At 38.3% G+C, this 144,179-nt stretch overlaps 1 protein-coding gene across 1 annotated transcript; it reads right to left on the reverse strand.

Moving 5' to 3' along the window:
- Positions 1 to 1,482: 1,482 nt before the first annotated feature.
- LOC142401060 (roundabout homolog 2-like) lies at positions 1,483 to 82,964 on the reverse strand. The gene is made up of 27 exons (XM_075486296.1): positions 82,475 to 82,964; positions 78,405 to 78,731; positions 36,301 to 36,458; positions 36,036 to 36,156; positions 35,742 to 35,880; positions 33,717 to 33,853; positions 30,552 to 30,676; positions 29,424 to 29,595; positions 23,842 to 24,047; positions 22,059 to 22,140; positions 21,774 to 21,939; positions 21,161 to 21,327; positions 20,952 to 21,073; positions 19,116 to 19,347; positions 13,769 to 13,893; positions 13,507 to 13,678; positions 12,287 to 12,463; positions 11,234 to 11,260; positions 11,045 to 11,084; positions 9,580 to 9,707; positions 8,660 to 8,932; positions 7,737 to 7,899; positions 7,388 to 7,645; positions 6,354 to 6,562; positions 4,538 to 4,699; positions 4,137 to 4,391; positions 1,483 to 2,915 (listed from the first exon to the last, which is right to left on the reverse strand). Coding segments are annotated over exons 1-27 (4,200 nt in total). The 5' UTR covers positions 82,530 to 82,964; the 3' UTR covers positions 1,483 to 2,913.
- Between the last annotated feature and the right edge of the window lie 61,215 nt (positions 82,965 to 144,179).

Genomic DNA, 144,179 nt, shown 5'->3' on the forward strand with positions numbered 1-144,179 from the left:
ACCGAACAGCGCTCCTGCTCCTGATCCGATTTTCCCTAGGTGCTCCAGTCTGAAAAAGCAGCATGCATTTTACATTAAGAGTTGGGATCCAAACCTCCAAACCATTAAGAACCACATGCACTCCTTTTATTTTCACCTCATTAATTACTTACAATTTTATCTTTATAAAAAATAGGCTGTAGAACGTGTTCACATCTAACAACAATTCAAATATTTCCAATCAAAACTGTATGCTTGTAATGTGCAGTGTCAATAATTTTCTTAAACAGAGTAAAAAATAAAAAATAAAAAGCAAGATGCTTTAGATGCTTTATTGTCAGCTGGTGCTTTCCATAGAAAAATGACCTTCATTACAAGTGTTTCTCGGAGGTTTGCAGCAACAACTCAAGAAGTGAAGCAGTCAACATTTTGCATTAAACCAAAACCCCAGCGACCCATAAAGTAAGCACTGCATTCCAAGACCAGTATATAAATGAACAGCTAAGACACAAGTGTAGCAATATCAATGCAAGTAGAGCCTTGTAATTGGGCTCTGTGGGCTATTTGTTTTAGTTCTTCCATTAAATTCACATGTTCTACAAGCTGGGCAAATTAGAAGGAGTCAGAACAGCATTTGGTGAAGCCAGTGCCTTTAACATGGAACCTAGATTTAGTTGTTATGATATAGAAGGATCCACAATGTCCTTTTGTCCTCATGGTACTTCTGGGAACCCGAGTAGCTGGATATAAAGTTTAAGTGGTCGACTGCACTTTGAGCCCATCTCTAGAATATTTGAAGACTGTCCTAATCCCTGTACATCCATAACAAGATACAAGGCTGTCCCACAGTGCACACAGCACCAATTGCACTATTACCTGAGGCTGTCCTCCCCAGTGCTGGTCCATGCTTGCAATAACAAAGTTCTCTCCTTGTAATAGAGAGGTTCAGGTGGTTCAGCGATAGCGATGATTTGGAAAAAGCTGAATCTCAAACCTTATTCAAAGTCTAAACTGTGATTGAGACAAAACGCATATTTAAGCCCTGTGTTACTCAAAGAGTATGCACCTTTTTCTGAATAACAGGTATGCTTTTGGATGTGCCATATCAAAATTTAAAGCATGCCCTATACACTTCGACTACGTGGACAAATCTTGATAAATGCAACTGAAAAATGGGCATTGATCAAAATATAGCAAAATTAGACCCCTAAGGTAAAGCCAAAACAGTAAAATGACCAGATTTATATAGTAACACTGTCATTGAAACAAGCTTATTGAGAACTTGAGAATGATGATGTGCATTTTATCTAACTATTCAATGAAAAAAAAATAAAAGATTCCTTTTAGATTGAGATGTTGAGCACATTTTATTGCTAATACTGTAACTGGCTGTGAATGGGATGGATACAAAAGCCCACATTGTAAGTTAAATTCAAACTAAAATCCAAGCGATTCATACAAGGAACTCCAAAATGGACGCAGGCATTGTAAGGAGAAATCTGGTTCATTTTCATACACATTTTATTTTGGATCAAAGGATTGATAATGGCCCTAGTCTATGTGGCTGTGTATTCCTGAGGGCAAACCAATCTGTCATGTAAAGATTCTTCAAAGGGTGAACTGTTACAAAAAAGAAAAGATCAGAGCATAACCAACCAAACAGGTGTGAAGACATTGCATTCTGAATCTCATAGGCAGACAGTCCCATCCTGCTGCATTTTAAATGTTGTAAAACACCTTTGAATGTTCTATACATCTTTGTAAGATGAAAGTGTAAATTTGTGACCATTCAGTAATGTTACAAATAAATTAGAACCGTATGATACTGTTTTTGTTGATCATGTTATTTTCTTACATCTTGCACCATTTTTTTTGTCTGCAGATCATTTAGGTCAGTTTAATGCATCTGTCTCTGCCCCTTTGCATTTCCCTTTTCTGCCATACTGTCTTCTGAATATTGCACTGTTACCATATCTCTGGATTTCACTGGAAAAAAAACATATATATATATATATATATATAGTTTATTAGAATATTCGTTTTATGTAATGGCAGAGAAATTGCTATTGTTTTAAGTCTGCTGTGTCTATCTTGATTAATGAGTTGCTTTGTTACAATATTTTCAGGTAATCATGTGCTATGAACCACTGTTAGTGTAAAGTATAATATGATTCACTGCAAGAAGTATGAAAAAAATCTTTTCTTCCCAAGTTTTTGGGCATAAATGTTCCAAGTGTGTACCGTTAATTTTTTCCATCATACTTTCCAGTGTTTCCCAAATAATTACTGCAAAGCCAAATACATATGCTCTGATTCTGTTCTGTTTAACATACATGTCCCTCTTTGCCATCACGATTCTCCTCCTCAGCTCAGCTGACAATAAGTTTGTGCTTATTTTCACCAAAAATGCTCTGTGCAAAATACAACAATACAGTAGCTTCATCAAAAAAAAGCTAACAGTTTGAGCATTAATGAAAAATGATTCACAGTAATAAATCACAAAAGAGACAACATTAGGTTTGGCTTGCATAGCAAAGCAAAAGAAAGAAAAAACATTAAAAAAAATATTTACAAATTTTGCAAGTCCTTTTTTTCATTTTAATAAGTCATTTTGTTGTGTGTTTTCTTCTTCTTCACATCTCCACTGTGTGAACGGTTGTACACCATGTGACAGAAAACTGAAGCAGACATATACTGTAACATACTCTTTACTCTTTGAAGAGGGGGATGAAAATAACACTGTGAGAGAGGTGTCTGTGTCTGTACATGACATTTACAGTTCTGCATTTTACTCCACACACTTTTGTCCCTTCCTTCAGTCTATGTCCTCTCCATCTTCTCAACATTATTCTGATGAGGAAAAACTCTCATAGCGCCTATCAACAAGGTGTTTTAGGACATGCCGCAGCTGCAGGGAATGATACTTCATTTCGACTCTGAAAAAGAGACAAGAAGACAAAGCAAAAACAGAACTGTAAAATCAACTGACCCTTTTAGGATGTGGTCTTCTCAAATGATTTTCCTTTAGAATTAACTGATTAACTTTACAGATTCAGTAAAACAGAACCAAATCATGATTCTTTTCCCACCACGTTTAAAGAGGGAATAACATTTATAGACTTTTTCTGGATGTAAAACACAACACTGGTTTGATCTTCAGCAAAATAAAGATGGGCATCAGGGTTCTTTTGGGAGACCTGTGGTGTTCTCCTGATGGTAGACTTATGGAATTTATGATTTCATATATGAAGTTACCCTGGTGTCCTTTTTTTGTCCTTGTTGACTATTAGCTACCCACGCCAGGAGTTGGTCCAAAAGGACCAAGGAGAAACACAATGGTCTTTTTAAAAACTTGTGTCAAAACTCTTTTACGTTTCCTGCCCGATTGGCATAAATTTTTCTTTTCTGGCCTTCTCCAAACAAACTATTTTTTAAAAGCACAGCATTTTCTATATGTTTTGACCAATCATCCACATGCGTGACTTGATCACTCAAAGCAAATCTTTAGAAAAATTCCATCCATTCCGTCCAAGATTTTAAAACTATGGTCTAAATGTTGTCATGTGGACATGGAATGGGAAGCTTGGGCTTACTACATCAGAATGTGTGCTGTTATCTCCAGACACGATAGTACCAGTGCTAACCTTGCTAACAGGACTTCTCAATGACTATTTTGTGGAACATGTCAGAGTAAGGAGGTCATTAAAACATTATTCAACATAGACCCAGTCGGAAATTTTGTTGCTTTTGGACAAGACCCAGTCTGATCTCTAGTTGGTAGAACTGGGTGTCAGTCTGTTTGTCTGTGAGTGACCCGTTTCATCCGCACATTGAGAAGTAGGCAACTGTAATGAGATCCCCTGCCAGTATGGACAGACAGGCTTTGTAAACGCTGAACTATTTAGCAGGTGAGGAGAAATAAGGCTACATATAAATAACCTTTGGATTGTCAGGTATAGAAACAAAACAGTGTATGCTATATTTAGTTTAGTTTAGTTTATTTAGTTCAACAGGGACCATGCACAATAGTCATTGTTTACAAAAGCAAAAAGATGGCTTGTGCCAGATTATAGCTAACAGCTAATTTCCATCTGCAGTCCCTATTAGACAGATCTGTTATGTGTGATGTGCACATCCGCAGGAGGATTAACACTTACAGTGTTCTCTCTTTTCTGTGCCGTTTGTGGGAGGATGCCCGGTGTGGGAGAGGTCTGTGCCAGGTCTTTTATGTGGACCTCCACTGAGGGTGGCCCTGCCGGATGATGTTGTGCCACTCCAGGAAGCCATATGTTGCCTCTCTAGCGTTGACACGGTCACCATGCACTCCTCAGAGGGGTCTGAGGCTGCAGCTGCCCATGAGCCATGCATGTGGGAGCCCATGCCGTGCAGGGACTTCATAGCCGCTGTGTGGGCTGTTGAGTGGGTAGCAAATAAGAGTTTTTGGAAAGGATATGACTGAGATACTGTGACATAGAGTCTGCCCTTCGGACTACATTTACTTAAAAAAGGAAATAATATTTAATCAATAGTGTCTGACAATTTTAAAGTGCAAACTGACCGTCTGTGTTGGTGTCTCTTCGTCTGGGAAGAGTTCCAACCTTGTCTGTCTGAGGTTTGTGGCCAGTTAGTGGTGCCCTCTTGTGTCCAAGGCTATGCGTGTCTTGTGTGCCACGGTCTGCTGTGCCAAAGCTATCTGAGTGATACTGCTGGGAGCTTTTGCCTGTAAAAAGCAGCAGTGAGTGAAGCTTTGCCCATGAATTCCAAAACAAATATTTGGCTCACACATGGCAGATCAGCCCAGACAGGCAAGAGAAACAGCCAGATGTGTCAGCAGTGGAAGCAAAAATACTGCTGTAACAGAAATTGGATTAATGGCATTCAGGTCTATTTATGTGTTTTTAAATATGGTATAAAGTTCACCACACCACATTTCCATCCCGCAGAATATATTCTCATCATACCATACTTGGTGTACTGCTTTGGAAATACTCTTACTGGATGTTTTTTTTTTTCCTTTGTTGCAGTAATGTAAAGGATGTAACATGAAATTTTAATATGACAGCCCCCATGGAAACAGTGCCATCACTGTGACTTCCTTTGAGTTTTGAATTACTGAGCTGCAAATATTCTTCAGTCCACATGAATTTACTTCTGAAATAGTGTGTCACAATGTATGACAGTTAAATATGAAATAAAAACATGTTTGCATTGCTAATGTTTGTAAATATTTATAGTCACACTGACCTGTGATTGCCCTGCAATGGGTTATTAAAAGTACTGAAAACACATATTCTCAATGCACCCATCAATCGTAACCTATCAAACAATGGGGTCTAAAAATGGTACGATTGTGTCTCTGTGGAAGAAGCGATCAAGCTCTCTAGTTCTAAAGAAAAATCTCTTAGACAGAATCCTATTTTTAAATGGATCAAATCTTAAATGTTAGATGTGATACTTTTCAGTACAGTCCTACTTAAGTTGTAAAAATATAATGTTATGGCTTCAGCATCGATTAAAGAATGCGTGCACACAACTTTTAACAGATACTCTGAAATTCTCATGAAAAAGAAGACCTAATAGCTAAAAAGGGTACTCAAACTATGATATTTGAATAATTCTGGGACTATGAGACTATAACCAAGTATAGCTTTTGGATCCCCTCTGATTGTCAGTGTCTGTCTCTGCTGAGTGCTGTACATGAACACACTTTTCATCCTCTACGTGACATGCCTAAGGTTGGACCTATTGGACAAATCTAGATCAATCTGTTTGAATCCTTGGTCCATTTAAACTGATTGCATTTCTGAAGACTGAAATATCATGTTTTCTTTCTTTTCTTTTCGACTTGTTTGGATTTTGATGTCACAGACACTTGAATCTCTCATCCTGTCATATAATAGATTTTTCCTCGGCTACAAATAGAAGACACTTTGTCGTGCATGAGCAGTATTCCAGGATAAATACTGTGTTTCCTTTAGTTGCATTCTCACATCATTCATCTGCAGAGCCAGTTAAAAGTGTGGCCACATCTTGTCATTCAAAATGTTTGGGTAAAGCGTCCAAACTTTTGGCTGCTACTGCATTTGTTATTGTTTTTTTAAATGAATAAATAAAAGAAAAAAGAAAAAATTCGTAATGAAAAAAAAAGTATCTATCTATTTCGTTTATGCTTTTTAACTGGAATACAGTATAATATGGTCATGTTCATGCTCGATTTTTCAATTATTCTCTATAGTGCTAGTGAATACGCTATTGTTGAAATTTTTCAAACTTCATATTAGTTTAAACTTATTCTAGCTAAGAGATCAATTTGTTGTCAATGACCCAGTGGTCTATTAATTTATGAGCAACAACCTAATCAGAAAAAAACATACCTGAACCCTCAAGGTTGTCCATGCTGTGACCAGGAGTATAGTCAAAACCACACAAATTCTTTGACACCACGGCATAGCTTTCCTCCTCTTCCTCCTCCTCCTCCTCCTCATCTTCTTCAGAAAGGAGAGTGGCTCCCAAATCAGAGCCCAGTGTGCTGGACATGAAGTCAGTTGGGGTGTTGGACACATTTGGACTGCTCTTCATATGCCTAATCAAATGTGGGGAAATACTGTGTATTAATAAACAATCCATCCATCCATCCATTTTCTATACCCGCTTAATCCGTTGGTCGGGTCGCGGGGGGACTGGAGCCTTAACAAACAAAGTATTTTCTTAATTTAAAAAAGCAATGGAGGAGAAAAATACTGCAAAACAAGCATCGAAGTGCAGAATCAGTGGATATCCTGAAGCTTAGAGATGCAATGTGCAGTGACTATGAATGCCTGCAGTGATTTTCACTGATTACTTTCTCAGTAGTGTTGTGTGTTGTGTTAACACAATGGAGTTGTAATTGGACTGGATAAAGGATATCTGGATGGGCAGGGCTGTCAGCAACATGCCTGTTATCTCCCGCACAGCTGTCCTCCACGGTGGCTCACATCCCACCATTGAGGAGATGCATGCATAATTACCAACTCTATTTACTGATGTCAGAACAGCATGTAAAACTAAACCCAGTCATTACCCTTCAACACGTGTCGGCCCTGACTTATCAAGTTTTCCAAAGCTCCGTCAAAGGTGTAATCAATGGAGAGATGTTTTTATCGCTCGTAAGATGCATGGACCTCAGATTTGGGTGACATGTGTAAATACCAGCATTAAAAGATGTTCAAACATCAGCCATTGATATGCAAAACTTAAACTATCAGCAGGACAAAATGAAGGCAATTACAGGTATCTCTCTAACTGTGCAAAGCAAACACATTTGAATAAAATTACAATGCCGTGCAGACCTTTTTTGCTTTTTATAGCCATAGGAGGTATAGAACATAGGATAGAAATTAAATGAACTGGCGCTTTTAAGTATTCTTACCATGCCTGCTTGGCCACTTCATATTGGTATGCTCTGGTCAGCTCATCTAAGTGGGCCTGCAAAATGGATTGCATTTCCTCATGATGGGTCGAACTGAGAGAGGAGGATGAGGGCTGGCTGAAAGGAGTTGCTGCCGGTGAGGAAGATCTTCCTCTCAGGGGAGGAGTGGGACCTCTCTCTTCCTCCACACTGTTGTCCAAATTCTGGTGACGGTAAGTCTGGACGGACATGGGTGGTGTCCAAATGTTTTTGTCATATCTGCAAGGTCGGAAAAGTTAAGCCTGACATGTGCTTTTTGTGTTTGAGTGTTCCAGGGTAGAGAGATCAATGTGATTTGAGTGTATCTTACCCTCCTCCATGGTTTTCCTGGGGGTATTGGTCAAGGTCAACCTCAGTGCCTGGGAGAGGATGCATGGGTGGTGGAGGCAGAGGCATGTTAGCCCAACATGTACCATTTGATTTAGAGGTTTTCGTTCCACTTTTTAACTTCTTTTTCTTCCCAGTCTTTGCACCTAGGGGTTAGTAATAACAGAATGATGTTTAAAATACTAAGAAATCCATGTATACTGAACAAACCAATATGATTTTACACTGGATTAGCACCTGCATACAGCTCTGCTATCTTCCATCTTTCTGCACCACTGGAATTTTCAAACCTGTCTCCTCACAGTGTGCCTTATTTCCTTTTTCAGGGTGCTGACAGCACATTAAAACATTTTCTAAATGTTGACATTTCTTAAAGAGGCATTGAAACCTGAGGCAAACCATTTTAAGTTGCTTCCATACAGCTTCCCCTCTTGCTCTACTTTATCTCTGGTAAGCCTGACATTTAGCTGAGCGTGTAGCCTATTGTGTAAAACTACAAAAGTGCAGACAGATATGCCTCCATGACTTTACCAAATGTATATAAGCCAAATAAATAACTTAGAACACTGAGGGATTTTCTGCCATCACTAATCAAATTAAGCCAAAGAAATGCGTCATGATTGCGTGACATTTCTGGGCTAGATAAGCTCTCAGGGTAGAATTGTGATGAAGACAGAAGAGCAATTAAGAACATTGTCCTAAGGGTTCATTTCAGTGAATATGTAAATAAATTCCTTCCTTTCAAATTTGCTGTTTCCCAAACTTTAGCTTCCAGTACTTTCACTGCCTGGAAAATAACGATGTGTGCAGATCCACTTCAAAGATATAATCACAACCATGCAAATCCTATACAATAAGAGAAAAAACACATAATCAAAATCTTGGTCATTTTAGCATGGCTCATACCACTACCAGGGCGCCTGTCAGTTAGCGAGTAGCCCATGTTTGCCATTTCCTGCTGGGCTTGCAGAGAAGCCTTCCAGCGGGGATCTGGCCTGTCCACAACCAGCTCGTGGAAGCTGTTGGACTGGAGTATCTGAGTGGTGGCGTAGGGGGTGGGCTGACTGCCTCGCGCTGGGCTACTGTAGCCTCCTTTCCCCATGAAGTCAATACTGCTGTAGATGGCACCATCAGACAGCATGGTGCCCGTTTTCTCCACTGCTGCAGATGGCAAAACATCTGAGACAAAGGAGGATGGAGACAAAAAGAGGAGGGGAATGGAAAAGGCAACATGGAGAGATAAGTTGACATGAAGTTAACGATCTTTAAGGTCATTAACACTCCCTGCTGCTCTGGCATTCTGTATTAGTTAAATACAGGTCTAAACTGGACTTGATATAAATGAAAGTGATTATCAACAACCATAATTAGCATGCAACACTCTGTGGGAGCCCAGTGGAATGTTCACAAGAGGGAATATTCAAACAGCGCTAACCTTCAGCTCTACTGTCTTGCACACACAAAAAAAATCTGCATTTCACATTACATAAAAACATATGAAACAAACTTTGACTCTCAACATTATACAACCTCATTAAATGCCCAATGGTAAGGTATGAAAAACAAGTGAAGGCCAAAAATATATGCAAACACCACAAATGTAAGCTAAATATCAGACTTGTCGAAACAAATTAGTAAAATGTAACCCTCAAAGGCTCTTTTAATTTGGGTGCATGTGCTTAGCCTGTTTGTGTGTGTGCGTGCATTTGTGTGATGTGTTGTCACAATGCTTCCCAAAGGATAAGCATCAAAACTGTCCAACAAGGCATTGCTAAAACTGTGTTCCTCCTCACCTCTTTCCCCCAGCCTGTTTTTGTCTTTCTTACCTCCTCGGCCAAAGTTGCTGCCACCCTGCGGACTCCCTAAGCCTCCGTTTGCTGGGAGGCTTGTGGAAGGCCAGGAGTCAGCCAACCAGGGTAGGCCTGGATCACCCCCCTTCAACAACCCCGGGCGACTGTGGGAGGATGTTTAAAGCCAGACAATGGGTTGAAAGGATGGGAGACAGAGAAGCAGGGACATTGTTAAATATTCAGCCTCCCTTGTAACGGCAAAGCTAATTTTCTTCCTGCTGCATCAACAACAAAATGATGTGAAAACTCATTCAGCATATTCTCGCCTGCAGAGCAGCCCAGCACACAAGCAACGATAAACAACAGAGAGACATAAAATGGCAAGTCTATAAATCAGACCCCCCGGCCCCCCAGCCCTTTAACTCTACCACCCGAACTATCCAACTATCCCCAGAGAAACAAGGCAGGCCTAAACACACACTAAATCCACTTTAGAGCCTGAGCACAACAGAAATTTACATTTTAAATTGAGAATCATGGACAGCCTCTGGCAGATCAGCTACACTGGAGCACCATCTCCATGGCAACAGAGACAGCAAAAGCCCATTAGGTGCTTTAGGAAAGCTACCGTGTCATTATGTCTCTGTGAAATACAACAGTCATGAACGCATGTTTTGACTTAAAGGTAGGAAAGTTGGGAAGCAATTCAGGAAGAGGAAAAAGACAATTCACAACCTTCTCATATCAGTGTCTGTGAAATGGCATGACATTCCACTGCCTGCACGTCCAGTAAACATAGTCTGTTTGCATGTTTAATGTGCTACTACACAGTGAATTTTCCACTGAGCCTGGCTTGCCAAGAGCCAGAAGAATTGCTCATAGCAGACATGGCGATGGCTCAAAGTTGTTCAAGCAATCATATCAGTAATTTCCATGTTAGACTACACATGTATATGCACACATTTAGCAAACATTTTCATACGTGTGTGTGGAGAAAAACAAATGCAAAAGAAGGAGATTTGCAAAGCAAATTTATCTCATTCCTTTTGTCTAGCAACTCCTTGATGTTCAGAGGAAAGACACTAATAAGGCTCTCACTTTATAGAAAAGAGTTGAACCTGCACTGTCTGGTCCGTGACTGCGTCCTCTATGCTGAGCTTTCACAAACAGCACATTCATCACCTCTCCCCTTCCCTTGCGACCTTTCACTGGACCAGCAAGCTCAGATGAACTGAGAGAGTCAGTGAATAAAACAGCTGCCCACCTACATTAATTGGTAGGACTCACTTCAAAGGAGTGATTAATGATTTCATCAAGCGAACACCAGTGCAAATCATACACCAATACAGTGTGAATAAGCAGGTGGAAAAGGTATGCAAATTCCATTCATCATGAGAGAACTCTTCATTTCAGGTTTTACAAAGGGCACCTAATGGTGCTGAAATGTCAACGGGAAAGCTCTGACTGCAGGTTCCTTGCTTTTTATAACTTAAATTCTCACCTTCCATTTCTGATCAGGCCTCTGTCTCTTTGGAATGTAACTTGATGAGAAAAAAAGGAAAGATAGAAAAATAATTAATCACAGTATTTTATCGTAACAGACAGAGTCACCTTTATTTGATGTGAGTGGCTATCTCTGTCAAGAATAATATATATATATGTCTTATCAGGGTGCAATATGGAAACATACCTGCTCGAGTAAAAGTGAAGGACTGAACTGCAATTCAAGAAGACAAGATAGTGTGAGAATATCAAAGGGTAGAGAAATAATCATTTGTCTCAAGTAAACTAATAAATCAGAAGCCACATTCTAATGCTGAAATAAATTAATGAAGTAAAACAGAAATGTGGATCTTTTCATTTAGCTGTGTTTGCTCATCCATCATTGATAATATGTCAGCACTGATCAGGCTTCAATGAAACTTGCAGGGGGTAGTTAATCTAACCACACTATTCCAGCATTGTCTGAATTACATAGACTCTCCTGGGAGGTAAAGCTCAAATGAAGGTGACACTTAAAACCTTTATTTTCCCCCTTTGGGCATCTGCATCCTCATAAGAATTTAAATTATTTATATTATTCTTCCGAAACCCATCTTGAACCATTGCATTTGAATGAAGAAACAAAATGAACAAGAGGTTAAATTTTAGCATTAAAACTGAAAACAAATCAAAGTTTATCATACATAAGTTATTATTCTATATAAAAAAATGGCATTTTCAAAATATGAATTTATTGTTTTGGAATCAAACTTTTCATTTTCCAAGAAAATGCTTCATGTTTGTATCAATCCCAATTTAATTAGGAAATGACTACATCACCACAATAAAAGCTGCAATGCACATTGAAATAAATTCATACAGCTGCAAGCTTGACTTGTGTTGGGTTAAAAGAATATTCCATACCTAAACCTAAATGTGCCTCAAGTTAATGGGAAAACAACACCAGCCGTGGTCTGATAATGGAAGGGGATGTTAAATTACTTATCTTGCACGAATGTATTAGAGTGCTGAGGTATGGTGCTGATGGAACTCAGCACAGCTGATGCACATCACTGCACAGTGAATTAAAGTAAATAGATCCTATTTCCATCTGCGCTTAAATATATTTTCCTTTGTTGTGTATTTCAGGCCCCCTCAAATGGAATCACATTTGTGACGATATCAGCTTCCACTGGAGGGAGAGACCTACTGCTTTGAGATCTGCTGATTATTCAGAACCATATGGAATGATTGTTTCCACCTGCATAGTTGCTGAGGCCCTTCCTCTTCTTTCTCCTCCAGTAGAGCCAAGCACTGAAGCCCATGAGGACAATCCAGCAGGCTCCTCCCAAACCAGCGATGAAAGCTGGCTGCTTAACCACGTCAGAGATGCTATTGTTGTCCTCTGATCCTGTCATTACATCCCTCAGTTCTGCACCTAAAGGCACAACGAACAAATACAAATGGATTTACACAGAAAGGACACATATTGTAATATTATCTGAATGGCAATTCAAGCATGTAGCTGGAAAAAAAATCCCAGCTCTCCAAATAAATGTGCACAAAGATAAACCCCACTGACACTAAGGTCCTTGATATAGAGAAATAAAAAAAACAATGACAAAAAAGAAATTAGACTAATTTTAAAGAAATGGCTTATTGTAGAAAATCTTTTTAATTACAGCATCAGGGTGAAAAAATGCACTTTATAGACAATCAAGAAAGCATGGAGGCTGTCCATCAAACGTCAGGAAACCGAGGCCAAAGAGAAATCCAACAGATAGAAAAAAAAAGGCACAATGTGGAAAAACCAAATAATGAAATAAATAAAAAAAAGCAGCATCAGTGCATCCAATATAGAGTTAATCAATTCAGCAGTGCACTTATCAACTTGAGCTGCAAGACATGAGATTGACAGAGCTGCTCTGACAGAGTTTGATTTTCTGTTGCGGCTACTGTGCTGTGAAATTAGATTCACAATCTCCAGCAGGAACAACCCCACCCTCCATCAACACCCCCCATCATTAAGCTTCAGTCCACAGGCCTGTTTCCCATTCTCTGTACGTTAAGGGTGTTATTATATATCAGTCAAAAGTCACAGATGAAGAGCATCTGGCCTGGTCTGCCATATTGATTCTGGGCTTATATACTCTGGGCATCCTTTGGCTATTTCATAAGATGTGATAGGCTGATAAGCTTCAACAAAAACACTGTCTACTATGTTAGCACCAGCTGCCCACATATTGAGGAGGATTATTGATATGGCTAACAGTACTTGGCACAGTGTTACCAGACACTACACTTAATGAATCACTATTGATTTCTCCACAGACGCCTGCGTTGTAAAGCGCAATCTTCTTTCTTGTGGTGCGATAAATTGCTAAATCATTTTTCCAGACCCCTGATCTGCTATAGAGACCTAGGTACCCCATTATGAGGTCATTTCATTTGACCCAGGTTTGGAGTTTGAGAGTGGATTACCCAAGATGATGAGCTGGGGTTTACTCTTGACCCCCACCCCTGCGTTGGTGCCTGCAGCCACCTCTACATGGTACTGCACTCCTGTCTGCAGACCCCCGACAACAACTGAACGGATGGTTGCATCCACTGACTTATTGACATGAAAGCGGGTATCGTTGGCCAAACACCAGATCTGACAAAGACAGATGCAGCAGACATAATTTAGTTTAAGTTTGTATAATACATGACATGAAATATGCAGTCTGGGGAACACAGAGCCTACCTTGTACTCCTGGATGATGCCATTCTGTTGGTCGGAGGGAGGGGGGTCCCAAGACACACTGATAGATGTGCTGTTGTGGCTCCCCACTGTCAACACTGTCACTTGTTGTGGAGGTGCACTGGGTGCTGATGGGTAACGAGAGGGCAGAACAATAAATAAAAAGATATACATAAGGGAAAATAACTTAGCATTTTGCTTATAACTGAACAGGAAGTGTCTCATGGTCTTTTTTTATCATGTAAAAGGGGGTTTTGTATCACCCTCTTTCTCAGTTTACATTCATACAGCAAGCCTTACAACAAGATATTTTCAAAGCTTGTCTTGCAGATCGAATCCCGAGCACTTCATCTTACTGAGTATAGGATTCCAATATCTTAATGGCATCCTATGTTATGCAGGCCAAGCATTTCAGATCCAAACTGTGCTTTTCTAATTGCACAAATGACAACTATTCCAAGCAGATCAGCAACTTTAGATATGAGTGGAAGTTCTTGTGCCAGGAAAAAAATTTAATGATTTGTCGCCACAAATGTGGGCCCTCGAGGTGCCAGATTCAAACTCTCCATTTAATAAGTTAGCTTTTAAATGCATCAAATTGGCCTGATAACCTGCAGGCACAGATCAAAGATTTAAAGGGACTATAGACAGCAAAGGACAAACACCATGTCAATGCTGAATAAATCATTTACCCTCAAAAAACAGGCCACCTCTGTAGTTTCTCATGACCCCCATTAGAAATAACATTATGTTCTGACTGAGTGGATGAAAGAACTACTCTGACCTCAATTAAAAGGCTGTAAAATAATAATGCTTACTGCAGTGTGTATCAGCATAGCAAGCAAGGCACTGAATTTCAAAGCTGTGCGGAGAGGCCAAAGCAGGTGGGGCATTATCTTGGCCAGACTGCAGCAGTGAGTTAAATTCTCCAGATGGAGCAAGAATTGCATACGTGGGCAGAGTGTCTCATAGAGGCAACAGCAAGCCATGTAGATAGTCCAGGTATTATCAGATATGATCTAATGAAGCAGGGACATATGGAAATCTTAGCATCTGACTCAGTTAATCCCCATATAAACACAGCCAAACAAAAGATTTCCTTTTGTTAATTAGATTAAACAAACCTCCCTAAAGATTTAGCTTGTACTTAAAACTTCTAAACAGATATGGCATGCCTGCAAAATATTTGACAGCCTGGTAGTGCAAAAGAATTAAATCAACCATATGACATGTCTTCCTTTTTTATTATGTTTAACAAATAATCTCAGGCGGGTTAGAGTATATCTATATTCTGCCGTTTAGACGAAATTGAACTCTCTGAGACAGACTGTCAAAGAGATTCATACAGATCTACTGTACCAATAATGCAATGTAGGCAATAATACTTATTTAATTACAGGCCAGCCAAATAGAAAACACAAACTATTATATGCATCTATGAAATATAGTTAGGTGACAAAGTAAAGGAAAAACATGTGCTGTAGAGGACATATTGCTCAAGATGGTCCACATATCCCTTAAAGGCCCTGACACACCAAACTGATGGCAGCTGCAACGAAATAACGCCTTACTTTGTCTCTTTGGATCAACTGATTTATGCAAAAAAGTATAATTAAAACACACTGCAAAGATGACTTTCAATTGTCAACGAGGACGAACAAGCTTTGCCTGCTCAAGAAGAGCTGTCTATATATAGGAGTATCCTTATAAATAATTTTAACCGATGTTGAAAAAATATCCATAGAAATCATTGTAGTCCCTTTAAAGAAGTAAATGGCTCACTGAATAGCTTAATAATTTTTAAAAATATGGGAAAAATACACTCTGGCTATCACAGTTACTGGATCAGATCTCAAACAAATAAACCTACTTGAGTTTTCTTTTTTTTTAACTGACCTGTTAGGCTTTGCTCTCAATCACCATATCTTTTGGAAAAATGGTGTTGCACCAGTAGAATTCCATAGATTTATAGAATCGGAACCAAGGCACAATGAGCAATTCATCTCACTAAAACAGTCGTTTTTCCTTTGATTTGTAACGCATCTGTGTGTTTATGATGAAATAGCATTAGTCTGGGAAACAGATCATTTTGAACTCCTGTTTGAAGACATGAACACTAACAGATTCAACCAGAAATGAGCATGGATGAGCAAGAAAGCCACATTTTAGAAACAATTTGGACCACCAATAAACGCTGTAAACAAACAAAGCCATTTCAATGTGGTTTACAGGCTTATAATTTCTAAGGTAATATGCCATCTTTGTATGGTAAATATGACAAAATCAAATCAGAATCAGAAATCAGAAAAACAAAACAAACAGACAAAGAAAAACAACCCAGGGAGCACAGATACCACTATCACTATTTGATTATTTTTGAGGCTTTATTCATTCTTGGAACAAAATAGAAAGCTGTTCAGTAGGTGTGCTATAACATCCACATGATAAATTTTGCACTGGCACACAAACACAAGAACAGTTAAAGCTAACTATCTATCAAATTCATTGGATGATTTCAAATGTTTTGCTGCTTCTGTCTCTGTTTGTTAGTTTGGATATAATACATCTGTATTATATCGTGAATAGTACTTCAATAGTACTTCAAGTAGTATAATGAACAATAAAACAGGGCAGTGATCAAAATGAGCAGTAAAACATGCTTTCTCTTTCACATATTGCAGTTTCTCACACTATGATCATGCTATGAAAGATTTAACATGAAAACAACCGTATTTCTAATTATCAAACAGGAATGTACAATCATGCAAATAACCTCCGGTTTTCCACTTAGATGTCATTTTCAGTGGTGCTGCTTCAGCAAACAAATGGAGCTTTTCCAGTCAGTCAAAGGTTTGCATTAGAAGAAGACAGGAAGCATTAGGCATACTTCTGTAATTTCTATATGTATGAGAACAATCCCTAAGGATGAATAGGCCTACAATACCAGTAATGACTGGTAACATTTACTAGAAATGGTCACAACGCAGAAAAGGTCAAAGTTGGTCTTGTTAATACTGTATGACAACAACTGATATTAAGACTGATGAACAATGTAGCTGGAGAGTAATTTGCAGCAATGAATGCCTCCAGTGTCTAAAGGGAACATTGAGATTTACTCACAGCTGCGCAATTAAACAAAAGGCACATAAGCCGCTTAATGTCTTGCTATGCAAGACACAAAGTAGAAAACACAAAATGTAAATGAATGCATGGAATAAGACAATTTACCCATGAAAAAGCAAACATTGCTACATCAACATGTCTGATGCCAAATGACGCATGTGGATTAGAAAGTGTTAGTGGATCTCAGAGCTCTAGTCCATCTTTATTCTTGTAAATTCTCTCAACAGACTGTCCAACCCTGGTATAACACACTAATACCAGTATATAAAATCTGATCCTAACAGATACACCTGCCTAGGACTTTAATACACCTTCTATTTCTTTTAATTTGTCATCAATAGTGTTGGAAGGTCTGATGCTCCTTTAGATGACAGTGACAGAATCCACTGCTATATACTTTTTTTATTCCCTTTTATTCAGCAGGAGACATTCATTTTTTTTTCATCAACAACCCATGAGACATCTTTTGTTTCACAGAAGCAGAGGCCCATTCTTTTGTCTTTTAAGGTTAACAAAGTTCCTGATAACTCTGTTAAGTAGCACATGTTCAGGCTAAAGATAATCGGTAGATCTAGCCAGTTCTTCCGGTACCATGATACCTTGTTCCCAGGATTCCAGGTAAATACAGCATGTGTCCCAGTCTCTATAAACCTACACTGACACTCACTGGGGTTACATGGCACTGAAAGGATCAGATAATTGGCTAAATTACAATAAGAATGAGTTGAGCAAGGGTAATTATCCTTGGATATATGGCGGTGAATGAATCGGATCAGAGGCACAAAGCATACAATAGGTGGCGCTGTACCCATTTCAGCTATTGCTAATAGAGCCACTTTCGGTTGACCCCTTCAACACCAACAACAACATCAAACTCAGGCATTTGAGAAAATGGCGATTGAAGAGCAAAATGAAGGTACGTCCCAATATTTCGTCTGTGATGAGCTGCTTGTTGCACAAACGCGATGCACAACGGCGCATTCTCCATCGCTGTGTTTGTTTCTTTCCGACGGCGGTGACAACAGTAATATCGTCTCTTCCGACTTCCGGTTCCCGACCCCGGGAAAAAATCTCGAGCATGCGCAGAACGCAAAGTCTAATTCACCACGTGCTTCATCCGTCTACAAGCACGTTTATTTTGACTTTCAACCGAGTTATCTCGGGGTCTTAATCCGATCGCGAGTAACTCGATTCGATCCAATTTCTCGTCAGATTAAGGTGTCTACATGCACTTAATAACTCAATCTTATTGTAATTTAGCCAATTATCTGATCCTTTCAGTGCCATGTAACCTCACTGACAGTGTGGCCATTTTAATTGAACTCCAGTGAGGTGAGTTTCTCTTTTTCCACCAGTTGTATCCTATGGTCTTACTTGGTCCTTATTCTCATACTGAGAGGAAGACCAAGCACTGTGATAAGCACAGTATAAGACATTTTTGATGCAATCAAAAATCGATGCAGTAGCTACCTGAATGCAGTGAACTACATGAAGAGATCCCCTTGTTTACTCAGGGGAAACACAGCCTCTGTGAATGAACCACAATAGTTCCTTATTGACCTTGTAAACAGCAGTTTGTACAAGAGCTTGAATCAAATCATAACAGATAATTAACCAGAAATCTTTGATATTTGATAACCCATAACACATTTTCAAGCTAACTCTTTTAATCTCCCTTCGTGGAATTTTTACATTGTGACACAAACTGGTAAAACAAGAGGATTAAGATGCTGATCAATTGAGTTGCACAACAGGAGGGCAATGAGGACACCAAAAAGTGTTACCACTCATAAAGCTCATAGTAAGTGTGTTAGCAATGGGGGGTCATATAATGCATGTCTGGACAGAGACGTGGCAGCGGGAGTCAGAGAGAGAACTAAGCTTAAGTCAGAGGAGACAGTTCCTGCCCTCCCCCTCTGCCCACCATCCCACAGGGGCCTGGGGGTGTCACAGAACCCCACTGTGCTGTCTGGGAGACCTGTTTTCACACACTGGGGACATGGTACCACAGCAGCAAGCATGTGTGGGTGGATGTACTTGAAATGCCATTATCCATTACTATCTAGCCATGAAGCCATTACTAGTGGCAACTAAAGATTAAAGTAATGGAAGCACAACACTAGAGCATCTGCTCATGAATTGATAACTAAATCGATGATATTCTTTATCATTTAAGTTGAGAAAGAAATAGAATTTTGTCAGAGATGTGAATGAATTTGCCAATTACCTTCTTCCATGGTACGTGCTGTCATGGATTCACTATCTGCGCCCTGGAACTCATTGAAGAACGGCCGCACTTTAATCTCATAGACAATGCCTTTCTTCAGACCAGAGATAGTTACGTTCCTCTCTGAGGCGACCCTCAAGTCCTGTATTTGCCATGGCCCTGGGGAGGGCAGCCCTGAAGTTTGCCGGTACAAAACACGGTAGCCTTGAATAAACTGGGATGGATTTTCCACCTATAAGGAGGTGAGAGGGAAAGAGAATGATGATGTGGGAGGTGTCAAACATCTGTGTGTCAACTGCTTTGGATCTGCATTCAGCTTGTGTCCTCCATTAGCAACAATGCATGCTTGGTTAGTCTCCAAGCTTAATTACCAGCAGAGAGGCAAGAAACGTGACGTAAGGAGATGCGGTGTATCTAACGCATCCGCTAGCGGCTAGATGTACCTTATGAAGAGGCACAATCCGAGCTCAAAATACTGGACTGAAATACTGTCGATGCATTTCTGGAAAAGGGCAAATTATGTAACAGGTTCAAGTCTTAGAAATTAGTTATCATTAGGGAGAACAGCAAGTAAAATAAGTAGTTTAAAACAGCTTTTTTTCTCTAATTTTTAATTTTTTTTACTGGAGCAGTCCAAATATGCCTGAACAGAGTTCAGATTTTTCTTTGTTTCTTTGTCTTTTTCTCTCTGTAGTCTCATTCTATATGTTCTTCACAAACCGATTTCCATTCACCCTCGACAAAAAATCTAATTGATTGAGGGCAAAAGTACATTTTTTAAAATGGGCTATTTTCCAAATATAGTTACAAATGTGAAGGCATGCAGCTAGTTAAACTTCCTAACTGTTTGTACACCTATGATTTTCATTGAAACAGGAGAATTTTTTTTTTTTTTTACATTTATGGTGCATTTTTCTCAGAATTTCTCAGAAAAATATGAATATCCCCCACAAGTTAATATAGCCTTGGAATTACTGTGTATTTTTTATTGAAAATACAAGGCAGGATTATGTATTTGATATAAAGTTTGGAATGAGGGAAGCAAGTAGAAAACTAGGCCAATGACACTATCATCTCACTGTGTAACAGACTGCCCAATTAAAGTAAACTCACGAACTGAATCTGAAATTGGGAAATGTGAATTTGAGCCATTGTTCCCAAAGGACATACAAATGGCAACATTTTTTTTCTGAAAATCATGCCAAATCTACCCATGCCCGTAACCCACTTTTACACAGTCACTTCTGCTGGTAATGGATAAGTGTTGTTCTCACAAATGGAGAGAGATCAAAAGATTGTCTGTGTAGCCATTTGGATCCCTCACAGACACAGTTTACTGTGTCACTGTGTTAGTCTAAATGCTGTATTATAATACATGGGTGTCATTTTGGAAAGCATTAAAAAAACATGCTAGTACAAACCAGCCAGGTGTGCTATGAAACTACAACAGCAGACATTATGGACATTGCCAACAGACTGAAATGACATTCCCTGATTAAAGCGCTGAATGGAGACTGCTTCCAGAAGTGACACATGTAATACCTAATGGTAATGTATTTTTCCTGAACAGCAACATTAGTCTTGATTCCTACATCACCTCAAACCAATCTAGATTGATGCAATAGCAGCTGTTCAGACTATGACTGTGTATCCATACCATCATGTTTACCCCTGTGTGCGCCAACTAATCCAAAACACAGTGACATGCCAAGAATAAAGTTCTGTAGCAAGCTTAGAACAGTTTTATTTCAGTCCTCTAAAAGTATGTATAGTAGCACAACTACTATAATGTAAAATGAGAAACGTTTTTTTATTTCTGATATTGTGAGTACTCACGGTCCATGTGACCTGGACTGAAGTGGAGCTAAGGACTACAGGATTATGCATGATGACCACAACATCCCCCAACTCTTTCTGCACACGACGATGGTCCACTCCCTGGGCAGTTGGGCTAATGTCTGGGGTAAAGAAACAAATGTAGCCAAGTAGATCAGAGTAGTGAGGATTACCACAATTTATTCTTTATGATTTATTCTTATATCTACCTTGGGTTCGGACAGGCTCAGACATCGGACTTGGGTCCCCGAGTCCTTGAGCATTGCCTGCCCTGATGATGAATAGGTACACGGTATTGGGTCGTAGGTCCTTGACTGTAAACTTTGTAGTCTTCACATGGTCAGCCACCGTTTGCCAGCTGTTACTCACTGACTGACTGTATGAGGAATAAATTTAACTGATCAGACAAAAAAATCGTATTACTATTGGAAAAGCTGTACTCTGGGAGGCTGGAATCCAAAATGACTTGTCAAGCATTAATTATGTGCAGAGTCTTTTGAAATACTTCCAGTCACCATCAAAAGGAGTTTTGAGTTAAACCAGCATGAGAAAAAAGGAAAGAAATTAACAAAGCAAACAAAGAGCAAAAATTATTTGTCAATCAACTTCCACTCAATATTATCTTGTGCCAAATGACTATCATAAAAATGTAATTACCAGACCATTTTTCAATCTTTTAGAGATAATCCAAAGATAAACCAAAGTTTCTACTTGGAATTGTCCCGGCTTGCTTGAATTCCCCACAGAGAAACCCACATCTGTTATTGACATGAAAGTTCGGGGTCACTAAATGTTGCTTGTGGCCATAGGTCACAGACATACCCAAAAGCCTCGATGACATAGGAAGACACTGGGGAGCCTGCCTCTGGCCCCGGTTCCCATGACAATGAAATATTGCTCTTGGTAACATCGGTGACCTCTGGCTTGGAGGGTGGCCCTGGGAGGGCAGTTGTATTATGAGACATGAAGTCCACAAGGTCAGTGGAGTCTAAGGAAACAAAATTGACTAAATTATTACCTTCAAATAAAAAGAGTACCAAGAAATGTTATGTTTTTCATACACTGAACTGTGTTAATCTTCCATGTGATTTATTTACTGAAGCACACCTCTGACATCCAAGTAGGCACTCCATGATGTTTCACCACTGGAGCTGGTAGCAACACAGGTGTACAACCCAGAGTCAGACAACTAAGAGAAACAGATTATGAAATTATCATTAAGCCCACATCTGATGTAAAACATGACATCTTTGAAAATTAGACTGTTTCCGGAATTGTTTCAAATAAACAGTTGACATCATGCCTTTTAAATGTCCTGATAAATGTTTTTCAACGATCCATAACACAAATAAAACTCCTTTCAGACCGCACTATACTTCTGTGTCCAGCTGAACAGAACAGCCTTTGTAACTGTGATCCCAAATGGTTTCTACAAGCTCTTACGTCAGTCTGGGTTTTTGAAGGAGGTTTGCAGCTAGTAGTACAGTAAAAATGCATTAACCTCCACTGGCCTGCATTTGGCACGGGAGAATCTGTAGAGTGGATGAAAGGAAAGTTTTACACTGGCCAATGAAAAAAAAAGATCCTCGTAAAAGCTTACATTAATTTTCTTAATTGATTTCCTCCAATAATCCTTACACGCCATTCCCGTAGCCATCAGTATGATCACCACCCAGTGCTGACACAGGAAATAGGAGATATGACAATGTATTTTATACTAGCAATGCATTAGAAGCCATCGAAGGCTGTCTCTCCAGAGAAGGTAGAAGAGTGGCACAAGGAAAGCACTTTGACACTGTGACAGGACACCGTGTATTGCCGATCCTCCATTATACATCCCCCTTTAGACTCTTCTTCCTGGTTCCTGTCCTCGAGTCCTTGAGTCTAACTGCTGCCTCAAAGATTCAGACTAAAAAGCAGCGTTTAACGACTCATAAAAATCAATACTTGCTATTCATCTTTTAAAAGCAAACTCACTTCTCTTGTCCCTTTGAATTACATTCAGCTGACATCATCTGACAGAGGAACAAATCACTCTTTATTCTTTCACATGCAATACAGGATACCGTGTACACATTTTAAAAAAAGTTAGTGATTTTGCATTTGCGTGATTGAATCATCACTGAGAAAGAAATACTTCACTACACCGTCAAACTCTTTGGTAAAGTGAATATGAAACATGTGCATGCTTATCTGCAGACGCAAATGGACAGGGGATTTAATTAATGTGTTGCTGAGTAACTGTTCATTAATTTTAGGTAAAACTTTGCATAAAAGAAAGAATTTTAAAAATAGTGTTTTCAGAAAATAAACCTCAAGACTTTCTACCTCGGAAGTGGGCTGGATTCTCCTGACATTAATAAGACTTCGGTACCGCAAGAAATCTTGCCATCTTGCCAGACTCTAAGCTATCAGTTTGTGGCCAGAATACAAAATTTGGGATAAACCAGCATCCCATACAGACAGTCACAGGCAGGTTTTTAGTCTGACAATCATCAGTAGTGGATTTATGACACTTTGTTGACCTGATTTGTCGACCCTCTGTCATGATAGGTGGTGACCAGCAAGCACTTCATCCTATCAGCTTGTTTTGTGTAATAAATCATTGAGGGCATCAAGTTACATTTGGAAACACAGCAGCTAGCTGAAAATACATCTGAGGCAATAAAACAAGAGCATGTTTCTTCAGGTTTTAAACATGCAGATTTGTTAATAGCATGTTTTTCATGTGACTGCTCAGAATGGTTTAATGCCACTATTACAATGTTATCATAGACACAAATGAAAGCCAAACTTAGAAATATCATCCTAACTGTATTCATTGTGATTCATTCTTTAATGGTCAATTTTTTACATGCTACCTGTGTCTGTTCTTCTCACTATAACCCACCTTGGTACTCTGGATCTGAAGGCTTCCATGCTCCAGTAAAGAAAATCGTGGGTCTTTTCCAAGCAGATTTGCCCCGTTCTTTCGCCAGGTGACTGTAGGCTCCGGGTCTCCTGATGCCTGACACCTAAGTAAGGACGCGCCTCCCTGAGCCTGCGTTTGGTTGGATGGACCCTGTCGGATGATAGGCGGTGGGCGGTCCTTCAAGGCTAATAATCCAGAAACAGGTGTTATTACTTCAACTCATTCTTAACACTGTAATTTTGTTGTCAAGGACATGGAAAGACACAACAACTTTCTTTTCTAACTTGTTGTTAGACTTGTGAAAAAAAGCAGCTGACCTTATCACAGGGTGTTAATTTGCGATTGCAATAATGACATCAGTGGTTGCACTATTAACATTCTAGAATTCAGTCTGATGGATTTGTTGTGAGAGGAAGTGACTGTTTTGTGAACCTTTTCCACAGCAGAGCAGTGTACTCATGGCACTGCATCACACCTTTGAGCTTTAATTACTAGGTGAGGATTAACGATGCTTCACCCGTGGTGCTAATTACCATAGCTACTTTATAACACCTCTCACACATTCATGCCTGTCCTCCTCCTCCTCTTCCTACTGTGACTCAAAGTTGCACCTCCCTCCTTAGCATACTCCACCAGCCCCCCGACAAACAGACAAAACCTAACTCTGAATTGGAATGCCAAGTAGACAACAAAACAATTCTTTTAAAGCTTTTCAAAGCATGTTATATCATCAGGAAACAGCCTCTGCACTCTGAAACAGTAATTTCTGGGGTGTTGAATCTCTATGGGCCTTGTAACTAACCCCTGCTTCCAATTTCCTCACTGCTGCTCTCCAGTGTTATCAGGTGTGTCTCCATTCACACAAGTGAGTACAGCAGGCTCCCACTGCCTTATCTTTTATCGCACCTCCTACAGCACAAAGAGCAATACAGCATTTCAAGCAGCTTGGTGCAGCATAATGTACAGTATGCAAAAGCACATGAAACCTTGTGTGACAGTTGTTATGGAGGGTTAACTGTTTGCATTTATGGAGCGAAAATAACATCATCCACAAGCATCTATTGAAATTTGACTTACATATGAAACATTTATGAACAAGAAATAAATCATGTTTCAATCAGTCCTTCGCGGGGATTCAACATTATTACTTTATCTAAGGTAAGCATAAGATTGGTCTATGTTTTGGCTTCAAGATAGACTGGAATATCATTTCAAATAAAAATATGACATCTACTGTGGAGCAAGCTATCATTATCCCAAGTGATTAAGGAGCAAACAAAAATATTATATTCCTGTTCCTGATTTAGATGTGGCGCTGTACGAAATGCAATCATTCTCTCTAGCTTTAGCAAGCATGGTCATAATGAAATGGTATATTTCCTTGTGGTTTTCAGGAATGCACATACATCAGTGTCATGTCCATGGAGTTTTTTCACCATGTTTTTAGTTCTTGTTTAGTTTTGTCATGTTTTAAGTTTATCTCATGCCTTGGTTTTTAGTTCCTGTTTAGTTTTTAGTTTTCTTATGTCTTAGGTGCTGTTTACACATACCCGGGTATTTTGATAAACGAAGACCTTTCCCTTCGTTTGTGCCTTTCGTTTATACACAAACGGAGTTTTTTCCTCCGAAAACGAAGCTAAAAAAAAACTCCGGCAAAAGTGGAGATTTTTTAAAAACTCCGTTTAGCGTTTGTGTGTAAACTGGTTGAAAGAGACGAAAACGGAGTTTTCAGAATGGAATGCGGAGTTGTCGTCATAGTACAGAGCCCCGCCCCTATCCGCCATATTGGCAGGATGCTAGTGTGATAACGCCATTCATTGTTTATCTGGCAAGCATGGAGGTACTAGCAGCATTTCTGTTGTTGAGAGCTATACTCGCGATGTGATTTTGAAAATTACAACAAAGGCGCATTAGGGCGCGGGCGGAGGGCAGCAATTGCGGAGCTTCTGTAGCTCAGTCTCGCTATCAGTCCACACACATGAGCCTGGCGCCATATTTTCTTCTTGAAAAGGATCCGGAAGTACTTCCTGTCAGCGGTTCTCTATTAGGCTTCTGATTGGCTTGAGTGGAATTCTCATTGTTCTAACACTGCCACCGTGAGGCTTGGCGTAATTTAACAGCTCTTGATAGCGTATTTATGCGGATCAATGTAGACGTGTTTTTTTTTTTAAAAACGGGGCTGTGTGCACCTAGTTTTTTTTGCAAACGAAGGTTAGAAAATATGCGTTTATCAAAATACCCGGGTATGTGTAAACAGCACCTTAGTTTTGTTAAGTTTTAGGTTCAGGTCTTGTATTTAGTTTTGCCAAGTTTTCCCCATAGTTTCTGTTACTCTGCCATCACCTTCATTCACACCACCTGAGTTTTTCCCCTCAGCTGCACTCACTCACCTATCACTCAGTCAGTATTTAGTTTCTAGGTTTCCTCATTCACTTTTTCAGATCCTTACACCGTCATCACTGTCATTCACTGTCATAGTAAGTTAAGCCAAGCTAAGCTAAGCTAAGTCATGTCATGTCATGTCATGTCATGTCATGTCATGTCATGTCAAGTCTTTTGTTCTTTTTCACAGTCTAGTTTTGGTATTTGGCTCAGCCGCGCTTTGAGTTGACCTTGTTTTTGTGGAGAACAAAATCTTTTTTTTTTAAGTCTGCATCCGTGTCCTTTTACTTCTCGCACCCACCAACCTGACAAATCAGTATACAAAGTACCACTGCTCAATTCAATGTCTGAAAGGTAACTCTCCCGGCACAGATTATGGTTTGTGCTTTTTGATCTAACATCACAGCAGCCACCTTGGTTTATTCAAGGAATCCATACTGTCTTGATTTTCAGTAAAATGGATTTAACTATACAAACTCAAACTGGTATTACATGCATATACCCCATAGGCTTAAGATATGGCCTTGAAAAATGTGTAGCTCGCCCAATGTGGGGAGCAGTTGCTGTGGTAAGCTTTGTTTCACTGCAAATGCAATGGATTCTAATGGGGACAGAGTTTCATATTCTCACATATTCCCATTCTCAGCCTTCTTTCAGTATACTCACTTAAAGCAATACTATGTAACATTTCTACCTTAAAATAACAGCTTGAAAAAAATTATGCGGCTAGAATGAGTTTTAATATTACAATTGGCCTGTTTCCTATGCCCTTCGGGGGTCTGAGTTGGAAAAACTGCGCTATGTAACTTTGCTGGACCGGCCCGGTAGCGGCCCGGGAGCTGAGCGGAAGTACTTCGACTTGCTTTCTGGCACACCTACCGCAAAAACGAATAGACCCCTCTCACGCTCCCAGGTACATTTGATTACTGTTACCTTCTTGGTCAACATAGCTTGCACCTTCTGACTCCTCGCCGGTTCGTCAACAAACGTGAAACGTGAAAGCGAAAGGGTGTTGTATTTACGATAGTGTAACCGTACATTACCTCCAAGCCTGTAGGGGGAGCTCCATAGTGGGCTTTTTGAGAAGTTACATTGTATTGCTTTAATTCCAAACTGAACTCAGCAAAATATAATTAAATACACCATAAATACCACCATCTTACTCTTTACAAGGCATTATGTAGTTGTGTGGGGTTATCTGAGTACCTGGCCCTTTGATCAATAGACATAAGAATAACTAAAACTTTAACGGCAAAGAGCAGAAAGCAAAGCTGTTTCAAGTTTAAGTGAATAATTAGTAAACCTGCCAGTGTCACAGTCAGGCTATGTTAAGGGTGGAGCTATACTCCATTTCTGGAACTTAGAAAGTTTTTATCCGTTGGCAGACTTTCTTGTACACTCATACATCTGAAAATCTTCCAATCTTAAGTAATGCTAGAAATGGCATTGTACAAGCTTCCAAAACTCCCTCAGGCATCATGCCAACTCTCTATCCATCTTTGTTTACAGCCATCTGTCAAAGACATTTCTCATCCTTCACACTCTACACCTAACATTTTGGTATCGATCTATCTTCTCTTGAGTGACAAGACAGGAGTCAGTTAATCTCCAAAAACACTTCAACAGATGTTAATTTAATAATGTGTGTGAGGAAAGAAAAACAAGAAACAAATGGAGAGAGGCATAAACAGCCCCCAGCTGACAGCGGCAGAGCACTTAATGCTGACATTAAAGCTTTGTTAAAGGAGTGTGGTGTCTCTCCACAAAGTAGACAGTTTTATTTTAGACAGTTTCAGTCTTTTCATAAAGGGTTGATTTTCGTTGACTGGCTTTTAGAACCTACAGATCTTTGCCAGTAAACTGTAAGAGTGGGCAGATACTGCCCTTTAGTGCTTGCAGTGCTGCAGGCTTATGTCCCTGTGCTTCGTATAATTGAAATGCATTACAATAAAAGATAGAACAACATAAAAAACAGATTACTAGATGCTTTTAACCATAACATTAGTTTTTTGTTGTTTACCATGGTTTGATAAGATCAGCATTATTAAAATAGGTAAAATACTGTATTTGATGTTTCTACAACTATACCATCTACTCTGCAAGCTATGCTTTGATTGCATGAGTGCTAACAAACTGCTACTTTTTCTTAGATAGTAGTGGTGCGCTGACCAGTTCCCAGATTGCTGCTGTAATGTGTTGGAAGGGTTTGAGTATCCCCCTGATCCTGAGAGCTGAGTTGTTGGGGAGTGTTTGCCCCTGGTGGCGTATCCCATGGTAAATTGGTCTCAGGGGAGGGGTCTGACTAAAAGGCAATTCAAAGACCTCAGAAAAGTGAAACCGGGACACCCCCCTGGAGCCAGTGCTAGGGGGGAGCTCATCGGCCTGAAGAAGTAACAGGAAGCCACTTCCACGTGGGTTCATATCTGGCTGAGAGTCTTGGTGTTAGAGCTGAATGAGAGGGTCTCCTCACTGCAGCTGCAGGTCGCAGAAAGGAAGGTTCTGACTGTTGTTTGTACGTATGCATCAAACAGCAGCTCCGATCATCTGGCATTTCTGGAGTCTCTGGATGGTGTCCTGGAGGCAGTGCCACTTGGGTAATTCATTGTTATTCTGGGGGACTTCAATACCCATGTCGGCAATGATGGAGTGACCTGGAGAGGCGTGATTGGGAGAAACGCCATGCCTGATCTGTACCTGAGCGATGTTTTGTTTTTGGACTTCTGTGCCAGTCATGGATTGTCCATTACAAATACCACGTTCGAGCATAAGGTGGTGCATAAGGGTACCTGGTACCAGGGCACCTTAGGCCAAAGCTCGACTTTGTAGTTCTGTCACTAGACCTGCCGCTGTATGTCTTAGATCATTGGCTTAAGAGAGGGGCCGAGCTGTCAACCAATCACCAGCTGGTGATGAGTCGGATCCGGTGGCGGGGGGAAGACTGTCGGATAGACCTGGTAAGCCCAAGTCCACTTAAGATAAGCGGAAGACAATAGATGGATGGATGGATAGTGTGCTGGGATGGAGGTGGATGTACTGTATTAAGCAATGCAGTCATGTTGGATTTAAACTTCATAACTAGAAAAAATTGGGTTCATAACTTAGCATGGTCGGTAGATAGTCTACAGACTCTGTCCCCATGTATGAGGATGGTGTGTACGTGTCTCTGCATCCCACCTTACCGTCTGCTACCTCAAGCTGGGCTTTGGCCATGATGCTGCCTGCCACAGTGAGGGCTTGGCAGATGTAATAGCCTGCATCAGAGCGTTGTACAGATGAGATGGTCAGCTCTCCATTCACAGACACGGACACACGGCTGTCACCCTGTGCTGGCTGATTGGGGAACAAAAGATCCTACAAAGTGACATGGAGAAAAAAAAATTCAAATGAAAAAGGATGTCATATTCCTTCTTGCTGACAAGCACATCTAAATTTTGGAAGTTCCTTGCCTTTTTCCTCAGCTGTACCTCTCTAGATATTTTTCACAATGCAACTTCATTCGAGATGTTTTCAAACTACATGACGTGCCCCCACACATATGGCATAATCTTGTGTTGTGAAGGAATTGCTTAAATGCTGAGTGGTTAAAATCTGGAGTCTATGTTGTACTGATTCGTAGTGACCCTCCCCGTTATGAGACTAGTCAACCAAAACTATGAATTCAATTGGTATGAATGTTAAGATGTCCTCAGTCTTAAACGCTTTCACTCTACACAACTCTAACTTTACATTTTTGGTGACAACTGATATTGAAAAAATAACTACTGCATTTAAAAAATTTCTTCAGTACCTAATATTCCAGCAATTATGTACAATACAGTTAACAAAGTGGGCTGAAGTGTCTTTTCTGCTTGGTCTGATAGGCAGTTTACCACCAGAGTGATAATCCTGCTGTGATAACCTGCAGTCATGGTCATGAAAAGGAGGCATCAGCGTTGTGCACTCCTGCACCCCAGGCAGACCAGCTGATGGGCAGGAAAGGACATTAGCCTGCTTTCATTATGTATAATGACGCTAATGCAGCACATGACATTGTCTCTTGCTAAGTGAATTGGCTTGTCAGACTGGTGTAGATTGATGATAAATGACCACTTCATTATATATATGTGGAACATAACCACATTCTGCTGTGCCCTGGTTTGATCCTTTTAGTTGGATCCTCATGAATTTTTTATATTTTTGTTTAAGATCTCACTTTTCATGCATTTGCAGAATTTCTTTCTTTTTGGCAATGTGGGCCTAAACAAAAAAAAATGCACATCACTACAGATGTGCCTAAATATGTTATCGTCACAATTTGGTGTGCTCACCTTGCTACCCTCTTGTTGCCAGAACACAGTGGGTTGAGGCTTGCCTTTGGTCTCACAGGGAAAGGTAGCCGTTCGTCCTTGAGCCACAATCTGGTCCCGGGGTCGCACCACAAAATGGGGTGCCTCTGAGTTTAAAGAATAAATAAACTATAAGACAATGACAACACATTTGCATAGAATTCAAAGTATATTCTATTGTTATGGCACTTACACTTAAAAAATATATATGGACTGAATATCCAGCTGTAAGCTAAATGAGTTCATGCATTTAGTGTTTGCTGTTCATTGAACAACTACTTTTTTTCTTTGCCAGCCACACAAGCCATTCATCCAACAACCAGAACTTCAGAATGATGCATGTTGACTAATTAGTGCACCCTAATGGCCTGCTCTATTCAAGTTTTTTTTAACTAAGGCACATCAACAATAAACTGGACTCCCACTTTGAAAGAAGTGAGGTTGTAAATCTAATATTTTTACAAAAGACTGCTAAGGGAAATCAGATGTTGATTCTGACTTTGAAACAATGCAGATTTGCATGTTCAAAATTAATCTGATGACTGTGCTTGTGGAATGCCACAACAGTGCATGCATACTGAACATGTGTGTGATTGAAAACATAGAAAGAGTAACACATGCACAATGGAATCAGCTCTTACTTACCAACGGGGCGAGCTGATGACACAAAAATGGTGTGGATGACATTGACACACAACACAGAGAAAAGGAAAGCAGAGGAACAGAACAGAGGGACAGAAAAAGAAAGAAATGAAAATCAGAAATGAATGAGGTGAAGTTGGGTTTCCATCCATGAAGTTCAGGAACGAGGAGGGGAATGTTCAGGAACCAATGCAGGTGATGGCATGGTCTGTGTATCTTTTGGCCATTGGATTGTATTTTTTTCAAACAGAAATAAGGAAAAAAAAATCAGTAGTTGTTGATACTGATTTTAAATCCAATAATCAAAACTGAAATTCAAGGATTTTTTTTCTTTGAAACGAGCAAAACAAACTTTTAAAAAATGGTGTAATCTTTATTTTCTCTTTAAATAAAAAAATCAAATCAATCCAGATATTTTAAGGCTGGCTGTTGGAGAGATGACATTCATAAGTCAAATATATATTTTGAGAGGATGTTTCGCTACATTGAGCAAACGAGAAAAATCCGTTGCACTTCATAGTTATTTTGTGCACAAGAAATAAGTGTAAACACAAAGTCAGCAGATTTACTTGCTCTACTCCATGCAGATTGAAAGAGGCTTGATGCCTCGCAATAAGACAAGATATCCTCTGAAAATATGATTTGTGAATTTTTGAAAGGCCTTTTTAATATTGAAATTACCCCTTTTTCTATCTTGCAATTCCCACACAACACAAGTGTGCTCAAAAACTGTGTGTCGTAACACATCCCGCTGTGTTCTTATGGTTATTTCCAATATGTGTGTCACTGAGCTGGTGTACTGTTCAACTTGGTCAGTTGCCAACAACAAATATCCCCTCTGATTTGTGCGGATGTCCTATACTGGAAGCAAAAAGCACAGCCATCAACAGCTGTCTTTATGCACTTCCCTGTGCCACTGCGCCAAGGTGCGCTCACAGTGAAACTTGGCCACCTCAAATTATGGCCAAAGAGATACCCTAAGAGATACTCTGAAAAATACCCTTAAAACACATTTTATGAATTATTAAAGGATCTCTAAAAATATTGACAGTATGCTGTTTTGCCAACAGAATTCTATGTTTCATTGATCATGTGAAAAATCATATGTGAAGGCTGTTTCGTGGATCACGGCAGAAAAAGGTCTGCTGCAGTGAATAATTCAATGTACCCACAAAACACAGGATAAATCATCCATGCTTGATTTCAAAACTAAAAAACTGAACTTTCATCACACATGAAGTTTATTTTTTTAATGCCTTTATCTAATTACGAGACAATTTACAAAAATCAGCGGATGGAGGTACACAAACACAGCTGTTTATGGCTGTGTTTTTTCAAGTGGGAGACCTCCTCCCAACACAGAGGGGGAGGTGTGTTACTGACTGACTTTTAGCAAATAACCAGTTAAGAACACATTAAGACCAAACTCAGTTACATAGAGAGAAAAAGAGAACAATTTGGTGTACTGACTCAAGCAATTGCATAGAGAAAAACAGTTGATGGCTGTGCTTTGTGTTTCTCATCTATCTCATACCCCAAGTTTATTAAAACATGGTCTCAAAACACATTTTATCTTGTGGATGTACTCCCCTGGGGCCTGTAGTCCTGATCCAACAGCCATCTTGAAATATGAAAAAGGACCACTTTTTCCCATTATTTTTGGGTTTCATAATGGCCGTTTTGCCCGTAAAAAAGAAAAAAAAGACACATCATTTTCGATTTAAGGATTTAAAATAAAATCTAACGACCACTTAATTTTTTGTTTTTTAATTCATGTTTCTTCAAAGAAAATCCAAGGACTAAAATATACTTGCCCTGGTATGGGCCTCACCTTGATAACATTTGCAAGGGAAGGGAAACCAATGGCAAAAACTTGAACACTTCACTTATTTCGAAAAATATCACACAGCCGACAGATCTGTTTGTAAATTAAACAGATATATGGTGAATTAAACAATCTCAGGCAAGGGTCAGTCTCATAATGGATGAAATCAAACAAATTAAACAGAAAATAATCACTTTCATCATTGATGTATACCTAAATGAAATGAAATTATCAATTATAAATTATGATATAATTAGTATTTGAGGTTGAATGAAAAATGGTTTCAAAGTTTAAATGACAATGTAAAGGAAACAGAGGAAATCTGATTTATGTTAGCATTAATCATAAAATAGCATCCTCTCATTTATGTGGTGTGGGTGCAGCAAATGGGTTTGAGGTAGATTGAGTCCCCTCAGGAGAGGTCATAAGAGTTTACTTAAAGCTGATTAGATTGTTCATAACTGGAGCACAGCTGGAGATTTGCCTACTATATGAAAGAAAAGCTGAGACCAAGCCCAGCTTTTCAACAGGGGGGATAGTAACATTTATATAGTGGGCAATAAAGGGCTGTGTGTCTTGTGGCCTGCTTTGGGAGAAACCAAAATAAATGAATAAATAAATACAATTTCAGGGAAGGGTTATGTAATTTGCCACAAGTGAGACCACACGCAGTTACCCACCTCTGATAGTCAGGTAGGCAGAGGCTTCTGCTTTACCCACACGGTTCTCTGCCATGCAAGTGAAGGTTCCCTGATCAGTGACTGACGCTTTCTTAATTCTCAGCAGGAAGTCCTCTCTTTCATATTTGATGTCATACCTGGAGATGGAAAGAAACAGTGACAGCAAGTCAAGAGACATCTCAGGCTGACTTAATACTATTGAAAGGTCAATAGCAGTTACATGCTAATCAAAATACCCATTTTGCTGAAGAAAATACAAAAACAAACACCAAAATCTACATCAGCGATGTGTAAACTTCTGATGTTTTTAGAAGTGTCATTTTTGATAGAATAACACCAGACTTTCTAAGGCAATTGCTATGGTGCTTGAAAAAGAAGAGCAATTATAGTGAGATGAAGGCATGGCAAAATGAAAGGTGCTTTCAGCTGGAACCCTGATTGTTCCACTCTTTCAATATTCATAAAGACGAACCACCCACTGTAGTGTGGGCTGTGCAGAGTAGCCTATTGTTGGTGTGTGTGTGTGTGTGTGTGTGTGTGTGTGAAAGAGAGAGAGCTAGGAGAAAGAGAGGAAGAGATAGACAAACAGTCTGAGAGTCAGGGAGTGGCACAGTCTGACAAACTGAATTTGATGAATGAGCCAAGCAGTAAGACATGACTAATTCATAGAGATGTTCCATGCATCAGAGTGTATCCACCAGTGAAGCAATTGTAGGGCAGAAGCACTTCAGTTAGGGTGAGAGAAACATCTTAGCTTGCAGAGTTTAGATAAGGCCTAAGAGGGAACGAGTGGAGAAATCAGAAGTTGGGTCTTCCCTCTCTGGGGTCCCTTTTTACTTGAGGAATCTTGTGAATTTGTCTGGCCAGCCATTCTGACTCAAAGATGGGAGACAAGTCAGGCAGAGAAATGGCTGAAGGGGTGAGAAAAAGTCACATTCGAAATAGATGTTCCAAAGGGTGTGGGCAGAATATCGATGGGGGTTATTGGGTCTGTCCAGAGTGTGGTGAGGACTTCATTCACAGCGCATCTCTGACCCAGATACAGACCTCCCAGGAGACTGGGAAGGTTTTGGAAAAGAATGAAAGAAGTGGAAGGAAGTAATTGAGGCGAGGTAGGTCTGAAAGTAGGACATGTACCACCCGACTGAGGTAGAGGGCACAATATAGGCAAGCAGAAAAAATGCCAGACAGGGAGACTGACAGTAATTATTATGCTTGTCAAAATATATTCTAATTCCTAAGAAAGTAACACATCCTATAACAGTAATGGCTTGTAACAGGTGTTATATTTTTTTTCAGGGATGTTATTTACAGAGTTGTCCTTCCACATTCTGACAATGACATACTTCTTTACTCTGATTCATTTAGGTAACATTTCTTGATAGCATTTCCAAAAGTTACTAGGACATTTTAAGGAATATAATCAATTATCAGTCTGTAGTTCTTTAATCAGTTTTACAATATGAATCTAATATAACTGCATGACTAGACAACAACATAGAATTCTTTATAATCTCTTATGGGACTGAACCAATTTGTATATGCCAATCCATGTATAGACCGAACTACATCATCCCCTACAATATGATGCAATCCACTGCAAGACCACATTCAACTGACTTCAGAAATTAGCCCATAATTCAATTAACATTCTTCGTGCACTTTATTAACTTCAAGCTATATAGACCTTAATGCATTAGATTCCTTGCTATTTAATACAAACTCCTGTTGGGTGCTCATCTATGGACTTTTCACTGCCTAGAATGTATAATCTACATATTAAGTATTGCATGCTGGTACTTGAAAGTCAATATTCATCAAAATCAGATAAAGATTTTTTTTTACCAGTAAATAAGAAATTCATCTGCAGCTAATTAATATTTTTTTTCTGCTACAAGTCTTCTCTACCATATTGAATTTCTACAAATCTGCTTAAGCATTTATCTGTTCACATTTTCGCTGTAGCAGCACTCTCACACGCACACACATGCATACAGAAGGCTTACACTCACTCACAGTCCTCACCTGCCCCGAGGAATATCCACGTCCTCCTTTTTCCAGCGCAGTGCAGGTGGCGGGTCACCATGGACCTGACACCTGAACTCTACGCTCTCGTCAACTAGAACCACCTGGTTCACAGGCCGTTGCACAAATGTTGGTCTTTCTAAATGTGGGTAGCACACATAGCATAAATGCTAAATATACTTTTGACAGAGAGGTTAAATATTGTATGTGCCACTGTGCAGTAAATGCCAGGGAAATGTGTCATGCTCTATTACAGTTTGAGCCAGGCTATGAGTGGTTGACAGACTTTCTTACCAAACACTGAGAGCTGAGCTTTTTCACTTGCTCTCTCTCCAACCATATTGGAGGCCACACACACATAAATCGCTGAATCACTCCTCTTGGTATTTGAGATGGTCAGCTTTCCTCCTCGAACCTGAAAAGGAAAAAGCAATTGTGACTAAAACGAACAAGTTCAATGTAAAGTATTTTACAATGTGATGAATCAAGGGTAAATGTGAGGTTTCTGGTGTGATTTACTGAAGAAAAACGAGAAGGTACTTCTTGAGGATTAACTGACCGTGATCCTGTCATCCTTGAGGTCAAGACGAGTCTTATCTTTCCTCCAGAAGGTAGTGGGTTCAGGATGCCCACGAGGAGGCTGACACTCAAAACTGGCGGTCTCCCCGACCGCCACCACCACATCCTGTGGGTTCTGCCTGAAGTCATCACGTAACACTAGGGAATAATAGTGAGCAGAACAAAATTTAAACAGTGTCTTTCTGGTGATTACTTTGACTTTTTATCCCAGTTCAGCTGTTTCGTTATGGCAACTAAAAAGTCACTCATAGACCAAAATGTTATGAGCTAACTCAAGTCATTTTCTGATTTAAGAGTAAAAAGATAACTCTGTATAGTAAGACTTGTCACAGGACCATAAGCAATTTATATGCACTCAATAATGCTTTTGTCTCCCTTAGGGCATAGGTATGAAGTCTTTACTTAAAGCAGATAAAGATAACAGTATATAAATCCAGGTGGGATTAACAATTCATCTTTCACTAGACTGCTCACGGAAGCCATGAGAAATTATCTAAGGTTAAGTGAAACCATAAAACGATACATATCTAGGAGGTCTATAATGTAAGTGAAAGATCGTTCATGAAAATTTCAAAATACACTAAAGCAATACAAGCAGATACATTGAGGCTAAAATCCCATTAAATAAGTTCAATCTAAACCCAAACATGTTTGTGCAGGTGTACAATTTTAAGGCCAAATTATGTTTAAGGAAATTTTCAATACAGCAGCAACAACCTCTGAGGACAACCACTGCTTTGGTTGAGTTGCAGTAGTGGCATGAGTACAAGTTAGTTGTAAGTTAGTTTCATTATTATAAGTATTAATTGTAACATACAAGTAAATTGGAAAAATTACCATCAAAGAAATGTGGGAACAAAAATGCAACAGATCATTACACAAACTGAAGTGAGAGGTTAGCCAACAGCATGTATGTGAGTTTCTTGGCGAGATGTGTGTGTTCTGCCGCAATAATAACGAGTTACCACCTCATGATTTTAAATTTCTGCTAAACATTACTGTTTCAATGAAATCATCCATGTCTGTTCATGAACCTTATGAAAGTGAATGCATAGTTTAGAATATAGCTATAGCAATGACAGCACGCAAAGCCAAAATATACATAACATCGCAAAGGAAAAGCATCACAGAAGGCCACATTTTAAAACAGGAACCCCAAATTAAAACCACCAATTCAGTAATTGACTAAATATGAAATATTGTCACAATCTGTCCCGCTTTTCCTGCTTGTAACTGTAAGGAATGGCCTGTAACAATGATTTTGCAAAAGAGAATAATGTCACTGTTTGATTGAAAAAAGACAAAGGAATCAAATTCTGTCATCATGGTAAACGTGTGATATTTTCTCAATATTAGCAAGGGAACTCTTGAGCTATGCCTTTTTGAGGTCAGAGTGACATCGGCATTTGACCTTTCACCATCAAATTAGCCTAGAGTACAAGTTTGGGTCTGTGCCAAATTTGAGGATACTGACTCCATGAGAATGAGCAGGTAAGACAGCCCCAAAACACAATGGGTGCAGTCATAGACGGCTTCAGTGCGGAGGCATAAAAACAAATATGGTGAGGAATAATAATGGATGTCCGTGTCGGGCACAAAAGTGAATAGCCTTCCATGTAATCTCTGCTATGGTAAAGATAAGCAGCTTGTGATCAGTGAGAACATTTATAAGCTGAAAAACACACTAAGTCCACGCCGCAGATGTTTTGAAATCTCTTAAGATGCAAGTATCAACTCTAAAATAGTCACGATTGCACTTGGCTGTGGTGTTTTGGTTTTGTTCTGAGTTCCAGTAGAGGCTGAGCAGCTATACAGGAAGTACGGGGCAGACTGCTCCTGCCAGCACACCTGCTGCTCGTCTGCGCTCATTAAGAGCTGGCTTTTTAAGATTCTGCAGGAGTTCCAATCTTCGCCAGATTGTCTCACAGTCTCTGTGGTTACGGACTACCAAAGTTGCTCAGTGTTGATAGAAAAGCTTCCTTGTCTAACTGTTCCTCTACCTGTGTTCCCAGTGCAACCTTGCTTCTCCCGAGATCTTTGGATACCTCCGCTGACCCCTTCACTGTGTCTGGATTACAACCTGCGTTCAACCCTGCTTCCTCGCTTTGTACCTGCCAGATCGCCACTCTGCCATCTCAGACAAACCACACCACATAGTAAGCCCTCACTGACCTAAAATTATCTTTATTCGGATACTCCTTGGACCCATCTAACTGTTCCTCCTCTCTTCTTAAAGATACTACCGAACTGGATTCTCTGTGGACCTACCTTGCACCATTACCACTAATGAACCAGTTTATTTTTCCAAATCTCCCAGTGTCAGTCAAAATTATCAAAAGGCTGCAGTGTGGGCTCTAAAATAACGTTCACAGAAAGCCGAAAAAATGTTGTTTGCAGTAAATCAGATAACAATTTAACTAATCTGATAAGCATAAAGAGTTATCATCCTTATATACACGAGTTTGGCTGAGTGTAATTTTTCTGAAACCTTGGATAAAGAAAGCAGTTTTAAAACGGGCAACTATTCACAGCATACACAGGGTCAGGCCTTGGTTTCATGAAAAGACGATGTACCACAGCATGTACAAATGTTAAGAGAAAGTAAATAGGACCAAATATTGACTGGATGAAATACTTATGAAGCCTTACGAAGTGACAAGGGAACAGGTGCAAGGTCTCATTTAGCTGCAAGGGGAAAAACATTTCGAAATACAACACTGAAAAGAACAAATTTCATGTTTCTGCAAAGTTATAATGTGTGTTTTGAAAAATACACTGAAAGTCCTCCACAGTTCTCTGGAAAGGAATCAACACGGGGCTGGAAGGAGGCCAACTACTATACTGTATATTACCAAAACAGATCTGAAAGCCAATACTGCCACGTGAAATATGACCCGGTTAATTTTTTATCTCGCATCTACAAACTTTTGGTTCATTAGAATCCCATTTCTGAGCAGTTTCCCCACTCTGTTGTCAACATTCTCATTTCTCTACAGCAGGAATGTCTGTGCTTGGTTGTCAGTTTTCAAAGAAACTGAAAATCAAGGATTGTCAAACATTTCCTACAAAATTAACGCTGCTGCATTTTTAACAGATGTATGAGCTAGCAGCTGCTAAGTTAAAGGGTCAAAGCTTCAAAACTTCCTGATTCTGTCACAACTGTTACGGCAAATATAATTTCAAAAGCTACTGCTTTAAGTAGCTGCCAGCATAACTACAATATAAGCCATCATTGGCATTATGGTTAAAAATAGGGACTGTAACTTGGATCCTGCAATAAGAGTCACAGCCTCTTTGCATTAATTGCTTATGACATGTTGTTTTTATGAAAAAACTTGCTTTTGGCCCATTTTACATTAAAAAGTGGAGTGTATGACAACAATCACGACTTCACAACTTTTCTTTTCTCCTTTTTCTTCAAAGAGCTAGCGGCCGGTGAATAAAAATTAGCAGCAAACTGTCATTTCTGCTTTTGTGTGTAAAGAAATAATGAAAAACTTGTGAGATTAATTATGCCTCATGGTAAAGGACAGTTTGCAAAACTCGGAGCAGGAAAAACTGGCATGGTGTTCATTTTGCTTTCCATCCTCATTACCGCCATAAGCCATTCAGCTGATAGACTGTCGCATGGATTCCAAGTCCCAGAGGACACCTCTAGTAAAAAAGAAATCAGGAAGCAGCCAGCGGCCTCTTGGCCCAGCTGTCAATCACATTCTGCCGTAAACGAGTCTCAGTTGCAGACACTACTTTGGCACAGACATATGCCTGGCTGGCTGTCATGTTGTACTATACGCTCAGTGACCCATTCCATGACGGCACCACCACACTCAACCAGGCGCACAACTGAATTCTGGTCCTTGTGTTGATGATGCTCCTGTAACAGTAAAGATGTCTCAAGGGATTGGGAAACTCAAACACAAACAGGAGACAGTGGAGAGCTAGATAATTGGAGACGAGTGAAAACCCACTTGCAAAGAGGTGTAAAAGAATGCTGTCTTACATAGTGCTTCCAGTTGAATAAAGCAGTGGACTTGACAACAGTGACACTAACCTTAAAACACCATGCAAACAAATCATCTTACCTACTAACAGGTACTAATTACATGTTAGCCATTTGTTTTATTGCATGCAATTTATTTGTCGTCCGAATTTCTTGGGTTTTACCAAGCATTTTTCCACACCAACCCATAATTAACACCCAAAACATTTTTATTTCTAATCTATATATTTTTTTCTTTTTGGTGTGTGAGTGGCTTATGATTGATGATGGTGTACATGATGAATCATGTCAAAAGAAATTGTAAGTGAAAAACTCATTACATACAATCTCCTGGTAATATGCTGCTGTCGATTTGAAAGGCTTTGAATGTGGGGCCAAATAATCAGTACAGTTGGTACTGTAGCTGTGATTTATTCAGTCCTGACAGTATGCATTAATGGCAGTTATCCTACACCCCTAACACTGCTCTGGGTGTTGCCCTTCCTTTCCTGCTCTCCCTGAAAGGCCTGTGCAGGATTCTGTATGTAGTACACATGCTGACACGTGAGACATGGGGTGGAGGTGGTGATGCTCTAATCTGATGTTCTCAAATGAGGAACCCCTGTGGAGGCAGCATCCATGTGTAGTCTGTTGTCTGGTGGTAATTATTTCAGATGGCGTGGCCACCACCACTGCATAATGTTGTTTGATTGAGTACTGGTCAATTATTCAAACAAAGCATTCAGGGGACTAACCCATTTGCCTGTTACATTTATCAAATGAGAGAGAGAATTATTTGTAAATAGGTTTCATTTCATGGCACAATGGGGGGTAAAAATGTGTGACAGGGTGGAAGTATGTGAATACAAATAATAATACAGAGACTCCTTATATGATTAACGGGAGAGAGAATGTGGTCGTTGTGAATTTTCATATATTACACCTTAGCTTTCAGATTTCTTGAGACTCTTGAATTTTATTTAATCTCTTCACCATAACATCACATCCGTAAAGATCTCACTTGAGATCTTGAGACGTGCTGCTCAGTTTGCCAGGCTGAAAGTAATTTCCATTTGGTTGCAAATGCATGGATTTGGAACAGACTATTTATTCCTGTACATTAGATGATGTTTCAAAACATGCCGTAGACCTACACAGACAGGGTGTTTTATCACAAAATCCATTATCTGGTAAAATTAATGTATCCAATAAGCTTATATCCATTAACTAAAAGGTCCATATTAAAGCGTAAAATTCCGAATAGAATTTAAAACACAAGAAGAAAAGAGTGGCAGTATTTTGTTATGCATTTGCTTTAATTACTATACTTTATAATTCCATAGCATATGTAAAGACTGCCAGCATGCTAACTCTCACAGTGACAGAATGTTAACATCTGCTCTTAACATCATTAAGAATAATAGTATTAGCATTCTATTTATGCTATAAATGAATCTGGTAAAAATAAAACTCATAATTATAAGTCTGATTAATTAGACAAATCATTTTTTGGTGAAAAAAAATTATGGCTAAAAAAAGCAATAAAAAAGGATAAAAAAAATGTGATTCCCTCTTTCTAAACCAAACAAAAATGTCAAAGCTTAAGTTTTGTTCTGATGTATTTCTTGTTGTTTAAACTTTATTTGCAGAGCAATTATGTTCAAGACCAGATTTCGAAAGACCTCGTCTCAACTGTACGGTGAGTCAGAGCTTTCATCCCTGACTCCCCAGAGGGCTAATTTATATCTTTCATTTTAAGTATCTTAAATTAAACTCTTCAGCTTGTCATGCCTGGAATGAATCTGGCTTCCTGGCCATGTTTTTTTTTCTTTTTGACATGTCTTGACAACTGTTATTTCCACAAATTTTGCACTATTATCTGTAGGTGTCAAGTGGATTAACTTTTTGTTTTTTTACCCTGAATAAAATTCTAGTGATACAGTAACAATGGTGAGAGTAATAGCTTAATGAATAAGTAAACATGTAAAATCTGGATAGGTGTGATATTTACCAAGCTCACACTTGGTTCCTGCTGGTGGTCAGTTATGCTCCCCTAAATTCTAGCAGCATCATGAGGCTAACTTTTTTTTTTTTTAATTTAACAATTGCTGAATGAACTCTCTGAAATTTGGTACAAACAGCCTCAAGACTAACTGTAATAATTATGGTCCTCAGATTTGTAATTCATTAATTTTTTTCTTGACACCATATTCAGGTCAAAATGTTAATTTGCTCAAAACTTTTAGATTTAAGCATTTAGAAAACTAGGACTTATTTTTCAGTCTGGCTGGGTCAAACTGTTAATAAGGACAAAAGTCCTTGAAACTGGCTGAATATCAAAAGAGCTGTTGACGTGACATTTTTGCCATGCAGTTTCTCATGGCAAACATCTACTAGTTTTCGGGACTAGGTAAATGGTTTGGATGGTGTAATGACCAAAGACACAGAAATTAGCAGCAAAGCTCGACAATGTTGCTAAATACATAAAGTCTGACACCATCAACATATTTTTCCACTCATGCTGCTTTTTTCTTTTACATGTGGGGCAGTGGATATCTGTCTTTGTTGCTCTGCAGCCATGACGGTATTGCAGTTAAGTTGTTCCTGCTTATACATTTGTTTAAACATGGTTGCAAAATAGGATCCAGATGCTATACTTTCATGCCAATAAGTGGTATTTTTTTTTTTTTGTACCAATTCTTTTCAGTAACTCAACACACTGAGGATACCTTCGGAGAAGTTAAGGTGGTCATTCACTTCAATACACAAAGTGGGAAATACACAAGACAAGGTTTGACAGATGATGGGTGACAACCAACAACATTAACTCAGACGGCATTCTGTTTATTTTGTAGTACACACAACTGTACCTTATAATATACTGTGTATGTATTCACAGACAAGTAAACTAACAATCCATTGAGGTGACTTATAATTTCATGCTTTACAAACTCACACAAAGAAAGCTGTTGGCATAGAGAAACACCATCGAGGCAAAAAGGAAATTGTTAATGAGTAGAGGGGGAAGATGAAGATGCTAACACCTTGTGAGTTTTTGTGTGTAGCAGATGGTTATATTTCCATTTGGGAATCAGAGATGCAGCAACGAAGTGTGGAGCTGCATGTAGATAAATCTTGCCACATACAGGCAACACATACAAATCTAAAATGAAATCAAGCACTGTTTAACAGAAATGACTAAATAGCAACCGTGCTTCTTTTTATGCAGTGTGTTTGAGACTGATGTCAGAGACTTGGAGCAAGGGTAAGCATTTTAGTAATATATAGGTTTATATGGTCAGTGGTCCAGTGTCAGAAAATGGATTCTAGCCAAGTGATTTCTCATGACAGTGTTCTGCTAAATTGTGGTTTGGAGTTTGCTGAAGATTCTTTTTGAACAATTTGGCCTGTGGGGATGTGTCACTTTCTCAACAGCAGTCAAGGATGTCCCATATCTGTCACATGCAGAAAATACACACTGACACATGCATACACACACACACTCATAAGCACACGCAAACAAACAGAAAACAGCTGCCCGGTTCCTACATTACAAACTTTGCTGATGTCCGCAACACATCATCACTGTTCAGGAGACCGAAACAGAAACTAAGACAGATATGCCGACACACAATCATGGAGGAGAAAAATTATCTGGTTAAGAGGGTTATTTGCACAGGGGATTCATTCTTTTTTTGCATAAATAAACAACTTAACATCTCTGTGCCCTAAAAAAGTCATCAGCAATCAGTCAGGACTACGATCAGCGGGGAGATGAGGAGCATTTATACAATGTCCCCTGGGGTCAAGAGCCGAGCACAGACGAACATTACCTATTATATTTCTGCCTTCTCAACAGTAGCACACATGAGTAAATCAAGCTCTACTTTTTTATAAATAAAATGGTACTCTGCATGTAGAGACTATCATATATGGCAATTATTTTGAGTATGACAACATCTATGATGTAAAGTGTGCCACAAAACGGCAATATGCAGTGGTTCAAAATGAGGGACAACACTGAATCTTCAAAGTAACCATCGAAGTCTAATAACGCTTAATGATTCATTGTATACACAGAATATAAAAGTCTAATTTGTATTACTGACTGCTCTGCTTGAATTTAAGTTCTCCCATTTTTAAAGTGTTTACCAATGATTTGTATAGCATTAAGAACAATTATGACCCAGTGTCATTTTTATTTTTCATACCTGACAAAGCAGTGCAAGGTAACTGAAGTCAGCGGTATCCTAAAGTATAAACGGACAGCTTGTAAACTCAGAAATGCTTCGCTTTGCTTTTGGGGCATCATTAATGTCAAATCCAATTAGAGTCAATATAAAAGTTGGAAATAGATGCGCGTTCAGATGTGAGCATGCCTGTGGCAACACAAAATTTAGATGCTGTTTACCTTTTAATGTGACAATAGCTTGCACAGGCAAAAATGTAATGATGAAGGCTCTTATTTTTTCCTCTTCACAAACTTGAGAAAAGCAGCATTAATGGGCACAATTTATCAGTAATTTTATTCAACATCTTTCCCTCCGTGGCATTTTTTTATGTGATTTTATACTTTATAATCATATTAGTTATGCATTCTTTGGCCTTTGAATTAGAAGCCGTTCAACCACCATGAAGAGTTAACAGTGAACACTCTACCATTGTCATGTTTAATTAACCTCCAGTCTTGTGTCATATGAAGCTGTGGATGGTATAGGAGGGATCTACCCTCCTCTCCTTTCCTTCCTCACATCTCCATTCCCTCGTCTCTCACTTGCCTTGCCTCTAGTTACTGTAACAGCATTTCTTCAGACCACATCTCCACATCTATAATTAATTACCCCTGTCTCCATGCATTTCTTCACAAGAACACATTCCTCTATCTCTCACACTAACCTATGTAAATCTTCATCTCCCTGCTGCCCAGACTCTTAGTCTCAGTCTCATCCTCTGTATAGACACCTGCACATACAGATGCAGTCTTGTAGGCAAAGCAGTGAACAAATATTTGTGCATGGCTTTAGTTCATGATTTTGCATTTCTGGATGGTTAATTCCTCCTCATTATTTGCAGTGTTCTGTCTCTCTATTTTGTGTTGTGAAAAAAAAACTAACGTTCAGTTCCATGGCTGGGAGGCACAAATACCCCATGTTCATAAACCTTGATACTGCTCTGGCAGTTATTGAAGGAGCATGAGGAGTAAGAGAGGGAGAAAAAAACAAAAGATGAAAGAAAAATACAGAAAAGGTCGATAACATTATTTTTCTCTCAAAGACCATATCGTAGACCCTTAAAGCAATATTGTGGAGATGTACAACATGAGCTGGAAAATGAGTCAGGGATCAGAATCAAGCATTTTATCCGCCTTGCTTCACTAAAGCAGTGGCCACCAAGGGAAAGAGAGCTTTCTTACAGGCTCTGTTCCTTTCTGACTGAAGATATGCACACTGCTGTGTTTCACAGTCATGATCACTGTAATCAACACAATGCTGAAGAGGTTAAAAAAAAAGCTTCACATGTTCTCTAAGAGACTTGTAAAGGCGAGAAAGGCTTAAACTGTTTTTAAATACATCACCTATAATTCTACCAGCCACGTTAGCTTTAAATTGATGCAGCATGCAGATCTTCTAAACGATATCAGAATACATTATATTCTCTATTGCTTTTTTCTTGCTGAATAAAATGGAAGAAAGTGTTGTTCAAGAAATAAAAAGATGCTGGAATACTCTGTACATCTGTACCATCTTACACGATCAAACACATCTGATGGTGGCCCTTTGGAGATGGTTGCTGTGCTGTGTTTACCACCAGCATCATGATTTTATCCCCCTTTGCATGGGCACATACAGATGGGCCACAATATGTCCATGTTTGCATAGCGTGTAGATATGTGTGACTGCATTTGAATAAACGATTGGAGCTATGAAGCAAGGCGCTGCTCCCCCACCACTGCTGACATTCGGCACAAAAGAAAATTAATTAATATTGTAATGTCATATAAACACATTATATAGGACAGACTTTGTTGCTATATATTATTGCACTGATTTGATCTTTGATCACTAAATGAGAAAATTAACTGGAATGATCAAATCTGAGTGTAGCACACTGGGTTCATGTGACCCAGAGGTGATGCTCTGCATTTCCACACCCTTTGTTCCTCACCACCACCCACCTTAAAACCACAGTATAGACAGGAGTTAGATAAATTGCTTCTTCCCATAGTATAAAAGGAATGTGCTGTGCATTAATTGATGATTCTAAAGTGACTGTGGAGTTGAGTGTGCATCATTGTTAGCCCTGTGATGGGCTGCCGACCTGTCCAGAGAATAACCAACCTCTTTGCCCGAATGTCAGTTGGGATAGGCTCAAGATGCATGTCCAGACAATAAAGCAGGCAAAGATGGATGTATTATCAAATGGACGGATTTATTGATTAAAGTCGCTGGCATTATATTTGTCCTCCTGATCTGTCTGCAGTTATAAAAAAAGACAATAGATTGTGTCACGTGATTTGAAATGCAACACATATTATGTGCAAAGCAGCACTTGAGATACTCACATGTGCAAAGCCATTTAAAGGCATATTTCATTTTATTCATTCATTTCAAATAGGGTTGCATGAAGTACTTATGAGTTCTTAGAATCTTACCTGCTGTAGACAGCAGCTGGAGGATTGGAGTGTAGAGAATCAGAGGCTTTTCTGATTGAGCTAAAGCTAAAAGCTACTCAGAAGGGGGCCACCAGAAGTCTTATACATTTTCTAAACCCCAGAAACTTCATGTGGCAACACAGTCCCTTCACAGTCCAAGTTCCCTCACAATGTGTCAACACGGACCATGTTACACTGACCAGGTCAGAGCCAGAAGCGTCGCTGTGTAAATATCCATAACCTAGCGTTTGCTTGATCCGCTATGACATTTTTAGGCTGGAGTTGTTTTAAATGGTGAAAAATTTCCTTTTCCGTTGGACCCATTCTGAGTAGCTTTTAGCTTTAGCTTGCTGTTTGGAATGGTTCTGATTCTCCACACTAATAGCACTGATCACAAGCACAGGTAAGACACTGACTACTGAAGTACTTCATTCATTCTTTTGGCTTTCTGGTGGCAAACCCTCAAAAATGGTTTTGTGTTACTTGTTGGTTTGCTGATTCAACTTATATGACAAACCAAAACTGGCTTTCTTCAATGCCAATTGTCAGAATGTAGATAAACATTTCAAATTAAAAAAGCACATTCCACAAGGAATGATAGGGATCCAGGTATATCATTTGGTAACCCTAAGCTCCTCCCACCTCCACCCCAGCCCCCAACATAAGTGCTCCACTGAGCAGCTTAGCAGATTATTCACCCAAAATCTCTGTTAATCACATCCATGCATACCCCCTGGTAAGCCCAAGGCCACCCAGCACATATCCATTATTCACATAGGCATGCACTGGGAGGGAGCAGCTGTTGCTGACTGACCTGCTGTCTCCAACACCTTCCCATGAACTTTCTGTGTATTCCATCACAGAAGCATCTACATAGATTCAAATCCACTACGAGAAGAAAGACTGTTGTCCTTCTTCTGACGATGTCCTCCGTTTTTAAGGCCTTTGCATCAGGAGAAAGCGTGAAGAAATCAGTCTAATTGCCATGTGATAGTCCATCATCATGAGTCTTTGTATGTGTGGAAACACGCATCAATATGTATGCATTGATAGTATATGTACTAACACAGGGAGGTACTTGTGCAAACAAAATCCCACCTAACATCTCTCCCTATCATACAAACACACACAGACGAGATTAAACTGCTCAACCCATCAACATCTCATACTGCAAACATTCACATCTCAAGTAAATCATCTCTCCCTTTATCTAGTTTTATTCTTCCTTCGTGTTTTCACTCATATTCCTAATTTCCATTTTGGTGAAATAAAGGAAGTTGCCACTTCAAACTCTTCAGTCTTCTCTGTTAATCCACGTGCTTCTGTTTAAGCCTTAGCCATTATTCTCTTCATAGTTAGTCAGAGAGTATTTCTCTGCCAACTATGTCCCTCTTTCTTTCCATCTTTTCATCAACACAAAAAATGCCCATAAAGGTTTTCAGAATGGAATCCGAATGGCAAGGTCTGAATTAAAAAAGACAGACGAGGGAATTCAAATATCGAAGTTCATTATTTGAGAAGAGTGTGTGGTGTCTTGGTTGACAAAATAACTGTAAATACTGACATGGCTAATCTCAGCACAGCTGTTGGTATTAGGTCCTTTAATCCTGGTCCAGATCGGTGATGTGCTCACACTGGCTCGGGGACAGATGAGCAACAGCCACCAGGCTGCCAAGTGGGCTAAAGGCAGCAGACTGGCCTGATGCTTGCTTTTAGACATGATAAGCTGTGAATCTGTGAGTCCTAGAGCGCAGCTCCAAACAGCACAGTCTTTGTGGCAAATCAGCAGCCTTTTGGATAAATATTACTGACTATTCTGCAATCTCACACAAAACCCTGAACTGTCTTTATGTTTTTTTTCTTTTAAGTTTCATCACAACTGTACCATTCAGGAAGACAACGTGACTGGAGCAAATCTTTGAAATAACACAATTTTTGAACGGCACCAAAGCACAGTATTGATATAACACAAATTCCAACATTAAAATTGTAGGGAGTACTCACAGTTGACATGCGTTCTTTAAAATTTGTAAGAATGGAAACAGCCAGCATGCCTTTGTATATGTATTACTGAATAGGGCAACAAATAAAACTGAGCAGCACCTACTGTTCTTTTCTCTATATTGTGAATCCTAAGAAAATCCTTTTAAAGCTGACAGATAAAGCATGTAGCTCTGCAAGTAAACACATGCTACATATGAGGACAATCAGCACAGTTAGCTCAGATGTTCACCATATAAGACAAATCACAGTGATTAGATTTTCTAGCTACATGTTTTATCTAACTTGATCAAATCATATTGGTTAATGCTTTTGTAATCTGTCAATCAAAGTTCTAACAGACTTGCTTTCACTCATCCAGCGTTCGCTTTATTGATTTACAGTGCACAACATAGGGATGGGTACTCTTCTTTCAGGCAGTGTAATAACCTCTTAAATCATGGTGAAAATGACTGCTGTGAGAGGCTGATGCAGTAGTATGAAGTGCTACACCTCTCTGTTGCTGACACACTGGAGCCAGTCTGCACTCACTTCACAGTCTGATCTGCATACGACGCCATGTGCCAAACTCAATTGTCTGTGGTCAGATGAAGGAGCGAGAGGAAAAGACGAGACAGCATCTGTGTCACGTATCAGTAAGAAGAAAGGTCATAAGTGTAAGACATGTAATAAATGACTGACAGATGGAAGTCTGGACATGGATGCCAAGCCATATTCTCTAGGTACAACGTGTAAGGAAGCTGACAATCCTGTCTCTGCTGGATAGGAAAAATCAAGAAATACCCCCACAGCATATAAACAGACTGTGCAAACAAAACATGTGCTGTCAGCCTCTTCTTCTTCATCTCAGCTGAAATCGAAAAAAAAAACTGCTTGATGAAGTCAAGGCATCAAATGTGGATAAAGGCAAACGTTTCCCCTTGTTCTGTGTATATTGGAGTTCTTTGACTAAACTGAGCAGAAACTGTACTGAAATTCAAGTATTATTCTGAAATGGATTAAGACTGATTAACTCAGTGTAGAGTTAGGACAAAGTTACTTGAGGTGGTGTGAAAGTGTCTTAAAATGGAAATCCTTTTAAATAATTTCTCTGATTGGCTTTTTAAAAGAGCAAAACACTTTAGAAATGCTAAAACCAATTTACAGGGTTTTCTTCTCTTCTCAAAGATGCTTTGAAATGCATATGAAAAACCTGAAACTGAAACGTGATAAAACACGATCCTTCTATGATGGTCGGCAAGATTGTTACGCAGAGAACAAAAACCAGGCAGATTGTAGATGTCAAAAGGGAAAGGAATGAAGACAGCAAGAAGTCAATCAATACAAGTTGGCTTTTTCTAGTTATTAAAGTTGCATTCAGCCCATGCTCTCTGCACTACAAAGATTGCACTTATGATTGTTAAGTTGCTCCAATTACTTGGTGGCAAAGGCTTTTGAGAAAAGCACGATTAACCTCGGCATCCGAAGAAACAGAAAACAGCCGGGCGTTTTCTCTCAGGGCATGTAATTGATGAGACACTGTAGAACAACACACCCACTGGAGCGTCCAGTCCCTCAGCAAATTATTACTTGGCTTACAGTATGTGTAGAGTCTACCTGGTTCATGTTTTCATTTTCAGTGCCTGATTATAGCAAAGCTTGCTGTTATTATATACTCTGAGTAAAAGCCGTATCATAAATGTAGAGCTCTTCATACAAAAGTTTTATTCTGTAAAATATCAACTCCTGCTTCATTTTTATTGCAATATTTGCAGTTTTTGGAGTGATGGCAAAAGTATGTGCATTTTAGCTTTCACTTTCTGGAAGCAGTCATGTGTGTAAACACAGCTGCATTCATAGCGTGTCGGGAGACAGTCGAATCCACATGGCTGCAAAGGAATCCCATTTCTGACTGACACTCTGGATCCTGAGAAGACACACATCACCGACATTTTCTTTTTTATTCTTTGAATTCATATATTTATTTATAGTAAATCAACATTTTTCTGTTTTTTAAGTTTCTGTCAAAATCTAATTCAAACCACAGGGTGGGCATGTTATAAAACGTGTTCTTAGCTAATAAAAAATAAATAAAAAAGAGTACTAAAAGTATCATGGCAGTGCACGCACTTAGTGATGAACGCTGTCCCCAAACAGCAACAAGATTCTAGGTCTGAAGTGAGTTTGCATGTTTTCCCTCTATCTGTGCATGTCTCCTTTGGGTTCTCTTTCATCCCCTACAGTCAAAAGACATGCATGTTAGGTGATTCAGAAACTCTATATTGACTGTAAGTGTGAACGTATTCGTTAGTCCATGTGACTGTTAACCCCTGAAAGGCTGGTGACCTGCATGACCAGTACCCCTGTCCAATAAAAGTAAGTGCAAATCTATTTCTCTGCAGAGAAACAGCCCTCTGCTGATATATGTTTTTGCTTCTTCGTATTTTGCTGTGTACCTGATGTTTCTTGGCTGAAACTTTTAGGCAGCGGGTGTGTAAACATATCAGCTCACAGTTGTGAGGACTGAAAAAACAGCATTCAGTTCAAACCGCCATCAGCAGAAAGCAGAGTTTCACATAATGTATGCACGAAAAGCATCCGGTTTTGTGGGAATGTGAAGCTTGTTATGTGAAATCACATTTCATTTATCAGTCTCTGTCTCACTTCAGCATTATATTTCGGTGTCATGCTGTATTCAAAGCCAACTCGAAAATTTTTATTTCTTAATCTGCAACTGAGAAAAATATGCACAACAAAATGTTTAATTTCCTCACTGTAAAGCAGGTAAGGTTACCCTAAAAAAAACTTTTTTTTTTATCTCAATCCTGAAGTAAAAGATGGTATATTTCAAAGCCTCTACATCCTTCTTCTGAATTAAAAGAATGCATTATCACTCGGCAGTGAACAGGAAGAAGCACCAAGTTTGAAAGGCTGACAAATAAAAAATCTGCCTTTAAATAAATATTTTTGTAGAAAATTACTTTTATGACAAGTTTTGACGAGATATCTATTCCACTCTCAGGCAGGGGTCCTGGATTGGTGGTGGAAATGAAATAAATGATTGCTCAGATTGAAAAAAAATCCAATTTGTTTTTAAAGGAAGCTGGGTCCAGGATCTGAGAGCATTTTTTTTCTTTGAAGAACTGGTGTTTTACTGACTTAACTAAAACAAACAAATTTGTGACAGTTTATTATTACAGCATATCCATTTACTGTGAAGACATCCTTGAATTATTCATATATTTATTCATCCATTTAGTCATTTAGCAGAACCTTTTATCCAAAGCGACTTACAAGTAAGGAAACAACATTCAAGCTTTGGTGCAGTAAGAAACACTGTTTTATACATGAAGTGCTGAATCAATAAAAATCCATGAGTACAAGCAGGAAAGATACAAAAGTGCATGTGATTCCAGGTTAGGTGCGTTACTGTGTTACTAGAGGAGTTGTTCTCAAAAGAGATCTCTTTCTCTATCTCTTAGGATATTCTTGAAGGTAGAGAGTGACGCCTCTGCTCTTATAGCATTTGGTAGCTCGTTCCACAATCTTGGAACCATACATAAAAACACTCTGAATTGAGTCTGCCTTGTGCGTACAATTATTTCCCATACCTGTTTTTTCTTATTCAGGACTGCAGGAAAACTGGTCCCCAGTCCATTAAAAAGACAAAAACAACCATGCATGCGCACACTTATCCATCCCTATGGTCAATTGAAAGTCACCAGTTAATCTAAGACATGTGTTTTTTGGCTGTGGGAGGTAGCACGAGGACCCAGAAAGAACCCGCAAAGGCACAGGGAGAACATGCTGCACACAGAAAGGCCCCTGCTGTGATTTCTACTGGAAACCTTCCTGCAACTGCACAAACAATTTGGAATAAATAGCTCTAAAACATTCAAATGAATCAAATGTCTTTGAAGGAGGTGTACCATAATTGAAAAAATCCTGATGATTATTAACAAAAATAATAATAATAATGATAGGCAAGGTAAGGCAAGGCAAGTTTATTTGTAGAGCACAATTCGTACACAAGGCAATTCAAAGTGCTTGGGTCCAGATCAATTGCTGGCTCACTAAATGAGCAGGATGCAGACTTGGCTCGTTTCTCTACCAGCCTAATGAACTTTGAGATCGACCGTCCTATCCCATTGTTTCCATGGACCGAGCAGGTCCCCCTGGGCTTGGTTGAGAAACCCCCTGTTTACCCTTCATCTTACATCATCCAGCCCAGCAATGGCTACCAGCGAGCCAGAGACTCCCGATCCTACGCCAAGTATTCCCAGGATACTTCTGACCACATACTTGTAGATGGCTACCGAGGGACTGGGTCTCAAGGGCAGAAGACTTACTGAGCTAAATGATCAGTAATATCTTGAGTATTGTACAGTATACACACATTGTATACTATACACAAAACAATTTGCAGCAATGGTCCTACATTTTCTGGAGGATGGCTTAAATTCCCTTGGCCACCTGACTTTGGAGACCTCAGGGTGAACTGTAATAACATTTTATCTCGCATCACCGAACGGTCATTTTTATTATCTTTACTATCATTCCTCCAAAGCCCCACACGAGGCTGTGGAGTCTTCCCATCAGGTGCTTCAAGGTTAATCTCTTTAACAAATGTTGGCATGGCAAGTGGTGCTTGAACATATATTGCTCTGGCTAAAATGAAGGGGGTTTCAAAGTGGTGTGTTTTCATGAAGTTGTTTTGAGTGACCAAACAAGTTTCTTAATATTGCCATCCTGAGAGCCTCGTGTTGCGGTAACAATGCAATTAAAAGTTTACGCTTTGAAAGTTATGTGGTCTACGCTTGTGAGGATGTGTCATTTGACTTTGTTAAATAATAAGCTTACCTCAGCTAATTAGTCTTGGTGAACAAAATACCTTTATTAGCTGTCTGCATGAATGAGTAAAGTTAAGATAGTCTGAAAAAAAATGTATCTGGCAATAAGGTGCAAATACATATAATCTTTTTAGATCATGAGTTGTATATAATACACATAAACATCACATGCTTTAGGAAATTGGGAAGATTTCATCAGTGAAAGTCCAATGAGTACTATTTATGGATATGCTAGGGTTCAGACAAATAGATTTCAGCAGAATCTCCAATACGTGGACTCACATCTCTGCCTCCATTGGCTTAATGGGCTGAATCCAATGGGAACCTTCCTTCTTGTGTCACTATACTCAACACTTCTGTCTGAAAAAATGTTAAAAATATGGTAGTATGAAGGTGAGTGATCTCCACATTCCCATAAAGAATTTTGAAAGTCTGTGATTTATCTTATAAGTGCAAGAATCCTCTTTCAGAGCATTCACTAGCTTGAAGAATCTCATCCACCTCGTCAGCCATTTGGCGTAGGTATTAAACTACCCCCCTCACATCCGCTATTCTGGGAGATAAGAGCAAAACATAATCAGCTCAGATAACGAGGCTATCACGGCGAGGTATGCTTCCATATCTATAATTTTTTGAGTTCCATCTTTAAAAAAGGAATACTTTTTTTCCCCTACAACATTTTCAGTTAGCTGATTTGCCTTCATCACATGGAACTGTCAGAATTATTGCCAAGCAAACAGTATTTCTTTGTTTCCTTATCATTTAATTGATCAACGGAATGATGTGTAATAATGGATTGTTTCTGAGCAAATTCATAAATGACAGAGCGCAGCATGTAGTAACAACTTCATTAGCTTGGGCTTGAGGTTTTATCAGAATTAAATGTTCATTATGGTGTTACCTTGCATCCCCAATTCTATCTTTGAGCAATCAGAATTAGAGCTATAATTAATGAAAATGAACATATTTTTTTGTAAGCGGTTACAGCTGGGAAAATTCCACACTACACGGTGTGTACTCTTACTTCTTTGTTTGAGCAGTATGTATGAATAAGTAATAAGCTCAGTGATCTCTTTGCTGCAAAATAGGGTGGGAAAGAATATATAATTATGCATGAGGAAAAGATGAAGGTTCAAAAAGACTACGCTCATAAGAAAAAGAATGTCACATAGCAGGGTGTGCTTGTTGTGGACTGGAAGCTGTATTGTTCGAACTTTGGTGGGTGTGCTGTTGAGAGCTTCATGGCTGGGTTGAGCTGCAGTGCAACTCGCTGCGGCTCCCTCTGAAAAACCCTCACCCACAGAGAGTTCCCCCAACTGTCACATGCCACTGAACCATGGTAAACAACACACATACAGACACACGCACACATACATGCACAAACAGCATCGCCATTTTCATTAAGAGAACCACTGGCACACACAGCCCAGCTGGTCCCCGAGTCAACACTGGAACTGCACATCTGGTGTCAATGCTCTGTTAGAGAGAGGCCATCTGGTTGAGTGGAGGGAGGGGGGAGACAGGAACAAGTCAAAAGAGATAGGAGAGACAACACATACAGGACTCTCATCGATACTGTGCCGTTCAATGTATGCGCATAAAAACGGATCTGGTTGTCAAATGTACTGCAACATATACTCTGAGTGCATTAGACCTCTTCTGAGTAAGAGGATTAGATGTCAAAGTCAGGTTTTCTCTCAGAGCATTCGGAGCTAATGGCAACAAACCTAGCACACGCTTAATGGCTCTGATTCTCAGTAAAAAAAAAACACATCTTCTCAACATGAATAATGCTTGCTTTGTATTCTCCCATGGCTTCCTTAAAATTACATAATACATAGGGACATTAATAATTTTTAAATATCTCTATGTGGTGCTGCATTACATTTGAAAACCCTAGCTGAAATGTGTTACGTTATTCGGTTCTGCAGTGCCTCCCTGTCTGCTGGTGTTCGATAGATAAGTAGGATGTAGCTCTTATCAACTCTGTTTAGCTGCATTTTTACTTGGAGGAAACTCTATACTGTATATGCAGTCTGTATAAGTCATACAGAAGTTGATTGTGACATTCCACATTGTCACAGATCCATCTACAGCTGGCAGAATGAAGCCAGTGAGTAGACATGAAAAAAATCTTTGTCATCTACTGATACACAAACATAACCCAAGAATATAGATTTCCTACAGTGTTTTGTAACCACAAAGAGCACAGGTACATAAGCAGATATTTATTGCTAGCCTTCTGATTACATTATTAACTCATGACATCTCCTCCATGAAATTGCTTGTTAATTTATTTACTGACCACATTCTGGCCCTGACACCAATTCAGCCATGTGACAGTTACTTACATTCGTGTTACTGGGAGGCAAAGGGTCAGGAAATGATTATTGGAGCCCTTGAATGCACCAGCAGTGTTATAATCACTTATACCTTTTGTGTTAAACACTAAATACACACACATACACACACTCAAAGTGCCTCCCACTGCCAGTGGCCAACCGAATCATGCTCTTATTAAACCTTGATCGGAATTCAAGCTAGAGCATTATCCACTTACAGTTATTAATGCTGCAGTGTCTGGAGAGGACAGAGCAGGCAGTGGGGGGAGGGGGGTGCACACCATGCATACAGATGTTGTCATAAAAGCTCTGACTTTACTGTTTACATTACATGCATGAATAAGGTCTGCATTGTTTTCGTGACTAGGAAATGGCAGCCTTTGTTAAGTGTGGAGCTAGACAAACATACATTCATTATTTTTAAGAGAAAAGGAAGAAAATACAGCAAAAAATAATCTTTTAAAACACACATTATCATCAAACCAATCAGGAAAGTGGTAAGACCTGGATGCAATAACCCCAAACTAGATGCTTGGCGAGACATAACAAAAATTGCTCCTAAAATCCCAGCCTCGAGGGAGAAAAAAGAAATTGAGACTCTCATTTTACTTTTCCAATATACTCAAACCTCCGCATCAGTTAATTAGAAATCCAAAGACGTTTCTTCTTTTGGCAAAGTTAATTAAGAATGAGCACAATTACCACTACTATGAAGTGCTGTGTAGGGAAACATAAAATGTAAGAGAAGGACAAAGTAGAAAGAAGGAAGTGAAATGAAGTTCATGTCAGATGTACAGTAACAGCAGACAGGAGGATTGTAGGATGGCTAATATACGGCATGTATGCTCAGTTCTGTGTCTCCAGTTAGCACTGTAGTAAAAAATTCTGCATTGTGTATCGGTGGATATTTGAGGAAACGCATTTCAAAACAGTGAAGCACCTTTACACACGTAGAGTTTTATATTATTTGCTTCTTTGTAGATATGCTTTACATTTGTGGCTTCAACGGTGCTATACCTATAAACTACACTGCTGGTTATAAGAGCCTTTGTTTACAAGGTTGACAGGACAAAGGTTGACTGGAAACCAAATCAAATGTTTACCACCCACACAAATGCCTTTTTTTGCAGTAATGTGCTGCATTCTACAGCAGGACCATCATTGTTATTGCAGTCACAATATGACAAATAAAAAGAGCACAGTGTCGATAATCTAAGCTAGCGAGATACATTTCCAAACATTTCTTCATTTTCATACACAATGTTTTTCCTTCATCTGTTTTCTCATAGGATGCTATTGCTAACTAAGTGACAGTGATTTTCTTTTTTTTTAATTCATAGCTAAGATCTCCGATTTACGCATGTATTTTTCAGAAAAAAAGCCTTTCTCTTTGGTGCCAGTAACTAGGCTTTGTGCTTTTAGTCGTTGTCATCTTTCCTAATCCTTAATAGGCCTTCCAAGTCTACAGCACCTGTATGTGCATTCAGCAAGACACATGAATTTTCCACTCAGGGATGGTATGATACCAAGAAGGTCTGACGGCTTGAACAACACAGTGATACAAGGCTAGTGGTGGCAGCTGAACAGAAGCCAAACCAGCTAGACGGGGGAGGGGAAGGCATGCGGGGAGAGAGAAGCGACAACTGTGGCTGGATCTGGCTTTGATGAGGAGGCATGAGAAAAGGGGTGTCTCGGTCTTCATGGGAAGCAGGTGTGTGGGGAGGTGATAAGAACATTGTGATGGGCACAACACAAATGTACACAAGGGCACGCACACACACGCAAATAAATAAACATACTCCTGCAAATACCTCTTACGGAAACTGTTCACTCAACTTCAGCAGTAAATTTAAATGGCATGCCTTCAAATATCTGAGACTAAATAGGTGCCGTCTCCAACTCTTTCTGTTTCCTCGTCATGAAGCGGAAGACATAGAATTATAGCGTAAGTAAAGATAAATTTAAGAGCAGGGTAAAAACCACAAAAAAGGGGAAACTGGAAAAGCGGCTGATTTAAGGAGCTGATATGGCGATGAATAAAATTCCCTTCTGCTTGAGAAGATGTGTTCCACTGCAGGTGTTTCTGCTTGCACACACATGCCACACATATACATTCATTTATTGGATATGAAGCACCCCTTGGGAGTGCTTTGGAGCTATGTGTAGTATGGAACAGAGACAAGTAATTTATGGATAAGATATTTGTTTGGCTGGCTTATTTCAGAATCCATTAAGATTAATTAAGTGCTACTAAATGTGGTGCTATAGAGTTCAGATTCTGCAGATGCATTCTCATCATTAGCTCACAGTTTTTTTTTTTTTTTCCAGTCTGCTTAACAGCTTCTAATAGCCCCAGTGAAGCCAGACCAGGGTGTTTTAATGGCTGGAAAAGAGCGAGTATGAGTATTGGAGTGATGAACAGTGATTTAGTGACTGACAACCACTATAGCAGTGCCAATATACAATCCATGGTGTGTGAACATAAATCTAAATGCACCACACTTCACCATAGTTTGCACCTGTTTATGCTAGTCAAATTACAGTTCATTACAGGCAGGGAGGGAGACAGATGAAAAGGAGGCAATTAGACAGTCTGTCATCAAATATTTGGTTTGTTTGGCAGGAAGGCAGCATTAAGGAGAAACAGCTCAGCATGCTCAGATTACTTTATATCAACCATTATTTTGAAATAAACTTTGCACAAGCAATTAGCTCCAATCAGGGATTAATTGAGCTAACACTGAAGGAGCAGGATGGTTTTGGAATTATTCTACTTAAGTAGTTGTCCAAAGACAATTAAAACATAATTTAACTGATTGCTTGTCGGTTCACCGTTACTGTTGACGTATTGGTCACAAAGTGTCTGTGTAGTAATGCACACGTTGTGTGCGCATGCACAAAAAAATCTATTCGCTGATCAGAACCGCACATCATATTGCACAGGGCTTCATAAAAAAAGAAGAGGATTTGAGATTTCTGTTATATTTGCAACTGCAATTTGTTTTTTTCTACAGTGTTGACGTTTATTTGAGCCTGAGACCAGCTGGAAGAATATTCACCAATGCCAACTAAACTAAGTCCCAATGTAAATCAAACAAAATAATATTTTGTTCAAATAATGCAAACGCTGGTGACTGAATATAGAAAAGTATCAGCCTGTGTTTAAAAATAGGGATGCGTAGTAGTTCTATGATTAAAGACATATTTTTGTCGAGGTAAAAATAGCTAACACTGCCCGCCAGGCTGTCTGAGGCCAGGTATTCCAGAAAGAATGGCACAGACCTGATTACCTCTGATCTGTACAACAGACGTCAGAATAAGCAAACAATCTAAGCTGGACAGATAGAGCCCGTTTTGAACTTTCAAATGGGAGAAATATTTTTTCAACTAATTCAACTTCGCTTTGAAAATCCTCTGATGTATCAAGTCACATCAACTTATCTTGATCATCCAATTTTCATAGGTTATAATGTACTAAAATATGCCCACTCTTGAATAACAAAAAATCTGACAAGTGGAAATATTTAATTTGGTTATTTATAACAGTCTGCTGTCACACAGAGCCTGGACAAGATTGAAAATTAATCCATTTTCAGAAAAGAGCTAAATATTTCGACTCTTCTTTTTTTTTTGTGGCCATGTGGCACAAGTACACCTAACCCAATAAGTATGATCATGTCATAAAAAACATCTAATATTGTAAATTTTTCAAGAAAATAGAAGTTACTTCAATAGAATATGCAAAACAGACAAGAAATTTTTTTTTATATTTGATGGGGAAAAACATTCTGTGTGGATGCCTGCACAAGGAGATGACAAAGGCTGGTTATCTGAGGCAATCTGAACCACACTGATAGGGAAATGTTGTGCTCAGAGGTTAATGAACAAACAACTTGAAAACCTAAATGTAGATTCAGTGAATTGCTTGTCTGTACCTCAATTCTTATTGATGGGAAATCCCAGGTATTACACCATATGTAGTTGATAAGGAGTCGCAGGCATTTTTATAGGGTTATGAGCATCTTTAAAAAAAACTTTCAAGTCAAGATTTCTCACTTTGTCTTCCCTTCTGTCCAAAGTGAAGGGCTATTGACCTAACCAGGCAGACAGAATCTTGCTGAGATTCATAATATCCTAATCTCAAGAGACTCTATTTTACCAGGGTTCATATTACTGATTCGTAGCAGGTGACAAAGTAGAATCGTAAGTGTTTATGCCAGAGTTAGAGCAGTTACAGACAGGCTGTAGATATAAAGAGATAAGGTGAACAATCACACTTTCTGAAAAGTTCAACACCAATGTTACTTTAGCATTAGTTACATCAGAACTGGAGAGTATTTTCTAACTGAAAGAGGGCTAAAGAACAACATTTGGCTGGAATTCCATTTAGTGGCAAGGCTACCTTGGGGATAACTTCTGAAATGCTTCATCATAGAGAATTTCTTTCAGGCTTGTTTCCATTAAGTGTCTTGGCATGAATTAACAAGGCATCATCGTACTGTCAGCACTAAGCAGGTATAGACGGTATAGATGTGTTAGAAATGATTCATGTTAGGCATTTCCATCTCTTATTTCTGAACCACAAGTAGAAATTGCGTTGATTGTTTGAGTTTTAGAACAGCACCGCAGTAGTGGCAGCTTGTTGTGGTCATACGCGCTTCATTGTGTTTCTTTTGTAAAAACACAGATTTGCCTGGGATTGTTCAAAGTGGTTTGGATGCTGTGTTGCTTCAGAGATTTCTGCTGGTACTTTTAGCACTTTGTCTGTTATGGAGAGTACGATAGTAGAAGGAAATTTGTTTACTTAGCTTTCCGAAGCCCAACTAATGCCAGGAATGAAATCGTACATTTATACAAGTTGAATAGGAGTTGTCTTGGATGTAGAGCAGAAATAAAGTTGAAGAACATGGTGGAGGAAGTTTAAATAATTTCTTTTCTAAATCATCATGAGCCATTTAAGATCATTGGCAAATAAAATGGAAGACGGTGACACAGTGTGAATATCGAGAATGTGACATGGCTGCAGGAACATATTGTTCACTCAAATGCCTCTCTACTCAGCTTTTAGACAGCTGGGTAGAGACTGGGCAGCAGGAGTTAAGGAGGAGGGGTTGCAGTACTTGTTAACAACAGATGTTTCTAGTATACTTCAAACTTTCCAAAAGGTTGTCAGCTGATTTTATCTATTTTTTATCCTATTTCTCAATATAGATTTTGCTCAATAGCTTACACTGTAAAAAAATCCATTCCAAATTTACATGTTCTGGACGAATGTTTATTTAATGAGTAATTTTGGAACTGAAGAGGCTTTGTCAGATAAGAAATTAAATGGTTTCAAGGAACTCAAGCAAGTCCAACTGCTTTAACATAATATCTGCGCATCAGTTTTGCAATTTGGCAAAAATAAAGATTACAAAATCAATTCAATCTGGTAGAATGACTTATGTTTAAAGTGTTTAAAATGTTTGCTTAAAATTTTGGCCAACAGAAGATTTCTCACTCCTAACTGATATAGAACTACCAGTAGCCAACTTCAAAATCAAGCATGAATTTATAATCAAAGTTATGTTCCAGAAAATGGCCTGAATAAAACAACAATATGGAAATGTTGTCCCCCTACATTTCAGACTAAAGTTTGCTTGTTTTTTTTTTACCTCCCTTTAGATATTAGCATTTTACCACATTATCAGCAAGCATGTCATTAAATACATCACTAACATCCACACAAATGGTGCAGTATGGCTTAGCAAATTACATGAATGGAGTCATTTGATCAATATTCTCATCCATTTTGCACTCGGTAAGAGGCATACCTCAATATAGAAATTCATTCAGTTAAGGACCCAAACAAGACTGCATTCATATAATAGATGGGCAGAAATTGTTGCCACACATGGATGATAAATTAGAATTTTCATTTCCCAAAACACTAAAAAGCACTTAAACGTCTGACTGATATTAGTTAATCAAGCTCAAGCACACTGTCTCAAACTTTCATCAGTATGACAGATGCATCTGCTGTCTTTTTTGAATACCACATCAAGGAAAAACCACAAGAGACGTTGTACTCCAAACCAGCACAAGTATTAATTGTCTTGAGATATGATGTCTAAATGAAATGCCATCATCATTTTCTGCTTAATATGATTTTCTTACTATACGATGTTTTAAATATTCTACCAAGTCTTCATTTCCATTGGTCCTAATATTCAGTATATGGAATTTCCCCAAAAATAAGCCATGAGGTATTACTACATCATTTATTAAGTTACACATTGAAACTAACCCGATCTGAACTAATGTCTGATTGCAAATGTGTCATGAAAAACTTCTGTAAATGCAAGTTTAGCATTTATTCCTATATCCATTTTCAACAATAATTTGCAAATCATCAGGGGAAGTAGGTGCACTGCAGGTTTAAATAACTGAACATTCAACAGTAGTTTTATTAATGCCTTATATTAACTTTATATAAGGCAAATTTTATATAAGATAAATTTCAACTCCCTAAAATTAGCCCATATGCTGTACCAACTGTACTGTATAGTTACTGTAGTTACTCAGTGATGAGTCCTCATTCACCAATCATTATACTATAATCTCCTTAAGTTCCAAAACCCTGAAACCTTATCTTTAGCACTCACAAGTCTACTCACTTTATATCAAAAATATTATGTATCGCAGCAAAGCAGAGCTTGTTACTGAGTAGACTTGAATGAAGTTAGGAGAGTAAGCTGGATTTGAGCTAAGACTGGTCAGTTTTTAAAGAAAAAGAATCAGCCACAGCCTTGAGAAAGGCTAAAAGAATGCTAGTGATCATACATTTTTTCATCGGTTGGCTATGGAAGTGCCTGTCATCTAAATGGTTGTGGATATAGGGTAGGCAATATAAACCAGCAACGTGACTGTTTCAGGGGTTTCATGACCCCTGGTGATAACATCCCCCATCCAGCATCCATCATAGGAAATGATGAGGTGAGTGTTTGTCTCTATTCTATAGGCCTTTTCTGTACACTTTGACAGAAAGCTGTCAGCTTTGAGCTGGAGTGTTATTCCACCAGCATCCATGGAGAAAATCCTGGTTGGAGCCAGAGCCAGCTTTTCTGATGTGTAAGAGTGCTGGAGACAGGCCTAGCAGGTTTAAGAAGATTAATTAGGGTGTAGCAAAGACTGTGAAGAAATCTCTCTTCCATAGATGCTATATCCACTGACACAGCTTTGCAAGCCAGCAAGTCCCTAAAATGTGTACACCCCCCTCCACACACACACACACACACACACACACACACACACACACACACACACAAAATATACTACGCATACTCTGAAGGAGACTCTGCAGGAGGGCCAAAAGTCTGCCATGGCCAGGACTCATCCAATGATGATACCCCCCTCTATTCACCAAATGTGTTTATCCTCCCCGTTTCCTTCGCACTTTGCTTCTGCTTAGACAACATTTCCCCTTGTTAGCGCATTTGCAAGAAAAATTCTATTCTATTAGGGATAATTTTCTCCTCCTGTCTCTTTATCGGAACACATTGTTCAAGTAAACACAGTTGTCTGTGAAGTGAACAAAAACATCCAATCTGAGCAGTTGTGGAAGTGGTGCATTTTAAAATTCAAAACAGACAATTGCAGGGACGCCGGTTCTCTGTAATATGCCGGCTGTTGCTCATGAAACATGAAAAGAAAAATAATAGAAGAAAAAAAGTCGAATCAAAACTTCTATACTTTCTATGACCACTCATTATCTACCATCTCATCACACTGCACTGATTGATATTGAAGAAAAGACAAGGGCAGAAAATAGAAGCACCCCACTCCCTGAATCCTCATCACCATCATCGTTTTCATCATTACATGAAATATGACCGAGAGCAGAATCCCACAATGCCGTGCAAATGTCGACGTGAGTTAGCATCAAGAAGACACAAGAGATATACATGCATCATCTGGCCAGGAGAACATCACTTGTGGGGAGACAGCCAGAGGCCCTAAGGAGTAAAAGGATAAGCAGGGAGTTAGGAGAGAATGAAGAGCAATAAAGAGTGTGGAGGGAAAGAAGGGAATTCAGAGGCAAGTGAGGAGAGAATGAGGTACAATATTTAGAGAAGAAGAGAAGCAGGAGAGTAAGATATTCGCCATAGCACTGGCAGGAAAATAATACAAAGAGGCAATCAGAGAAAATGGAGGCATAATATCCCTGCACTGCATAATCTCCACAGATTCAAACATCATGCATAATCTCCACAGGTTCAACAATACACCCTGTGCCCTAATTCTCAGCCAATTACAGACTATGAGGATTTTGGTTTGCATCATGTGCATGGGTATGGATTTGACAAAGTAATGGTGTATTTAGAATAAGTGGAAAGGGGTTGGGGGTTGGTGGGGTCTTCTCAAGGCTGTTGACAGCTGGGGTCACCATCCATACAGCATCTTATCCCCTTTGCCTTCGGTATACTCTAATGCTTCACTGACCAGATTAAAGCTCAAATGACAAACACACAAAAGGCTGCAAACATCTGTTCTGGAACACACTGTCCACCCTCCCCACATTGAGCTCCGCTGGTCACTCCTCAGCTCCAGTCACCACGCAACATCTGTAGCAATGGGCTAGTGCATATTAGCCACTAGAGCATGAGACCGGGCTAACCCACAAACTATGGGAACATAATTGTTTACACAGTTGCTTCATGAAACAGCTGTTTGCACTGTTTCCTTTCCATAAATTAATGCCATGAACTAGTCTTTTATCCAGAATGTTGACAAGTTTTCATTACTGCCAAATTTTTTTCTCATGATGGAGATTTATTTAGTATAAGTGTCCATTGTCAGTGTACCTCATTTCTCCTTCCTGGTAACTGTTTCCAATGTGTGGTATCTCTTTCACTTTTACACTGAATTCAGCATACAATAAAATCTTTAATTCAATAGCAAGCAACTAAGCTAAGGTGGACCTGAGAGTCTTCGGCAATACAATATTTAACTTCTACAAAAAAATTCTGTTATACGCCATCCATGAATTGCGAGTTGGTATTATAGTGTCTTTAAGTATGAAGGTAAGCCATAATAGACAATATAGCTTGCCGAATACTCGCCATCACTTTTAATTTCAGATAAGGGATTTCTATAGTTGAAGTGAAGGGCTCAAGAGTATTCAAAGCATTGGTAAATGGAGTTCTTGAACACAAATTCTTGAACTGAAAGTTACCAAACTTATCCTACAACCGAGAAAGTAAATTAATATGTAAATCAGACTAAAAAAAAAAAAAACAGAAAGAAAGAAAGAAAGAAAATAAATAACCAGTCAAGCTAAAAGCTTTACCAGAACTGTGGGTTACATAAATTACGGACATCCTTTGTTGGATGTTGGAGAAAATAATCGAGAGAGTGGCATGAAAAAAAAAAAAAGTAATATAAAGAATCTAAATGTGAAATCAGAAAAGGCAGGATTGTAGATTTAAGCTCTATCCAATTAGTGAAAGGTCTAGATAGACTTCAGGCAACCCAGTTCAGCACTTAGACTAGTAATGCTGTTTTAATAGTCTGCAGTTTTGCATTGTTCTGCTGAAATATGCAAGGCCTTCCCCGATAAAGATGTCTTAGTGCAGCATATGTTAAACCATATACGCCTTTCAGCAGTGATGGTGCCTTTCCTCATCTGCAAGTTGCCAGTTCCATAGGCACTAATATACTCTCATATGATATAAGATACAGGCTTTAGAACTGAGTGTCGGCAGCAAGCTGGATGGTCACTCTCCTCTTTAGTCCAGAAGATGCAGCCACTATGATTTCCAAAAAAAAATTTCAAATTTTGATTTGACTGACCACAGAATTGTTTCCAATTTGTCCCAGCTATTTTTAGTGAGCTTTGGTTAAGAAATGACAGCAGAATTTTTGGATCACGTTCACATATATTTTCTTCTTTGCATGTCAGAAGTTTAACCTGCATTTGGAGATGACTTGGTGAACTATTTTTTAAAGACAAGGATTTCTGGAAGCATTCTGTACTCATGGAGTAAATCATGCCTGTTTTCCAATGCAGTGCTGCCTGGGGGTCCGAAGAGCATGGCCATCCACTATTGATTTTGGCCTATGCCCCTTGCTCACAGAGATGTCTCCAGATTTACCGCATATTTTGGTAATATTATCTATTATAGATGATGAAATATTCACAGTCTGTGCAATTTTGCATTGGATAACATTAGGGCTGGTGTCCGAATAGTGCATTGTTTTGAGTCCCAGCACCATTTTGTAATTGTTCCCAATGAGCAGAGAACCAATTAAATAAGTCGCTGCAGCCAGTGTCTTTCTTCAGAGCCCTTTGCCTTTTTTTTAACGCAGCCATACCAAGCACACACCAAGCACACAAATTTGAAAATATCTGAACTTGTCAGAATGCAACTGATCATTTGCCATAAAACTGTGACCCCTGGTAACCAGAAAAAAATAATGAACTTGTTCTTGCTGTGTGTGTCCTGATGAAAATTAGAAATAAGTGATCAGAAAAGTCTATTGGTGAGAGTACTAATAGTGGTAATAATGGTTATGATATTAATGATGTGATGGTGACAAAGCTCAAAAAGTCTGTTAAAATTGAAATGAGCCACATTCTGTCCCGTAGGTGACAGCAGATTATACAGCAGCTCTGTTGGGCTGATCCTACTCAAAACAGTGCCTTGTTTAACCTTGAGCAGACCTTGAACTGAGCTCCCTCTAATAATGTCACTTGCAAAACACTGTGGCATTCATTGCTGTCTCAGATGGATTGTGTCATGCTTACTTCTCCCTGCTCTACAGCTGTCAGACTGAGTTGTGACAGGATCAACCGTTGTTAAGATGAGGGCGAGATCTGGTGATCATGGTGGATAAAAACATGTTCACAGTAGACTGAGAAATATACAATGCAAAATGTAGGGGTAAAGCTGGCTCATCTTAAACGCTGGTTAAAGTGAATATGTAGAGTAGGTACTGTTTAGGTATTGTTGTCATAGAAATAAAAACAAAAACATAAATGAAGCACTGAATGCTTTTCTCATAAAGCACAAGCAGGCAAAGCTTCCCCGTGCTCAATGACTGCTTTTCTCAATCATGTCTCTGACCTATTGCCAATTAACCTAAATAGATGCAACATATTCCTCTAGCTGTTTCTCTTCAGTTCTACTTTACTTATCCAGCATTTAGTTGCACCTGCCTCTTTTGAGACATATTGCTGCAATAAAATTCAACATGAGCTAATATTTTTCATGAAATAGTAAACTGTCTCCCTTACAACATTCAATATTTTCTATGTACTATTGTGAATAAAAGGCTGGTAAGTGAGATTAACTAAACATTGCATTCTATTTTGATTTACATTTTACATGATGTCCCAACTTTTTTTTGGAATGGGTCTGCACATACTGGCCCTGAGCAGGCCATCTTATGTACTCTATGACTCATGCAACGGTAGGTATTTCTTGGTTTACACAAACACGCACACATGAAGGGAATGTTGTCTGCTGCCATGTTGCAATTACACCCTTAACAACTGTGCAGAGAGGGATTTGGCCCGCATCAGGTTGTAACAGGCAGTGACCAACCCCAGAGCGAAAGGTCTGTCTTGTATTAAGCATTTATCTATTAAATAACCTACCACAGGTAAAAAGCACAAAGAAACAGATGTTTTAGTGAATGGATTTGGGGATTCAGAGGATTTAATTAATTATTCAGGCTTCCGGATATTCCCAGACCTTTTTACTCACTCAGGTATATACTGGGGATGTCTGATGTCATTTTATTGCTGCCCTGGGTCAGGCACTCTCCTTTTTATGAATCAGAAGATGGGGTGGATAAAGTGGTTGATAATTCCTGGGAGGACTGACATGATGGAGGTGAATGAAAAGGCCAATGGAAGTCTTAGATGTGACACTTAACAGTTATAACAGCGCGATTTGGCCTAGATTGAATGGAATGTTGTGTAGTGCCACATGAATAATAAAACTAACTACAAAGCCCCTCTGGCTGGTTGAGGATGTTCCTCATTCTTTTCACCCCAGCCTGACTGGAGACAACTAAAGGCAGTTTATTGTTAGTTTCAATCCTTACTTTTCTTTATTAATACATCAGCCTTAAAAGGCCATCTTACCCATACAAGGATCTTTTTGCAATGACAATTCAATCACTTGACAAACTATAATTTTGCCAAGAAACATATGCCATGGCTTTTCACACCCACACACGTTTGTACAGACTCTCATACACATTCACACAAACATATGACTTGTGAATACTTAAGTGGGATAGGGGAGTGTTTAAATATTGCAGTAATCCCCCTCTGTACATCGTCATGATGAAATATGACTTTATATAATATAATAAAGATAGATAGCTGAATGTAGTACCCTGAAAACAGAAGGCAGCTACCAGGTGCCGCTTACAGTGGTAATATGTTAAAGCTATATCTGTATAAACATGTGAAGTCTTCATTCAAGGTCTGCAAATGGAGTAGCTTAACCCATTTAGGCCTAAGACGCCTGGAAAAGAATGCCTGTAAAACCTATGGGCGATTTCAGAAAGACCCCCTAAAACCTGAATTTTTCCTGGAAACTCAGCAATTGTGTCAACGCCTACTAAATGATTGATTTCTCAGCCTCTGTAGCAGATAGAAACAAAATTCAAAAAGTATTTGAGAGCTTACACCTGTGGCTTTCTTTGGAAATTGAGTTTATTTACATACACCTTCACAAAAATAAAAAATGTAAAAAGTAAAGTGCAGGAACAGCGCTATTTCTAATTAGAAAACAGTAATAAAATAAAATAAAATAAAATTTTATATTTAAATTATTTATTTTATCGCCAGTAATCTCTTCGTACTGGCAGCACAAGGAGTCCCATGCCCATACACATTCCAATAAACGTTTTCATCTCCGGCACAGTTACGTGTGACCACCTTGCCATCTTTGCTCGAGCTGGAGTCTGATGTACCTGGTCACTGTATCTATTTGTCTCGGAAACGAGATGCGCCCAAAGCTCCTCAGTAAAAATATGATTAAATGCCTGCAACGGTGTGGCATCTGCAGGTAAATCGACTTTCACCCCTGGTGTGCGGTTGAAATCTCTCCGTCGATTACGGTGGTAATTGTCGGTCTTCCACTCACATTCAAACCCTTCAAAATCATCTTCAAACATATGTGCTAGCCATAAATCTTCATCAATTGGGTCAGCACGTTCTTCAGCATCATCAAAGCCAAGAAACTCCTCACAATCTCCTCACAAATGTCTTCCCAGAAAGTCCTCCATGCTTGGTTCGATGAAACTTAACTTTTTTTTTTTTTTTTTTTTTTTCGATGTAACTTAACTTCAAAACAATGACACGAGGAACAACCTTATACATGAAAAAAGACGTGTACGCTTTCCCGGCCTTAAAGGTAGAATAACGCAACAGCGCCACCGGCTTTAAAGGTAGAAATGCGGCAATGCTTTCCCGGCCTCAATGGGTTAAGCCAGTGGCACCTCATCTAACAGGAGATGCAAAGGAATATTTCAATTCAAATGTTAGGAGATGACCCCATTAAATTATAACCAATATTGAACTGTGCATGGTATCCAGTGTTGAAAGTAAACAGGAATGTGTGATGAATTATTTTGTGTTCTGTTGTGACAAGCATTTGCTAAATCTAATTCAAACATGTGTAACAAACTTTGTGTTAACAAATGTCTCTGTTGGTATGGCATATGGCATGTTGGTATGTGGATGCTTCAGACAAAGACAGATGTCAGATGTATCATTTACTGCAACTGTCTATATTCAAAATAAGTATCTGGATTCATTTGAATTTTACAGTCATACAACCAGATAACATTTGGGTTTTGAGTGTACGGATACTAAGTGTTTAAAAAGAATAAAGCTTGTAATTAATGAGTGCAATATTTGTTGGTATCTACAGTCTCCAGCTCAGGTCATTACTGATGGGAAAACAAAACAAAAGTGCACCTAGTAATTTTCTGTAGTTCAGGGCTGCAAGAGTGGCAACAGTTTAACTTTAACTTTTTAACCCATCTGCAGTGCAGGCAGTCATTATAGCTGCTAATAATAAATAATGATAATAATAAGATAATAATCAAAAGAAAGAAAGAAAGATAACAGTACACCTTGATATCAATAAATGGCATTTCCGGTTGAAAGTCCTTCATTGGCCACCCTCCAAACCATATTGTAGTTTCATCTAATGATTTTTCCTCTGGATCATTGTTCCTTGAAGCCTAAGTAGCCAGCAGACATCTGATGGATAACGGAGAGAGGATGTCTGGGTCACGACTTCCTTGTGGGTGCACCTGTCAATAATTTTTGTTTTCATTTGTAGTTTACTACATAAATAGCCATGCTTACTCTTTTGAATAGCAGTAAAATATAATGCTAAAAATGTATTTTTAATTTATTTGATTGAGAAAGGAACATGAGAGCAAACAAAAGCTTATCCAACCAACTGACTATAACTGAAAAAAAAAGGTCATATAACATATCATATACTCACATTTCTTCACCTCTAAAGATAGTAAACTATTGTTATCACCAAAAAAATAAGAGAAATGGCTGTTCAAATGGAGACAATTTAAATGTAAATCAAGTTGCCCCATAACTAAAAAAAAAAAAACTGCCCATTTGAACTAATTTCAGATATTCATATTAATAAGTAATTTTAGATATTATAACAAAATGTTTTTGTGTGTAAAAGGGGTGAATCACTCTGTTTCTATGTTGAAAAAATTATTCAATTTCTCAATCTTAACTAAATGGTCACAAAGTGATCTTGTAACATACGGAGCATTCCTCTGAAGTCCTGCAAATGTGCAGATGTTTCTTAAAAACAATTTAACAGCAACAAAAAGCATTTACAGAATAAATCGAGTTAGCGTGCTGCCTCTCATCAAGCATATGTTTCTTCCAACCAACTGTAAGAAAGTGCACCAGAGCTCTTAAAGGTGTTTGCATGGTCCAATTAACACCAGATGCTAGCCCTTAGCTAATTTACCGAACCTCATAATGCACAGACCTCCAAGGAGTAAGCATGGTCCAGTTAGCACCAGATGTTGGCCCCTTACCTCACTGTCTTCAGCCACAAAAAAAATTTAATAAAAACCCAGAAATTAGTTCTGCTTGCTTACCCTGGTCACCTCTGTGTTCACTTTTATCAAATATGATGAAATTACACAGAGGTAAAAGGATATTGTTTTACCTTAAGTTCCTCTGTCTGGATCAAGTCAATGGTATTGCTTTATCAATGTCCAAAACATAACAATAACTGTCACAATAATGATGAGAGCACTGGAAAAGACTATAATCAAATATGATGTATAAAATGACTACCTGCCGCGATAAAGATAAATCATCAGTTGAATCGTGTAATCTCAGTCAAAGACTGTATGTACAAATTCTGAAGTATTATACAATGCATGGCGGTGGCACGGTGAGTAGTGGTTAGTACTGTCACCCACAGTACAAAGATTATCTGAGACTTTTCTCTGCATGCACTGATTCCCTTGCATAGTCAAACACATGCATTTTAAGTTGATCAGTCATTCTAAATTGACTATAGGTTATTAGATCTGATGAGGTTGTTACCTGCACATCGAGAACCAAATGAGAACTAATAGAGAACCAATGGTGGTGATGGTCATTTGAGAAATCTATGAAACATTTTTTTGTGCATATCTGTTGTGCTTTGTGCAAATCTGAAAAACTGCTATAAGCTACGTGACTTGGGAAAAGATGCAGATCAAAGGTGTAGGATATTTCAGCATGTTCTCTGTTGTCTGATCAAGAGCTCGGGGACTGGCCGTCTGAACTGCACTGTTGACAACAGGAATGCAGAACAGGGCTGCTAATACTGATCACTCAGAGCTACAGCATATGATTTGTACAAAAACAGTAAGCTTAGAGATACATTAGTAAACACTTCTAGGTAATTGTTTTAGGTTTGTTTTTAAGTTACTGTTTGTTTAATGGCCTTCACAGAGCTGCAGTAACTGTTGCTGGTTGGCACACAAGTAATTGATGGCTGATTACAGGCTGCCAAGCAACAACGAGCTATCCCTACTGCAAGAAAAAAAAGAGAAATAAAACATCACTTTGACTGGGGTGACGAATGTAGCAGAGAAGTATTGCGTTTTACTATGAGTAATCACCCTCTAAGGGCTTTAGATAATTATACTCTTAGCACAGGTATTCTGACAGCTTTACGAATCAGTTTTCTGTTTATCTTTGAAGATAGCTGTACTGTCTTTTCTGTTCTTGTGAGTACACTGGAACTAATAAGCAACGTTATAAAGTAAAGGTTTCTTGTAATATTTGCCAAGATCAGGTACCACTCATTTATAATACAACAAATTGGCATAAAAAATTTGTCAGCATTATCTCTTAAATTGCGCAAACATGGTACATTGGTTCTCTACTGATGTAAAGATGAGTACTGATGGTCAATGGGTTGCTCTTATATAATCTCTTTTGGCAATTAAATAGAAATTAATGACCAATACTATGTTTGTTGTCAGGAAGAAAGTAGTCAGTAATTCAAGAAATAAACAAATTCAAATCATAAAACATAGAATTCATCTCATTATCTAAAAAAGATCAGCTTGGTTTAGGAAATTCAGAACCAGGTTCAGGCTAAATGAGGGCAAAGCAGGGGGAAGGCAAACTGAGGATAGGTACATGATATAGGGCTGCAGGACTGGAGATGGAGGGGCAATGTGGCAAATCTATCTACGAATATAAAAAATTGCCAATCTGCCTAGGATCATGCATCGTTGGCAGGCGCTTACTTTGGATGTTGTCAGCTGGCAACAGACAACTTGACACTTATGAAGCACAAGAGAGTCCCTTCCAGTGGAACTTCATGTGATGTACATTTTCCCTTTTTCCACCACCAGTGCTATCAGAGCTTAATATTAGTAATCTGTGGAAGCTTGAACAAATACAGTTACCTTCAAATCAACTATCAGCGTGTCATATGCCTGAAGTAGAACACGGATATGGATAAATGATCCTGTATGTATGATGTACTTTATGATACAAGAGTGTTTCATGCCTTGAGAAAACAAAGTTTTGACTGTGAAATCATGCAAACTAGGCTGTGTTGTTTATTGCATATTGCACATTACCAAATAGCTCATAGGAATTCCAGTCCTTGAAGATGACTTAGTGTTAAGTAAGCTGAGAGACACAACTCAAATTAAGATAATCTTTTGTCAAATTTTATTGTCCTTAAATTAATCATTTCTATTGAAAGGAAATATGTTTACCACAGTTATTCTGGATATTGTGATAAGAAACATAATTGAAGAGAGAAATAAGTAAGAAATATTAACAGAAATATGTAAAAATGTTATCGATCTGTTATCTGTTTGCCCTGTTTATAACAGAGCAGCAATGCATAACATTTTCCAGCAACAATACATTTTAGCAACAGTAAGTCCCCTCACTTTTTTTCCATATTTTTTTTTTTTGGACTGCCATTATATTTCATTCATATATTGAAAAAGCCAAAGGGAAAATCCAAATGAAATCTTACCAAGGACTACTAGCACATTACTCTACGAGTGCCTCTGGCATGTCAAATTTTTCAAGAGGTATGTTTTCAGAGTGGTTTATTAGTTAGTTTATAATTTAGTCAATAGGATTACACAAAAAATGCATGGCCAGATTTCATTAAACTTGGTTTGGGCATGTGAGAAAAAAAAGACATTTTGAAAATTTGATCATTTCTTTAAAATTGTTGCATCAGGAATTGGCCTTGGCAGATGAGCACATTTTTTGCGTGCCCTGTAAAGTATTTATTCAATGAATTGGAAAAGTGCTTGCTAGGCATCCATCTAGTACCATCCACATGGGAGAAAAGTAAATGTTTTAATTAAAACCCCTGCAGAATCAATGACACTCCCATCAGCTATGTGCTGGGTGTTCAGGCATAAGCAACAAATGTTAGCATGCTAACATATACACATCCACACATAAAACTAAGATGTGACCCTGTTAAGCAATATAGCTGTTGAAAACAATCAGGTTACCAATTTTTTTTCTTTTTGGGAGGATGGCTGCATGTTGATGTTGGCATTTTTCTCAGCATTTTGGCACAGCCTTGATACACCACAGATATTGCTGTGGACTTGGTCTTGCTGAGTTTCATTTGGCAAGAGGGTAGATTATAAATTCTTGCAGCCAACCCTTCCTTTGTATCAAGTATTTCATGCTCCTCTGCAGCTCTTACTTCAGACTCTGCAACTGTACGACAAAGACTGGATCAAAAAACTTTAAATAAATGTCCATTGGCTTTAATCCTTCTACCATACTGTTGTGCACTAACAAACCAAGGCATTGACATCTGGTTGAATGACAATAACGCTAATTTTTCTGGCACAGTCAAACAGAAGGAGGTTCATCTTCTTGAGTTTTCTGCTAATGAACACCCTTGCATTAGCTGCCCCTCCACCCACAATTCCCTTCAACACATCAATGTTTATTTCTTTGTGTCCCTTCTAAATAGTTTGAAGGAGCTGTTCTAATTCCATCAACAGGCACTCACTCTGATCATTAGTGCCAGTCCACTGGTGGCCTGGAGGTTGCACAGTTGTTCGTTGATGTTGCTCAGAAGGATGCACTCAGCTGCAGTGTCTGGCTGAGCAGAAATTAGGATGGGAAAACTGTGATTGAACACATTGACAGCAGGTGACCACTGATGTGAGAATCAAGTGAGATGCCACAACACAATGATTCTTGTTTATCAAGAAAAAATACAAGACCTTCTAATAATAAACAGACATGGCCTCATCTTGTGGTGAAATGGCTGAATTTATCACTTGTGTTGAATATGCACCCAACAACAGGAAATAGAATTTCAACAAGGGTGAAAATACTTCACATTTTGCCTTATGATAGTTTAGTAGCCAGTACCATAAATACTCCCCCCTTGGCCAAAGGATCATATTCTTTTCTTTCATTTTCCTTATTTGGCTTACTTATTCCCAATCAGAGAAGAACAGAGTCAGAGTAGGGCTAATGCGTTCATTTTTAACTAACGCATATAGGTTTGTGGGGGTGGTACACTTCTACTAAAACAGTATGCTGAAAGATTTAATTGAGATGAAATAATAATGTGCCTGGAATAAAGACATGTTAATGCTATATAGAGATCACTGTAGTATTGAAGTAAACCTGAAGTGAGATGATTAGGCAAGAAAATAAAAAAGCGGAGGTTTTAAAATGGCAACAAATATGTTGCAGGGTAATAAAGCACATTTTTCCATTTTACCCAGTCATTTTAGAGGATAATTATACAATAAGACATAAAATATCATATTTTTAATTGACACAGCACAAGCTCTGCTATATACATGAGTGGAAAAACAAATGAGTAGAAATAAATGTTTTAGTAAAAAGTGATTAATTAATATGAAACAAATGTGATGAGGTTATATTATTTGTTTTGCCAACCTGCCAGCTGTAGATTTGTCTAGTGTGTCTGCATAATCTACATATTTTAGGCTCTGCTGCCATCTTAAACAGCTGAAGTATTTTGCATCAGATGGAATGAATAATGCCTTGTCAAATTTGACAGAGGCTCGCAAAATGCATGATGAACCACTAAAATTGAGCTTGTACAGCACAAATGTACCCAAGGGAGCAGCACCCCTCTGGTTATCTACATTTTCCAAGCCACTGGTTGAGATACAAATGTATAACCCATTAGAAAATTTGCGGACTCCTGAAGAAACAGACCATTTTGAGCAGTACTCAGTGTCAGATCATCCCCAAAGCACTTTCATCTACCCACTTGCTCCCACCCGTAGCATTGCATGACAACTTTGGCTGCAGCAATGCTGGCAGGAACCTGCAGCCCCTGGAGGAGTCATGTGATTATGCATCCCTGCAGCCATGATATTCTGCATTACACAAAGAAGACTAGAGCCTGCTCTGGTCATACTTTGATGACAGAAAAAAGCCAGAAAATTCAACCTTTTGACATCGTCTAAAGGATACAGCATAAAACAACACATTTTAGTGGCAGCTAAGATGATGGTACAACGAAACAAAGAAAGGTTCTTGGATTTATAAAAGACATGACAATCTGGCGCCTGAGGATCTTACATGGTTTCTAGCTGGATAGCAGGTAGTGGAAATTTGTGTATACATCAATATTGTGGGTCTGCATATTTTATATAAGAGCCAAAGAATTCACTGCGACTGATGTGACTTTACTGAGCCACATTCACCTGTATGGTTCTGTACCCACATATTTAGACAAATGCAAGCCCACATGTCTCAGGGATGGCTTCAGGAATTCTACATGCTGCAATACATCACCCAAGACTCACTTGACATTTCAAGGAACATTGGATCTGCTCTGGGGCAACAATTAAAGCTCTATTTTTTTGACGTTTTGATTTGACTCCAGTAAGGTTGTTTTTCCTCATTAAAGGCAATAAATACATAGATTTGTGTTAATTTACCTTCTATATGTGTAGCTGATAAAAATGCATCTCCGCCAATGATGAATAAAAACTATTTAACAACAACAATCATTTCAACTCAGACACAAAGAAAGAATGTGACAATTAACTTGAAAAAACGAATTATGAATGTCTGTTTGAGCTGCAAAGTAAGAATAAGCTTTATTGTCTTCAAAGAGAACCAGAAAATCCCCACAAAATCACTCTGACACAGTCATTGTGTTCATAAAGTCTGCCTCTATTCAGTCAGGGGAATCAGTGAAGCAGCCATAACACTAGTCTCTTGACACTGTAACGACAGTTTTGGGTCTCTGGTTTCTTTATGAGACAGAATTATTCGCCGTCCTCTAATGCAGCCGTACAGCTAGAGATGTGTAATGTCAATGTGATGTGTAGTGCAGTGGAAATTCTGATTACAGTGAGACAAGGATACTCTCAAAGTAGTCTTGGCACAAGACAGTAATCTTATACAATATCAAACACCACAATGTTTCTTTGTGTGTGTGAAAGCCACTGCTGCAGCAAATCCTCTATACACACCCGGGAAATGTGCAAACTATCATTTAAAGATAGAAATATATGTCCTCTCACATGCTCAACGTCTCTATGAGGAATAGATTTTTCCAGAACAGTTTGACACGTTTGATTTAAAATAAAAAAGAGGAATCACCAGTAAAAGAATAACAAGAGTCCAGTGTGGAAACAGCAATAAGACAAATGGATGATGGAAAGTTCAAAACGGAGCAAAGATCTCAGACAGTGTCTCAGCTGAGCTGCGATTAGGTTCATGATTCTTATCTCGATTTTTTTTTATTTTTCAGTCCATGATTTCTCCATAAAGCTACACACAGATCCAAAGTGGGTAAAAAAAAAAGCACCATAAAGACCATAAATCGAAACCTGGAAAAACATCCTCTTATCACAGAAAACTAAATCTATTGTACATCAGAGTCCAGAGTCATACCAAAGGCATTATATCTCTACACTCACTTATCTTTTAATAAGAATGAATATATGTAATATGTAAAGAAATAACTAACGAAACATTTCAAAACTCTTCAAAGATACTGTTTGCTGGGCATTTCCAATCTGTGAGAGCAGAAAGCAGGAAAGTGTGTGTGTGTGTTGTATGTGTGTACATGCATGTGTATCAGTGTGTGCGTCCGAGAATTTGTGCATCTTGTTCATGGCAAGAAATCAGCTCAGTTTAGCACATAATGGAAATGTGAATAGCCCAGAGCGCCTTTCTCCCACACAGGGAGAGATCTGGCTGCGAGCTGGCTGCATCTTTCCAAACCCAAACAGTGAAGGAGAGTTAGCTAGGTTAAAATCCTGCCCCCTTCTCTCTTCCTCCCTGGAGCTGTTCACAGCTTTGCCCATACATTACTGAAACAGGTCATCCAAACAGGTCTCCCTAACAGACTGTAAAACATATTTACACACATATGTGCACACGCGCTGAGCACTGACACACACACACACACACACACACACACACACGCACACACACAATTACAGACACATTAGGTTCAGCTAAAAGGTGAAGTTGTGCATATTATGACAGATGACATCTTCCATAGATTCCAAAGCTCAGCTGCCCCAAAATGTTAATTTAACCAAAAACTCTACATTTTTTGGATGTAGCATTTACATTTTCAAACTCCTAACAAAGGTTGCCAACCCCAAAACATCCTGCAAATCAGTTTTTTTGTCTGTTATGCAGTACTGATATTTCTGTGACCACAATATAAGCTTTATGGCTAGAATGAAGCGATGAAAAGTCCGACTTACATGCCACTTCCAGAGATGCATTTCGGCTTACAGCCTCTCCCAGATAGTTTCGGGCCACACACACGTAGTTGCCATCATCTGGCTTGCTCCGTCGTCCATGCAGGATGCGCAAGAAGAAAAGGGACCCACTGGGCAGCAGCATACGTTGGGAGCGGGGATTGTCACGGTCCGTCTCAACGCGCTCCCCATCTTTGTACCATTCCACCGTTGGGGTCGGACGGCCTTCTGCTTTACAATTGAGAGTGGCTGGTTCCCCTTTGGATACAATGAGGTCAGAAGGATGTTCGACAATGCGCGGAGGGGAATCTTCCTGGCGAAGACGAGACCCTAAAGGGGAACAAAAGAGTAAACTGCAGTAGTGATTTTCACCCAGTCTCTCTGTAAATTGAGAAAAAGGCATGAAATGAAGATCACTGTGTTCATGCACATAGAATTATTCAACTTCTTTTTTTTTTACCATGACACTCAGCATGACATTCAAAATAATATATTTCACTGTGTGTGCATGCACTGCATTTGTGTCTTTTGTGAAGGAGGCGAGGCTTGTCACCAGGTCAGCAAAAAAGGAGATTGATATTCAGTAGATTTTATGAAAGACTGTTTAAAGGAAAGCCATGGCATTTTCTTAAACCTGACCACTTAGTTTTAAATGCAAACCAAACTACATATGAAAGTGAAAGTAAACAGTAACAGAAAACAAAAGTAAATTCTAAAACTACAGAATGAATAGAAAGTGCTCAGTCAGATGCTAACAGCAGTAAACTATTTAGAGAACTGTTGTCTCTCACTCCCATCATGGTTTCATTTCCTATTAAACAGCAAACCATAGATCCACATAGATTTGTAAATTCAGGTTGGAGAATACAACTAAACTAAAAACTAAAACTATTTCTTGCAAGGGAGCTTGATTGGTGTCAGTTTCTTACTGGCTGCACTACAGGCTGTGTTACTACTAAAGCTTCCATATTTACTTTTACAGACAGGAGTTGAAAAGTTATTACATATCATTGGCTTTTTCATCAGCACATTCCATTAGACACTGATATCATTTAACATAAAACTGCTATACTAGGTTTTTCATTGTCAACAGTAAAACGGAAAGTCTAGATTACTGTATTACCATGCATGATATTTAGACTTTAATGCTGGTGTCAATCTTTAATAAATGTTATAAGAATGTCGAATCGTAATTATTCTGTGACAGAAACATAGTCACAATTTGTATAAGCACAACCTCGAAAGCATACCAAACTCTGCTTATTCTTTTAGCCCACCTTAGCTCAATTCAAAGCTGTTTGATAATTTCCACCTTTAAATGTCACAGTGAAATGACCCAAATGTAGGGGCACTGTTTACAGACCTGACAGCATCCTACCTCTCATCTGTTTCATGGTGTATGGGCACATTATAATATCCGTGTTAAAGGGTCTGCTTTTTCTGTTCTGTGCATTGCAAACGACTGACAGCGGGAGGTTTGAGTTGCTAAAACAGGCTTTTCTAAGGCAAAGAAATAAATAAGATATAAATACATGAAAGTGATGTTACATGGTCTCTCATCTTTTGTGCTTTGAAGGTGGCAAACATACAAATTGCAAAGGCAACCATGATGATTGCCTGCTAGACTGCAACTGAAATACATTCGTTAATGTGAGTAAAAATTATGTGATGTCTGGAATGTTAAGAGGTTTGCTGACGAAGAGCATTCAATTAGCTGGTAACAACACACTGAACTGTGTTTATATGCTTTGTAGAAAAAAAAAAAAAAACTTTTAAAACACTATGTCTATGTCCCTTGAGTAATAATATTTGCGTCGATCCATAAAACACACACAGGACAACATGGTTTGTGGAATTCTGGCTTTGTCTAATTGGTTGTCTGCGCTGTGACTTTTGAGACAGGTGCTGTCAGACAACATGATTTAAGTTAAATGATGTAAGTTGTGGGTGGCACACTGGCTCAGTGGTTGGTACTGTCTTCTAACAGCAAGAAGGTCCTGTGGGGTCCTGTCAGTCTTTTGGCCCTGTGATGGACTGGCTTATTGTTATGGGGGTTTGCCTGCTTTCTGCATGATTCATGCTCCACGTGCCCCATGACCCTGAATGTAAATGAGTGGGGAGAGTGGATAGATTCGAATACGTATTTCAATTATATCCTTAAAATTATTTGTCGATAAAAAGCAGCTTAATATTCTTGTGTTTCGGGTTAAAAATTCAATGATAATCTGGCTAGAGTCTTAAATTAAATCATTTTGAGATAATCAGACGTGCGTGTAAAATGCTATTGTGGCAAAAATGTCCACAGTAAAGACTGCCACAGAAAGTTACAAGTAAATGTTGCTGCCTTAATTTCCTCCACAAGTTTGTCTGTTTATGGGGATCTATCCATGGTGCTGAAGCAGAAAATGAAGCGCTTGCAGGGGGGAAAGAGGCTATTTTAGGGGCTGTAAGCAGGGGCTACTCTGATAAAAGTCAATTTAACGTGACAGCCTTCTAGAAAGGAGGTTCAGGAGAACTCAATTTAGGGTTCTAACTGAAAGATTCATTTGACTGTCAAGGAAAGGGCACTTGTCATTCAAGTATTTTCAGTGGGTTAAAAATCAGGTTTGAAATGTCAAGTCAGTCTCAAAGACAAATTTGAGATCAACATCTTGCAAGCCATATACATGTAGTCAAGATGGGCACCCTGTCTTTGTGTAGAAATCATCCTTGTATTCACACTGCAAACTGTCATAGATCACTGTTTACCTACATTTTTGCCAAAGCAGTCAGTCTTACCAGAGCAAACAAGGAATACTAGTGCCTCCTTCTCAAAGATGATTCACAGAATTTTGACACTGAAAATTAATAGGCTGGATTGTGCACAGTGCATGGTAAGAACAAGTAAGTGGAAACACAAGCTATTACGACAGCCTTGTAATCAATGCTATGCTTGAAAGTTTTTGTACTTATTTTCTTTTATCCAACTCAAATTTGTTTAAACTGTGGTGGGAAAAATCACAAAAATAAACAGCAATCCAATACAAACTGCTGCCTCCAAAATGGCCTGACAATTTGATGAACACCTCCCTGACTTTGTGTAAACATAAACTGAGCACTGTGAGTGTCAAAAAGATGGGCTATGTGGCAGAGTCATAACCTTGCTTTGTTTAGATTCAGTAGATATTGTGTAGCAGATAAACTGGTAGCACAGCACTTTTAGTTTCCAAGGAACACCCAAATTCACACATTCTACATGTGCTGTGAACTGCTTAGAATTGCACCATAATGACACGTTCATGTTTTATGTAGGATCAAAGTGGTACAAAAGTCCTCATGACAGAGACAACACTTCCTTTCCAGATTCTTATCAATTTAGGTATGGCAAAACTGAATATACAGTACAGGATGAGGTCTAAGCATTGTATGTGTAATCTATAGACAGTGACAACAGAAGCCAATTGAAAGGTAACACCAAAAGATAAAAGTCATACATTTCAGTTATGGGATGCAGAGTTAGCTCCCTTTGAATTAAAGGAGTAGCCTGCACATTATTCCAGGATAGAAATAAAGCAACCTATGTGTAAAGTCTAAAGATTATAGGTTTGTAACAAGAAGGACCACACAAGACAAACAGAACGACACTTAGATTAAAACACAACAGAATGAGATCTCTGTTTTTTCAAGGAAATAATAAAAAGATAAAGTTTAAATGCAAAGAGTATTTTTTGTCACAAATGTAAAATCATTTAATTGATGTATAAGATTTGATTATTGTATAACTGAGTTCAATTAGAGCAGTCTTTATGAATAAATGAGCTGCTTTTGTCTAACGAAGCCACTGACGAGTTGCCCTTAAGCAATTTCACATCAGTGCTAAATCATCCAACTGTGACATTCTGCACTGGCATCATAAACACTTATTCAGGAGGAACAGAAAATCCTCCGTAAAGCACACATCGTGCTCGGTATTTGGTGCACTTGAGCTGCAAAACTGTGTAGAATACGCGTCAGTTCACATCCCGATCTCTTTAGCTTGTGTGTAGAGCAACTGAATTCACAATGTCAAGTAACTGAGGTAGTCAGGAACTTACCGTAGGTTTGGCTGTACAGAAGTCCACAGAGAAATAAATACTGAAGAGGACCCATTCTGGCATATTGGCTTTGTAAGCTAAAAGCGCATGAATTCCTCCTCAAGCAGGGGGGAAAAAAACAATCAATGAATCAATCAGTCCCGTTTTCACTTGTGCCACTTTGCCAGTATTTATAGTAGTGAACTAAAACAACGAAAAACAGTTATTTCAGCAGCTGTGGGGAATCGTTCTCATTCACATGTCCGTTCCTTCTCTCCAGGAGCGCACCAGTAAAGCTGTGGTCTGTCGACTCGCCGACACGTTGGCAGTTCCTGCGGTCACAAATTCAAACATCACCGACGCCCAAAGACACTCCAGGTACTGACGGTTCCGCCGTCCTACCGCATTCCTCTGACACCTCACCGGGTCCGAGTGCAGTGAAACGTATCCATCTTCGCGCGGGACAAGTTGAGGGATGAAAGGTGGAGACAAGATTCAGTGAGAGGTGAGTAGCTGCACGGTGCAGCACGGCTCAGCCCCTCCTCTCTACTCCGCTGCCCTGGGAGAAACTACCCCGTGAATGTAATACTCACAGCATATCTCTACACTAAATCTCGGTGGCATTTTAGATAATGGACAATTGGATAGTGATTTTGTGGCAATTGGTATTTTTCCTTCTTTTGTTTTTAAATTTAATTCTACCAGTTTTGGTTTTGTTTTCGTCAGTTTTTTTTTACGTCTCTCAAAGTATCTTTGGTGGATTTTAGTTATTTTCATTTAATTGTGTTGAATTGGAAATACATGACCTTTCTTTTACTGTTTGATTTAATTGATCAATATTAATGTTCTTATCACTTGCAAACATTTTACGGAAATGAAACACCATATGCACATTACATAGAGCCTGTGAGGTTTAGGTCTACACATTTAGTAAACTACATCAATCCCATGAAAGGAAAAGTGACATCCAAGATAAAGCTCTGATGTGCAACACTGCTCCTGTAACAACAACAACCATCCCTCACAGATTTGTTCTCATAAAGCATGAATCATCTCCATGATATACATTCTTAAGCTTTTCTCCTGATAGACTTGGGTCTGTAAATTTAGTGGGTGTGTCTCCAACATTCTGCCAAAACAAAAAGAAAAAGAAAAATCCCACACAAAGGGTGGATTCAAATAATTTAAACAAACCCCTCTAGTTTTAGTAGCGGGTATTCTATTTTCGTGTTCATGGTTGAAAAAGCTATTACAAAGGAGAATGTCTCAAAAGAAATGGCACTTAATTCTTGCCCATTGCCTGAGGTGCTTTGCCTGTCTTCTTATCAATTCTGGTCAATACAGTCAATAGCATTGTAAATGCAGTGCCCCACCGTGAGATGAGAATGAGATGGGCTCCATCAGGTGCTATTGATCCAAGGGTTCAATTAAACCATTTTTTGGCACCAGGGTGACAGCAGGGTATTGAATAATAATTGTGGACAATGACATAAATGAATGTGTATGAATGGGCTGTAAAGTGGGCACAGCGAGTTAAAGTGGATGGATTTAATCCATCAGACTCTGCTTTTTCAAGATTGTCAGATTTATTTCCATGGCAACATGTCTGTTCAGGATGTTGTGCTGACCTCTCTCCTCTCAATGACTTTTGACTGAGTAGTGGAAACCCCTGACAAAACTGGTGTATTTTTTTGAAGAAAAATTGTACCACAGTCGTCCCTGAAGAAATGCAACACAGTTGGTGGATTTATGTTACTGACATAAATGTTATTCAGGCATTATGCTGAATCTGACATTATCCTTTCTCAAAAGTACAAGATGAAATACTTGAGACTTGAGAGGGAATCCTTAAATATTGACTTGTACTAATTGTTACGGCTTTATATATGCATTAATAGTGACAATAAGGTTAGTATCAGTCCCATATTTTTCTCCAAAAAAAGCAAAGCATGCTAGCCTAGTAGCAATTGTTTAGTGTTGCTATGCTGAGACAATGCTTCAAACAGTAAACCAAATTGTCAAATTAGAAATTGTCATTTGAAACTATCTCAAATTCATTCTCTGCTTTGCAGAAAACTTTTAATCACCACAAAAAAATCCCAAATCTGGAAGCCACAGGGGGAACAGTGCATAAAATGCTAGGGCTGTCTCCAAAAGAACCAAGTTCAAATTCATCGTCAGATTTGTTGATTCATATATTTTAGTTTTGGACATTGCAAATCTGACTCATTTAACTCATTAGTTCTGTGCGGAACCATTGGTTACTTATCACCGACTTCCTGGTAAGACTTGACAAGAGATTATTATTTCAGCTAAAAGACTTATGGAATCACCTGTCCATGGTGTACCCCGCCCCTCGCCCGATGACCGCTGGGATAGGCTCCCCCGCGACCCGACCGATGGATTAAGTGGGTATAGAAAATGGATGGATGGATGGACTTATAGAATCCTTCATGTTAATCACACAGCATCACTAGAATGACTAGAACTACTAGAACTAGGACAAGTTTGGAGTTGCACAAGGTTATCATGAATTAGTAGTATTGAGATTAAACACATCTGTGTCTTTTATAAAAGTAAAATGATAACATTTTTTTCCCCAGAAATTGGCTCACAGTTTAGCCAAACTTCTGATTTGAAGCTAACACATCACGGCAGTTTGATACTCCCAAGATCAAAATCTTTACATTTTGCAAGCCTCAAAGCAGTCAATTTATGGTCAAAAATCCCTTCAGACCAAGTTCAGCATTTTAAGCTGGCAACTATGTGTTAGGTGTGATGGAATCCCATAATGGTTGCTGTGCTGTTTACTCGTCATTGATTTGATTGGCTGAAGTTTAATAACTGGGATTCTGTAAAACGCAAACCCAATATATGTTAAAGTAACCAAAAAAAATCTATTATTTTTCCTTTTTTTTAATTTTTTATCTACATATTATTTGTCCACTGTTCAATGTATAACACAGTTCAAATGCTAAAACAACCATCTTGTTTGCATTACGTTTGCTATGACTTTTACCAGACATTTATTGTATCATTTCTGAAACAGTCAACCAAATTATGGGGAACATTTTTTTTTTTTTAACCAATTAGTGTAATCTTCAGTGCTAGAGTGTAACTGTAATTCAACAGTGGTGAAGCTGAAAAAGTCTCACGAATTTATTTTCTTTAAACTGTGTCAGTCCCAAGAGTTTTTACCCCAGTCAGCGTTTTAAATGTTTCATTAAAATGTAGTGAAGAAATGCCTCTGCTCTTTCAATGTTATTCAACTACTCTATTGACTTCAAAATGAAATAAAGATCAACATAATCTATTATCTCTTTTCTATTTATACTCACTCTGAAATATTCATTTTCTATATCAGTTAGCAAGAGACAATGATGGACAGTGACAGTGGCAGGGCTGCTAGGTCTACTACCAGCTACAAACAGGTGCTTCATTCATTCACCTCTTAAGTATCTTTAGAAGTATCTGTTCCTTACCAAAGCGTCTGTACATAGTGTAGTACTTATCAGGTTGTTCTGTTCAACAATCCATCTGCTATGTCAGGTTATGTAAAGTCCCCAAACAGTTCTTAAATTAAATAAATAGATAAATAAAAGGCATTTCAAGCCTGTCTTTTCTTTAAAAAAATACTTTCTGAGGGAATACAACACCTTACAAAATTGAGCTAAATCACACAAATTAAGACACCTGGAAATAAGTGTAAAAGATCTGTGAAAAAACCTTCATGAGAGGCTGAAATAAATTTTATTCAAATGAACATGAGTAAATGGCACATGACAAAGATAAATGTGTAGTAGCATTTGATAGCAACACCATTCAATCAAAATAGAAATTCAAGTATTGAATTAATTCATTTGATATTTATCTTTGAAGTTCAGTAAGATAAGAGAGACAGAAAAAGCCCCCTCTGTCATCACACACTGACATAGAAAGGTTTCCAGGCAACGTGGGATTCTGTCACCTTTGTCAAACAAACCAAAATCAAAAGGAGAACTGACTCTCATCAATCTACTTCTGGTCACACACAGAAGACAGTGTCAAGGTCAGAATTTTTGTCTGCACCATTACCTACCCATAGCCATGTTTGTTCAGGCCAGGAAAGCTGGAGGTAACAGATGGTGTGTGTGACAGTGTGTTCAACACCAGACATGGCCAGCTTTACAGAGAGCAGAGTAGACATGTGTCCTGACCACACAGTCCAATGCCAAACAGTACATTTAGTACCGTGCTCGCTTTATGAGTCTGCATGTGTTTTGGTTACTTTAAAGGTGTTTATGCATGTCTGTCTGAGGTAGGACTTTTTCAGCATGATAAGGTTGTAAATGTGCAAGATATAGTCAACCAGTGCTATACTCTTCAGATAAATGGAAGCAGTCAGAAAACTTTAATGCTGTGTAGCTGTGGCTGATGCAATCACTTTGCAAGAGGGAGTCTAGTTTCAAGTTAGATTTGTTTTCAAACTAATAATGAAATACACAAAACTACAGGCTTTCTTCTGTTTGTTGAACTAGCTTTGGTGTTTCAAAAGGCATGAACACACCATGCTGTTAAGTAAGAAAGTGATCGAAGGTCTTTGAACATTATACATGTTACACAGTCATGTGTCCAATTAAAGGAGTCGTTTGTAGGATTTACAGCAACCCATTATCAGAAAAATAAAATAATCTATAACAATGAATAATGCTGTTTCCATTTGCTTATAATGAATCTTTCATATCTACATTGAGAGAACCTTCTACAGTTACTACACTAGTTTCAAATAAACAAACCAAATACTAGCTCTAAAAAGAGCCTTTAAAATTGAAGGTTTTTCTGGACTGGACCAAAACAAGCAGTTGCAAAATGTTGCAGTTGTGTAGTCATGGCTAATGCAATATTTTTTTTCAAGGTAGTCTCTAGTTTTTTGTTAGCTTCATTCTCAAGTCAGCAATGGAAAGCGTAAAACTACAGTAGCTCCCTGTTGTTTGTTGAAGCAGTTTTGGTGTTCAAAGACATGTTCATAGCATTCCTTTAAGTAGTGTTGCACCGATACCATTTTTTGGCCCGATACCGATACCTGGCTGTGCAGTATCGGCCGATACCGATACCATACCGATACCACTCTGTTTAAAGAAAAAAAAAATAAAAATATATATATATATATATATATATATATATATATATATATATATATATATTATTTTTTTTTTTTTTAAACAGAGTGGTATCGGTATATATATATATATATGAAGAGCTGCATACTACTTGGACGTAAAATGTAAAATCTTTATTAGTTTACAAGTTCATAAAACACATGGGGTGGGGGGCTCCGATCTAATGGAGAGAGAGAAGGATTGGGAACGCAGGCTTCCTTGGTCGCAACACACACGACAGGCAAACCCTTAACATAGCACACAGAATGAAAACCCTCTACAAGTCAGGCTAGCTTCACTGGCTTTAAGGCACGCTTTAAACACAGCACACAGAGTCAACACACCACAAAACACGCGGCTAACCTGCAGCATATGGCGCCCGTTTAACCACAGACCCGTCACTCCTCCCCACGCAACCCCACCAATCAATACCACATAACAATAGGCCGACCTATACATAAACACTAAAACACGAAGTTAAAAGGAGAGGAATAATTAACTCGCCCACTTGGCGAGACCCTCCCCCGGGGTCTGAGCTTGTGCCGCCGTCCAACTCCCCGGGGGAACGGCTTTGCTGGACGGCGAAGACGGTAACTGGCTGTCGGCTGGTAGTGCGCTGTCACGACCGCACAGGGAGCGATGGCGGCCCAGCACTCTCTATCGTGGACCCTGTTTTGACTACAAAAGCACCCAGCCTCCCCTCCTCACTCGCGCTGCAAACTCCCCCTGGCTAGCTGTCTTCGTCGCCGGCAGCTCTAGATGACTGCGAATGACACCCTCCCCAGCTGACAAAAGGCCTGTCGCCAGACGTCTTGCTCCTCACACATAGAAAAAGCTGCCCCGGCATTGTTTAAGAGCGGCTATTGGCCCGCTCTCATTGGTCTGGAGCAGGCCAATAGCGATAGCTGCACAGTGATCACAACACAGTGTACCGAGTGTCGGGAGACGTTCAAGTGTCATACAAGTATCGGAAATGGTATCGCTGCCCTATTTGTTGGTACTCGCCGATACCGATACCACTATTTTAGTGCCGATCAGGGCCCCGCCCGATACTGGTATCGGTATCGGTGCAACACTACCTTTAAGTTACGTTTAAGTAAAGAGGAAATAAACATGGGTTCTAGGTATCTACTATCACAGAAAAATGTTTTATTAAACAGTCAGCCAAACAAATGATTAAAAAAAAAAAAATCACAAAGTACATTAAACTAAGTTTCAAAATCATGAGTAAAATGAAATAGATAAAAAAATATACACTAAACGAATACATTATATTGTTACAGTGTTTTTTTTTTAATCAATTTTTTCTTTCATTTATTTTCATCTATTAATATTCTTGCACTGTCATCATGTATAGTTATTGCTGCTGACAGGAATTCAATTAAATTCAATTCAGCTTTATTTATATAGCACCAAATTAAAACTAATGTCATCTCAAGGCACTTCAATAATATAGTTCAATTCAATTGGAGTTCAATTAATTGTAATCATAATCAAATCAGATTCAATTAATTAATCAAAATGAATCCAATTCAAAAACAATTTCCTAGCTACGGAAACCAACAGATTGCACTGAAACTTCTCTTCAGTCCAATCTCCCGTCCTGAGAATGACCTGTCCAGTTTTTTTTGTTGTAGTGTAGCTAAAGAAACACATTGTTTCAATACTATATGTCGAGGATGAACAGTGTTGTTCACAATGTTTATCAACCTTTGCAGTATTCTCCTGTGGGCTCCAGAGCCGTCACTGCTGCCCCAACAGAAGGCTGTAATGCAGCTTGCACACCACAGACTTATAGAGGATTTGCAACATCTCGGTGCAGACATCAAAGGACAAAAGCTTCCTTTAGAAGTAGTTATCTGTTCTGTAACTTCTTGTAGACAGCCTCAGTTTTGTGTTTGCTGTCTAGATTGTCCAGGTGAACTCCCATGTATCTGTATTCCAACTACCTCCACCTCTTCTCCCAAGATGCAGGTAGTGTTTGTGTAAGTACTCTTATCTGAGAAGCTCGGGGCCTGAATGCTAAGGGCGCTGACTGACAGATCTCAGATCAGCTCAAATTAACCATGCAAAGCAGCAGCAACCAAACTGCTTTGATGTGAAAATACACATGCACACAGCAGATATCAAATATTTACATAACCTTCCAGATTAGGATTAAGTTACCAACATTGTTAAATTGTGCAACACATGGTGCATCCCCAGCTAAAGATATAGCTATAATGGGCTGATGCACTTCTAGTATTCCTAGGTCTTAAATACTGTTGTGCTGTATAGAGAGCTGACTTTAGACCCACTCCAAAAATCAACAGAAAATAAATGAAAAACTGTTTGACAGTCCAACTCCACAATTCAGTACAACATAGCACCGTTGCCTAATGCATAAAATATGTTTCCATGAAATTCTCTTCCCCTGGCTTTAATAGGAGGCCTATTTCACTAATTATTCACGTTACAGTAGAGTGTGTCCAATTAAAAAAACAATGTCTCGGATTTAGAGTGACCCATTAGCAGAAATTAGAAATATACACAACCATGTTTTAATTAGTTCATAAAATCATCTATAACAATGAAACATTGGGTTTTCAGCATTTCAAATCTACAATGGGTGAAGGTTCTTCCAATAATTAAGAAGAAATCTTTAGTAAATTTAGCCTGTTTTAATTTATATCAAAAGGTTATTAAAAGTGAATAGCTAATACAACAATTGGGGTGCAAAGCTGAGTATATTCTCACACCATGAGAACAAGATCTAATAACAATTGAAAAGAAAAACTAAAGAAAAACTCTTGTTACAGAGAAAACTCTTGTTTCTCTGTTACGTTAATATTTTCAAGGCTTATACCTCATTCTGTGGCAGCAATGACTCTGGATTCAAATTTCAGCAATGACACATTATTAGAAAATAATACATAGTAAATGGAATTGAGAGTGAAGATACTAACAGGAGAAAGTATCAGAAGTTGAGGACTTCAAATTTGATGATATAATCCAGACAAAGAGATTACCAATGGAACAATGATGAAGAAGATGACCTTCCTGAGGTTGTTGTTGTTAGTTTTATTTATACAGTGCAAAATCATGGCAAATGTCAACTCAAGGCACTTCAAGATACAGTCCGTAAATTGAGGTTAAGGAATGGAAATTTGTCCTGGTCTTCGTGACCATCTGGGAGCAGAGGTCAGCTGTCAGCTGAAAATGTTGTAATGATAACCCCAGGGCCAACAAGTTATTCCATAGACCAAATAGTCCTGCTTCCAACTGGCAGAGCCAAATGAGATCACTGTGATAACCATGACTGACTTGGAAAGAGGAAAGGTTTTTAAAAAGATACATGCAAGAAGGAAGACCAGACCGAAATTTTAGTTTATATCGGTCTCTGGATGTTGTGTCGTGTGAACAGATCTGGGAGTGAATCTGCCACCAGCTTGTGGGATGCTGAGCCAAGCAATTTTTCATTCCACAATGCCACTCCAGATGTTTATGGGTTTTCTCTGTGGGATGGAGTGCCTAACACTCATTTATAACCCAAATCTTGACATCATTATTGATGAGAGTCTCATTATTTATAGGGATGGCATCACCTGAAAGTGCAGAAAAACAGTGCTTGTCCTTGTTAAATATTGAAACTAACTGACTGATCTTTAATAAATAGCACTAAATACTTTGCGAGTATTTGTTATAGCCAAAATAAAACTTTTAATGACAGTTAATTAAATTTCTAATAATAACTAATCTCATTTATTTATTTTTCCCTCAAAAAGAATTTTCATCGGCTTGGTTAAAGAGGCCCACGAGCTATAAAAAAGAAATGGAAATTCAGAATTTGACTCAACAAGATCAGACTCAACAAATGCCTGAGAACGCTCACTTGGTGGTAGAACAGTTAAAAAAAACCTTAAAACCCTGCTTTCAGAGAGTTGGAAGAAATACACTGACGCAACATGTACCATACTTGGGCTATTTTCATTATTCTACTTGATTAAGATAGAAGAGGATAATTGGAAATATGAGTTTTCAAACAGATAGGCTCAGCTGGTAATTCCCCAACACACTGAACTTTCTTTTTTTTTTTTTTTAGAGTTTTAGAGGCTAGGAAGTAACCTTTGGACCCTACAGGTTGCGCACAAGAAACAAGAACCATGGGACTAATTGCCTCAGCCATATTTTCTCTCAAACTCTGTGTTACTGACGTGCTTTTGTGGATCAAAACGCTTCTTTAAATGTGTACTGTACCTCTCGGGACACTTAGATAAACATCACAAGATGTCTCATCTCAAGGGACTTTTTTTTTTTCCTTGACAATGAGAAGTGCTGTCAATGCATTACTATCACTTTATTCACTTGCAGTGGACACATCACTTCCTCTGTAGCTTCACGCTCCACAAAACACTATTGAACTCCTGGCACACCTTTCAAGAGTGTAGAAAGAAGAGCTTAATTCTTCCGACTCCATTTAAATGCTTTCAAGGTGAAAAAGCCTACATTCAGCTTTGGAAAGAGGTACTTTTGAGAACACTAGTGAGGCATTTTTCTTGAAATACACAGACATAGAGGAGGAAGCAAGAGCTTGAGCTTAATCAGGTGGAAATACATTTACACCGTTTGTTTTTCCTCTGGATGAACACGGGACAAAATAGAAAAACAAGGAAGAAAATGCTGAGAGCAATATGAGGTAGAACCCCAGGAAGCAGTGTGCTCATAACATTTTCAAAATGGCAGATGATAGACTTCTCCCATGCGTGTAAACATTGCATTTCCATAGAAATGGCCTCTTTCTGTGTTAACGGGTAGTCATGGATGAGAGAGTTATGTGGCACTCACCTCTTAATTTTGCAAGATGTTTCTGAGACGAAACCAGTTCTCTGATTTTACATTGATAGAAAAATATGCCAGAGTTGGCAATTTGATTCTACATCCAACACTGTGGTCGATATCTTCTGATTGATTTCAACATATAGGTTCTGTTGTCCGCTGGGATAGGCTCCAGTCTCCCATGTCCCTGAACAGGATAAAGAAGGTGTATAACTGGGGGGAGGGTTGTAGCAGGTTCAAGGCCATTAATTGTAACACGTTTTCGACTGTTTAATTTACTGAGTGTAAACCCAACAGGATGTTAGGAGGGTGAGAGAAAGAGGAGATGTTAAGTTACACAGTATGACAGGAACAAAGAACTTGGAAAGAGGTCTTTGAAAGAAGAAAAAAATGAGGGTTCAGTTAGTGTCTCATTGCTTTGCTATATTAATTTCTACGTCTTTATTACGTTTTAGTACAGTAAGTCATTATATTTATTAGTGCTCCGGGTCCATCTAAATCGGAGAGTGACCATATTATCATCATAGAAAGCACGTAGAAGAGAAGTATTGACTGCTGTCAATACTGTTTTTTGAGGAGCTTGAGGTTACATTAAGAACTGGAGGGTTATTCTTATCAAATCATGAAAGAACAGGCCATTGCACATGAATTGACTGTCAAAGAAGCATGAAAATGTAATATTAAACACAGGTGTAGCTTTTTCCAGATGGACTTTGCAGATGTGGGTCTTTGGAGTGAGGTCAAAGTGGCATTATTTCTCCTCGACAGGTAATTTACACTGTATAGGTGCACTGTGTTGCTTCTAGTTTGGTCATCCAGTCTACATTTTGAGATGGTTGCCATCTCCAGAATTAATTCTGGATGTAATTTTCACACACCACCTCTTTAACTCACAAATTTATTACACTATGAATGCAAAATGCATCCACAGCATCTCTGTCTGTAATTGAGTTGACACATTTCACTATTCATAATTTCATTGTAACCTCTCCAGGCTTTGCAGCACAGCTTTAGTGTTAGTCCATTTTAATGACACATGGTACACTCAGAGAATGCTAAAACCCAAATGTAACACAAAACAACGTGGGATTCAATGTTTAAGATTCCATATCCATAATTCCTCAGGACACCTTCACTTCTCTTCTTATCTTAATTTTAATTATGTTTCCAAGTCTCGTATTATTGTTATCATCTAAACAGGATCAGGGTCAACAGATACCACAGTTCTTACATTCTACAACTCTTTTTCCTTTAATTACCCCCATAGATCATTTAAAGATATGTACTTCAATGCCAGATATTCAAACATTCAAGTACAGATTGTTATAGTGTTAATTGAAGATTAACACACCCATAGAGCAATCACTGAGAATCGTGAGATATATTGGCAGGTACTGTTCAGAAGGCTCTGAACCTGCATCCCCTCACTCAGGAAACACTTGGAGCTGCCCTGCAGTGGGAAGCCAGGGGTACTTTCCTCTGCAGAGCTCCTCCATGCATGAGAGATGTTCTTTAACTAAGTCAGCTTAATGTGATACATCCAACTACATGATTTATGTCAAGTGTTTGGAGACAGTTCCAGGTAACAAGTTTGAACAGCATAGTTTCTAAAAAGGAACTCTTTCTTTCATCCCGACCCAAACCCTCAGAACCTGTCTAGGATGAGCATGACCAAATGGTTTGAACCACGTGACCAACACATACACAGCTGTGCTGGGAATGTCTTTAAACTGCATATAGAGTGAGCCACCTTGAAAAACTCACTCCCAGGATGGTCATTGTCACAGGCAGAGCTGTGATTAAAGCCAGAGGTGACTAATGAGGAGTAAACGATCTAACGTCTGTATCAACTGAATTTAATTGACTAATGTTATGATAAACTAAAGCTGTGCTTCTGAACTTGAATAGATAGGTGTGACCAAAATCATAAATTCTATTTTGGAAATTCGTAGCACATAATTGCAAAACAATTCATTTGAAGTTTGAATTTTTTTCGGCAAATAATTCTTCCAGTTTTATTGCCAAATGTAGTCATTGGGTTACAATGTATAAGAGGTGATTGAGACTGATAATAAAAGTCACAAATCATTGTGTGGCATCTGTCTGCGAGGGAGCCTAGATCATGAAAATAAGAATAAACACACAAACATGCTACTAACAACTCAGAGTTCCCCATGCAGAGTTCCCCATGCACACCTCCTTTGTTGATGAGATCGTTTGTTTTTGGTGGGTTTTAAGAATGTTAAGAAGTGGAAGAAAGACCACTAGTTTTACTATTTTTTTATTTTGTGCATCTGTTGAAACCGACTGTTTCCTGGTCAGTGTTTTGAATGACATGAAGGGCTCTGGGTAGTGACCGAAAAAGTAAATGAAGTTGTAGATGCAAGTGACTGAGAGTTTTAGGCCTCCTTCTGCTTGACAGGGTGAGGGATTTAGTGATCCAAAAGGACCTTGATACTTTTGTTGACCCTTGATATAGGCAGAAAGTATAAAGTCATGCTGCCTCACAGGGGTTTCACAAAGGCCAGCAGGAATGTACTGAAATGTACTGTTTCTTTTCTAATAAAAAATATAATCCTTCAGGTTGTTGCATTTTTAAACTTGGAATTTCTTAAATGAAGGCTTGATCCAGCATAGCGGGTGCACAATTTTCTATGTAAGGCGCATTAGGTCTCACTGGGTAAGGGGATCATTTTTACTAATAAATCTGTCTGTCATGCAAAGAGTAAGTGAGAGGATAGATGAGAGTCTCATGTCCAGCATAATTATGAAAACTTGGACAGAAGCTGACAAGTCATTAGCTAATACAGTGCAAAAACTCCAGCATAACCAAATATACACTTTGACTTGCAGGGGTTGCAAGTTAATGAATTTGCACTAAACAAGCATGTCCCAAAATTAATAACAACAAATGTGCTCGTGCACAAGATATAATGGCCAAGACTTTGACCCTTTCAAATTATCCGACTTTCCGAACAATGTATTGTGTTTTCAAATCTTGGAGTCATACAATCATGGATGGTATCCTGGTGGAACAGGTGCAGTAAAATCTGCCATGTATGTCGAGAAAGGATTATATTACAGTCTTATTCCTAGTGGTGACAGGGATAGAGGAGTGAGATGGAGCATAGATTGCAGCTGACACATAGTTGGTGTGAAAAATTCAATACTCCTGCCTCCCAACCTTGAAAAAAAAATCATGTAATACACAGTCAAGGGCAGTGTGTTATACTGAGTTGCTGTCTGAGTTCCTGGCTCATGAGGCCAGCTGAAGTCCCACTCCTCTGACTTGCTCAGACACTTTTATGGCCTCAACATTAAACTCAGTCATGGTTGATCTCACCGTTTGGCCATACAAAACAAAACTATCTGGTAGGAGGACAGTAGTTGGCATGATTCACCAAGCTACATGGTGATGAAGCTTTTTTTCATAAACAATAACAAAGAAAAATGTCTAAAAGAAAAAAAACAGATTGAAACAGTTCAAATCAGGACCTGGGATTTCAAATTGATATTGACCAAAGCAGACAGTAGATGTGTATACAACATCACATCTACTGTACACTTATTCAAGTGCGACCAAAGGAAAAAGGTTTCATAGTTTGGTTTTTTACTGAAAAACTATCTAAATAAGTTCCACTTCCAACTAGTTTCAGTCTATACTACTTCATCAGATAGGCGTGGAACAAACTACTTATAATTACAAACATGCTGTCATGCAGTTATCTAATTATCCAACCAGAGGTTCATTGGAATAGGCTGCGACTTCATCTTTTCTATCCTTTGTACACATCTTTATGTTCACTTTCTTTTTCTGTTTGAACTTTCTTGTAGTTTTGCTGATATCAGCAGGACCACAAGGACAACTTGTGCATGTCACATAAGTGGACATGCAGGTTATAACACTCTTAATGGAAAACCTTTTTTTTTTTTCCTGTGAAGGGGTGATAAAAGTGTGTCATTTTCACAGTGTTCCCTTCCCACGTCAATATTTCTCATTTGGAAACACAGTTTGTCTTACAGGATCCCCTTAAGTTTTCAGGTTTAGTCTTAACCATTGATTTTACATCTTCACGGTCTATTCCAAGCATATTCATTTTAATAAATTAACAACACAGTCAACCCTTACATTCAGTGTTGACTGGAACTCCATAATGAATGTGAATGTCTTTTTCTGTCAATATAATATCTATCTATCTGTCTATCTATGAAAGCTTCCATGTACTTGGAAGCTTTGGAAGCATGTATTTTTTTCTTTAAAATTGGATGAGAGATGTTTTTTCCATAAGTAATTGCTGTGTGAGATCATGGTGACATTAATTAATTACAGAAAATAAAAGTAACTTGAATACAAGCAACAACTTCAGTGCTGGTTATAAATGATTCTTACTATAAATTATATTTTGAGCATAGATTATTGCACAGTAACAAAAGCACAAATTTATCAAAGTACTCAGCATTCCAATACTTTTTACTTTTACATTAAACGTTCATATGTGGTACAGCAAAAAAAAAAAAAAAAAAAGGGTTAAAGGGATAGTTCGCCTCTTTTGACATGAAGCTGTATGACATCCTATACTAGCAATTTCGTTTATGAACATTGACTCACCCCCTACTGCGTACTGTGAGCCGAGTTCTGGCCTCATTTTGGCGTTGACGAAAGTACAAAATCGTTCTCCAGGAAAAAGTCAGACCTCACAATCGCTTGGCGGTATTTTCTCTCCCTTCGTATCACTGCGTGCTGTGTAGACCGTGCAGACCGAAGTGCAGACCGAGCAGTCCCCTGCTTCCAAGCAGCAAACACTGTAACAGGCGCGGCTGTCGGCAGGTGGCAGCACGCAGTGATACGAAGGGAGAGAAAATAGCGCCAAGCGATTGTGAGGTCTGACTTTTACCCGGAGAACGATTTCGTGATGCAAATGTATTACACTTTTGAACGCATATTGTTTTGAGAAGCAAAACGCTTTATTTTTTATACCCCAGCCAATTAGCCGGACTACTTTCGTCAACACCAAAACAAGGCCGGAACTCGGCTCACAGTACGCAGTAGGGGGTAAGTCAATGTATTTAAATGATATTGCTAGTATGGGATGTCATACAGCTTCATGTCAAAAGAGGCAAACTATCCCTTTAAAAGATCAATTTCAAGAACATTTATCTGCTATACTGTTGTGTATCTATTAAAGCAGTATAGCACAAGCATAGTACCAGCGGCATAGTGGACAGAATAGGCAAATAAAAGACACAAATAAATATGATTTAAGTAATATGAGTGTAAGAAACATGTAATAATTCTATCTATTATGTTATGTTGATTTGTTTTAACTGTATGTCTATTGTGATGGAAATGGCCAGAACTGCCCCGTAAAATAGTCTCCTCCATAGTGGGATTGAAACTAAGTGATTGGGAAAGGCGAGCTATAGCTAAATAGCACTATTAGCAAATATATCATCAACGGCATTAACCAACAGGGTCAATAGATTGCAAAACAATGAACGACCTGTTTCATTACTTTATTCCTGCTCAGGTTCCTCAAAAGATGGTGTATCCTGCTTCTACTATTTGGCCCTCCTCCAACCCTTTAAATCAGTTTTCCCTCAAATTAGTTTGGACTAAAATCTATCTGCTTCCTGAAGTACGGAAATTAGTCAAAACATGAAGTACTATAGCTTGTCATGATGTCTTCTACAAAGGACATTCAATATGTTTTTTAAAAGGCTAAAAATGAATGTACAATGTACATTGTTGAAATCTTATTAATTGAAAGTTAAAATGAATTTTTAAGAAACAAATTTATTATCAAAAGAAGAAGAATATCTGCACATTTGAACCATCAATGTCACATTTAACCACAAAAGTAGGAAATTGCAATGGCTGACAATTTAGTCTAGGCGCTCTCTTAGGCCTCCCACCACAACTGTTACATCACTGGAAGCCACATGGTGTCTTCTTCACTGTACAGTAGAACTAGAAGAGATTGTGTTAATGGACTCATGTCCTCCACAGAGGAAAATACAAATAATAATTGAAAAAATAATTGTCAGGTCTGAGGATGGCTTGTAACACATTTTCTGTGTTTATGAGATGGTTAGTAAAAGTGCAAGACTTGCCATTTTTCCCTGGAAAGTGAGAATACCCTTCCATATGGCCTTCAATACCTCAGCACCGCTGATTCTCTAGTGATTGCTCCTGTCACCCGATAAAAGATAGGTAGGAAAATGTGCACTCTGCAATCATGCCAATTTCTATGTTTTGGCTTGCTGGGTTAATTTCTACGTTTTGAAGAACAGTTGTATGTGTTGGCAATAGGCCCTGCACAGATTTATGATGACAGCTGGTACACTTAAGACTAAAATGCTACACACACAAATCTGTCATATGTGGGCCTTTTAGGGGGAGCCTAAAAAAACTGTAGATGCCTTGCTTCAGTGTTTTTTTATATTTTTGTTTCTTTGTTTGTTTTTCCTCTTAAGCTTGACTGCCACATGCATACCTGGCTTTAAATGTTTGCAAATCACATTGTTGTCACCTGCTCTAAGAATGATCAAGTTATTCAAGTTTTCCAAAAGCCTCACAGGAAATCATCTAATTATTAGATACAAAAGGACACTTTGAAGCTACCCACCTTGTGCATATCATGGAGTCTCCATGCTGGGCAGCGGACTTCTTGATGTTTGAAGTCACATCTGTTAATCAGTTCCTTTCCTGGCAGTGTGGTATCTTGCAATGGTGTTTGAATAACATGGCAAATCAAATATTGTGTTATCACTGAGCACTTTTTGCCATTTCACAGTTGATGGATGACAATCTGTCCTGACCTTCTCCCCTAACCTTAAGCATTTCCGGTGTCATCTTACATGCTTCAGTTGCAACATTGAAAACATTTTTGTCTGTTTGGGCATGCTATTTATATATAATGCCATTATATTGTGTTGACAATGAAGACACTCACTGCCACATTCATTTCACTCCATATGATCAAAATTACTCGACCAGCAGTGGAAACGGACTTTATATTCCCTCTTTGGAGAACACATGTTTTGGATTTAGAAATGTTAGCATTGCTGACCTATGTTTTAACTGCAGCACGTACAGATGCATGCGTATGATGTAGTTGATTTGCAAATGGTGCAAACTACCACAGCCCCTACCAACACTGAAAAAGGAATCGATAAGCTCAGATGGGTGTGGTTGGTTTCGATGCCTCGGATAATTTAAAACCATTTTTAAAATGGAACTTGTATTCAGTTTCTGTCCCTACCACTGTATTAATCCAGATTATCCACCACCCGCCACCCAAATTTTGGATATGTACTTGGAGTCTGAAATTCTGTGAATGCAGAACCATGAGGTCAGTAAACTATCAGTATTGGAACAACATTGAATTTGGAATTAAAATGGTCTCAGCATGGTCAGTCCACATTTATATTATCATGTTGTAGCAAGAATGACAAACAAGGAAGCAGACCCTCTAGAAAGAGTCAAATGTGGGAGATCCATACTTGAAATAAACACCCACATTTGAATTGTGATAAGTTTTTTTCACTATTCTTGACATCAGTCTGATCACACCATCCATTCATTGTTATACTGGCTTCATCCTGTTGAACTCCACATAGACTTTCATCAGGTTCAGTTCTTGAACCTTCTGGCAACACTGCTAATCACAGCACAATGGTTCTTCAATAATGAAAATACTTGCTATGGAAAACTATGGTGTTGTTTTTTTCCTTACATTTGAGAAGTAGTCTCTCCTGTTAGGTACAGTATTTAATAATTTAAAAAAAACATCTCCAGGTGTAATATAGCAAGCTCTGTCACTTCAGTTTTCAACAAAAAAAAGCCAGAACCTATGCTTTCAAGTAATTACTTAAATTGCCTTTATTTAGTTGAATTGCCTTGAAAAAAAAAATTTCAGCACCTACTGCACTACATGTTTACAGCACATGAAGCACATTTGTGCAACACATACAGGATTACAGGAGGTAGTCAAAGAAATTGCAGCACAGCTCTGCTAATTTTGAATAATTGTGGTTACCATCAATCTACTCTATTTTTGTCTTTTGTGTTCAAACCAAATAAAAGTCCTTTCAGATCTGTGCCTGAATGTCTAAAATGGCACTTATTAACATTCAAAGCTCAACATTTCCTCTTTGTATATGGCGGTTAGTTTTGCTGCAAGTCTATGTGCTATTTGCATCGTTCTTTTGTACAGAATCACAATATCTTCATCATACCTCTGCCAAGCCCTGTCTGCCTCTTCTCTGATTATTGCTTTTTCAGTTATGCAGTTGACAATTGTCTGTACAGCATTGCTGCCCCCTACTTATGGGCTGTGGTAAACAAACCTCATGACAGCTTTTCTGTGAGCTGAGAAATACAGCTGAGAAAGACATTTGTTCCTGGAAAGCTACACATTTGCTGCCACTATCAGTCCGAGGTTTACAAAGTTGGACAAAATCATTTGCCAACTTTTTCCCTTTTTTTAGTCAACAGTTCATACGAATCTTTCCATTTGAATAAAAATGATCTACTCTATTCTCTTCCAAACAATGTACAAAACTAAAAATGACAGAAGCTGTCAGAGTCTCTGGCAGCCTCAAGACATTTGTTCATTCAGCGCTGCTGTTTTGGGTGTCAGATAGGCAGGAGAAATGTTGATGTGCAATACACAATAGATGGTGTTCTCAAGACTTTAAAGATTCAAAGGAATATATCCAACATATTTGCATTAATTCCCAGGAGAGGTGCTGCTCACAGCACATCTAGCAGGGGATTCTTAGATTTTTCACATGTGTCTTTCACAAATATAGAATATCGGAAAATATGTTTTATTTGTTGAGCTTAACCTTGAAATTGAAAGATGTAATGAAATAAAATATATGTTCTACAAATTTCTGGAGATATATTTGTCTCAGTCATATAACATCAATGCTACGAACTTAATATGCAAACTATTAACAAGTGGAACAAGCTATTTACATCAACATAAAGTTGTTAGTGTACAAGGTGGCATCAGAGGTAAATGTATGAATGACAAAGAGAGAGGAGCGGGGTTTGGGGGGTTATAGTCTGCTGAAAATACACAGCGGCCAATATTAATAAGGAAAAGCTAAGCTGTTAGTGAGGCTTAAAGCTGCTTACAGATAGAGAGTCTCATTTTTGCACCAGTATTTTTATTTTTATTTTTTTTTCAAAAACTAAAATCTTGTGAGGCTTAGTGATTTCTTTACATATGCAGCATGCCAGACAGAATGAAAGGAAATCCAGTTCTGTTGAAATGCATCCTGCCTGCAGCTTAGGCTGGGCATCTAATACGTACTAAAGGGAGCTTAATTGGAAACGAGACATAGACACTTTCCCTCATGGCTGATGTAATGAAAGTGTACTATCCATATCCAGCCATGTCTTTGTGAGATTTAATTTTCTCAAGGTGATATATTTGAACAGAACTGAATAACACACAGCTGAGTGTGTATCAGCAGATGAGCAATATACTTGCAAAATAAATGTAAATCCTATAACAGCAACATGAAATGATGTATAACTGAGTGTGTAGTTATGTGACATCAAGCAAGGTGCTAATATAGCATTCACTAATTTCAAAAGGGTTTAATCAATAGCTTGTTATGTTTTGCCCAGGACATGAATCAAAGACATTTAAACGGCCCCATGCATATTCAGTATAATTGTTTAATTGAAGAAACCCATCAAAATGCATTCTCAATCTTCCAGCCTCACTTGAAGCAAAAATGTACAAGAACTTGCAATGAAGTAGTCAAAATATGTTTGTAGTATTTTTCCACATCTTCATAGCCAAGAAATATACATATCTAAATAACAGGCAGACTTAAGACCTGTCAGCTTAACTAGCCTGATTATCTTTTCCTCTGGTGTTCTGTTCTAGTTAACTGGGGAAAATGCTTTCCAATACTCTTGCTTTGTGACGTTCAGACTAAACCATCCCAACACTTCAGTTTCCAGCAGCTTTCCCTTTTTGCTACTGTGATTGCTACTTGATTCAGTATCCATTTACTCTCTATCCATTACCTGCTTTATGCAGTTCAGAGTTGCAGCGACCTGGGGCCTATCCTAGGTGCCATCAGGCAAGAGGCACATTCAGCAGCTCGCCTTCGACAGTCTCTCACAAGGCCAACAACGAGGCAATCGAGTCAGTTACCAATCAGCATAACATGCATGTTTTTGATGGTGGGAGGAGGTCAGAGTGCCCAGCTCCACGCAGCTGAGATCTGAACCAGCAACCTTCTTGGTGTGAGGTGACCAATCCATCAAACACCATGCAGGTCCATTTACTCAATAACTCAATAAAGAGAAATATATCAGTTTTTTAACCAGAATGTTGGGCCAAACATTTTTATTAAAAAAAAAATGGTGGATGAATTCAAAGACAAAACCATGTTTTTCAGTAGATGAAACATCTGACTGAGATATCATCACTGGGAGAACAAAAATTCCACTTGCCAACACGTTTTACTGGTAGCTTCAGTACTGGGATTTATGGTCTGCAAATAACTCTAATACAAATAAAAATCCCCATCAAATGAAGCTGTTCTTTTATCTTAGTATATTAAATGGTAGCAGGCACTGAACTACAATGGTGAACATGGTTAATGTTATAGATGCTTTACATCATTGTATTAATCTTGTAGGCGTGAAGCACTGGAGTGTAATTGCACAGCCTGACAGACATACACGACTGTAACCGCTTGTCATAAACTCACATTATTTACCTTAAAAAATCTCGAAGTTACATCTATTTCTAAACAAATTACTACTGCGTGCCCTTTGTGGTACAGTTATTTAAAGTCAAGTAGCCCCTATGGGATTTTTAGCACACAGTGTTTTTTCGAAGTGCATTTGTCTGTAAAACGGAAAATAAAGCTCCCACAAAACTCAGGAACAAACAACAAAGAACACCACAAGAGCTTGCCAAAAAGCCTTTTTAAAGCTAAGAATTAGCAGCAATCACACTAAACAAGACAAACAGAATTTGGTTGCAAGCAAGCTGACAGGCAACATGGTAAGATAAGTTCAAGATTCGTTATGTCAGGCTGCAGTGCAGATACCTGGAAATATATGAAGGTGTGGAAAAAAGAGAGGGTATTACTTGACAGACCACTCATTGGTGCTTAACAGTTTTTGAACCCTCGGAATTTTTTAAATTTTTGAGTTACTTGCAATTCATAAAAATTTGTATACAGGTGTTAGAATGCAGTTATTCCTGGAGCGAGTGACAGCGGCGCGTCGTCACAACAGGTCAGAAAATTGTATTCTGATAGAGAGATGTGAATTAAATATATGAGACAAAAATAATGTTCCCTGGTATTTAAATTTATCTTTAGCGATTGATAAGAGTTTCACAACAAGTGTATGATGGCCATTTCTGCTGACCTGGGAAAAAACAACAAAAAGTTGTTAAGACTGATCACTTTGAAGAGGTCAAAGAATCGTGTCTAAAGAATTTAAAGTTCATTGTTCCACAGCTGGACTGTGTGGTAACAAATAATTTAACTCCACCACCCTCCTTGCCCCTGTAAACATAAACAGGAGAAGAATCGAGTTGTTGACTGAAATATGTCTGAAGCCTCATTGCTGTGGACTGTGTGAGAAAATGTTCAAGACATGCCTCGAGTTTTCACTGTGGGAGATCATTGTAGCTAAAATAACCACTCAGACATCTCAAAGTTACTAGAATTGTGACTGTCAGAAGACACTATGGTTATCAAATCATGGTTTTTAATTAAAGCAGTGTGACAGTCTGTGAAAGCTTCAAGTGACAGAAAGTTGATAAGTAGTTTTAATGGGCTGGTTTTAGGTCACAGTTTCTGATGTACTTAGCTGCCTCACAAAAGAAGTTAAAAAAAATAATATGTGGATGATAGCAGCTTCACTGGGAATTTGAGTGTAATAAAAACGCTTTACTGTTTTAACAAAAAGCTTAAACACTAAAGCTGATACTGGGAGCCAAGGCCCATTTGGATCTAATTGAGTACATACATGTAAGAGGGATTCGATCCCTAGCTGTATTTCTAGGATCTGATATTGAGTAGCCCGATTTTGGACAGACTAACACAATAATTTGTGTTGTTATGTAGTGTCATCTTGTATGCTTTTAGATTAAATGTCACTTTTTTGGCACAGGGCACGAAATTCTAAACAAAATGTCAAGGGAGGCAATCCACATCACATTCCACTGATCATGGTTAATGAGAATGAATTGGACATTCTGGATCTAATATAAATGAAACCCATCACAACATCAGAAGAGATTAACTTGTACTTTTTAGAGGAATGAACAAAAAATTTACACCAAGTTACATAGCTTTGTCGGTTGATTTAGCTCTCCTTAATTACTTGTAGGGTCTGCTAGATTTGAAGGATGTTCTTAATAGTGCTTCCATGAATAGAGAAAAATCTGAATAGGTCACAAACGTTCAAGCACCATTTTATAATATAATATAAGACAACACAATCAAAAGTAAACACAAGTAAGTATAATGACCGTGAAGTGCAACGGTAACAGAGAGCATTGAAAGTGAGTGTGTTGGAGGAGTGTTGTTCTGTTTCTAAAAAAACATGTTCACCAACCTGTTCCTGAGTGCTTTTGTGTTGCAGACACTGCTCATTTGACTCACCATCAAGAGTGACAAGTTCTTGGATATGTGCTATCAAAAGTTGAATTCACATGACCTGATATGCCTTAGCATGCAGTTCCACCCTTACACGCTTACTTCGAAGCAAAGATTGTGGTGTGTTCACAGTAGAACACACCACAATGCACTTGTTCCCCACAGCAACAGCCCCACTGCTTAATCTAATCAGTTCAAATTAACCTTAATACACACTGCGCTGGGGGGGTTTGACTCTGTTGTATCTAGCTGACACACCTTGTACAACCTCACCACATTCCCTGCTGAATGACAGCCACAGCCTCCTAACTTGAACTGACACAGAGAGTTTGAGAAAAGTTAATGTGCAGGTGAATTTCACTGAGCTGAAATCTGGGACCTCAATGCATCAGTTTACAAGAAAACTAAAATCTTTAGTATTTTAACTTGCCTAAACATTAGTTAACCACTTTATGAGGTTTGACTCTTGTTTAGTTTGAACCTCCATGTTATGATGTAAAAAAGGTCAGGGAACCAGAATGGGCAGTATAGGACATGTACACTGGCCCAGTTTGGGGTCATGACTGTGATGTTGGTGGCCTTGATATGCTAAAGAGTTAAAAATCAGGCATGCCAAGTTCTAAAAACATTCTCTAGTTTGTATACTAAGTACATTATGACATTCATCTTGTACCAGACTGGGCACTACTGTGACCCAGAACAGCTTAACAACTTCAGGGCATACATTCATCTATTTATCCCTGCCAAAGCACTGCACAGATAGTGCCAGCATGCTGGTCATTTTATGCAGTGCTGAGGTCACATCACGGGATGCCATGACATTTATAATGAAATATTCATCTTAGTGCAGCACACAGTGCTGTGTTTAACATTAAAACTTTGCCAGCAGGCTGCCTCTAGTTTAATAACACTGATGGTGACTTTATCACAAGATGCTGTTTTCCAATTCAAACAGTGCTGTCAGTTGGACCTCTTACTGCTCCACTGAATAAAAAAGACTGGCTCTATAATTGCATGCTTGTATATATATATATATATATATATATATATATATAGTGTCTGACGTATCTAAAGTCATTTTTTGTTTGCCATGAAAGAGGCAACACTTGGCACATTCAGTGAAACAGTAGGCACAGCATGAGATCTGGCACTTCTTTTACCCAGTATCTTTATGTTTTTCTTCTTTTAAGAAAAAGAAGAGGGTCAGAATCACTCAAGTTGACACTTTTGAAGAGTGTTTTTTCATTATTGTTTTTTTTTTAGGTGCAGTGGGCAGCACATGAAGACCTTTTTTTTGGGTGCTGTTGGACCCATTTTTCTTCCCATTTTAAAGCATTATTCCCATGTGATGATGTTTATGGGACTATCTCATCTTCAAGCTGCATACACTGTTTTTTTTTTTTGCTTTCTTTTCATTGATCACCCACATGGAACATGGAACTGTGCTTTTCAAAGCAAAGTTGGTTTGCTTTTTATCATCAAAGCCAGTGCAAATATCTGCAGTTGCACTGCCATCAAGTGGTGAAAAGTAATAAATCTGAGTTGGGGAGTCATTACACATAACAAAGGCATTGTTCTTTAAGCCCAGACTCCGTACTCACCACTCCAAGTATATTATTCCCCTTGTTAATGCAGCTGATAAATTACTTTAGGCCTGTAATTCTAAGGCCTGAATCACATGCACAGGGAAGAGGAAAGATGTTGAAAGAAATGTTAAAAAATGACTTCAGGTTTATGAGTAAGATAATTAAAATCCTGTGAATAAAAAACTAGGGTAAAATGTACAGTTCAAAATTTGACAATCTGTATTACATTGTGGGTAGTCATGGCTCAGGAGAATGTTGTGATGTAAAGGTGAAAAAGTAAGTCTTTCCCAGCTTGTTGAATTTTACTGTGCCGTCAAACATAAATGACTGCATTGTGAGAATTTTGGAATAAATAGTAAATGGAACAATAATAGGGAGGATAACCCCTCCATCACAACCAGATAAATTGAGGAGAATTCAGTGTGTAATGGCATATGAATGAGTTTTGCCGCCATCTCCTGGTGTCAATAACCCATTGCATTATTTGACATATTTGATTCGATATTAACTTTGTTTGAAGCAACAATTTCAAATAATGCATGCGTCCATTTATGGAAAATTGGGCACATTACTGTAAGTCACAATTAACTGGATGAGCTTAACAACTCAAGTTGATTAAATTAGTTATTAAAGAAACAGAGTATTCAGATATGACTGGTTTAAATTTAGGGTCTGGTTAAACTTCACTGTTACTCAGCAGTAACCTTTTCTTATCTATTTATTATCAGTGATTTAAAAAGCTAAAAATGAACGATTAGCTTTCGCCATCCAATTATCAAATCACATCACATCTTATTAGTATTTCTAGTGTCACACAGATAGGCTCTCAGGTTGAACGAGTCCCACGGTAGAAAAAATTGGGCCACGTGATATACTTTCCCGAAAAGCAGAGTCTTGCCAAACCTTGCAGCAGTCCTACTTTGGCACACATGTTAGACATGACTCTTTCACTGCTCATAGATTTTTTTTCCTAACATTTACCTTTCTTGCCTCTGCTCTGACCTTGCAAAGCTTGTCCAGTGAGACTGTGTCTAACCAAGAACATCATACAAGTTGTGCTGTATTATCAAATTTACCTGTATTGCTTGTTTTGCGCACAAACATGATACACATTGCTGATAAATTATGTATGCTGCATATGTTATTATGTCCCTACACTAGTTAACTGCATGTTTATGAATTGTTTACAAACAAGAAATACCTAAAAATAATGAACAATTACATTGTTTTCTTCATGCAAAGTGGTCAGTGCTTAAATACTGTGTACAAGACCTTGAAACGTTGTTCTTATTAGACTCAGTCATATAGTTATGACCTATTACCTCAGATTTTTTCATTGTTAAATGCTGCATCACTGCACTAGACAAGTGTGGTTAGGGCTGTTGACAAGTATTGTAGGAGTTAATCCAGCAAAACAAACAGGTTACCCTTGAGGGGCAGCGTTGCATGTTCATGACTAGGATGTTGTTTTGAGAACATTTCTTGACATTTAATTGCCTCAAATCCCAAGTGGGATGCACAAGGTAATTGGTTTAGATGTAAAGATGAGTGGATGGAGAGAGAAAGCAATTGGAACTGACAAGTAAAAAAATACTGCTCGAATATTAGACAAGTGATATACAGAGGTAGACAAAATCACATAAATACCCCATGAAAGCACTATAGGTGGTCCAGTACAGCTTTAGCTTGGCCTTAGATGTTTTGAGCTTCTTTATCCGTTGACTCATGGAGCTTTGAAAATGTATATCAAAGTGTTGTTTGGCAGTTCCCTTATGCAGCTGCCAAATGTTGCCAGTTGGCATTGGACCTAACAAGATTCACCACTGCTGCAGATTTTAGAGCTAGTAACATTTACTTTGCAATTGAAACAGGCATTGAGTTGTTAACTTGAATTGTCACCAGTGTTTTTTTATTTATTTTTTTATTTATCTAAGAACGAACATTAAACTATAATTTTTGTTGAAATTTCACTTCAAGATGTAACAATAACGATATGGTTTACAGTAAACAATTATCTGAACAATCAGCTATTAAAAATGAGGATTTGTACAGCTGGTCCCTGAATTCAGCCCACTCTGCGAGAGTCATTAACCATATTGGATCACAACAAGCAAGTTAAGGAATGCGCCAGCACATTTATGACAGCAATGTGAGGTTATTAGTTAAATTCAATTTCAAAGTACTTTGTAAGGAAATAATCCTTTGCTGCACTAAATATGTAGTGGGTTTTATTGTCTCTTCTAGGTAATGTTTACCCAAATCTCATTTGCACGTAAACTGGATGAAAACAATCTGCTTCAACAACTGTATGTAAGTCCACAAGAAATCTTTGACAGCAGAGAAAATAAACATCTTAATGATAACAGACTTCCTAAGTAAAATTTTAATCTCAATGATTTGTTTTGTCATTTATTACAACAGATAGATGACAGTCTACGTATATGTACCAAAATCAATTCCAAGGAGTAATTTGCTGTAATTTGAGTAATGAGCTGCTGTTCACATGCAGCTAACAAAACAGTTTTAAACTGTTCCATCACAACATGGCTGATTATCAGTAGATGTAGTTTTTACCAGGATATAAAGGTTGGGAAAACAGGGCCATGTGCAGATGGTCAATGATTCTTGTATCTTCATTTACCATGCAGTGCTCTGCATTTGAATTAAATTCATAGCAACATCAAAGAAATTCAGCAAGGTTACATAATATTTGTAGGTTTCAGCTGTCATTTTTAAACACGTGTAAGAATTAGAAGTGGTCAGGCGTGTTCTGCTGAATATTGTGCAGGCTCACACAGCTTTGCGAAACAGTGTTTTTTCTTCCAGGTCACAAGCCATTTAACAAACTGTGACATTTTCATGTCTTTGTGTTCGCTCATATCACAACTGCCTATAAATCCACAACTCTGTTACTCTGCCTGCTGTAAACAACCAGAATTGGAGGGAAAGATATGCTTTTGTGCTTACTCAGCATTTACCAAAGGACAGCGCTATCCTTAGGTGCAATACCTTAATGTCATATTGTAAGTTAGCGTTGCAGGATTTAAGATTTGGGCTCCTACTGTTTCATCAGTAGCGAGCAAATAGAAGCTTTCATCTTTTGTGCAATAATGGTTCCTTTTATTGTAATATTGGCTACTTTCTCCAGGTTTAAATCACAAGACAAATCTGAGAATATGAAAATATTTAAGTGTATTACCACAGGAAGGGAAGAACTCATTTGACATTCAGTGGAGCATTGAGTCATTATTAGTCTTGGCTGAATGTGCTCTGTACTGCGAGATATTCCTCACGTTGAAAAGGAGTTTTGACAACATCTTCCTCTTACATGCAGATTTTCAAGCTCTCCTTCAGGACCAACCTGACCCCCTGAATAAGTTTTCTGGTGTTTTCCACCTTAAGGCTTTTGCTTCATACCTGTCTATTAAAGGCCTGTAATGTGTTTGACGCTTGGTGCCACATACGCTGAATGACCTGAATAATGACAATTTTGGCCCTTCCTGGGAGAGAGTGGCAAGGTTTCCAGTCCATTTGCTGTCAAAGTACACTCCCAGGTATGTCTAGTCTTGTACATCTATCACAGTCTCTTCCTTTTTAAAAAGAAGACTTGTCGGGGGTTCCGGATCTCATGAAATCAATCACAAGCCAAGTTTTTTGCACCAACTTCTAGTACCTTGACAAGACGGATCCAACAACCTCAGAGTCACCAGATAACTTCTCTAAGTGGCAGGTTTCTGTGTTAACCTGAAAACTGAAGTGTGCAGTGAAAAGAGAAATGTCATTTGTGGTGCTCCAGGTGAACACTATCTCTGACACACAGTTCTAAAGGCACACATACTGAGGAAGACTGCTAAGGTTGTCCTTGATCCAGGAAAACAGGGGAGCAACAACCTACAATGTGATCATCTCCTTCCTCAGCATGTCAAGCTGAATGATGTTGAAGGTGCGGGAGAAGGTGAAGAACATGAGCCTGACAGCTCCACAGGCAGCCTTTGCAGGTGGGTTTATGGAGGAATATGGCAACATTTTCAACCCCAATATAAAATTTGAATCATCAAAGCCTCATTTTATGCTAGTACCAATCATTACTGTATCTGTCAAGGATTATTTATTTGATTTGCCAAGTGTAACCTGCTAATGCTTACAAACATGTCTTATTAATTTATGGAAGGCTGTCAAGTGGCTTTTAAGGGCTGTAAATATACAGCCAGTACTATTTTGGAAACAGTTTTATGGTGCAGGTTAAGAAAAGGGTCATAAAAACAGGAGGACATTCTTTTTTCTTAAGATGATTAAGATGAGAGTCCCCTTTTTATTATTATTATTGTTCCTGCAATACTTGGACTGAAATATATAATCATGTTTATGACACATAATCTATCGATTGTTACATTTTATTCATGAACAACACATCCATTGTATTAGTATCATATAATTGTTCATTTCATAATTGTCAAGTGCTGTCGAACTATTATATAGCAGTTCAGCAAGTATTAGTAGCTGGCCTTTAATTGGAAAAGTCCATCTTCAATCAAAGAAACAAAGTGTACTACATAGTTTTCTGAACTATATGCTGTTTGTTCTGACATTTAATTGTGCATATTTACAAAGAATATAACATACAACATTTAGAAGGTAGACCTAAAAAAACCCTATGCAATTTCAGGTTCCATCATTTTTATGTTAAGGGGAAATGCAGCAACTGTAATTGACTGATGCATAGAAATGCTGATACTGGTGAGATACTAATAAGGACAAGAGACAGTAGAACAGCTCTTAATGAGGGGCAACAAAGCATGAATTCCTGTCACGGCTAAACAAATACTGAAATCAGTTTGTTGAAAACTTAACTGAAGCGTCGCCTCGAGAGGACTAAAACTGCACTCTGAGCTGTAGAGAGACACGCAGCTTAAACAGTGCACCTTTTATGTGGAACTCCTTCACTGGTACAAGGTTGAGTTAACAGAGGATACAGTCCTGCCCTTCTGGGGTCTCATTCCAAGCCCCATAAGCCACACCGAAGCTTTACTCAGGCTTGCACAAATATACCTGTTCTCCCTGGCCCTGAATTATTTTTTTTTCTGTTGTCTTTCAGATAATTGTCTTGCATGAGCTTGTGTTTTAAGCACAAATGCCCAATAACAGCTCTATAGTAGTCTTCACAGAAAGCCTGTGTGTTTTGGGGTTTTTCTTTTGGATAAAGAGGAAATATTTCAATAGTGTATTGTAAGAATTGTGACACAACAATGGGAAAATGTTCAGAGGTGCATGGTCCAGAGCACAGGAGTGGAAACAATGCATTCCTACATTTGAACTACTTCATGCAAATAATTTATGGAAGCAGTTATGCTTTTTACTAAAGCATCACATCCCTGGCAAGATGATTTGTGATTTTTCTGATGGTCCTTCCAAGATTGACAGTATATAATCTTCAAATTGCATATCTACTCAGAGAAATATGGTAACCTTTAGCAGACTAGCAGCAGGCCCTGAATCTATACATTTCTTTTGTGATGACTGTGTCCATGGTTCATCATACAAGAAGGACTGTATGAATCTTTATATACATGTATGTATCCATATACAAGTCATGAATTGTAGACCATTAAAAGGCTTCGCACAAACATGCATTTTATATGTTAAAACCTTAATTTCTAAATAGGATAAGCCACTTATAAAATGTCAAAAACCTGTTGTGGTTGTACCAGTGTTTTATATTTCAGGGCAGTGCTTGAATAATAAGTAACATTCCACCACTACAATTTGTCCTTCAAAGTTTACCAGAACACATAGTTTAAGATCTGATTGTTCAGTAACTTCTTCCCGGGGAGCATGCTCCTATGTGGGGTTCACAATTTTATGCTTCATACTCTCTTTGAACTGCAAGCCACCACGACTGGGAATGTAGCTCTGCTGAATCATCCCTTTCTTCTCCGTGACAACTAAAAAACAGCCAAAAGATTGACCTAATATTGAATAGCTGGCAAGCCAAGTATAAAGTGAAATGAGGTAATATTAGGAGCTTCAAGTAAGTGGATTAAATCATATAAAAATAAGCCTACCTCAACAGAACGTGACACTAAATAACAGTTTTGATATTATGTTTAAGACATCTATGTATCTACTGTAAGTCAGTGGTTCACAAATTGTGTTTTGCAGCACGCTAGTTGGGGCCAAGGCAATCCCTGGTTTCTTACATCCATATATCATGATTGCAAAATACATCTACATATACAAAGAATGACAAGTTTTCAGTTTACTCCAACAGCAGTATATTGACACTCGATTCCCCCAAATTCCCTGCTCAGAGAACAGTTTTAGTCCTCTTTAGCTAATGCTAACATTTTGTCAAGCAAGCTGAAAGATAACAAATACACTTTCCTGGATGAGAAATCTTCCCCTGCTTCAAATAGCACTTGACCAAAGGCTTTTATTGCGATTGAATACACAGAGTCATGTGATTTATCACAAATTAGACTTTTAATTGCTTCAAGAGTAAATATTCCACAAGTTTACTGTCACATGCACAGCAAAACAGTGGTTACACTGAGCAATGGGATTCTTACTTTGCGAGTTCCCTTAACACAACTGAAAAAAATAAGGAAAAAAACTAGACAAAAATAAAGAAATGAACTTAAGTCTAAGCATTGAAAAATAATAAATTAAGGCCCTTAACAGCACTTCTTTAAAAAAAAAAAAATTCAAATTAAGATCAAAGTTAAACAGAGCAAATTTTTTTATATTCCCAAATGCTAGTGAAAGTACTGTAGTCTTTACCATGTGTAATTCTAAGTAAACCCATACTGTTATGAAAAAGAATGTACTTTAATCTAAAGAGTGATCTTCCCCCAATTCTGATTCCCGCTGGAAAGACACTGACAGCCACGAGGTAAAGAGGGCATGGACAGTGTATTCAAATCAATAAATGACTGGTTCAGGCATTAATTTACCGTAAAATGTAAGAGGCTGTTATTTCTTTTTAAATAGCTGTTATAACAGCAGCTGTTGGAGAAAAAAATATCTTGATGCCAACAAACAGAAAAAAGAGACAATAATTTTACTAGTCTCAATAAATACAAATCAGTTTGTAGTTTTTATTTGACATGTTGCCTATGAAGCTCCCATACAATCACATGTGACAATTTGCAAAAGGAAACAATAAATGTTGTATGAGGACAATCACACAGACAGCCTGAAGGACAAATAAAACATTGCTTCTTTTGTAAGATTAGTGTTTGCACTGTTGAAGGGAATCAAGTCTTTGTGTATCTAGTACATAATGTGATTCTTCATAATAATAGAGATATTTGATGTCTTTTATCATGAGTTCTGATGTCTGTATAAAGCAATTTGTTCAAGTTATTTGTTTACACTGTCATGCCATTTCTTTTTCTTGTTTAAGGCATCTTTCACATTCTTGATGAACACTGTGCAAACAGAACATCAAAAAATTACAGAGCAGCATTAACACTGACTAACACAGCATAGCGAAAAATGGGAGAAAGAATTGCCTCCTAGCACTTTCACAGCCCTAGGAGATTTAAATAATAAAAAGCACTGGGCCTCTGAACAAACAGGATAATTATGGCCTACAGTCTTCCTGTCGCTCGTCTGGCACGACCAAGCGGAAAGAAACATGTTATTACCACTCAAAGGTTCTGCAAGGAGAATTAGGAGAAATAAATGTTTCATGCTGAAGGATGGCTTCGTGGAGAATCCCTCTGACCAAATCAACAGCCTCTGTTTATTACTTTCATTAATTTTATAGGATAGCAAGAATGACAATAAACATACAATATGAAGCCCACCTGCTTCGAAATCTTACATTGTCAATGAGGTTTATAAGCGTATTCACATTCTTATGGTAGAACTGGTATTCTGCTATTGTTTACTGTCTTTAACATCTCAACTCTGTTGATCAAATTTAATATTAGAGCATCTAAAAAGGTTGTTTATCAGCCTTGAGATGAATCAAAGGATTTTCAGATGAGCTAATTAAAGCCTTTGTCATGAAATGGCTGTCTGTGTCAGGTTGTCACAGTTCACAGGGACCCTCTCTGGTTACTAGGACTAGCTCCAACATGTGTGCAGCTGCCAGCAGTACTGTTCTGTAGAACAGATGGTGTTGTAATGGAAAGACCTTGTCACCATTAGGTGCTTTGGGTTTCTGCAACAGTCATTCAGCAAAATAAAAAATGTTTACAGGTTTTCAGCATTTAGACCTTCATATTTGCAAAGTGAATTAAGAGCACCTTAATTTACACTGCTTATTAGTTGAGATATAAGTCTTTTTTAGAAAGTATTAGCCAAGTTAATTTACCTATTTGCCTGTAAGTTTTAAACAGCCTTAATGTTGTGGTTTGATGGATGGTCATACTTGAGAAACCTGATTTTCATAATGAGGTTTATAATCATGTACTATGGGCTTTTAGTCTCTTTCATTTAGTGACAAGGATGTGCACAGAGAAATTACATTTGGCCACTACATTTTAATTTTAATGAGGTATGCTGCATGCTCGAATTCAAATGTCATATTGCTCCATTCCTTCTTTTCATGTTTAGCTTTGGTAATGCAAAAAGACCTTTCAATCAAAAAAGCCACCTTCCACCAGACTTTGTGTATTAATTATGAATATGCTTTCAGGGCAAGGCCATCCAGATGTCTTGTGGCAATTGGAAAACCTTTTTGCTCCTATTTTTGAATTCAGGTTGTGGGATTCCTAAATGAAACTCGGGAGGCTGTTTCCTCAAGTCCAATTACCGTGTTGAGCAATTAGAGAACCGAAGAATCCCAGAGTAATTTTCAGTTGAGGGTATTTGAACTTAGATGTAAAGTGTCATACATGCCACAAGACGGCAAATACACAACCAAAAATTAAAGGAATTCAACTTGTCCAAGAGAAAAGCAGAGAAAGAAAATCATGCAAAGACATCACGAAACATTGCATCATATCCATTTACAGCCCAATATAGGAAATGTAGCAAATGTTATAAGGTGGTATTACAAAAAAAACAACATATCTTCTACCTAACTATCCATCACAAACTAGATTGTATTGCTTATAGTTAATCGACAGCATTTTCATCTTCTTGGACATAATTTTAGAAGCATAATGTGTTTAACGCCTTCATACAAACCAAACCATGCAAATTAGACTGTATTAGATTATGTGTACAAACCTATCCTTAAAGTGATGTGGCAGAAGCAATAAAAAAAAGATTACATGTCAGGGCTCAAAGTAAGACTCGTTTAGAATACTTTTCTTAAAAAACGAGGAAAAAAGTATAGCATTTAGCTCCCATTCAGCTTGTGTCTTTATAGAATGGCTACTGTAATGATGGGAACACAATTTAATGATCATCATCTCTAAATTATTATAACTTTCATCATGGTTCCTCACATAGCAATCTAAAAACAAAAACATGTTGTTTCTTGATAATTACTTTTTTGATTGCCTCCCAACAGCACTCCAATAATCCATTGGAAAGCCATGTAGTTGTTTTGCTTCAACAAACAGAAACAGTGATTTCAGGCAACACAGATAGATACATGTAAAAGCCAGCTCTTTTGTTTAACAGAGTAGATAACTCTTGATAAATGACCCAGCTGTTACAACAACAACACTCTGTTTTCTTAACCACCCTCTAAACCCTTGTTAAAATGCTGGAGCAGCATCTTAGGTGTGTCCTGAGGCTAAAGCTATTTGCCACCAAAAATCAACTGCCGTCTAAACTACAAATTTTATCTCTACAACACTTACTTTGAGTTTAAATCAAACTCTTGTGAGAGTAGCAGCTATAAAATGTGGATCTGTTTTTAATGTCTACATTCAGGACTCTGCAAAAGTCCTTTATAAATTGCTAGGAAAATGGGAAATATTTGCAGCTATTCATTACAATACAGGCTAAATCAGAGTATGCACAGTTCTAATGACCTCTGAACTACCTTTATTCTTCAACACAGCTTGAATCCTTTCAGGCAAACTGCCTAGTAATTTCTTTAAACAGTCTTCAGGAATAGTTGAGGTCACTGGAGAGGCCAATCCATAGCTGCTTCAGGAATGTTTCATTGAGTGCTTTTCTGTCCAGGCATGCTTCCATTGCAGTGGCAGTTTAGGATCATTATTCTGCTGATAAATACGGCTGTTGCCACATGCTATTGCACACTGGATCAAAGTATTTTCAGTACTTTTCTGGCCTTTCGGTAGATGGATAAACTGAATGGCCAGATGCATCTCTCAGGTCCTGTGTTAGGACTTTGATGGGTTTTTCAGATATTGCTCATCTTCTGTTGATAGTTTGTTAGGATTTAGATCTTTAAGGAAACACTGCACCCATTTGTGAGATACACCGAGTTTTCAGCTAGAAGCTCTTTGGGCATCACCTTATGGTTTAAAAACGAAAAATAAAATATATTTTACCCTAGTCTAACTGTGTTGTCTTTGGTATTATTAATACAACTGATGGAAGGTCTGACTCCTTGTAGGTAAAATATAAAGGAAAATATTTCAGCTTATTGGCATTGGACCTGTTACATCACAGACAAACACTTTAACTTTGTAAACTGGTACCATGTCAAGCAGGAGTAACTTGACTTCCATCCACATTATCTGTGTTTTATTACAGCTTTGAGAAATTAGATGTAGTACTTTTGCAGGTGTCCTAAAATGTCTCTATTTCAAATGTCTTGTTTCAGTTCCAACCCAATAGTTAGATATTTTTAAAGTCATGTAAAAATACAGTGTCCTGCCCAATTATACCTTAACACCTTGTGGGTCGTGAGGGACCAAGCTGGTTAGGCATGAGGACACTGTGTTTCCAGAAAAATAGATTTTAATTACCCAAAAAATGCAAAAACACACAAAATCAACTAACTACACAGGACCGTTAAAAGAGATCAAATTAACAAGACTGGACTGAAGCCATTACAGGAACTTAACCAACAAAGTAACTCCAAACTAACTGCTGAACAAAATCAAACTGACCTAACACACAGCAAACAAAGAGGACTTCAATGCTGGCTGATGTCTGTCTGACACATAAAGGGAAACAAATACAAACTGATAATCTAACAAAGAACCAAAACAGTTACTTTAACAGTTACTTTAAACTAATTCTAAACGAACAAGATTAAGTAAATAACTCAGAAATTGAAGAAAATATAGAATATTTAAGACAAATGAATGCATTATCCCCCCATAATGCAGCAGGTCTTAATATAGCCCAATCGGCTCTTCATGCATGCCACACTGCTGCTCCAGAAGCCTCTTATCCCAGAGGTCAACTGCTAAACAGCCTCTATAGCACCGGTAAAAGAAAAAGAAATTAACAAAATTGAACATTCAAAAGCCAACTAAATATGCACGCCACAAATATAACTTATGCATTTCAAAAATGTCGAATAAATATATGTACAGAATAATGTGTCCCAGCATATGAAAATAACTCATTGTGTAAAAGTGTTCATGTTCATGGGGTTACCGACCTAGCTGTGTGACTGCAGGTGGGGCCATCACATGGGGCTAGAAATCAAGACACTCATCTCCTGATTAGAAGACCCCCACTATACCACCAGAGCCACGCTCACTTCTGTAAATCTGCTGTTATATAGGGATGTGGTGGGTACAGCGAACCACTTCCGAACCCACTCGTATCTATGAATGATAGTTGTGTGACGAGAGAAGGGAAAGTGCAAAGTGCAGCAAGTCGGCGGTGCACTCTTTACTCAACTTAAAAAAAAAAGTTTTCTTTGGCGCTCTGCTCTTGACGACATGTCGGCTCATCCAGTCTGAGAGAATCCGGCAGATCTCCACAAATCAACTGTTTCACACTAATTGCCAGATGTTCTATAGTTGTTGGCTGTCTCAAGTTGGTTCCCATTTTTTCCATTCACATTTTTGTGAGTGTAGGTATGTCTTCCAAGGCTGTCAAATCTATCTCTACTTGGCCTGGAGTACACCTGAAAGCAGTCATTGCACAGGTTTAGCTGCTAAATGAACCTAGTCTCCAAACTCCTGTTTTACCTTAAGACAATAGGAATTCACCCCCTCCTAGCCACTGCTCGTCTCCTCCTCCTCCTCATCAGTAAAAGTATTGCTTGGTCTTTTTTCTGACAACTTGATGCATACATCCTGCATTCAAGTCAACAACAGGAAAAACAAGCTACTTCCTGAATATATTTTGGTTGCCTCGCAACTGGTACTGCATCCAACATCTGATGTACATCTTATGTACATGCAGCTCAAGGTTCAGGTCAGGTGGTATAAACTTGTCAAACACAAGCGATGCTGCAATGCCTTTTTTTTTTCAGTTTTTTTTTTTTTTAGAAGAGAGGGTTTCTACTGACAACCCTTTCAATTCCACAGTTGAGGAATCTTTTTTTTTTGTCGTACTATCCTGAACTTTAACATTTAATGTGCTAACTGAGGCCTGTAGAGAGTCGGAAGATTGACAACGTGTTCTACATTTTGGCCTGGTTTTTGTTTTTAAATATTGAAATATTGCAATATGTCATGTCAATCCAAAGGATTTTTAACTAATTTCCCATTTTTTTATCAATGTAGTCCCACATCGAAATTTAAAATTCAAAGGAGGGTTCTTTTCTTTATTCTCTGACTGTTTATGTAGAAATACATAGAAAGAAACATGATCACAAAATACATTTTACAGTTTTATATATGATATATGACAAATCTTCAGTGGTTGTGGTAGCCGAACATACAGGCTTGGTTTAGTCCCTCTATAAATAAATACGGTGTGTGCTTGTGTGCGTATTTCATCAGATAAAAAAAATGTAAATTAAGACTGAGTGCTGAAATGATGGATGTTAACTGAGTGCTTTGGACGGAGAATGCAGATGCCACCCCCAACTCATTCTCTGTCCATCCCGAGCCTTGTTGCTCTCACTCGACATTTCCTGCCACTGTCCTTTAAAACAGGCTGTACTATTCAGAGAAAGGAGCTTTTAATTGCTTTTTCATGTATGTGTTTTCTGAGGGTGTCATTCCCTAGGCAGAAGGAAGAGTGCTCTGAGACAAGCTTTACATGCTCAACAGTGTAGTCAAGCCCTACCAGGGGAAGTGCGTCAGAGTCGAGAGGTGCTAGAAGTGCAGACAGCCCTGTAGGGACACTTGAAAAAGCCATAACAGCCAGAGTATAAATAAATGCATGGGGATAGCATTTTTCCTTGTGGATGAAATGCCTTTAACCTTTTAGTCTATATGAGAGAAGAAATCATTATGTGACATTTGACTTGCATATTTCTCTTCTCTGTCTTGGATGCATTTTAGCTTTCATAGGTAAATCAGCAGATCCTCATTGGAATCCAGATTTCTTGTAAATATCTTTAGTCTATCTCCATTTAAGTGAATTTACATTTTGATGTTCCGGAGGACGATCTGTGATCATATCATAATTCTGTCTCTTTGCAGTTACTTTAGCATGGGTAATAGCCCAGCACCGCCTCCTACTATGAAGCCAAAAATGATAGGAGAAAGTTTGTGTTAGTCCCAATTTAATGCAACATTGATGTATAATTGATTTGCAAAAGGACAGAAAAATGAACCTTGACATAACCAGAACAGTGTTTTGACGCTTTAGGATAGGCTCACTGGTATAAAAGGATTTCAAAATACAGAAGAAAAGTTATCGGTCAATCCTGCAAATAGTTAATACAACAATTCTAGGTATTTGCAAGATCTGATTGACAGGGGTGTGTTCTTACATTGGTGTTTCAGCCTCTGGATCAAAGACATATCTATCAATTTGACAATTATTCAAATCTGGATTTGTTACGTTTAATCCTGGATCAAGCAAAAGTTTGATTTTTTTCTTTTTTCTTTACAATTGTACAGAAGTGATGTCCAGAGGTTAGGTGATCAATAGAACCGTGCTACATTTGAAGTAGACAGCCATGGGAATCATGTACAGTCACTACAGAACAGCAGAATCAGTGCTTATCCAGTTTCATGGGATAAATAATGGTTAAAAAAAATCCACCCAGCCAGTTTCACATCAACTGAACAGCTCCAGGCTGTACATCAATGTAACATCACAGATCATAGACATAAATCTCTTAGGGCTCATTTATAAAGCTTGTATACACTGAAGATAGACCCTAAAAACTGTGCAGAAAAGCTTCCAATCTTAGGCAGAGATTAAGAGAACATGAATGTGCCCATATGTGTTCATAGAGAGGGAGTGACCTTAATACTGAATAAAAACAAAGAAACATATCCTTAAAATAGAACACTTACCGAACCCTTACTTGCACCGTTAACACTTGTACAGAATTGCAAAACCAAACAGAAAACCAAACATGATTTTCGATTAATTTAAAGCTCTTTGGTGATACTGTATGTTATGTCCTCACTCTAATGAACAATCAAGAAATCATGAGTGCTAGTCTTAGGCATTTAAGTTTTTTCATACAGATAATAGTCCTCCTAAATGAATGGTTCCAACAGGTTTCGGTGACAGAGAGGATAAATGCTGAAATTGAGCTGTGCTTGTAGAAACCCACAGGCCAGCAAAAGCTGGGCAAGCAGGGAGTCATTAATATCTGACCAGGCCATTGTTCTACAATGAACACGATGGACAGAGGTTTAATCTGGGATGATATAGTGTAATATGAGGAATATTATATATCCAGGACACACAGTAATATTTTTACATTAAAGTAGACAGGGGTTTCTGCACTAAAACAACACAGAGGATGAATTATACTGTGTGCTTTTAACGTTGAGGATTACATGAAGGGGCATTTAACAGAGTGGACAAAATTACAACACAGGTAAAGCATGAGTGGGTGGGACTTTTGGTAGTGATACAGTGTGTGGGAGAGTGGAAGTAGCTATCAGTAAGGTAGGTGCCATAGAAACACAGAAAAAAAATATTAGAATAATTGTTTGTTATATACAAAATAGCCTTTACAAAAAGAGCATCAAAATAAGTTAAGACAACATGCCTCCTGCCTCAAAATATCAACCGTTTCATTTCATTTGTTTTAATTCACTACAGACTTGTCACATGCACCAAAAGTATTGCACAGAAGCTACACCACAGCAGTCAAGGACTATCATGCATCATAAACGATCATTCATTGTAGCCTGGAGCCAGCTGCTATGGAAATGATGGAATGTGCTAATGCTGGTACTGCTAAAGTTTGCAGCTCGTTATTGTAATATTTTTTACCAGTTTAGAGAGTTGACAAACAGTACTACTGAAACATCTCAACTCTAAAGTGGCTAATTGTTTCGTGTGCTTAATACAGAATTTGACAAATCATTGATAAAATATGTACGGGAGCCATATGCTCAGTCTCAACCAGGGATCTAAAACTCCGGGCCTCCATGGCAGCTGTACTGCAGGTTTTAGATTTGGTTTCCCTGCTTCAACACACCTGGTTCAGATTCAATGGATTTATTCAACAGATTGTTAAATTCTGTACAAAACAGCTGATGTATCATCAATCTGAATCAGGGGTGTTAAAGCCGGGAAACTAAATCTAAAATCTGCAGGACAGTGGCCCCCGAGGACCAGAGTTTGAGATCCCTGGTCTGAACAGTATGACAAATCAAAGAGAAGACACATACTACGAATAATCCGCTAGAATGGTTACTAGATTAAAATAAATAAATACATTTCTGTGCTCAATATTAAAAACAACAGTTATTCAAGGATATACAAAACTTGATATAGGAACAGTATTAAAAGAATTATAATCACCACAATCTCTCAATTGATTATTCACCAGACGTGGCTAATCTTAATTTAATTTTCCATTAGAGAAGAACTCAATCAGTTTCTTTTTAAAAACGATTATGAATGGTAACAACACATTTATGGCCAGATAAACATTGAATATTTTTTCTAAACATTTTACAATCAAATTTCTTTCTGAAAATACATTGGCTGGTGTTCCCTACAGGACAGCATTGAAATTTATATTGCGCAGGACCAAGACAATACTCCCAGGAGCAGGTGGATTTAACAAGGCTGAATGCAGGTATAGGTGGTCATATATACAGTGAAGTGCGGGCTCTGGTTTGAAATCACCTTCAGTACTTAGCTACATTTAACAGGAGTCAACAAATTATAAAGAGAAGAAAATTAAAGCAGGGCTTTACAGTCCAAAAGCAAAGTTAGGTGAGTTTTACATTTGTGTTTTTTACATTTTTCTTTTTTTTCTGTTACAAACATGTTCAGCACATTGAATGGGAGAGAGAGGAAGACACATAACCGATGGACCCATTTTGTGGTTTATTAGAAAGTAGGCAGTAATAGTCAGAATTCATTAAGAAAACAGTGCTTCAGTAGTGACACAATCACACCTTTCACAGGCAAGATTGGGAAATAGTTATAAAAGCATTTTGCTCACAATTGAACAGCACATTAGTTGACACCTGGCTTCAGAGTTCATTCCCACAAGCAAAACCTTATACCAACTGTGATGCATGGTGGAGGGAGCATTATGGTCTGGGGCTGCTTATAGCCTTGGGTCCATTTAACTGAAGGCAGAATCAACTCAAGTATTTAAAATGGAATTTTAAAGGAGAATATCAGGGCAGCACTTCATAATACGAAGCTTCGGAGAGGTAGGGAGATGGAAAAAAAATACCCCCAAGCATAGAAATAAATCCAACAACAAAATCGTTCATATTTTGGACAATCCACAGGCAGAAATGGATGAGAACTCTCTAAAGAAGCAAAAGGAAACATATGGTGTGAAAAGTTGCTGGAAAAGAAGCTCTGACAAATTTGACTTATTTTACTTTGCCTGTACTTACAGCGATACTACAGTATTTGTATTCAATAAAGAAATCTGGTTGAGTGAGTGATCAGATCAGAATTATTTCTAATTTTAAAGGGTGAACAAAGTTTATAGCTATATACTCTATATGGCATTTTACTGCAACTCTAAACATTATGTATAATAGATGATCAAGCTCAGCTTAGCTTAAACTGGAAATATATCAATGTCTAGTGGTTGTACCATAGACTACTGTATACAGACCTAAGTGTGTCGACAAATTTGCGAACACAAAATGATTGTTCAGGGGAAACAGAATTATTTCTGCCTACCTTTGGGAATTACTTCAATCCTGGCTGGCTACTCTCCAAAACGGGTGGTTGGGCAGTCACACTCTCAGGAATTAATCATTAATCAAATGAACCGACCAGAAGTGCATTCACAGCAGTCGGACAGCTTGTAAGATTTAATAGAATATTCTTTAATTCTGGTACGTAGGAAAAGAGCCGTAAGAAAAGGAAACTTTCACTATCATCACAATCACTGTTGTCAAGGAGAACACAAAGCAAATAGGTTTCATCCAGTACGCTTGGAAGAAAGAAAAAAAGCTTTTCATCATAGTTTCAGTGTTTAACCACAACCTAATCTTGTTGATTTGAAAAAAATTTAAAAGGGAAATTACATCGTGCAGACTGTTGGATTACTGTGTATCTCATAAAAGACACTCAGGTTTTTCTGCCATAGTCGGAAACTGTTCTAAACACTGTTTGTAGCACAATTAATTGTGCAACAATATTGACATCATTGTATCAAATAGGTTGAATGCATTAAAAGAGCTGAAATCGAACATTTGCATGCTAGAAATTAGTCAATCATGACTAATCTTAATAGAATATTCAAAGTATTGCAGTGCAAGGAGTTAATCGTGGATGTACTTATCTACTTCTGAATAAATGATTCTGTACTTTTTGTCATCAGTCAACATTTTCTGCCATTCAGAATGGATTTCCTGGACACTACAGAAAACAGCATCTTCTCTTTGACAATATAAACTGTTTGGTCACTTAGTTTCTAAAACGCTGTCATTTTTTCCCTTTCTCCCCCTGCCTCCCTAGGGATATCTGTATTGCCAGTCTTAATTCTCCAGCAATTTATTTTATTGTTTTGATCTTGCTGAATTACCCATGTATGTTCCAGAAAATGTCAAAGGAGTGTGCTTTATTAAATAACAACGCAGTTCACAGTGTGCAGTCTTAGCTGTTCTCTTGTCTTGCTGCCTGGCTGGCATGTCTGCTTCTCTCTTTGATGTGTGCATTGAAAAAAAAAAGACATAAATTTGTTCTGTTTTTGTGCCTTGGAAGGTTTTTGTTTTTTTTCACAGAATGCTCAAGAAGGCCTATTTTCCTCAAATTTGTCTCAAAGAACAACCGTTGCTGTGTGTGAAACAAATGGCAATAAAATTGTGTCTTATTACTGGATATTGTAAACAAGTCACAAAGCCACTGTAACGCTGTTTCCAGTGTTTCCTCGGCTTTACTATTGTACACCACGGGATATTTTTAGACAGCACAAAGATCTTTCGTAGAGCCCTTATAGCCAGGAGGCGCATTTGAGTAAAAGAGTCTTAAAATTCTAATTGTATGCTGTATCTGATTATAATTTATTTTAGCAAGATTCATATTTCTCACCTGAGTTTTCCTCCTTTCTCCCCGCCTTGCCAGTGGGCTTTATCATTCTTTCAAACTCTATCTGATCATGTTATAACAATAGCCAGGAGCATAAGCAAATCAGTCATTTTTATGTTGTGAATTCAAAGATTAAAACTGAACATGAATATGACCTTTTATAGAAAGCAGATAGGGTATTGTGTTCTTGTTGCCTGAGCACCATCAACTGTCTTAGTAAGGTGTTAAGCTACCAGAAACAGCTTTAATGCAACTTGGCATTGATTGTGCAAGTCATGGTACTCTGCTGGAGGGAGATAGCACAGTTCTTCCGAAAGATACTCACTCATTTGGTGTTTGAATGATGATGTTTGAGAGCACTGTCAAGTCTGTCCAGAATGTCAGAGTGGTGCTCTGCTGGTTTCAGTTGTGGTGACTGCAAAGGCTGCAGCATATGATTCACATCATTTTCATATTTATCAAACTATTCAGTGACCCCTCATTCCCTTCGTACAGAGGCACTGTAATCCCAGATATGTCCACTCCTATTAGATTGAAAATGTTTCTTCAAAATGAGATCACGCTTAATAACTTTGTATTGTATTGCAATGACTCTTCTCTCTAAGGGAATAAGTGGACAAAAACAATGCCAGCAAAATGCCCACAGCCTCCCTCAGTGAACTCAGCACTATACTGTTTCTGTGGAGTTCTGTGTGAAGAAGTGCGTGCACACACACACACACACACACCCTCGCCCCTGTAGAGGAAATAATGGAGGATGGCTCAACTGACCATATCACTTTTTTTTTTCCTGCCATCCAGTGTTAATGGTTCTTGCATCACTAAACTCATGTATATTCATCTTTCTAATTAGATGTTTATGCACTGCAACCCTATTATCTCCAACTGTCATCAAATTGTTTTTGTTTACACAGTGTGATGACCTGAGGCCTGTACCATGAAGCAAGTTTAGTGTCTTGGCAATGTGACTTCAGGTTCAAGTTGGGATTTTCAGTTTCATAAGGTGGTTCACTTCTTATTGGGTTTTTATTGCCATGGTAACTATGCAACAGCAATATGCCCTGTATCTTGAGTATAGAGATCAACACATGAGAAAGCACTGCCTCACAACTAGTCACTTCTCTTACAAAATGAAAGAAGAATTTAAAGAGATATTGATGTGTGGACAGTGAAGGCTCGTGTATACTTCGCAGCAATGTGTCGCAGTGAGCTTGTCGCAGACACGACGCAGTTATTTTTGATTTATGCCTTGAAGCGCTGTCTGCGCTATGTTAATCCCACGCCACAACGCAAAAGGGACAATCACGAACAAGCTAGGATTGTGGGTGTTATGGTTACGGAGGTCATTCAACAACAATGGCGACTGGACGAATGCGCACTTTGATTGAGATGCAGCTGATCGATCTAGAAATAGAAGAAATATTGCTACTACTGGAGCTGGCAAAGAGGCGAAAGAATCGTCACGGTTAGCACGGTTAGCGTCAGCCGGTTAGCAAACCGGAAATACGCATAGTGTAGAGCGGATGTAGAGTTGACCAATCAGAGGCCTCCTTTCTCTCCTCCCTGCAGCGATGTCTGCGGCACTGTCTGCGGTGAGTTACAATTTTGAGGAGGTGCATCAGAGTGTCTGCGTAGTGTCTGCGTAGGGGGCGGGGGCATGTCTGCGTTAACTGCGACACACAGGCAGACGACCTGGTTTCCGACCATAAATCAGGCTTGAGTCCCTCCTCCACTCCACCTCTCTTAAAGACCATCAACAACATTTCATTTTAAACGAGAAGCATTTTCATGAGGGATATCTCAGCAGAAGGGAATGCTTATGCCGCCTTAAACAGACTGATTACTTTAAAGCCTGTTCCTGATGACTGATAAAGACTGAAAACAAAGACTGTATATTCTTTGTTTCATTACAATCTCAAGAAAAATGTCCCTTTTGTTTTCCCACAAAGTCACTTAGATAATTCTTTGTACAATTGTGATTGAAAAATCTGAATCATCCGAGTCTGCTCAGTATCTTTACAAGGAGCTCGATTAGATTTTAATTGCTTATTTGTGCCATGCAGCGCACCTGAGTGGAAATATTTGTTGAGTTTCCACATTTTTTTTTCTTTTAATTTATCATCCATCTGGTGAAACATTACATCTTAGGCCGTAAGCTTTATTATCTGTTCTCAACAGAGTCTTGTACTTGTAAATGTGACATTTCCATTCAGTGATATTCATAAAATGCAGAATGACAAATGATAAAGCATCCTCAATAGTCACAGCCGGAGGCATATAACAGAAATATTCATGTTTTGACAACATCCACAAATGTTGCTGCGTGACATGAACTTTTCTGATCAGATGGTGGAAATCACCAAAAGGCAAATGCAAATGAAGCCTTCTGTAAATCACAATGGTTCTGGAGTACACATTTGCTTCGACTTTGGTAAAAGGGGTGATTTATTGACAATACATGAAAATTTTGCCATTTGTGTAAATTTCATTGTCATGGACAACGAAATTAATTAATTAATAGATAAAACAGCCTTTTTTCTTCCATAAAATCAATAATTAATAGACTTGATTAAAAAAAAGTTCAACTCATGTGATCAGCATGAGTCGTGGAGCTGAAGAAGCCTCTGGTTGAAGGCACTCCGCTGTCTATGTTGTGCAAATGGTGTGCATTACATTTAGCAGCTTGCGCAGCTTCCTTCCTTCAATAATCAGCTTGAGTATCCAGAACAGAGCCTGACTTCTTCAACACTTTGCTCAGTTTCTTCAAATCGCTGGCGCTGATGCTGCAGCCCTAACGGAAGATACATAACATCCTCCAGCAAATTTAAAGGACACTAAGCTTTTTTCAAGAAGTAGATTCTGCTCTGTCCCTTCTTCCAGACACCTTCATTGTCGGATTTCCTGTCAAATCTGTTGTCCAGGCAAGCATATTGATGTATGTAGTCCTTCAACATCTTCAACTTCTCTCCAAGGACAGAAATAGTGTTCAGCTTATTCCTACTTAGAATCAAAAATCATCTTCGTAGCCTTGCTTATTTTTAAAAGGAGGTTACTGTTCCCATGCTGTCTCAGTGTGGTCGACATGTTCTCTGTATTCAGTCCTCAGTCCATTACTACAACACCCAATAACTGCAGGGTAGTTGTCCAAGAAGTTTCTGGTGTATAGGGTGAGGAGAAAAACAGGAGTCAATTCCTCTCCTCTTGAGAGGTTGACCACCCACTCAACCCTTTAGTCGTACAAGTAGTCTGTGTTCTGTCTGTCAAGAAGTCAATAATCAAGACGATTGTGCCTGCATCAGGGTGGTCGCATAATTCCCTGAGAATTAAAATATTCAAGTTTATATAATCAGTACATTGACCATAATATGTCTGTCTTTCTAAAATTAGCATCTGGTCTTGAGAGTTAACTGATTTAGTGGATGGGAAATGAGGTAATCAGACCATAATCAGAACGGAGGGAGTTGAGTTTTCTTTGTTTAGCATAATCACCCATATATGACTAAATCGAGCACACAGTTGTTTTTTGACAATTTTTCTGTAAAGAAATAAACACAAGATAAACCAGATTTATGCACTCACTTTACAGTACCATGAACATCTGCTTATTTTGTTTTGTTTCTTTATTTGCCTTAATTAGGTGTTTAATGGCTCTCACAATCAGTTTTCATAGTCTTATGGGATATTTCTGGGAAAGTGTCCCAACCCTATAAGAATACACACACAGTGGGAAAGCACAATTTTGTTCTTAATGCAGGAGTTAGTGCCTTCCCAGACAACAGATGAGACAATCGTCATCTATTGATACAATTAATCTACTTGAAGCTTAGGTTAGCAGCTTTTCCTCACCCCAATCACAAAAATACAGGTTTCTGTATTCTTTTTTAATGTATTAAAACATTTCCTCTCTCCCTTGTGCAATTCTGAATAACTCTACCAGACGGAATGCATTGACAGACCTGAACCCAACTAAAATCATCCATACTAGAAATGACCTTTTGCTATGGATGTGTAATTTGCCTAAATTAGTAATCAGAACAATTACACTCTTCATTGGCTTCATTATCTGTTGACTGTTATATACAAACAATCCAAGCACCCCCCTCTGGTTCAAGGAAAAAGTGATTTTTTTTTTTTTGTTTCATCACATTCAGAAATGTTTCACATAATTTAGGAACTTAGGGGATTTGAAAAAAATACAAAATAAATAGAGCTATGAATATATTTAACCTTCCTTGTTGGCACCAATTTTGTATTTGTGGAATAAGAGTTATCTTGAATACATGTAAACTGAATGTTTAGAACAAAATTTGTTTTTAAAGTTTTAAGTAGATCTCCATTTATCACATCTTCTGGAAAGAGTAATTTCTCTCTCAGATCAACATGGAACACAATGACTCTTTTAAACATCTCGTCTTTGCTCCATTAGACAAAACGTTTAATCGCCATATCACCTACATCTTTATTTTCCCGTTGTTGCATTATCAATTACCATAATGAAGTTAAGTGCTATTAATTGTTTACTGCAATAAATTTAGTTTAAATAATTTAATGTTTACATTCTAGACTGCTTTTCATATTCATTTAACTGTGAGAACTGAGAAAGAAAACATTTTTTCATAAAATGTCCTGGGAAAGGGTATTGATGTAAACTTAAGTGTACCAAATATTCCTGGGTTTACCGTCGTTCACTTTACTCACTTAGTTCAAGGGGGGGAAAAGGATGAATTAAATATCTGTACTTTTTTCTAAAGATTTAAATGTGGTTTTCAGCAAGATGAATATTTCAAGCATAAAGGCTTTGATAGAGTGCATTTTAGAGTTGGTGCATGTTGTGTTTCTGTACAACTGATTTGGTGGGCTCCATGCTTGGAGCACTTTGGCTTCAGAGTGGCAGAGTGAATGGCCTCCGTCCAGCTGAGATAATGGAATTGGTGTGTTCTCCCTGAGCTGTTCTTCTGGCTGGAGTTAATTCTGTTAATAGCACAAGCTTCTACAGTCAACCTTTTCGCTGGCTTGAGCAGTGCTTAGCGAACACAAGAGGTGGTTCCTGTAAGGTGGCTGATGGATGTATAATGGATTAACCAGAAAGTAGCACATACACCTTACAATTGTTCTCAAAGCTGCTAATGTCTAATCATGAAGGACTTAGCTTTTCATATGTAAATCTAAATGCTTTTTATGCAAGGCCATCAGCATGATGACATCCCTGCATCTCTACCACCCCAGCTCTGCAAGCATTAGAACCATTTTGATAAGTAAAACTGTCTATATAGTGCAACATCATAAACAGGGCCACCTTGGGGTATATAGACCACTTCAGCAAATAATTACACATGTTCTCTTTAGAACTCCCCAAAATCTTTAAAACATAAGGAAGATGAGATGAATTACAAATTAAAGAATATATCTCCCACAGATGGTGAAGGATGCAATTGCAGCTGTAAAGTATTTGCTCTTACTGATGTTGATTCTGTACATTTGACTTGGAGACTAAAGCACACATTTCTAAGTATTCATTTCTCTCTAAATAAATTCAAAAGTATTTGTTTATTTTTTCTTTACATTAAATCATACCAAGGAGCAGATTAAGTTCAGTTTTCAAGTGACATTCAAGATACTATTCAGAATGACACAATACACTCGCAAACCTTTTTTTTAGTTACACTATTTAATTGTCATTAAAGTTTATGTCTAATGAGCTAGTCACACTGCTGAAATTATATGCATTCAAGCAGGTAGACATAACCTGGATCTGCTGATGTTAAAACCATGCATCAGATAGGACAAGAAAGTTTGAATGTCACATGGATCCTGTTCCCAAATTGACTGATTTTCAGATACACTTGGGTTTTCACTTGCTATCATCCCCGTGTGTAACAAAGGATGGTTTAAAAAAAACGGGGGAAAAAAACAACAAAACTCTCCACTTCCTGGTAAAGGTAGAGGTTCAGATAAGACGGGTTGAATGGGCTCAAGCTGACATAAGGACAACGGTAACTCAAAGAAAACCCCATTACAACTAGAGTATGCAGAGGAGCATCTCTGAACGCACATTGACTCCAAAGCAAAAGATGACTGCACCAAGTGCCACCTATGCCAACTAAAAAAGTGAACAGACTGGAAAAACTTTTGCCTGGTCTGATGAGTCACCACTTCTGCTGCAGCATTCAGGTAGCAGAGAAAGAACCTGGTGTAAACAGCATAAAAGTGTGGATCCACATTGTCTTAGAAAAACAATACAGGATGCTGGTGGTTATGTAACAGTGAGCGGTAGCTCCTTTTCTTTGGCCCAAATTCAATTGCCACACCTGAGTGCTGTTACTGACCATGTCCATTATTTTATGACCACACAGTTCTCATCTTGTAATGACTATGTTCAGTGGGATAACACATCATGTGACATAGCTTACATTGTATAATGTCTTGAATATAGCAATCAGTTTTATTCTACCCTTGGAGTCTCCACTGTCACCAGATCTCAATACAATAGAACACTTTTGTGATGATTTGGAACAGATGCATCATTAGGATTCAGCCCACAAATCTGTAGTAACTGTGTGCTGTTATCATGTCAGTTTAAACAAACATCTCTGAGGAATGTTTACAGCTACTTGTTTAATCTGAATCATGGACATCATGGTATAGATTATTTTCAACCAATAGTTTATATCAGTATATATGTTTTTGCCATGGAAAAACCATGAAAGGCCAGGGATTAAGATTAAGATCAGATTCATTGTCATGCATACATGCATACACATGGAATTTGTCCTCTGCTTTTAACCCATCCAGGTTTGTAACTGTTGACACACTCATGCGCCAAGGGAGCATGGGGGTATGGTGCCTTGCTCAAGGGCACCTTGGCCATGACAAGAAGGTGGAATGATACCTGTCCAGCTTCCACAATCTTTTTTTCAGTGGCGAGAGTGGGAATCAAACCACCAACCTTCTGGTTATTAGACAACCGACTCTAACCACTGAGGCACGGCCGCCCTGGAAACAATGAAATATGCCTTTTAAATTTAAATGAGCATTTAGAAACGAAAAAGAATCTCAGCTGTTTATCACACCATCTTTGAATAAGCATAAATTATTTCATACAACATCTGTGTAAAAAAAGTGTTGAAAATAGCAGAGTTATCAATGCTTAATTGGTTGATGTTATTCTATTTTCAGTACATCCAGATGTAGCCAACAAGCTGAATATTTTCCAACATCTCTGCACCACTAATTTACTGACACTAACCAACACAAAAGGTACAACTGTAAAGACATCTTTTACAAATACTTTTCTTTTAGTGTATGTCGATCGATCATGTAATTATCACTGGAAGGTGCTCTGCTTGTTACAATACAATTATTTTAGAAAGAACTCAGAGAGCATGACAGAATGCTTGGGTGTTTAACCCTGACTCCAAACTCTACGGTGGCCGACACGTGCAAACGCGCTGCAAACAGTGAAACAAATCCAACAGTAAAACGTTGCAAGAGAAAAATGCGTCAATCACAAAAAACGACCGGAGAACACGCATTGCAAACCCCAAAACACATGCAAGAGAGAAACGCTGCAAACATCAAAACACATGCAAGAGAGAAACGCTGCAAACTTCAAAACACATGCAAGAGAGAAACGCTGCAAACATCAAAACGCATGCAAGAGAGAAACGCTGCAAACTTCAAAACACATGCAAGAGAGAAACGCTGCAAACTTCAAAACACATGCAAGAGAAAAATGCGCTGCAAACTTCAAAACACATGCAAGAGAGAAACGCTGCAAACATCAAAACACATGCAAGAGAGAATCGCTGCAAACTTTAAAACATATGCAAGAGAGAAACGCTGCAAACTTCAAAACACATGCAAGACAGAAACGCTGCAAACTTCAAAACACATGCAAGAGAGAAACGCTGCAAACATCAAAACGCATGCAAGAGAGAAACGCTGCAAACTTCAAAACACATGCAAGAGAGAAACGCTGCAAACTTCAAAACACATGCAAGAGAAAAATGCGCTGCAAACTTCAAAACACATGCAAGAGAGAAACGCTGCAAACATCAAAACACATGCAAGAGAGAAACGCTGCAAACATCAACACACATGCAAGAGAGAATCGCTGCAAACTTTAAAACATATGCAAGAGAGAAACGCTGCAAACTTCAAAACACATGCAAGACAGAAACGCTGCAAACTTCAAAACACATGCAAGAGAGAAACGCTGCAAACTTCAAAACACATGCAAGAGAGAAACGCTGCAAACTTCAAAACACATGCAAGAGAGAAACGCTGCAAACTTCAAAACACATGCAAGAGAGAAATGCTGCAAACTTCAAAACACAACGGAAGTTCGCCTGGCCACTAGGGTGTCTCGACCTACCATATTAATGAAAGAGAAGAAAGTCAAAAGGTACGTTGTCATTTATGTCTTTTTTAAACACTTGGCCGTAATCTTTTACCTTATTATAGCGACATAACTCCGCTGCTCTTCTATAATAAAGTAAAATATTACGGCCAAGTGTTTAAAAAAGACATAAAGGACAACGTACCTTTTGACTTTCTTCTCTTTCATTAATATGGTAGATCTCCCAAAGTCGATCCCCTATCCCACAGGTCGAGACACCCTAGTGGCCTGGTGAACTTCCGTTGTGTTTTGAAGTTTGCAGCGCATTTTTCTCTTGCATGTGTTTTGGAGTTTGCAGCGTTTCTCTCTTGCATGTGTTTTGGAGTTTGCAGCGTTTCTCTCTTGCATGTGTTTTGGGGTTTGCGGCGGGTGTGCTCCGGTCCTTTTTGTGCTTGCCGCATTTTTCTCTTGCAGCGTTTTACTGTTGGATTTGTTTCGCCGTTTGCAGCGCGTTTTGCAGCGCGTTTGCAGCGCGTTTGCAGCGCGTTTGCAGCGCGTTTGTACGCGTCGGCCACTGTAAAACTCACCCCAGAAAAGCACACAGTGAGGGCTGCTCTACAACAAGCTAACATATTCCTGACAGCCTTGAAACTTTCTCATGATACGATCACTTAAATATTGGCAGTAGAGATAGAATTTGAATTTTCTTTTTTTCTCTTCTCAGACAATGCATTTCCATTAAAATGCATTGTCTGATATAATAGCCAAAATACATTTCAATACTTTCAAATGCTAGATTCTGGGTAGCTTTAATAGCTGTCCAACCCATTCTGGGTTGAAGCAGAAGCTATAAATGAGGCTCGCTGTTTAGGGCTTAGGTCAGAATATGAATTCTGTATGATGTGTACACACAACAGAGATCTCCAATAATCGTCACCTCGGGTTAATTACTGCAGGCAAACATTATGGATCACCAGAGACTCTTATCACTGACTGCTTGAATACCAAGGAAATTTTCCCCCCATCTGATATTATTCAAAACTAAACCATATTTGCAACAAAACAATCTGATTTTTTCCCTTTTATCCTCTTTTCTATGAGTAGATCTTAAAGAGATGAATGTGCGTTCTTACTAATTGCATCAATCATTACTCTGGTGGGATAACAAGCTCTCAAACAATTACCCCTTCACCCTTTCCTCTTTTTCTCCCACACAATCAGTCGAAGCCTTTCATTGCACAAATATATGTCTGCCATTAGACTAGCTCATAAGGGAGAAAGTGCAAGCACATTATTCATTAAATTGTTTACCAGCATGGAAACTAAACAAAACCAGCACTAGAGAGGCAAGTAAATTCCTGCAGTACAAGATGTTGGGATGGCGACAGTCTCTATTATGCAAAATGTACAAGACCGCTGACTAAACTTGTGTTTATGGCTTACATGCACAGAAAAAATATACCACCTGGAGTACTGAAAGGCACCCACCGTTAAAATACTCTACAACCCACCTGTCACTGCAGAGGCAGTGTTCACTAAACTACAATTCTTCATTGTGATTTCACAAGACAAGTTTGCGAAAAATACTGGACTATTTACAGCACTAGCTGTAGGTTGAGGATACAGGCTATGTGTATTCACTCTCACAGCTGGGAGCCTCTGTGTACAAACACTACAACCTTGTCTTGTTGGCCTCAGAGCAGATCTAAAACAGCAATTTGTTGCTCTGCTCAGGGGCATTGCAGTCCAGGTGGATGACAAGTCACTCCACTATCAGATTTCCTGACCATATTTTCAACTACCAGAGCAGTTTCCATTGTTTTGTGCACGAGCTTGGTATTTAACGCAGACCACTGCTGCACCATGCATAGCTAAAAGTCAGCTTCTCTCTATATCACTTTAATATCAGTGTTTTAACGTACAGTGTTTTATTTTTTTTATATGCAATTTTATACATGACACTTCAATGTTAAAAGTTATGTTTTAAGAAAAAATAAAATCATGAAGTGAATCCTTTGTGGGAACACTTGGAGTCTCATCAAAGTGCTTCCTTCAGTTATAGTCTCCAGCCAGGATTTTGTGTGTCACATGCCAGCGACTGTGGAGGGTCTGTGGGGGAGTGAAAAGTAAGCACAATGGACAGAGGCATGTGTGGCCCCTTACATCCATTTTTCCCTACAGCTGTTATTGTATGAAAGTGCTGTGGACAATTTTGCTCCAAGCCATGAATTCTCAAACAATGACAAACTTGCTCTGCCTTTTCCACATGGAAACAATGATGCCTGACAAATGCAAGAAATAGCTCAGCAAGGAAAAGTAATTAAATACTCCCTTCTATACTTGAAAAAAAAATCAGTTTTGTCATTCAACAAGAGAGGACACTTTTACTGTAAAAATTACTTTCAGTCATTAAGATCGCTGGCACTTTGTTTTCTTTGACTTTTAAACGTTTTGTTAGTTTAGTTCTGATTTAGTTCTGAAGTAGCACGGATGGATGCTAGTGACAATTACATATACACTGTCTATTACTTTCTTAAGACAAGGGTAATGTAATTAAATCCTGGATAAATTGATTAAAACCTCAAAGGAAAATTGAATTTCCTAAATTTTCATGAAATGTTTTAAAGTTATGTATGATTGCTGTTTTATAGCCAGAGCTAATGTTCTTTTTCATCAGATTTATCTGCCAATATATGTTTGTAGGAAACAAAATAAATCTCTATATGCAGTCTAATGGAAAGACAAATAACAGTGACTCATCCAGTGGCATGTGTAAACAGCTTGTTTTATCCCGACAATCTAAAATAAAAGACCAGATTGGACATATTAACTGATTTGTAGTGATATTTATGTGTTGTTGTGTTCCTAGATTTTGTGTTTATTCATTTCATTGTCCAATTCTATCATTTTTTCAAATAAAAAACTTTAACATGCCTAAAACTGACCGAAACTCAGAGGGTATTTAAGTTCACAAAGTGTTGTGTTCAAATAGCTAAATCAGCCCAATAATATATTATACTTTACTTAATTTAGTCCTTTTGTAAGTTTAGAGAACATTTTAAAAAAGGGGTGTAGTAAATTTGAGAAGGTCGCCTCAAGCCGGTGTAGAAAATGAGTGATGAAGAAAGTCTGCTGACACGAACGTATCGAACAAAGAAATCTTTATTTCTGTCGTCAGGTCCGTCTCAATTACAGAAAAGATGCATCTTCTGGAAGAGTCTGTGTCAAATCGCCAAAATGGAAACCCTCTGCTCTTGGAGAGAAAGTCCCTTACTTTTAAAGACTATTCAAGGCCACTTGTCCAGGCGTAAAGCCAAGGGATATGGTCTGACTTTAAGGATGTCTCCTATCAAATCTATCTTATTTGGTCATGTTAAGTGTTTATTTTCCAGTGTATCTCAGTGCCTTGCACGGAGACGCTCGAAGGCGCGCGCAACAATTATGCACTTGATGAACTTACGTAGCTGTGTACTCAAATGAACTCAGTAAGGCCTGTTCCTCCATTTTGCCTGTGGGTCCATACACCTCAGGGGTAATGCTACTTCTTTGGGTTTTTTTCTTTATCCTCTCTCAATTTTCAATTAAGTACAAATCAAGCTGTGTACAGCTGGACTTGACCTTTTAACCCAGATGGATGAACACTGCCTCATCCATCCTTTTGTCCCTGGTTTACATTGCTGCCCAGATTGTGAAGGATTAAAGGATTTTACTTGTGGCCTTCTTTTCCAATTTCAAGACTCAAAGCTTTTGATGTAAATGTCCCTGAGATTTCAGTATTTTATTCTTCTTATTTTTCTTTCTGTTTTGATAAATCCTCCTCGCAGCTTTCTTTACACTGAAAGCCAGTGTCACAGTAAACTGGACAATGGTCTTTTCATGCCAAGATACAAACTGTTGTCTAAGGCCTTGAGATTCACCTCCAGCCTAATCACACCATTACTGTTCCCCCACCTGTGCAAATGTGCCTGTTGATGGGCTGTCGAATGTGAGAGCTGTGGCCAGGCCTGGAAGAAGTCATCCATTCGCCTCATTTGGCCGCTCCATTGCACCCTGGGAAATTTTTTATGAGGTCTAAGTGACTAAAACACACAGTGAGCATTTTTTATCAGATCGTTACAATTTAATAAGTTGAGATGTTTAAAAGTCCGAAGTTGAGGAAAGAACCTAGCTCATTGTACATTCAAAGGAAGAACAGAATGATGGGTTTAGGTTCATGACAAAATTGTGACCATATCTTAGTGCACATAGGGCATAATTGAACAAAAACTGATAATAGCACCATGGACAAAACAGGCAAATGTTGTAAAACACTGCTGTAAAAACTGAAATTTGGTTAGTTTTACCACCTTTATGCAATCTTCTACAAATATTTCAATCTCAGCTTTGGAGTTGTGCCAACCTTTACAAGACAGTGATGAGCCGAGGCCAGCGCTGATGCTGTGGTTTGCTGGGAAAGACAATTAAGTTGCCAGCTACTCAAATAGTTGTCGTAATTCCATTTCTGATAGCTGGCTTGTCATTGGGCAGATTAAAATGTCACACACTGTCTTGCATGTTCAAAACAATTACAAAACATCACTACTATGGTGTCCAGAAGATGCAAGGAGAACGAGAAGGAGAGGTTTTTTTTTGCCATCCTTTTGATGATAAAGGATCCTTTGATTTGTTTGTTAAGTGTTCATTCTTAGACAGATAGTCCGCCCATTAATGTTGAATTATGATGAAAAAAATGAAAAAAGGAAAGAAAATAGATTGATAAAACATGGTGCTAAAACGTTTTCGCTCATTCGTGAATTTGAGCATATCTCAACTTTTTTTTCTTTATTAATCACATAATTTTACTACAATGTTGCTAGATGCGAAGTTTTATGAATATGTAAATCCTAAAAACAATTGATAAAAGTTATTTTTTTTAATTTCTACAGTTTAGTTAGATAGGTTTTTGTTTACTGTTTGTATAGCCCAGGATTTAGAGTTATTAGATGAAATCATAAATGACAAAGAAATCTATTAATCTATTCCCTATTCTTTTCCCTTTGTAATGCAAATGTATGTGCTTCTTATTCCAAGTGGTGCTGCATTACACTGTTTTAACATCCGCTTCTCTTTTCAATAATCTGCAACTTTCTCTGGAGCCTTTTTTTAAGTTTCCATTTGTTTGATATAATCTTTGGATCTCAAGTCTTATTTCCCTAAAGCTACACTTACAGCTTTTGAAATATTTGAAAAAAATACATCAAGTACCATGGGATAGCTTAGATTTAGAGCCTATCCCATCAGTAATATAATACCCTGGGATATTCACTCACTTTCTTTTCAAGTGCTCCCTCAAACTTACTTTGTGGAGCAAATTCAAATATAGGTTAGTGGACAGTTATATCTTTGAAAGGTAGTGTACTTGGAATAAAGCAGGTATACTAATTCAGCAAAGGACTGAAACTGATGCAACCTTTGGATATACGAGTCCTCATGTGTAGACAGTGCCTCAGATCTAAACTGTTAAATATTCCAAACCATAAGTAATCTTCATCACCAAAATTGCTAGTTATTTTACAGCTTCAGAATAAAACAATATCTGTTTATTCAAAGTGAATTTGAATTAAAAAATGTTTAAGTATCTAGATTATAGCATATGTGTATGTGTACTCTGCATATCAAGAAGGTGGGAAATCATTAGGTCATCCCAGCATCAAATGAGTTCTGTTCTATCAACAAATAAGTTGTGATTAAACACAATTTATAGATGTGTAAATATAAAAGTCAAATTTAATTTGTACTTTTTAACAATGCATTCAATTAATATTACTGTAAAAAAGGACCTCAAATAGTTTTTGTGCTTTTGGGCTTCTATGACCTATAATGTATGACTGCACTGCAAAAGCTCTCATGAGCAGTGAGCTATGACTTAATGAATGCCAATAAGCGGCAGTAATTTAGAATAATTCGGTATACTTCTCCAAAAGGGTTTAGGTTAGAAGAGGAGATTACTCTAAGTTGGATAAACTCAAAGTCTAAATCTCTGAAATACAAAAATTCATGTGTTTAGGTTCCTGTATGCAACCGTTTAGGGAACAAGGCTAAAAAGTGCTTGGCTTAGCGACAGTTATTAAGAGGGATATTTACTCACTCTATGTTTATGCCAAACTACTGGGGTTAGTTACTGAAGCAGTAGCTTGATGACCAAATAGTAAATACCCAACATTATCATCTGTAATAGTAGCAATGGCTGAAGGCACGGTAACAGAGCCTGAGCAGAGCGTCAAGCAAGAAAGTTTGCAAATTATAATAAACGATGATCAATGTATTGTTTAATATGGGTCATTGAATTTGATAATGATGTCCACACAATAATCTACAGTACATGGAAATTTATCAAGAAACTATCAAATTAATTTATGTTCAGCAGCAGGAAACACACTTAAAAGTACATTTTTTATATGAGATTAAAAAGTCAGGAGAATGCTTTTCCTCTTGTGCCATAACCAGGAGCGTAAACTTAAAGCTTTTCACATAATAAGAGACAATCAGAGTGCACAGATGGAGCATGTTCATTAAAGTAAATCGTTGATATCTGACTGATCTCATCCTTGAGCTTACCAAATGATCTTTATTCTTAGAGTATCTGTTGCCAGGGACACTGTGACTGAATCAAAAATGCCTCTCAACATAAAATTTGGCAATAATCTGGTTATTGCAGAAGATATAGCTATGAGTAAAGCTATACTTGTCTTATCTACAGCCTATACGCCGTTTTTCATAAAAAGAAAAAATTAAACTCATAAATAAAAATAAATAAGAATATCATATTGAGAGAGGGGTGATGGACCAGCAATCTGTTAAGGGTGTACCCCTCCTCTATCCTGAATACAACTGGGATGTTCTTACTTCCAGAGGAGCCAAGCACCAGTTACTTGTTGACAGAGCAGAACTGCAAGATCAGAGAGACAAATCTGTGCTTCGCTTGAATCGACTGTAGGAAAGCTTCGGACTTGATGTCACACACATGGATACTGGAATGCTTGTAACTAAATAAACTGAACAATAAGAGCATTTTCCAGGAACTCAATTGGACTTTGGAACAGAACCCTGGAGCCACCGCTGGACTGATAGTAAGGCATACCGGGCATTTGCCCGCTGGCCTGATGACTTACTGTCCTGCGCTTTTTTTTTTTTTTTACGAAATATAATATAATAAAGATTTAAAACATAACGCAATGTGTGGATAACGGTATATAAACCCTCCTATTGGTGCATAAACTGGTAGATCGGCCCTTTAGTCATGATTGATTAAAGCCTGGGCCAATGAGGTGAGGGGAGGCAGGCCAGTTAGGCCTACCCCTCCATCTCGTCCTCGGTTGGTAGGTTGGTAGTGCCAGGCAGAGCGATAGCGGGTAATATTGATGTTAGTGAGAAGAAAAGGAAGGGTGGCGCTGAAAGAGCCAGGGATCAAAAGAAAGCAGCCCTTCAGGCAGATGCTGCGAAATGCCTGAAAATACCGGATATGTTTACTGTAGTTTAGCCTACAGTATTACATTTATTATAATTATATTAACTAAAATTAATTAATTAATATTTTAATATAATTCCTTAACTTAAATTTAAGTAACAAGGCTGAAAGAAATTACACGTCTAAAAAGTAATGTGACCTACGGTCAATAGATCATAATTTTGATAAGCCTATAATAACAGTATTTGGGGAGAACTTTTCATAATGCTTCTCATAGTGTTAAAAATGTTTGTGTCTCCTGGTGCACATTGATCGTTTAAGGCAGTGATTCCCAACAAGGGGTTAGGGGTACGTATACCACCAGAGGTACGCAAGCACACTGCAGGGGGTATGTGGAAAAATTAACAAATGTGCAGCATAGTCACATGGAGCATGAGTGAAGGGGTACTCATGGTATGACAAAAAGGCTTAAGGGGTACGCACGTCAAAAGCAGTTGGGGAAACAGTGGTTTAAGGGAACAAAAAAAAAAAACATGCTGTCACAGTGCACTTAATTTTTTCCCCTTCAATACCTGGTGGTGGCCTGGTCTTGGTTAAAAATGCCCGGCCTGAAAAATTTCCCCAGTCCAGCCCTGCCTGGAGCCTGATTCAAGGACAATTTCCCAAGCAAAGTAGGGATGTGGAAAGACCTGTCATTTGTATTTGTCGAGGCAAAAAATACAAAAAGTATTTTTGTTTGTATTCTTGTCAAATTAAAATTTGGATAGAAATTTTATCAAATAAAGCCTTAAAAATTCAGTTTTCATTTTTATTGCACTTAAGACTCATGTAAGTACGAGTGTCCTAAACTTAGGCATCATAGCAATCAAGCAAACTTAAATGTAGCATAGGTTGATGTTTTTCATGGACCCAGCGATAAAAGTGTTTAATCATGTTTATAACTGGATTTATTCTTTCAGTCTGATATGTGCATCCTTTAACACACAGTAGTGAGCAAATCCAGTGCAATATGAACCAATAAAATTTAAACCCACAAAATAGCAGGATTCTGCTACACATACGTAATGAAATAATACTGGCCAAACCATTTCATAGAGGACAACAAAAAACACTCTACAGACCACTTCAATACAAATTATTATTATATTGGAAACTGTAATGAAATATTTTCTATTTGCATCAAAAAGCTCAAATTAAAAATATATATATAATGATGATAATAATGCAAAGGCACAGAGACTTTGTAACTTTATCAATAGCAAGATTGTCATTAGTTTGGATTGTCACACTAGCATACCGCTACAACACTATCAGCAAGAGAGTAGGATGCATCTAAAATTAGTAGCCTGCTCACCATGCTTTATGATACTAACACGGGTACTATTAAACTAGCATTATGCTGATACTTACTTCAATTGACTCACATTTATTAGAATATGGATTCATTATTTGGACCATTTTCATATTAAATATTCATTTATGTTAATGTTAATGTCACTTTCAGTCCCCCACAACATGTTTTCTCATTGCACACTTGAGTAAGTTTCATTTTGGGCTATAAGCTTATCAAACAAACTAACAAAATAATAATGATAATTTCCCCAAAAGATTTTTTAAATGAACATATCAGATGGACATTTATCTCGCTAAAGCAAATTAACATGAAAACATCCTTCAGCTTTAGCCCCTACAGAGCTCTGATCATAGCATCTTTGCATCATCCCTTAATTGGGGCCATGCTTCGAGCTGTATGGGAATTGGAGCCATTTTGGTAGCAGTTTACAATAATTCTTTTTTTACTGCACATTGAATGAAGGCATATGATAAATGTTTTTCTATTTCCTAAGTGATATCAACACAGATTATTAAGAAATCAAAATATGTATGAGGATCTATCAGTGCAGCTGATCTATAACAATGCCTTTTGATGGTTTGTTGTAAAATATTGATACGCCTTATACTAAATGATCCCATTGTTAGACACAAATTATGTATTTTGTGTAAACAGAAAGGAGAGCATGACACAGAAATAAATAAATAAATAAATAAAGATAATAGTCAATTTTAAGTGAAGATTGATACCCCTGACTGATGAGGTGAGTTTGCTCATGAGTGTATCACAAGCAAACAATAAATTCAAACTTTTGTTCACACAAATCCTATCTTTAATATTTTAGATGGTAATCCTATATTTAATATAGTTGCTTTTTAATATCAGAATTATGTTATTTATCCAGAAACCTGATGGAATTCAAAGGCGTGGAGCTTGTGAAACAAGAGGGCTTCAATGGGATATCATTGAACAGCAGAAATGTGGGGCATTCATTACTGCAGTGCACTGCTGGAATGTGACTTTGATGTGCATATGATTTGCAGCTAGAAAGGGAAAAAAGAAGTGACACTGGAATGATAAGTACTCTGACAACAGAGCCGAAATCCTGTTGAGAGAGCCATCGCTTTTCATACTCTCCAATTACATGACTTTGCAGCATGGCCATCATGAATCATAGAACAGATCATGATCCTTTAATGGAGACATTGAATTACTGACAAGCAGGGCTTGGTTGTTTCCTGATCCTGTTATTCTCTGCTCAGTGATGTAAGGAATGGACTGGAACGATTTTTACTTTCCTCAAATGTGTTACACAAAGTGAAGTGAAGCACATGAATTATGCTTTGATTGAAAGCGTGATTAGATGAAGAACAATGGATGGTGATGGAAAAATTTAGCTTCTAATGAAATGGAAAGAAATTGTTGGGCAGTTATCTAAAAGGGTCAGCAGTTAAATGGGTCTGGTTTTTATTTTATGTATATTGTACAATTCAGCACGAACTTGTGGGATTTGCTGTTTAATCAGTGTATATGTCAACATACTTTATCTGTTTGTATTAAACAGCAGCAGCTTTCTGTAGTTGTAATTGTCTTCTCACTGTATGATAGCCCTGGGTTTGAAATATGCAACTTCTTTTGTGTTTTGTTCATGTATTCTGCGAGTCCCCCAGCGTCTACCATTTTCCTTCTACCCTCTGAGGACATGCAGCTCAATTCGGCTGGCAAGAAGCTGCGTGCATGTGAGTAAGTGCGAATATGTCTAAATCTGTGCGTTATTCCAGAAACTGATTAAAACACTCCAGAGTGTTAAATTTGGCAGATCAACACTTGAGTGCTGATGTTTTCAGTGTTTATGTCTCCTTTGGACCACAAAAATCAGAATGAAATTTCTAAAATTACAAGTAGTTTGAATTGTCTTTAAATTACAATTCTAAGGACAAATGAGATGTGATAATGTGGCACGATATAGTGTATACTACAATG

The sequence above is a fragment of the Odontesthes bonariensis genome, chromosome 16 (genome assembly GCF_027942865.1).
Source record: "Odontesthes bonariensis isolate fOdoBon6 chromosome 16, fOdoBon6.hap1, whole genome shotgun sequence".
NCBI lineage: Eukaryota > Metazoa > Chordata > Actinopteri > Atheriniformes > Atherinopsidae > Odontesthes > Odontesthes bonariensis.

Excerpts from the sequence above, each read along its gene's own strand:
- LOC142401060 (XM_075486296.1), bottom strand. The coding sequence starts at position 82,529 with ATGGGTCCTCTTCAGTATTTATTTCTCTGTGGACTTCTGTACAGCCAA. Across the intron at positions 78,732-82,474 it reads TCTGTACAGCCAAACCTACG|GGTCTCGTCTTCGCCAGGAA; the intron begins GTAAGTTCCTGA and ends GTTCCCCTTTAG. Across the intron at positions 6,563-7,387 it reads GAAGTGGCCAAGCAGGCATG|GCATATGAAGAGCAGTCCAA; the intron begins GTAAGAATACTT and ends ACATTTGATTAG.